The following is a 117,615-nucleotide window of genomic DNA, read 5'->3' as shown; positions in this document are numbered from 1 at the left end:
GTGCTGACAGCTCAGAGCTTGGAACCTGCTTTGGATTTGGTGTCTCCCTCTCTGCCCCTCCCCTGCTCACACTGTCTCAGTGTCTCAAAAATAAATAAACGTTAAAAAAAAAATTTTTTTTTTTAAAGAGTAGGGGAGATGCAAGGAGTTGAGTTTCAACCTCCACCAAAGATTTAAAAGCTAGAAGCAAACGAGAAGATACCAGCCTAAGAAAGGAAAATCAAATTGCCAAGATTTATTTAACTTTTTCTTTTACAGAAAACACACGTACGTGATATAAATAGTGACACGTGGAATAAAGTACAGGGATCAGGAAGACAAATGAACTGGACAAGACTCTTGCATCAACACTGTACTGCTTCCTGATTTCATGTGCAGCATGAATTACATGGTAATGTATGTGCTGGAAAAATTAAAGGCAACATTCATTTAGATTTACCAAAACACCAGAGGGCATCTGAAATCTCATCTTTCTGTTGCAAAACAATAAAGCTGAGCATACGTCCATCTATCCATTTACTCAAGGCATTTAATGTAGTAACATAAGAATGAATTGACACATGAGCTTTAATAGGCTGTGGAGGCAAAGTTTAAATTGTGTCTCTTTTCCCTCCTCGGAAAAAAATAACCAAATTAAAGCAGAGGTGCCTGACACTGGCTAGAAGACAGCATAATCACAGTGAATTCTTATTTCAAATCCCACGAAATGCAAAAACACAATAAAGGATTGCCACTAGTGTTTTGACCCAACAGTCACTCCAGATGTAATAATGCTACAAAACCACATGAGTTTTTAAGGTTCTTTCCCGGAACTCCAAACCAGCAAAAATGTCCCAAGTAAATGGTTGAGATCAAGAACCACCCTGATTTAAAACAATGTTTCTAAACTTGAATTCAATAATAAAGAGTATGGGCTCCCATTTTCTGTGATTATCCCAAGAGATTAAAATGACTAGTCTTCTGTTTTATCAGATGACAGCCCTCAGGTGCCAGGTACACTTTGATAATAGATGCCTACCACACTGTCTGGTTCAGTAATGGGACTCAGTGTTGTAAGATCTGGGGTTCAGATAAGGCTGCTTAAGATCAAGAGGTCGGGGGAGTGCCTGGCTGGCTCAGTGGGAAGACCATGTGACTCTTGGTGCTGGGGCTGGGAGTTCGAGACCCACATACAGATTACTAAAAAATAAATAAATAAAATTTAGAGATCAGAAAGCCCTGAAATGGTCAAGTACACCTACTCCCTCATTTAGCTCCATAATCAAAGTTTATTACGAATAATAAACAAAGTCCTCCATATTTCTCAATACACAACAATCTGTGAAAAGACAAGTACCTCAGATACTTTATCCTTAAAGTGAGCAGAGCAGTTAGCTCATGCTAAACACAGATCCTCTGGAGGAGAAATACTTGTCTGACCAGGTGTTTTGAAACTCTTTTTCCCAGGCAAAGCTGGCTTCCCTGTATTGCTGAGATGGAGACTTTTCAAAAATGTGTTTATATAACATCACATGAAAAATACTCATTTTCAAAATGAACAACATTCGTTTTTACGTCCCTTACCCACAGCATTTGGCACAGTGTTCCACAATGTATTGTGCTCTCACTAAAGATGCACCTAGAACAGAGGAAACCAAAACCAGGTTTTAAAAGGGATAGGAGCAGATATCCCCAAGGAATCCCTTGATCAATCATGACTTTTTGTGCTCTATTACAGTAAGTCCTCACTCAGAAGGATTTTTTTTTTTTTTTTAAACATGCAAGGTGAGAAAAGAGACCATCAATGTATCACTTTGATTAGGAAAAAAGCTACTCACCATGGACCTCCATTATGGGACTCTTATTTTCCTGCAAAAAGTAGAAGGCTTTAGCCAGTGTGAAAGACAGCACATGGTTACTGCAGGTGTGGCAAGACATTTCACTGCAAATTCTCTACCCTGTAGTCAGACCACATGTGCCAATATTCGCCTTGGAAAGCAGTAACCAAGTATGGAGAATTAAGTACCAGAAATCTTTAAAGCAGCAAGTGGAACCCCAATTTATCTTCACTCTGCAGTTACTGTTCTGTACTGTCTAGACCTATTTCCTCTCCAGCGCTTCAACCTCAGTCTGGAAATTCCATGAGAGGGATCCCGACAAGGAGGAGACTTTTTGTACGTTGACTAGCCATTTCTTTCCCTATGACTTCCTTTCTCTTCTCTTGGGATCAGTTCCTGTTGAAAAGCCCTTCTCTTTGAAGAATGAAAGATGAAAGCTCTGAAAAATCTCTTCATCCTCTCTGCAGATTACTAGATAATTACCTTTACAGAAATAAGGCACCTATAATATGACCCCAGATTGATTATGTAGAAACGAAACTGATAGGAGATTCTGTGTGGCTGCAAAAGAGCAGGACTTCCAAACATGAGCACAACTTTCCAGACACAGGCTGGGCCGTACCACGGGGCACTGCTGTGATGGTCTAACCCACAGGCAGAATGGAGGCTCTGAAGAACTCAAACAAACACAGAGAAAATTCTTCCTTAAAATAGAAAGTTACATTATCAGTCAGGTCTCTAGCCAACACCATCGCTCTGTCTTCCAATGTCTTCAGAGTCAAGAGAGGAAGTATGGAAGAGCTTTAGGTAAGAAGTTCAGGAACCCACGTTCTAGTCCCAGCTCTGTTACTTACTGTGGCCTTGGGCAAGCCACTTGCCCTTCCCCACCACCCCCCAAAGCCTGTTTCATCATCTATAAAATGGGGACCAAACCACTTGTCTTGTCTGCCTCACACTGTGACCGTGAGGACCAAACGAGATCATGTGAAAGTACTTTGTAAACAGTGAAATACTGTATGTAAAGTAACAGTATATACTCATTACACTTTAATTAAGTCCTTATCATTGCCTATTTGACTAGAAGTGCCCCATGCAGAATGTGCTTTGCAATAGATAAGACTCAAAAATACGTGCTGTAAATATACAGTGGCCTTTTCCACTAGGGTTCTTTAAAAAAGGGGGGGGGGTGGGAATTCATCAATAGCCTCAAAATACATTACTTAAAAATGTGAGGTCATCCAAACCTACCTACCAAGTGATCAAATTAATTTTCCCCAAATATGTCCTATACAGTTATGGTCTACTCTGCTGATGCTTTTATACAGAAAAGTCTGGAATTCAAGAAACAGCATGCGAAAACTTAACACAGTTTGTTGTATAGGAAATAAACTGAGAATAAGAGGCATCCTACATAATGAAATTAGGTTACAGTTCCTCAAATGGTTGCCTTTTTCCTGAGATATCTCCAGGACAGGGTCCTCGTCCTGTGAAGTGCTTTAGAGAAGCTTAGTCCTGCACGAGGTGAAAAGGACATGTAGGTTGGCAATTAGGCTGTGCTCATTTTTAGCACTAGGACTTGAGTAAGGTCTGCTAAGAGCTGCCAAACAGCTTTGGTGGAGAAGCCTGTGTGGCCCAAAAGAGGCTTGCTAGTTCTCAGATGCCAGGCCAAAGTATGGAGAGAGAGTTTAATGCAGCCATCCAGTTCAAGGATTTTCAATTCTTCCTGTAAGGTGGCTCTGCTCTTCTCCGGTCTAGTAAATATCGAACAAAAGAAAAACAGTAAGATGTAGAGCAACATACCTACCAGACGTTAAGGCCTTTTCCTGCCTAGCTGCAAAAAGTTCACATGCAGAACAGAGACACAGCAAGACGTGAATGGGAATTACTTTGACCAGCCCAAAGCACCCAGATTCTAGAATCCTGTGTCAGACAGCCTTTATTACAAACGTTACAAATGATGATGTGGAGGGCGTCCTGTCAGTGCAATCACTAGTTAACAGGATGGTCGTCCTTTGGGGTCACAGGCGTGTTGCTAACCTCCACTTTTCTTCCTGATTTGCTTTGCTTTCCGGGGTTTGAGGATGGTGTAGTTTGCATACGCTGTATACTGATCTGACAGGAAGGGGACATAGAATGCCCGCAGCAACTTTGAAGATCTGAAAAACAAGAAAGAAGAAAAAAGAATTCTATCGTTTGAGATAATTTACTAGCAGTGTTGAAAATGATGAACAGAAGTTAACTAAACAGGGTGGTGAGGATCATATCCTGTATATGTAGCAAAGAAAAACCTGTCCTTTAACTACTAGATCATGAAAACAGACTTAATCAAGACCAAGTACCTTGTTACCAACACTGAAAAGACAGTGCCCCTAATAAGCCACAGAATATCCTTCAGAACAGCCCGAGGCCTTCCCTTTGCAGAGAATACGCCATAGAAAAGCTCCAGGTCAATCAAAGGACTGCTATTACTGGAATAAATTCTTAACACCCAAATGGTTTCTGCCTTCCGCCAAATGCCCAAATGATTCTGATTCCAGTTCTAAGTTTCCCTAGAGAGAGAAAGAAAACTACGTGCTGGGCTTCCTGTGCACAGTGTGCCGGCAATGCCTGAGTCAGAGAGGGAGTGTCCCCACAAGCTCGTGTCCCCGGCAGGCTGGAATATGCCCACTTGTGACTAAAACATACAAATAGCTCCAAACCTGAATTTCTCACGAGCTTCTGAAGAATGTGAAAAATGCCTCACATCACTGAGCACTCACTATTGGACAAGCACTGGAAAAAGTGCTCACACTTCTTGAGATATTTAATCCACCCAATTACCCCAGGAAGAAAGTGATATTATCCCTACTTTATAGTGGGCAGCTGAGGCTCAGGCAGACGGATTTGCTCAGGGTCACACCGTAAGTGATGGAGCCCTCACTCAGACCCAGATCTGATTACGGATTATGCACTTTTAACCTGCACCAGGGCATATCCCACATCCCAGAAACGGGCTGACCAAATTCATCACTTCCTAGAAAATGTGGCAGTGATAGTTTCAAATTCTATATGAAGTCTTACTTCTTGACTATGCTTCTGGAGTCTGAAAATCAAAAGTTGGCCCAGTTACCGCCACCCTAAATGAGGCAGCTGAAGAGTGCTCCGCTGGCAGTCCTCTTCCAGACTTTAAACTTGTAAATGTCATGTCAACGTGGCATTTGTACTGGCAGCCTGCCCCTGGGTTTGGCAGACTCCCGCAGTGCCTGCACACAATGATATCGTGCTTGGCATACACACCTCGTAGATTCTCCCCAAATGGGACGCTGGCAGTGCTCGGTGCTCAACAGAGACGTGCTTGACTTCAACAGCTAACAGTTCGAGGGCTTTGATAGAAAAGAGGCTTAGAAGAGAGACACCCGAGATAAAGCGGGCCTGCTAACAGAACGAACAGGAGTGCGGGGGCACCCACCTCTGTCAGAAAGCAGCTAGTTTATTCTTTCTGCCCATGCTGCACAGATAGGGGGAAGGTCAGAACAGAAAGCCATAAGCCAAAGCAAACTCCTGTGAGCTTAAGTGTAGTAAAGACACGCTAAGACTAATTAAGTGTCATTTCCGTTCCAGTGGACTCTGCACTAAGAGCTCTGTGAGCACAGTCCACGTGTATTTCCGGCCAGCTCAGTCCTTCAGGCTCCAGGAGAACATTAGGGCTGCTGGGCCCACTTTGAGTTTTTCACTTTCTTTTCTGAACAATTCCTTACTACGTGGGAAGGCTGTTATTTCATGATTTTGTTTTAGAGTCTTCCTAAGAACAAAGAGAAATTATACTTATTTTTAAAAATAGAATAAAACTGGGGCGCCTGGGTGGCTCAGTTGGTTGGGCGGCCGACTTCGGCTCAGGTCATGATCTCGCGGTCCGTGAGTTCGAGCCCCGCATCGGGCTCTGTGCTGACAGCTCAGAGCCTGGAGCCTGTTTCAGATTCTGTGTCTCCCTCTCTCTGACCCTCCCCTGTTCATGCTCTGTCTCTCTCTGTCTCAAAAACAAATAAACGTTAAAAAAAATAAATAAAAAAAAAAAATAATAAAAAAAAAATAAAAATAGAATAAAACTAATTCTACCTTGTAATTACATACGGGTCCACTGCAACCTTTGATAAATTTAAGCTGTATTATAGGATCTTGGTAGGGGTTTTTTTTTTCCCCTCTATCTCATGTTATTTGCAACTTTTTTTTTTTTAAACGAGTAAGACAAAGGAAAATGATGAAATCACCAAAAAGGATGATACAAAAATAATCACTATTGCACCATCCTGCAATTTTCTCACTGCATTACCCAAATTATTGTATCATCTTTCAATGGGGTAGAAAGACCTGAGACGCCATCTTGGTAGTCTTCTTTTAGCTTTCATTGAACACAGATGAGAATTGAGAATCTTAAAATTTTCTGTCCATAAGGGCAATAAGAAGACAACAGACAGAGGGAGACATGTCACAATCATTAGACAAATCAGAAGATGGACACAAAGAGACAAAGGGCAGCAGCACCTGCAATGCTATCGTGGATGGGGACACTGACCCTAAGTAAAACTTGAGTCTCTTGAGTCTTCAGATGACAACATTCTATACAGTATCTAAGGAGGAATCTTCTCAAACTCAAGAACTGATGAGTGAGCAATAGATCTCTCAGAACAAAAAGAAAACAAGGGACTCTCATTCACTTAGTCATTCCACAGGAAGGACTTATTCAATATTTTGCAACGAAAACCTGCTGGACCATCCTGTTATGCTAAAAGGGTGCAGGATGAGATTCTTTCATCTTTTGTGCCGGGGTCCAAATTTTACTTGATACAGCTCATAAATGGACAAATGCCGAAGACAGGTTAGTATACAAAGGTGAATGGAAAGTATAGATGAGAAACAAACGTGCAAATTCAATGGATCATTTGACATTTAATAAATTCAAGAATGAAAATGTCTGAATTATGGAGCCAAGAACATAGCTATACTCTCTTTAACAAAATTATGACCCATTAAAGATTTAAAAAATTCTAGTGTTACGTTTTGATGATGCAAGAGTGAGAAGAACCAGGAGTACTAAGTTAGAACCTACTGGAGGTAGATTTAAAGTCGGGAACCAGTATTTACAAGATGGATATATTCCAGGTTCACGCATGACAAATGCTTTCAGAGACATCCATTTCAGGTGTGTATCTATCTAGGTCCATCTATTCCAAATGAGGAGAACCTGGAACCAAGTGTCAGGGTCGCTACATTTAAATTATTAAGATTTTAAATGAAGAATTTATCTATCCTCTTACTCTTATTTATATAAACTATTTATAAAATAAACTAAAAAATGTAAAAAATGAAAAGTGTCTATTGAGCCAAGACAGTACACGGTGATGGAGTATTTTTCTTGGTGTGCTGATAGGTCATGCCCAGAAATTCTAAAAGAGATCTTGGGCCATAAGTGGGACATCACCAAAAACACTGACTGCCCGAAATAGAAGAAGGGCCACTGTACATGACTGTTGAATGCAAAAGGCATTGAGAAAAGGTAAAAAGATAAAGGAGATTGGGACAAAATGTTTGTAATACATCTGAGAGGATTAGTAGCTAGAGTATGTAAAGCATTCCTGCAGTCAAGGATAAATGACTCCGTGAGGAAAAATGACCAAGAATATGAACAAAGAAAAGAAACATAAATGGCTAACTATATATAGAAAGTAATATTCAATTTTACCGGTAATGAGGGAAATGTAAATTTAGGCACAATTTTTCAATAATCAGGTTTGCATGAATCAAAAAGTCTAGTAGCATCAAATAATCAAATACCGGTGAGGATTTAGGAAATAGATACTGTCAAAGTGAAACCTGCAAAGCCACTTGGAAAGGCAATTTTAACCATATTAAAACAAAAAACTATGCAGTCCCTATGAAAAGGGTTTTATCTTATACTTTATGCCATACTGCTTTTTTAACAACCTACTTTGTTTTCCATTTGTTACAACAGAAACTTTACAACATATACAACAGTAGGCGAAACATACTACATATAATAGTTTTTAAAAACCAGTAGACGGATTTTTAAAATAAATATCAAATCCTTAACATACAAAAAAAATCCTATGTGCTTACTATGTCTAGGGCTTTGGGTACTGTCCCTGAGCACACCAAAGTTTCTGTTCTCAAAGAGCTAGTGATCTACATGGAAGAAACAATATAAATGATACGTAACCATGGCACAGCATTTCCTAAACAAAAAAAGGTGATACCAAAGTTCAAAGTGATAATAGACACAGTGAGAAGCGAGGACAAACACTGAGGATTGCATGGGTATGGATTGCATGGGTATGGATACACACTTACTGTATCTTAATTCATTTCACCCATCCAACATTTCCAAGATATACTAAACAGAAAGGCAACTTGCCCTTTCATAACCAAATCTACAGCTCTTTTAGGTTAAATGCTCTGTCCACTCAGCACCAGCCAGAAAATGGCTTGAATAAAATCCAAACTCTTTCTCATGGTCTACAAAGGCCCAGGAGATCTAGCCCTCACTTACTTGCCCCACCTCACCTTGCACATTTCCCTCCTCACCCACTACACTCCCACCATGCCAGCCGCCTCTCCGTCTCTCCCTACCCTATAGCCTTCACATGCGTTCCTTCCTCTCCCTCGAACACTCTTCCACCCTCTTCTTCTCATGATTAAGTCCAACTCAATATTCATTCCTCATCTTAGAGGCAACCTTTGAGAGGTCTCTTTTAAATATATATATATATATATTATATATATATAATATATATAATATATATATATATTTAATATATATATAATATATATATTATATATATATAATATATATATATATTTAATATATATATATAATATATATATTAAAATATATATTTTTTTTTTTTTTTAATTTACATCAAGTTAGTTAGCATACAGTGCAATAATAATTTCAGGAGAATCCAGTCTTTCACACCTTATGTATAACACTCAGTGCTCATCCCAACCAGTGTCCTCCTTAATGCTCCTTGCCCATTTAGCCCATCTCCCAAACCCACAATCCATCCAGCAATCCTCAGTTTGTTCTCTGTATTTAAGAGTCTCTTATGTTTTGTCACCTCCATGTTTTTATATTATTTTTGCCTCCCTTCCTTTCTGTTCATCTGTTTTCTATCTTAAATTCCACAGGAGTGAAATCATATTTGTCTAACTTCACTTAACACACTCTAGTTCCATCCACGTTGTTGCAAATGGGAAGATTTCATTCTATTTGATTGATGAGTAATACTTCATTGTATATTTATATACACAACATCTTCTTTATCCATTCAATCTGTTGATAGACTTTTGGGCTCTTTCCATACTTTGGTTATTGTCAGTAGCTCTACTATAAACACTGGGGTGCATGGCCCCTTTGAAACAGCACACCTGTACCCTTTGGATAAATACCTAGTAGTGCAATTGCTGGGTCACAGGGTAGTTCTATTTTTAATTTTTTGAGAAATCTCCATACTGCTTTTACAGAGTGGCCACACCAGTTTGCATTCCCACTGGCAAAGCAAAAGGGTGCCTCTTTCTCCGCATCCTCGCCAACATCTTCATTGCCTGAGTTGTTAATTTTAGCCATTATGACTGGTGTGAGGTGGTATCTCATTGTGGTTTTTGATCTGTATTTCTATGATGAGTGATGTTTACCCTTTTTTCATGTGTCTGTTAGCCATCTGGATGTCTTCTTTAGAAAAGTGTCTATTCATGTCTTTTGCCCATTTCTTCACTGGATTACTTGTTTTTTGGGTGTTGAGTTTGATAAGTTCTTTATGTCATTTTCAAATATCTTCTTCCATTCCATTGGTTGCCTTTTAGTTTTGCTGATTGGTTCCTTCACCGTGCAAAAGTTGATCATCTTGATGAGGTCCCAATAGTTCATTTTTGCTTTTGTTTCCCTTGCCTCTGGAGACATGTTGAGTAAGAAGTTGCTGCAGCCAAGGTCAAAGAGGTTTGTGCCTGCTTCCTCCTCTAGAATTTTGATGGCTTCCTGTCTTACATTTAGGTCTTTCATCCATTTTGAGTTTTTGTGTATGGTGTAAGAAAGTTGTCCAGGTTCATTCTTCTGAATGTCGCTGTCCAGTTTTCCCAACACCATTTGCTGAAGAGACTGTCTTCATTTCATTGCATATTATTTCCTTTGTCAAACATTACTTGGCCATACGTTTACATGTCCATTTAAGAGTTCTCTATTCTGGTCCATTGATGTAAGAGTCTGTTTTTATGCCAATACCATACTATCTTGATGACTACAGCTTTGTAGTACATCTTGAAGTCTGGAATTGTGATGCCTCCAACTTTGGTTTCCTTTTTCAGGATTGCTTTGGCTATCTGGGGTCTTTTCTGGTTCCACACAAATTTTAAGATTGTTTGTTCTAGCTCTCTGAAGAATGCTCATGTTATTTTCATAGGGATTGCATTGAATATGTAGAATGCTTTGTGTAGTATCAACATTTTAACAATATTTGTTCTTTCAATCCATGAGCATGGAATGTTTTTCCATTTTGTGTGTGTGTGTGTGTGTTCTTCAATTTCTTTCATAAGCTTTCTATAGTTTTCAGTGTATAGGTTTTTCACCTCTTTGGTTAGGGTTATTCGTAGGTATTTATGGTTTTTGTCACAAATGTAAATGGGATCAATTCCTTGATTTGTTTTTCTGCTGCTTCATTACCGGTGTGTAGACATATAACCGATTTCTGTGCATTGTTTTTATGTCCTGTGACTTTGCTGAATTCATGGATCAGTTCTAGAAGTTTTTTGATGGAATCTTTTGGGGTTTCCATATAGAATATCATGTCACCTGTGAAAAGTGAAAGTTTGACTTCCTCCTTGCCGATTTGGATACTTTTTATTTCTTTGTATTGTCTGATTGCTGAGGCTAGGACTTCCAATACTGTGCTGAGTAACGGTGTCAAGAGTGGACATCCCTGTCGTGTTCCTGACCTTAGGGGGAAAGCTCTCCATTTTTTCCCCATTGAGGATGTTATTAGTGGCAGGTCTTTTTTATCTGGCTTTTATAATCTTGAGGTATGATCCTTCTATCCCTCCTTTCTTGCGGATTTTTGTCAAGAAATGATGCTGTCAAATGCTTTCTCCACATCTATTGAGAGGATCATGTAGTTCTTGTCCTTTCTTTTATTAAAAATTTTTTTAACGTTTACTCATTTTGGAGACAGAGAGAGACAGAGCATGAATGGAGGAAGGTCAGAGAGAGAGGGAGACACACCATCTGAAAGAGGCTCCAGGCTCTGAGCTGTCAGCACAGAGCCTGACGCGGGGGTCGAACCCACGGACCGCGAGATCATGACCTGAGCCGAAGTCAGATGCCCAACCGACTGAGCCACCCAGGCGCCCCGTCCTTTCTTTTATTAATGTGATGTATCACATTGATTGATTTGCGGATATTGAACCAGCCCTGCATTCCAGGTATAAATCCCACTTGATCATGGTGAATAATTCTTTTAATGCATTGTTAAATCCAGTTGGTTAGTATCTCATTGAGAATTTTTACATCCATGTTCATCAGGAAAATTGGATCTATAGCTCTCCTTTTTAGTGGGGTCTTTGTCTGGTTTTGGAATCAAGGTAATGCAGGTCTCCTAGACAGAGTCTGAAAGTTTTCCTTCCATTTCTATTTTTTGGAACAGCTTCAAAAGAACAGGAGTTAACTCTTGTTTAAATGTTTGGTACAACTCCCCTGGAAAGCCATCTGGCCCTGGACTCTGGTTTTTTGGGGGAGATTTTTTATTACTAATTCAATTTCTTTATTGGTTATGGGTCTGTTCAAATTCTCAACTTCTTCCTGGTTCAGTTTTGGTAGTGTATATGTTTCTAGGCATTTGTCCATTTCTTCCAGATTTCCCAATTTATTGGCATATAATTGCTCATAATATCCTCTTATTATTGTATTTCTGCTGTGTTGGTTGTGCTCTCTCCTCTATTATTATTTATTTGGGTCCTTTTTCTTTCCAAACTGGCTAGGGGGTTATCAATTTTGTTAGTTCTTTCCAAGAACCGGCTCCTGGTTTCACTGATCTGTTCTTTTTTTCCCCCCCAAAGCATTGATTTTTGCCATAATCTTTATTATTGCCAGTCTTCTACTGGTTTAGGGATTTATTTGCTCTTCTTTCTCCAGCTCTTTAAGGTGTAGACCTTTCTTCCTTCTTAAAAAAGACCTGTACAGCTATATACTTCCCTCTTATGACCGCCTTTGCTGGATCCCAGAGGTTTTGGGCTGTTGTGTTACTTTCATTGCCTTCCATATACTTTTTAATTTCCTTTTTAATTTCTTGGTTAACTCATTTTCTTCAGTAGGATTTTTTAACCTCTAAGTATTTGTTGTCTTTCCAAATGTTTTCTTGTGGTTGATTTCGAGTTTCATGACACTGTGGTCTGAAAATATGCCCGGTATGATCCTGATCTTTTTGAATTTGTTGAGACCTGATTTGACCCAGTATGTGATCTATTCTGGAGGATGTTCCATGTGAACTTGAAAAGAATATGTATTCTGTTGCTTTAGGATAAAATATTCTCAATACAACTGTTAAGTCCATCTGGTCCAGTGTGTCATTGAAAGCCACTGTTTCCTTGATTTTCTGTTTAGATGATCTGTCCATTGCTCTAAGTGAGGTGTTAAAGTCCCGTACTATTATGGTATTATTATCATTGAGTTTATGTTTGTGATTGATTTTTATATTTGGGTCTTCCACGTTGGGAGCATAAGTGTTTACAACTGTTAGATCTTCTTGGTGGGTAGACCTCTTAATTATGATATAATGTCCTTCATCTCTTTTAACAGTCTTTATTTTAAAATCTAGTCTGATATCAGTATGGCTACTCTGGCTTTCTTTTGGTGACCATTAGCACGATAGATGGTTCTCCATTCCTTACTTTCAATCTGAACGTGACTCTAGGTCTAAAATGGGTCTCTTCTAAAGAGCAAATAGATCTTGTTTTCTTATCCATTCTGTTAACCTATGTCTTTTGATTGAAGCATTGAGACCATTGACATTTAGAGTGAGTACCAAAAGATCTGAATTTATTGCCATTGTGTTGCCTGTAAAGCTGGAATTTCTGGTGGTGTTCTCTGGTCCTTTCTAGTGTTTGTTGCTTTTAGTCTTTTTTTTTTGTTGTTTTGTCTCATCTTTTCTCCTCTCAGAGAATCCCCTTAAAATTTCTTGCAGGGCTGGTTTAGTCATCACAAATTCCTGTACTTTTTGTTTGTCTAGGAAACTATCTCTCCTTCTATTTTGAATGACGGCCTTGCTGGATAAAGAATAATGGCTGCATATTTTTCCAATTTAGCACATTGAATATATCCTACCACTCCTTTCAGGCCTGCCAAGTTTCTGTGGATAGGTCTCCTGTGAACCTGATCTGTCTTCCCATACAGGTTAAGGACTTTTTTTCCCTTGTTGTGTAATTCTTTGTGTATTTTGTGAATTTGACTAAGATATGCCTTGTTGATTATTGGTTTTTGTTGAATCTAATGGGAGCTCTCTGTGCTTCTTGGATTTTGATGTCTGTGTCTTTCCTCAGGTTAGGAAAGTTTTCTGCTATGATTTGCTCACATAAAAAACCTTCTACCACTTTTTCTCCCCATTTTCTGGGACTCAAATGATTCGGATGTTATTCCTTTTTAGTGAGTCACTGAGTTAATTCTTGTATCGTGCTCTTTTACCTTACTTCCCCTTTTTTTCAGCTTCATTATTCTCCATAACTTTGTCTTCTATTATCACTGACTCACTGCTCTGCTTCATCCATCATTGCTGCTGTGGCATTCCAAGTGCATCTCAGTGATAGCATTTAATTTCGTCCTGACTAGACTTCACCTCTTATCTCTGCAGAAAGGGATTCTATGCTTTTTTCAACCCCAGCTAGGATGCTTACCATCGTGGTTCTAAATTCTAATTCAGACATCTTGCTTCTACTCATGTTAAGTCCCTGGCTGTCATTTCTTTCTGTTCTTTCTTTTGGGGTGAATTCCTTCATTTTGTCATTTTGGAGGAAGAAAAAGCATAAAAATTAAAAAGATTAAAAACACCACCAAAAAATCAAATGAAAGAAACTAGCTCCTAGGTATAGTTTGGTCTGGGTATTGAAAGAAGCTTGATTGCATAGAGGAAAAAAGGAAAGAAAAGAAAAAAAAAGTAAAAATTGTTTAAAAATTAAGAATATGTATACAATAAAATAGAATTAAATGAATTGGAGAAGGTAAAATAGAATAAAAAATAAATCTGCAAAAAATAGTAAAATTTTTTTTAAATTTATATAAAAATGGAAAATAAAAATGTTTTCTCTTTCTGTATCCAAGAACACACACACACACACACACACACACACACACACACACACACAACATCTGGACCAGTGAAAAGAATGAAATCTGAATGAAATTACATCCAGATTCCCCTAGAAGTCAAACTATGAAGCACTTTATATTCCGTACCCTAAGCAGGCAGAGGGACTTGTGGTGGTCCTCTAGGGCTTGCTTGGTACAGTTGGGCAGGGCTTGGTGTAGTAGCTCCATTCTCCACTAGGTGGTGCTACTTAGCTTACTGGGATGGCTCAGTGTGGCACATGTGCCCATGTATGCACATGCGTGGGAGAGGTGAAAATGGCATCACCCAGCTTACCAGTCTCTAGCATCAGAACTCTGTGCTCTACCTGGCTAGCAATCAAGCACCCCTCATTTGTCTCCAGCTTCTGGCAACTCCCTGCTTCTATAGTGTCCATGTCCAAGCCATTAGCCTTCCAGGCAGCAGTGCCCTCATGAATTTTATCTCAGATGGGGCTGTTTCCAAACCCCTCACTTCTGAGGGCCCTGCGGCTTAGACCCTCTCCAACCCTCTAGGGGAGAGTCTCACCAAGAAATGGCCAGATGCCAGGTTGCCCCTGGGAACATTCCTACAATCACGCTGTTATAGACACTCAGAGGTTGTGGCTGGATGCTGGTTTGCCCCAGAATAAGTTTGTGCGTAGCAGCAGCATTTCAGGGATTCTGGTAAACACACAACCTGCATCAGGTTTCACCACACCCTTGTGTTTTTTGTTTCAATACCACAATTGTATTCTCTGAGGTCCACTGGGACCTTTGCCTGTGGTGAGACCGTGCCAAATGCCCTCCTTGCAGGGTAGCAGGGGAACCGCTTCCCTCCGTGTGGCTCACAGACCCCTCAGACCTCGCTGCCTGCTCCTGGGGATTCGCTCTTCCCACCAGGGGACAGCCAGGTATTGGGCTGTGGGATTCCCAATGCTGCTCTGTCCTGTATAGAGTCCTAATGATATTGAAACCCTCTCCTTCCTCCTTTCTCCCTTTCTTGTTCAGGCACTTATGGGTGCTTCGACTTTCTCTCCAGCTTTCAGGGGACTGTTTTTCCTGTACTCTCCCCCTTCCCCTTTCTCTGTCCTCTGTCCACAAATACCACTCCCTACCCTCCACGGCTTCTCTCTCACCCTCTCACCTCTCCACACTGCATACCTGCTGAGTTCTTTGGCTCAAGTTATGCAGATTGTTGTTAACCTTCAGATCTATTTTCTAGGTGTGCAAAATGGTTTGATGCTGATCTAGCTGCATTTCAGGGATAAGAAAAGCCAAGAACTTCCATGCTCTTCCGCCAACTTGACACCCTCCTCAACAGGTCTTGAAACCATCCTAGGAAACCCTAGGTTTCCATTTCTATCAGTTAATCTCTTTCAGCTCTTTCAGTTAATCTCAAAAATAATTTGTTTATTACACTCCTTACAATTTTTAATTATACATTTATTTGTTGGCTAACTTGTTTATTTTCTATCCTCCACACCCTCCACCAAAGATTTCTGGGACCAAGTCTGTTTTATTTACCAACAGTACAGTGTCTGGCATATAGTAAGTGCTGAAGAAAAAATGTTGAATGGATGGATGAATGGAAAGCAGGGAGGCAGCAAGATAGAAAGAAGAGAGTGACACAGGGATTTTATACAAATGAGACCTGATTTCAGTTCGGTTCAGCCACCAGTGACTGAGCACCATGTCAAACAATGGGTTAGAAAAACAATAGTGGACAAAAGATTGCTACTCTCAACAGGGAATTTAAACTCCAATCATCTGTGTGGTTTGCAATAACCATGTTGCCAAGGCCAAACATGGGTCTGACTTGGAAACATCAAGAGATCCACAAAGCATCTGATTGTGCCATGCTTCATCAGGGTACAATCCTAAGAAATTCAGCATCAAATTCTATCACGTGTTCAAGAAGTAAGAAGGCCTTTCTAGTTAAGCCTGAAACACAAAACTATATAAAAGATGGTGACTCTATATAAGTAGAAGCTAAGAAGAATCTATCATCAGAGATTGGTATTGGGGGAAAAAAAACCTTATTAGAAGATGAATCTTCTTTTCTCCTGCAGAATCTGCTTGTAGTCTTTAAGAGCACTGTCTACCTTTCATATCTACAGCCACTACTATCTTCTAGAAGATGAATAAACAGTCAATCTACACACCTCTGTATGTGTATAATGATTTTTTTTTTTTTTTTACACTCAAAGACAAGTTGGCTTGAATTCTTCACTTCTAACACTATAGCTGCTGTTCTAAATTTCTTACCATCAACAGTTTTAATATGTTAAGCACGACTGGGTCATTTTGAACTGTTTTAGTGTTGCTGGAAAAAGGGAAATCAAATTGGTTATTTGCCTTTGTGAAAGAAAAGAGCAGTTGAGCACTGGAATAATGTGTGCGTGTACACTCACAGACCTGGAAACAAAGATCAGACTGAAATACAAATGAGAACAAAACTAATGTCTATCAAAACTCCTACAACAATGTCTGTAATGATGTGAAACGCCAAAGTATTGCCCTAGGGAAGCACAGGAAGCATAATTTAGGGAGACACAAAATACGTGCCTCAGTCATGGAAGCCGACTTCCCCTCTCCCAGTGAGAAAGTCACTCAACCAATTCAAGGATGAAACAGACGTGGACAAAGCAATTGCCTGAATAGCATAATTAGCTGACAGCTCAGAATGTTTTCTAATTCAATTACCAGCCCTATTTATCAGGGCCAGGCCACGCTCTGCCATGGAGATTTCAATCTGCCCTTGCTGACGTCAATGGAAGACTGCCTGACAGTTCAAAAGGCATAAATGAAATGCTGGGTCAATTTTTCACGTTAAAAACAAAACGTCCTAGTCCTCAGATTTTCTCTTTTATTTTTATCTATCCATCCATCCATCCAAACATCAATATCCCCGTGAACCTATAGTCTAAATACATCACCAGTTCTTTTTTAAAGCTGGCTTCCTCTCTTGGTCTCCATCTCTTGCTCTCCTGCACTCAGTTCATATTTCAGTGACTGATTTTCTGCAGTAGAGTGGGCCGTTCACAGCTATCTCTAGTTCTGAAGAGATCTCAGAATCCCATCAAGGTTTAATTTTAGCCACCCTCAACCTACAGTCCCATATCAAGCAATTTAAGAGCTTATCAAAAAGCTGGTATGCATCAAAAATGTAACAGTTCTGGGGCACCTGGGTGGCTCAGTTGGTTAAGCGTCTGACTTTGGCTCAGGTCATGATCTCACAGTTTGTGAGGTCGAGCCCTGCGTCTGGCTCTGGGCTGACAGCACAGAGCCTGGAGCCTGCTTCAGACTGTCTCCCTGTCTCTCTGCCCGTACCCCACTCACACTCTGTCTGTCTCTCTCAAAAATAAATATTTTTTTTAAATGTGACAGTTCTTTGATACTCTTAAGTAGGAAATGGGTTGAGGGACACTAATGTTTAGTCAGTACTGCGGAGTAGACATGTATCTCTTTTCCCAATAAGAGAGATGGACACAGGAGTTATGTGCTGGGTGCCATACTCCACTAGAACACCAGTCTCTTGAAGACAGAACTTCATCTAAGTGCTCAGTCTCCAGTTTTTAGGATGGTACCACAGAAAGAACTCAGTAAATCCTCTTCTGTGGGTGAAAGAATGACTATGCCCTGCCTCTTAAATGTGAGCATCTACTCTCACTTCCCTCACTTCAGGCAATATTCATCTTCTAAAAGAAAAAGCAATTATCAAAAGTAATACAAAGCTTTTTTTTTCTCTTCTCTTCCCAAACAATTCAGTCCTAAAGACATCAGATTGGTCTCTACAAAGCAGGAGCCTATAGTAGGAGGGTGGGGGAGGGCAGAAGCTATGATGGCCCATGGGATGTTCCAGCACAACTGACATGTAGAGGGCATCCATATTAGCAAAGAAAACATTAATGCAAAAGGTCAAGTAACCTCTCCAGGTCTCTGTTAATGTAAGATTTACTGAATGAAACTTTATTTCCAGCAGGCATGTCCAACAGACCCTTGACACTCAATAAATAGATATATTCCCAGTTGCAACCTCCAAAGATCCCTATCATGATCTGCAAGTTCACTGAGACACAAAGTGTACTCACAGCACTTCAAGACTGGTGTACAACTGATTCATGGCCCTGGTCGGTCACTTGACATAATACCATAACCTCTTGATAGTCACCTTTAAACAAAAATTCAGAATGAGGGGACTGAGAAAGAACTAGTATTAGGCAACTGGCCATTTTCTGACCTTTAGTCCCACCAAGGTGCTGGGAAAATGCTCTACACTCATCTGTTTTCTGTTTGATGGCTACTTAGATATGAAGGCATTATATGCTACACGCACCATTCTTGTGCAGAAGACACTACACAGCGTTCAAAAATGTTTCTGTGTCTCCTCTTTGGACCTCCTTTGGGCTATTTCTACGTGAGAACTAGTAGGTAACATTGGAAGCCACTTTAGGTAGAGGATTATTCCAGGGATGCAAAGATGGTTCAATATTCACAAATCAATCAATGTGATATACCACATCACCAAAATGAAAAAAGCACATGATCATCTCTATAGTTGCTGAGAAAGCAACTGATAAAATTCGACATCCAATCATGATGAAAACTCCCAACAAAGTAGGTTTAGAGATAAAAATCCTTTGACACAATGAAGGCCATATATGAAGACCCCACTGCAAGGCGGAGGCCCACGTGGGGCTGTTGCTCAGCAGGCCCGACCTGGCTTTAGGCCCAGGGCCTCCCAGCCGGGGATTCGGCACCTGCACCCACGCAGCCGCTGCCAGCCCTCGAGGTGCACTGCGGCCCCCACTGCAGCATTCTACCTGGGTGGCTGGGCGGTCCGTGGGCAGCAGCGAGGCCACGCTGACCGACTATGGAGGAGCAGCAGAGCACAATGAGCTGGAGGCTCTCGAGTCCATCCACCCCGACTCCTTTCACAGGCAAGGGTCTCTCAGCTACCCCCTCAAGCCCCAGTTCTGTTCATGTTCTCTCTCACCAGCAGTACAGCTGTGCTGTGAGGACAGGAAGGGGATGAGTGAAGAGCAGCTTGAGAGTGTCATTAACCAGTAGTATCAGAAAATCCACCCAGTTTCACCATTACTCTGACATCTGAGGCCTGAGAAAATGAAGAAACTGTCCAGGCTACTCCTCAAGTTAACATACAGTTAAAAATACCTAGATGAAGCCCCTCTATGAAATAATCTCCCAAGAAAATCTACAAGACAATGATGGCTCAGACATTTTAACACAATTAGCATTACAGGCAGAAGGAAACTATGGTATGGTGATGATCTTTAGGGACAGCTATGTGAGAAAAACTAAATGAAACAGATCAAATAAAAACCAGAAGAGGGGCGCCAGTGGGGCTCATTTAGTTAAGCATCTGACTCTTGATTTTGGCTCCGGTCATGGTCTCATGGCTCATGGGCTCCAGCCCCGCATTGGGCTCAGTACTGACCATGCAGTGCCTGCTTGGGATATTCTCGCTCTCTCTCTCTCTCTCTCTCTCTGCCCCTGCCCAGTTCACATATGCTCCCTCTCTCAAAATAAATAAACATTTAAAAAGAAACTGGAAGAGAAGAAACAAATCAGAAAAAGAAGCAGACAAAGCTGAAAGGCAATTATTTCATGGCACTCCTGTTACAAATGAGAAGTTGGAAGGCCAAGTTTGATGCAGAACTCTTAGAAATTAAAAAGAAATGAATGCAAGAAGGAGAATGAGCAGGAAAGAATAAATTAAGTGGGAAACAGCTATGTGAAACACTGAAACAGATCATCATCTTGACACATCTGATACCCAGTTTTCAGAAGATGCTGCAAGCAGTAGACGCGGATGAACCTCGCAGGAAATGGAGGACTTGGAGCCAGAGGATGACAAGGATGACTCAGACTACAATCGTGCTGACCCATAAGACACTGATCTGACAGACGAGTGGACTATCCCTAACTGCAGAGAGCCCAGACTACCACAGCATCTGTGGCTGTGCTGAGGTGTTGATCTTTTACTCTGAGAAAAAATACTTTTCAAGAGAATATTCATCTGATAGCTCTCATCATTCAGCTTAATAAACTGACCTTAAAGTTCAACAAAAAAAAAAAAAAGAGAGAGAGAAAGAAGAAAAAAAAAAAAACCCACAGCTAATATCACTCTCAGTGGTGAAAAACAGAGCTTTTCCTCTAAGATCATGAACAAGACAAGAATGTCCACTCTCACCACTTTTATTCAACACAGTACTGGAAGTCCTAGCCACAGCAACCAGACAAGAAAAATAAAAGGCATCCAAATTGGTAAGGAAGAGGTAAAACTTTCACCATTTGCAGGTGACATGATACTGTACACAGAAAATCCTAACAACTCTGCCAAGAAACTACTAGAGTAATAAATAAGTTCAGTAAAGTGGCTGGATATAAAATTAATACCCATAAATCTATAGCATTGCTATACACTAATAACAAAGTAGCAGAAAGAGAAATTAAGAAAATAACAGCATTTACAACTGCATCAAAAATAATAAAATACCTAGGAATAAACTTAGTCAAGGAGAAAAAGACTTACATCCAAAAAACTATAAAACCGTGATCAAAGAAACTGAAGAGGATACAAACAAATGGAAATATCTACTAGGTTCATGTATTGGAAGAATTAACACTGTTAAAATGTCCATACTACCCAAAGCAATTTACAGATTCAATGCAATCCCTATCAAAATGCTAACAGCATTTTTCATAGAATTAGAACAAATAATCCTTAAATTTGTATGGAACCACAAATGACCCCAAATAGTCAAAGCAATCTTGATAAAGAAAAACAAAAGTGGAGTAATCAAAATTCCAGACTTCAAGTTACACTACAAAGTTCCAGTAATCAAAACAGTATGGTACTGGCACAAAAACAGACACACAGATCAATGGAACTGAATAGAAAACCCAGAAATAAACCCACGCTTATACAGTCAATCTTTGGCAAAGGAGTCAAGAAAATACAATGGGGAAAAGACAGTCTCTTCAACAAATGATGCTGAGAAAATTGGATACATATATGCAAAAAGAGGAAGCGGGACCACTCTCTCACGTCATACACAAAAATAAACTCACCATGGATTAAAGATCTAAATCTGAGACGTGAAACTATGAAAATCCTAGAAGAGAGCACAGGCAGTAATTTCTCTGATATCAGCTGTAGTAACATTTTTCTAGATAGGTCTCCTGAGGCAAGGGAAACAAAAACAAAAATAAACTATCAGGACTACAGTAAAATAAAAAGCTTTTGCACAGCAAAGGAAATCATCAACAAAACAAAAGGGCAACCTATGAAATGGGAGAAGGTGTTTGTTAATGATATATCTGATAAGGAGTTAATATCCCAAATATATAAAAAACTCATATAACTAAACATAAAAAAAAAAAAAAAATTTTTAAAAGGGGCAGAGGACCTGAATAAATATTTTCCAAAGATGACATCCAGATGGCTAAAAGACACAGGAAAATATGCTCAACATCACCCATCATCGGGGAAATGCCTTATCAAACCACAATGACATGTCACCTCACACCAGTCAGAATGGCTAAAATAAAAAACACTAAAAACAAGTGTTGGCAAGGATGTGGAGAAAAAGAGATCATTATGCACTGTTGGTGGGAAAGTAAAGTGATGCAACCACTGTGGAAAATAGTATGGAGGTTCCTCAAAAAATTAAAAATAGAAATACCATATGATCCAGTAATTCCACTACTGGGTATTTACCCAAAGAAAACAAAAACACTAATTCAAAAAGACAGATGCACCCCTAAGTTTACTATAGCATGGTTTACAATAGCCAGGATATGCAAGCAGCCCAGGTGTCCATTGACAAATGAATGGATGAAGAACATGTGTTGCATATATACACAAGGGAATATTATTCAGCCATAAAAATGAAATCTTGCCAGGGCACCTGGGTGGCTCAGTTGGTTGAGCATCTGACTCTTGATTTCAGCTCAGGTCATGATCCCAGGGTCATGGGATTGAGTCCCACATCAGGCTCTGAGCGGAGTATAGAGCCTGCTTAAGATTCATTCTCTCTCCTACTTCCCCTCTACCCCATTCACATGCTCTAATTAAAAAAAAAAAAAAAAAAAAGTAAACTTCAATGAAATCTTGCCATTTCTGATGACATGAATAGAGCCAGAGGGTATAATGCTAAACAAATAAGTCAGTCAGAGAAAGACAAATACCCCATGATTTCTCTTATGTGGAAGTTCAAAAACAAATGAACAAAGGAAAAGAGAGAGAGACACAACCCAAGAAATAAACTCTTAACACTATCCAGAACACACTGATGGTTACCAGAGGGGAGGTGGGGGATGGGTCAAATAGGTGCTGGGGACTAAGAGCATACTTACTGTGATGAGCAATGAGTCATATATAGAATTACTGAATCACAATCATATTGTGCATTTTTGAAAGTAATCTAACACCATGTGTTAACTATACTGGAATTAAAATTAATTTCATTTTTAAAAAGAGATGTGGATTTACACAATGGACTATGTTACACAGCCACAAAAAAAGGAGGAGACTGTTCCATTTGAGACAACATGGATGGACCCAGGGGGTACTATGCTAAGTGAAGTAAGTCAGAATGAGAAAGACAAATAACATATGATTTCACTTATATGAGCAATCTAAAAAATAAAACAAATGAATAAACAAAAAGCAGAATCTGACCTATAAATATGGAGAATAAACTGATGGATGCCAGAGGGAAGGTGGGTAAAGGGGATAGGCAAAACGAGTGAAGCTGAGTGGGAGATACAGGATTCCAGTTATGGAATAAACAAGTCACAGGAATAAAAGGCACAATATAAGGATACAGTCAATGACATTGTAATAGTGATGTATGGTGACAGATGGCAGTTTCACCCGTGGTCAAAGTAGAAATAACGTATGACCTTATCCAAGTGTGAACTTGTACACCTGAAAACTAATGTAACATTGTGTGCCAAATCAAACTAAAAAAAAAAGAAAAAGAAAATGAAATTCATCAAATAATGGATAAATATTTTTCTGAGACCTTACTATGTGCTAGGAGTTACAGAGATTCAGTAAGAGTTGTGGTTTCTAACTCTCAAGGAACTCAGAGTTAAGACCTCTGATGAGACCAGCTGCTTGGTCTAAGCCAGTTAAAAGCAGTGGCAGTCCTGAAAGACTGTATATACTTTTCAAATCTGAGAGTCTCTATAGTATGGACTTGGAGCACCGATGGTCTGTACACAGTCTCTTTCTAGAGAACGAATTTCACAACAACGGGAAGCACACTCTCCGACCTTCAGAAATACACACACACACACACACACACACACACACACACACACACACACACACACAGGTTTGTCCTTCTTAAAATGTCAGCAGATCTCAATGATAAACAGCTCAAGACTACAATGAGGAAAATGCTGCTGTGTTCTGAAACCAAAGCTAGCCTGGAGTAGCTCTGCCAGATCAAAGTCTCAGCTAAGTATCTGGGAGAAGATAACACAAAACCAAACAAAAAGGAAAGGCCAAGAACTGATAAAGAAACAAAAAGTATTGAGAACAATGAACTACCAAGAATCACACAAGTTCAGAAACTCTGATCTCTTCTTCCTTACGATTTCTCAGTATTCTTGACATAGATGAAGGAGCTGGAGGTACGACCATGATTGATGGGTGGGGAAAAGACCAGAGCACTTCAGTTACTGCCTGGGAGGAAGAACTAATTCTACCCCAAGGACTTGAACATCATCTGAAGCATGTCAAAGTGTTGGCCTGAAACCAAATTCTGCCATAGGGTGTAGTCTCCCTTTCCATCTGGGTAACACAAAGCTGCAGATGAACAGCCTGCTGGGCTATTTTGTGCACCACAGGTCTCTTCTACAAGACATCTCCTTTAAAAAGCAAAATTTCAAAAACTATTCAATTTGGATGAAGAATGGCATCAAAAGAGCTGTGATGGTTTTAAAACACGTCCATAAATCCTTTGATATTTCTCCCATCAATAGGGAAAGTCTAATTCCTCTCCCCTCAAACTTGGGTTATTGGAATGGCTTGCTGTCTATGAACAGAATGAGACAAGAGTGATACACTGTATGAATTCCAAGACTAGGTCATCAAAAACGTTATATCTCTTGAGATACTAGCTTTTGGAAGCCAGCCACCATGCTGTGAAGAAGCGTGGGCCACATGGTGAAGCCACATGTAGATGTCCTGGCCAACAGCCCAAGCTGAGATCTAGCCAGCATCAACTGCTAGACATGTGAGAAGGCCTTCCCAACGCCTCCATCCAGCCCGAACCACCGTCTGATGGCCAATGCATAAAGAACTCTGAGCAGCTGAAGAACTGTCTGGCTGAGCCCAGTCAACTCCAGAACATGAGAGAAAACAATAATCAGTAAGTGCTATTCTTTCATACTGCTAAGCTTAGGATGATTTGTTACACCACCACAACTAGAACAAGGGCTTCCAACTAATTTGCCCTTTGCAGTGATTCTCTATGATCTCCCAGAAATAAACAGTTCTGCTTATGCTGGGGTTAGGGACAGAGGACACCATGGCTGCCATCAACCAGACTACCACACAGGACCAAAATGGATACAGGTGTCATGGCCTCTTCAGGCCTCAGGGCTGCTGTATTCACTTCTACTTGGAGGCTAAAAGAAGACTCATAGTCTCAGTAAACAATCTCCACAACAGGTAAAGCTCAGTGGCCACTGAGAATCCTGTGCTGGGCATTGAAAGAACACACACAGCAGAGGCTATCAGGACTAGGGAAGGCCCCTCTCCTACCGGGCCCGAGGGGGTTAACTTTCAACTCCCGACTTGCATCTCTTCTTCTAGAACTATACATTCGCAGGGCTTTGAAATCCTGCCCTTTTTAAGTCTCCCCAAATTATCCCCAGCCCCTCATCAGGCAAACCTAAAATTCAGTTAGATGAGGCTAACACATCCAAAACAAGGAAGAAGGAAATCTCATAATCCAAAAACCAAAGGTTTCAAGCAAAGCAGCCAGACAAAAGGGACCTATAACAAAGGAGGAAAGTGTGGGTGGAAAGCAGCCGCGTGAAGCAGTGACAGGGCCTCCCAGCTTGTTTCTAAAGCCACACACAGGCAGGCCCTGGTGTGCAGGAGGCCAGCTCCAACATCCTGGAGAGGCACTTCCCACCAGACTCCTACACCACGCTTAGGAGGAACCCACCATTGAGCCGGTAGTTTACAACACTCTCCCTTCACTCCTCTCTGGGGAATCTCAGAGTAGGCATTACATCCACCCACTTGTCGAGCTATTTTATACAAGCAGCAATTATATCATGCTTCAAAGAAGGAAAAAAAATCCTCTCTTATTTTAGCAAGTATGTAATATGAGATGGCCATAGAGTAACAAATGTGTCTGGTTTAAAAAGTGATCTGGTTGACTAGTTTAGATTCCATATCCTAGGAGTCAGAGAAGCCTTATAAAACTAGCCAGACGCAGACATGGCCAACTCAGGGAGAGGAGAGGAAGGCACAGCTTGGTACCAGCTGTAAGCAAGGTGGGGGGACAATAGAAATGGTTAAGATCTTAGGCCTGGGTCCCATCTCAGACTAACAGGTTCTGGGATCTCTAGGCCTCTCATAAAGCAGAGAAGCAGCCTGTTGGTAAAGAATGGACATCTGGACTGGCATTCGCCCAAACGGGCTAAGCACATTTAGTCCTCTTTACGGAGTCATTCTTCACTAGCCCAACAGTAAAGGCCTTACTTATCTTCCAACAATTTCCACGGAAAACAAGCCCATGTAGTCACAGATACTCAGAATGTCTAAATGTATACCAGTCACCATATCGTTCTAATCATCTTTAAGCTACCTCCCCCTGGAGCTGAGTCTCCACCCAGGAGGGTATTCTGATGTGCCTGTACGGTCTTCAAACTACCCAGGCTGTTTCCCTTGCAGATGGCCGAGACCTAACCTAGGCTACAATACCAAGGAGGGTCAGCAGACTAAGTCAAATAACTTAACTACGGGAAAATCCACAGTAAACATGAATATGGGGCAAAGGAACCATACATGCTCCATTCCTCATCCTGCTTTTTGGGGCAAGCCCTGTATTCCGGTCACACTAAATCATATGTCTTGATTTGCCCAGGACAGGACACCTTTAATTTTCAAGAGCATTTGGATTTGGATGATCTATTAGAGATCACTTTACCTAAAAGCCAATTTAAGCCAGTGAAAGAGGTCAATTAAATTTTTCTTGACTAAACCCTCAGGCGCTTCATCCAAAAGGCTTCTTTTTTATCTTTCCACTTGCGCTCGTGATTTCTTCTCCGTGAATTATGGAAGTGGTGCTGCCCTCTTTACCACTGGTACAAATCCTCCTTTTCCTTTAAGCCTCAGCTCAGGAACCACGTCCTCCGGGAAGCTTCTCAGTATACTCCTACCTCCACAGACAGGCCTCTCCTTTCTTAGAAGGTCTAGCGTTACAACCTGGTACCTTTCTATGGTCTTAATACTATTTTCAAGTTGTTTTTGCGTGTATAACTACACAAGTTGTAAGTTATTTAAAGGGCAAAATCTGTGTCTAGTTACTTCTTTCACATCCCTTAAAAAATCTAGCTCTGTGACAGAGACATACTGTCTCCTGATTTCCAAACCTGCCTAACCAGCTGGCTCTGAGTCTCCAGGTGCCTCCTTCTGCTGACTCCTTCTCCCATAGTGCCCTGAACTCTCCTTTAAAGCAGCTAACACAGGTTGTAATTATATATTGATCTGGATGGTTTTTTGTTCAATGGTAGCCTCCCTGTTATATTGTAAGGTGTGTGTACTGTTGGTCACTATATACCTAAGATCCATGACAGTGTCTGGCAGTGTTTAAAAAATATCTGATTGGATGCACGTCAGATGACCAGACAGACAGATGGATAACGGAAGAAAGAAAAAATTGATCTCAAACTATAAATATAAAGGAAGCAGATTTCAGTTTTAGGGACTTAAACATCTAAGATAATCTTACATTTCTAAAAGATCACCTGGCAGTAGGTCACAGACTTATTAAAACCTCCCTTCCTCAGAAAGAGCTAGAGAACAGTTAGGCCTACAGCCCCATCCAGTCTAGGGTCTAAGACACGAGTGGCCATTTGGTGCAGATGGTACTGTACTTCTCCTTGCTACAGAAATTGCTCCCATACACAAACCACGGTCTCAAGCAGCAGAAGAGGAAATGTAACATCCCCAGTGAACAGGTGGGAAGGCATCCAGGATCAAGCTCCTACAAGCATTTCAGACACCACCTCAGCGCGTTATCTCTGGGGCCCACAGCCTCTGACAGTCCAACTTAATTGTCCCAAGTCAGCAACATGAGATGTCATGGTGTTGACAGTTATAAATTGCTGTGGCAAAACTAGGCTGTGGGATCCCACTGTTTTTGCGGTTAGATCAATGTATATTGGGAAGTGCTGTCTAAGAGAGAATAATCAGCATAATTTTGGAACACTATACTGCCTGCTAATTAATGGAAAGGCCTGACATTTACATAATGCTTTAGAATTTACAAATACTTTCATATCTGCGCTCTCAATTGATCCTTACTACACCCCCATAAAGTAGCGGGCAGCCAGGATTAAATGCACCTGTCCTCTGACCCCTTGCTCTTTTTACCACACTCTGCACACCTTCAAGTGAACTGTACCTTTTCAGTTCTTAAACCAACAGATTTTCTTCTTTTTCAGCATATCATCATGAAGAGAATGCCAATTTATGGGAAATGAGTACAATTTATGGGAAGTGAAAAACCCCAGAAGGCATTCCCCAGTCAGCTCCCTCCCTCCCCCTGCACTAGCGGTGTGATGGGTGAGCTGGGCAGGCTTGCGGAGGGGAAATGAAGCAGCAGCAGGGACCCACCCACCACCCACCACCCACCAACAGGAGAAACGAGATGCCCTAGCAGCTTAAGGTCTGTCTCTCCAGCAAGTTGTGCTCAAACTTGCAAAACCTTCTGCTCAGGGACCAGCCCAGCCAGAGCAAGCAATCCCCAACAATGACTAGGACTGCGCTTCTAATACAGCAAAGGAAAATGTTAAAAGCTTGATAGAGGCCACTGGGGAAAGCTGCGCGATACTGGGAAAAATTCTGACCTCATCTTCCAGACACTATATATCTCCTGAGTCTATCAGTCCTCGGCAGTCGAGTTCACACCCTCGCTGCCTCTCATCTAGCCAACCAGAATAGTCTCCTATCCTGTTTCTGTGCCTCCAACTTTCCCTCCTTCCAGTCCACCACCCACACTATCACCAATGCAATCCTCACGTCACCTCCTCTTGGGATCTTCCTCAGCCTCTCCCACCCGAGCCTTTTTGGAATTGCCTATCCCTTCTACGCCTCCATGGCACTTCTCTGGTGTAGTGTTTCTCCCCAGATGTACCAAAGTCCCCAAGGCAGCCGTCTTCTCTGCACACAGTCTCAAATCTAGGATGCACAAGGTGTGTGATAAATGTTTATCAAATTGAACCGATTATGCTTTATTTCTGCCCTTAACATTGAGCTTGTGAGGGAAGCAGAACGCTCAGCGGGGAACAGCAAGCAACGTCTCTGGGAAAGGATGAGGAGGGTGGTGAAGACAGGAGCCACAGCACTTGTGTGGCCGTGCAAGTATCTCCAGTCACTGCTCATCACAAGACAGGTGGGGAAGTGACCAACACCTTTTGCTCTTCCCTCAGAAGATTTCAAAGTCTCTAGTGAGAACTGTATGAGCATGGTTTCTTTGCCTTGTCCCGAAGGCTCTCAGTCTATGTGCACCAGCTGCAGGGTGCGTGTGCTATCGAAAGGGGAAATGGGAAAATGGGCACACCTTCTCATGTCAACCCTCAAAACCAAAAGGGAAAAAAAACTTACCTTAAAATACGCCCTTGTCCCATTTGCTACAAACAGAGTTCATTCTGTGGTCAGCGTACTGCTGTCACTATTTGTGAACCACTGAGTGTCCTCTGCTAATGGGAAGGCTGCTGGGAATGCGCTGTCCCCTCCACGCTGGAGATCTTCCCAGGGCCAGATCTCAGGCTGTCACAGTTTTCTCAACTCAAAATAGAAGGCACCACAGCAACCTACCCCAAGTACTGTATCGAATAACAATAACGAAGAACACGTGTGATGCAGAGCGTTCACACCATCACTGCTGCTTCTCCTGCCAGCTCTCTCCCATTACTACTCCAATTCTGACCACATGTGAGTATCAACCCAAGACCCCACCACCTCTCATGGCCCTCCACTCCCTCAGCACCCCCCACCCCTCCTTGCCTAACTTAAGGCCATGACCACTCCCCTACACAAACTCAACTCCCCTGCCCCTTCATGCTTTGCTGAACTTTCTTGGCTAAACTCCAACCCTGCACACAAAAATGTGTGCATAATCATTCACAACAGCATTATTCATGATAGCCAAAAAGTAGAAGCAACCCAAATATCCATCAACTGGGGAAGAGGTAAACAAAATAGTTATATCCATAAATGGAGTAGTATTCAGGCACAAAAAGGGACACCAACTGATACTTGCTATAACATGAATCAATCTCCAAAACATGCAAAGTCAAAGAAGGCAGATACAGAACCCCACATATTATATAATCCCATTCATATACCCACAACTTGCTAAATTTAGTAATTATTGAGTTGTACACTTAAAGTAGGTGGATTTGATGGTATGTAAATTATCACCAGAGCACCAAAAAGCAACCACAGTGCTTAACTCAGTGCTTAACTCAGTTTAAACTCAGGTGGGTTCTTTACCCCGTCTTCCAATCATACTGTATTTCTCAAGCTCCTTTTGTTTCCTACTCTCAATTATTTCCCTCTCCTCAAATCCTGAACACCTCATCCCCACAAACTCCCTTCTCATCTGATAATCCTACTTCCTACTGCACAGAGAAACCAGAGGCCATCAGAGGAAAGCTGCCAGATACCCATTATCACACCCACCTGCTGCCTATTACTATCCTCTATCTAGCAGCTATGTGTGGCTATTTAAATTAAGATTAAACAAAATTAACAATTCAGTTCCTCATCCACAGTAGTCCCATTTCAAATGCTTAATAGCTGCATATGGCTCGTGGCTCTCATGTTGGCCAGTGTGGATACAGAACATCTCCATCACTGACAGAGACAATCTACCTGCTGCCTGTCTGCTTGAAACATCTTCTCTCACCCGCATCAAGGGCACCTGCTCCACCAATTCCTTCCTTTCTCCTACATGACCAGTTTCCAGGTAAGAGATCATTTCCATCAGTATACAAACATAACTGTGATTTCCCTCATTTCAAAAAAATAAAAGATGAACAGTTTGGGGTGATGCAAAGGTTTCAAAATAGATAATGGCATTGTCAACAGAAAAGAGAAATAATGACCATGTGACACGATAACGGTGTTAGTTGATGCTACTGCTGTGATCACAGGCCAACACAGAAATGCATCGAACCACCCTTCAATTTACAAAATGTGTAGGTCAATTTTGCAAATATAATCAATACCACTGAATCGTACACTTAAAATGGCAAACTGTAGGGTTTTTGTGTATAATTATGTTACACATATGCCACAATATAAAAAAATCCAAAGGACACAATCCATCATCACTCCCCCTGCAGTGCCCACCACCATTCATAGCCCTATTTCTCTGCTTCCCGTTAGAGCAGAACTCTCCAGAAAACCTCTGTGTTCGCCACCTCCAGGTCTTGTCCTGCTGCTTTTGCTTTGACCCCTAACTTCCAAGTCACCATGCTCTGACCACTCCATCAAAACTGCTTTCATCAGCTGCCGAACCCAACCGACAGTTGTTATTATTCATCTTCATTCATCGGCAGGTTCTGATCACTCTGTCCTCCTAAAAACATCTTCTTCTCTGTTTGAGTCCCAGTCCTGCCTCTCAGGACCTGGTTCTCTACCTTTCACTTTCTGCCTGGGCTCTGCCCACCACCCCCCCCCCCCACCCACCCCAGGGCTCCCTGGACCTCAGCCCACAAACAACCTGACTCCTCCAGCTCAATGCCATGACTCCCTCACCTCAACATTCTGACTCCCCTCTTGTCATTAATTCTCAGGCCCTTCTGAAGAGCCAGACAGGCCCTGTTCTATTTGGTCTCTCTCTTTAAGATCAAGTAAGGCCTGTCCTTTCCTCGACTGAGCCTGGATTGCAAAAACAACAGATATGAACTTCTAGCTCCTTAAAGGACAGAGTCAATCTTCCTAGCAGTGTTATAATACTCAAAGACAGTTGAGGTTGATGGCCAAGAGTAATCCATTGCAAACACTTATTTGCATGGTCTTCAGTGGATGTGTTTTATTTAGATTCTTTTATTTGGATGACACCTGAATAAACTTTGCATGTGGTGCCTAGAAAAAGAGAGCACTGTTTTAGATTTCTCAGGAAACTGGACAAGAATAGATGTGTTTGGGCCCAAATAAAAATAAAATGAAATGATGCCTATTACAGTCAGCCCAAGACTGGAAGTTATTCAATCAAGATTCTAATTTGTACCCTTACTAGTCCTAGTACATCTCTTAGGATTAAAGCCACATACCTAGAAGCATCAAGGAATGGTCTGTAGGCCAAGCTGATCCATTCTTCTCTATTCGATGAGTATTTTGGCTCCCGGGGTGTTTCTCTCATCGTGTCCAAATCCACTAAATAATGGCATTTACTGATGTCAATCTGCAATGAAGAAAGGCCAAGTCTTCATCAGTAATTGCAAAGGTCCTTTCAGGGTAATGGACATCAATTATAATCCTAAAAATTCCCACAGGGTCTTAGAAGCACAAACATCCAAGTCCTAGGACAATGTTATCTGTGCTGTCTCCACTCAAGATAGGAGTGTTGGGTGCTGGGCTGTTACTGAGGCTTCTAGGGGCAGGAGAGAAATACGCACCCAGACAAATATGTACGTAAGCTTTGGGAGTTCTGACTCTACTTTGGGTGTTAAGTTCCTCTGGCCTCATAGACACTTCTGAAGGCTAGCTTGAGCCCACCACATACTCAAAAAACTCTATTCTTCTGCTATCATTCCCTTCCAATCTATCACCTCTTATCTCAGAGATGGAAAGGCCACCACCTAACCACATATGCTAATATGTGAAACCCTGTCACTGCTGACAGAGACCTGTGAAGTTACCCTACACCTTTTAAGTGGTACAGAAATATCCTATATCATCATCTCCAACATTTCAACACAACTGACAGACATAAGAACTGTCCAGGCAGCAAAAGATCAGTAAAACAATTATCAGAACTGCAAGAGTGGAGAAGATTATGAAAAATACATACTAGTATTAGCCAAACTGCAGTCATCCAGTTGATTACAACTGGATGGATGCTCATAAAAGAATATTAATATATTTCATTTAAAACCATATCAAGGGCAACACCTGGGAGGCTCAGTCAGTTAAGCATCCAACTTCAGAAACTCAGGTCATGATCTCATGGTTCACGAGTTCAAGCCCCACATTGGGCTCTGTGCTGACAGCTAGTAGCCTGGAGCCTGCTTCAGATTCTGTGTGTGTCTCTCTCGCAGCCCCTCCCCTGCTCATACACTGTCTCTCTCTCTCTCAAAAATTAACACTAAAAAATTTTAAATTTTAAAAAGATTTTAAAAAACTGTCTAATGAGTACCAGCTTTCAGCCTGAGATGAATGAAAAAGTCTAGAGAGAGAGTGGAGATGGTCATACAACAATGTGCATGTGCTTAATGCCACTGAATTATATCCTAAAAGTGGTTAAAGTGGTAAATTGTATCACAATAGAAATCTGTTGAAATGATTCATTTCAATCTCAAAAAAATTTTTGACAATACAGCATTAAGCCTTATTCCTAAACACTCACGGCTATAAAGATGTAAAGTCTAAATAAATAATTTATTAATTTGATTAAAATTACTGATATAGTAAATGTAATCTCAAAAATCCCAACAGACTTATTTTGTGAAACTTGACAAGTGGATTCCAAAATGTATAGGGAAATGTACAAGGCAGCCAAGACACAGTCAGGAAAGAAAAGCAAGGTGGCAGCTTAACTTGCTATACATTTAGAGTAATTAAGACAAGAGGTGTTTAGTGCAGGAATAGATCAACAGACTGATGCAGAAAATAGAGCCTCAAATGGATACAGGCAACATGGACCCTGATTTATGATAGAATGACACCTCAGACCAGTGGGGGAGAGGACAGACTTTTCATTGACTGGTGCTGACACAAATGGACAAACAATGGGGGGAAAAATGCAAATGAACCGTAACTTCACTCCACTCACAAAAATCAATCTCAGATGGATTACAGAACTAAGTAAGGCCAAACTCTAAAGCTCTTGAAAGACAGTATCACAGAATATCTTCAAGAACTTACGGTAAAAGTCTCTTTAGACAAAACCCAAAAAGCATTAATTACCCAAAAAATGGATAAATTTGACTACATTAGAATATCTATTCAAACACACCCTTATGAGAATGAAGAGATGAGCCAGAAAATGGCAGAAGAAATATGCAACATAAGAAGCCATCAAGGATTCATATCTAGAACATATAAAGAAGACCTGCTAATCAACAAGACAAAGATCACCCAACAGAAAAATGGGCAAATGACTTTAATAGGTACTTCACAGGAAGAAATCTAAATGGCCAAAAACCAATGAACAAGGGCTCAACTTCATACCAGGAACCAAGGAAATGCAAACCAAAACCACAATGAACAATTACAATACTAAGTGTTGGCCAGAATATGGAGAAATGCTTCATTCTTTGCTGGCAGGAGATCAAGTTGGCACAAGATTTTTAGGAAACTGTTTGGTATAATCTACAAAAATTGAACATATACATTTGCTATGATCCAACATTTGTACACCCAAGTAGTAGACTGAACCATATGAAATCATTAACATTTCACTATTTAATCCACAAAATTGGTAATTTCACCAGGGTTCAAGCTAACACATTTCCAACAAAAATGCATACATGAAAAGACAATTCAAGAATGCTCAACGTGGCTGTATTTGCAGTTGGCCCAAACTGCAAACAGGCAAACATCCATCAACAGCAAAGTGATAAACTGTAGTATAGTCCTACAATGAAGTACTACAAAGTAATAAAAGAGAACTACAGCTATATGCAACAGCAAGTGTGATTACTAGAAACAAAACATCGAGGGAAAAGATCAAGACACACAAAAAAGGCAGTAGGATTCCAGTATATGATATTGAACAGTCAAAACTTAATCATTTAGGAGTGCGCATACAAAAGTGGTAAATCTAAAGATAAAAACAAGGAAGTTATTACCTTAAAAGTCAGAGAGTCTCTCTGAAGGGGGGTGGGGGTGGGTAGTGATCCAAAGTAATTGCTGGGGGAGGGGAGTTGTGGGTAGGGGCAATGTTCTAGTATTTGACTCTGGTGGAGCTTACATGGGTACCTGGCTCTATTATTATATTACTGATTACTGTACACTTGTGTTTTGTGCACATTTAGGCTCACGGATCATACACAATTGAAGGTTTAAAAAAGTGCTTATAAGAACAACTTGTTCTTCTCTAGAGTCTGCAGTAAACTCTGTCCTTCCCCCACTTCTCACTCACAGTACTGTTCCCTCTCTCCTAGCATTATTTATACGTAAAAGAGACTGGAGTCTCACATCTGTCCCTACATATGCGCTATTCTTCCAGGGGAGAGAAAGCACACTGGGAATTGACGTCAGACCCAATTCCATTCCACACAACTCTAAAAATGATTCTTTGCATAAACACTTCAGGAAGCAGACTTTTTGGTCTCAACACCCACTCTGTAGCTCCCAAGGATTTTAAAAACATGAAACAAGTTTTTAAAAGCTTTGCAAGCGCCATGCCTCTGTAATCAAATAGGAGCAGCAAGGGGCAGAGCTCCTAGGGTCTCATGCCAAGACCTCTTTTCGTTAGGGGGTTCTCAGCAGGACATTTCAATACTTGACCTCAGCCTAGCCTTTTCTGGCCAGGCATACTACAGAGGTCTGATTATCTAGATTTGGTTCTGGGTACATGGTCTCGCAGACACCAGGGTAGTAATTAACACCCAACTACACCAGTTAGCTTTACACTCCACTCATCACACAGCCCACATGCAAATTACATCTAAAATAAAGTTTTGGGGAAGATACCACTGCAAAATTTTACCAATTGAGGTAACAGTCCATTAAAAAATATGTAGCCTCTTCATCCTTCATGAGAAGCAGCTGCTGAATTTTGTTGTTTTTTTTTCTTGGAAGAAGTTAATGAACAACTAATACATATAAGGACAAAGGCTCCCAGCAGAAAATAGATATGATCAAGGGCAAGTTATTAGAGAAGCAATAAGTAATTTAGAAAAGGAGCCCCAACAGACTTCAAACTGTATTACAAAGCTGTAATCATCAAGACAGTATGGTAGTGGCACCAAAACCGACACTCAGATCAACGGAACAGAATACAGAATCCAATAATGGACCCACAAACATATGGCCAACTAATCTTTGACAAAAGCTGGAAAGAATATCCAATGGAATAAAGACACTCTCTTCACTAAATGGTGCTGGGAAAAATGGACAGCAACATGTAGAAAAATGAACCTGGACCACTTTCTTACCCCATACACAAAAATAAACTCACAAAGGATGAAAGACCTAAAGGTAAGACAGGAAGCCATCAAAATTCTAGAGAAGAAAGCAGGCAAACACCTCTTTGACCTGGGCCACAGCAACTTCTTACTCAACATGTCTCCAGGGGCAAGGGAAAGAAACTAAAGCAAAAATGAACTATTGGGATCTCATCAAAATTAAAAGCTTCTGCACAGCAAAGGAAACGATCAGCAAAACTAAAAGGCAACCGACTGAATGGGAGAAGATATTTACCAATGACATATCAGATAAAGGGTTGGTATCCAAAATCTATAAAGAACTTATCAAATTCAACACCCAAAAGACAAAAAATAATAATAACCCAGTGAAGAAATGGGCAAAAGACATGAACAGACACTTCTCCAAAGAAGATATCTAGATGGCCTACACATGAAAAAATGCTCCACATCACTCATCATCAGAGTAATACAAATCAAAACCACAATGAGATACCACCTCACACCTGTCAGAATGGCTAACATTAACAATTCAGGCAACAACAGATGTTGGTGAGGATGTGGAGAAAGAGGATCTCTTTTGCACTGCTGGTGGGAATGCAAACTGGTGCAGCCACTCTGGAAAACAGTATGGAGGTTCCTCAAAAAACTAAAAATACAACTACCCTATGACCCAGCAATTGCACTACTAGGTATTTATCCAAGGGATACAGGTATGTGGTTTCGAAGGGGCACATGCGCCCCAATGTTTACAGCAGCACTATCGACAATAGCCAAAGTATGGAAAGAACCCAATGTCCATCGGGGGATGAACGGATAAAGAAGATGTGGTATATATATATATACATATATATATATATATATACACAATGGAGTATTACTTGGCAATCAAAAACAATGAAATCTTGCCATTTGCAACTACGTGGATGGAACTAGAGGGTATTATGCTAAGCGAAATTAGTCAGAGAAAGATAAATATCATATGACTTCACTCATATGAGGACTTTAAGAGACAAAACAGATGAATATAAGAGAAGGGAAGCAAATATAATAAGAAAACAGAGAGGGGGACAAAACCTAAGAGACTCTTAACTATGGAGAACAAACACAGGGTTACTGGAGGGGTTGTGAGATGGGGGATGGGCTAAGCGGGTAAGGGGTATTAAGGAATCTACTCCTGAAATCATTGTTGCACTGTATGCTAACTAACTTGGATATAAGTTTAAAAAATAAGTAAAAATAAAAATTTATTAATTAATAAGGAAGAAAGAAAGAAAGAAAGAAAAAGGAACCCTAACAATCAACAAAATAAAAAGGTAACTGATGGAATGGAAAAAAAATATTTGCAAAGCATGTATCTGATAAGGAATTAACACCCAAAACATGTAAAAACTCCTACAACAGCAAAATAACAAATAATTTGATTTTTAAATTAGCAAAAGACCTGAATGGACACTTTTCCAAAGAAGATGTATCAATGTCCAACAGGTATATGAAAAGGTGCTCAATGTTGCCAATCATTAGGAAAATGCAAATTATAACCATGATGAGATACCACCTCACCTCACATCTATTAGAATGGCTATTATCAAAATGATAAGAGATAAAAACTAGTGACCAGGATGTGGAGAAAAAAGAACTCTTGGGTACTGTTGGTGGGAATGTAAATTGGTACAGCCATTACGGAAAACAGTAAGGAGGTTCCTTAAAAACCTAAAAAAACAATCACAATATGATCCAGCAATCCCACTTTTGGGTATGTTCCTGAAGGAAGTGAAGTCACTCTTTGGAAGAGATACCTGCAACTCCCATGATCACTGCAGCATTCTTCATAACCTCTAAGACATGGAAACAATCTAAATGTTCGTCAATGGATGAAACGTGGTTTGTATGTAACACACACGTATAAAAAAAGAAGGAAAACCCTGTTATTTGTGACAACATGGATTAATCTTGAGGGCATCATACTAAATGAAGTATGCTTGATAGAGAAAGACAAATAGTGTATGATCTCACTTATATGTAGAATCTTAAAAAAATCGAACTCATAGAAACAGTATAATGGTGGTTCCCAGGGGCTGGGGTAATGGAGAGATGTTAGTCAAAGGGTACAAATTTCAGCTACAGGATGACTAAGTTCAAAGAACCTCAAGTACACCAGGAGGACTACAGTTAACAATACGGCATTGTACACTGGAACTCTAAGCAAGAAGATCTTAAATGTTCTCAACATAGGGGCGCCTGGGTGGCTCAGTCGGTTAAGCCTCCGACTTCAGCTTAGGTCACGATCTCACACTCCGTGAGTTCGAGCCCCGCGTTGGGCTCTGGGCCGATGGCTCAGAGCCTGGAGCCTGCTTCCGATTCTGTTTCCCTCTCTCTCTGCCCCTCCCCCATTCATGCTCTGTCTCTCTCTGTCTCAAAAATAAATAAACGTTAAAAAAAATTTTTTTTAAATGTTCTCAACATAAAGAACAACGGTTAACCATGTGAGGTGACGGGTGTGCTAACAAACCTTACTGTGGTAATCTGCACAATAGAAACATACATGAAATCGTCACATTGTATACTTTAAACTTACACAGTGTTATGTGTCAATTCTATCTCAGTAAAGCTGGGAAAAAAAGAACTCTCCGTTAGAGACCTAGATTCTGGTCGAGGCTCCACCACAAATTAGATGGGGGACTCATACTCATTCAAGTTTTTTATACCCTCAACTTCTTCTTCTGTAAAATAAGGAGATTAGCATTTACCTCAAAGAGTTATAATGAGGATTGAATGAGAGGGTCTATTTAAGTAAAACTTGTAAATTATAGGGGCACCTAGGTGGTTCAGTCAGTTAAGCGTCCAAATTCGGCTCAGGTCATGGTCTCACGGTTTGTGGGTTCAAGCCCCATGTTGGGCTCTGTGCTGACAGGTCAAAGCCTAGAGCCTGCTTTGGATTCTGTCTCCCTCTCTCTGTCTCTTCTCCACTAGCGTTCTGTCCCTCTCAAAACGCACTCTCCCTCTCAAAAATAAATAAAAGCATTAAAAAAAATTTTTTTTCATAAGTAAATACATAAAACTTGTAAACTATAAACAACTACACAAATTGCTGTAACGTTAGAAAGAATCCTTGACTAACTCTATGAAATGTGAGAACCTGACAGACAGAAAAGAACCCTGGTGCATTAGGGCCCATTAAAATCATTTTTTTTTTAATTTTTTAATATTTATTTTTGAGAGAGAGAGTGCAAGTAGGGGAGGAGCATGGACAGCGGGAGACACTGAATCTGAAGCAGGCTGCAGGCTCTGAGCTGTGAGCACAGAACCCAACAAGGGGCCCACACCCACAGACCACGAGATCATGATCTGAGCCGAAGTCAGACACTTACCCAATGGAGCCACCCAGGCACCCCCAGATTTGTTGTTTTCAATTGAGATTGGTATTTAGTGTCAATTCAAGTTATGCTCAACATATAGGACAGGAGGGTTACAATATTAACTATACAGAGTCCTCAATTAGCAATGAATTAGCAGCATCCACTAAATGATACAAAAATGAATCTTCTAGGCATCATCAAAGCCCTTATGAAGTACCTAGTCGGTGAATCCTCAACTTGGGTATACAAAATTCTTGCAGACATGTTTCTGTTACTAAACTTATAATTGAGGTCAGGAAATGACGTTAGCACATTAAAATACAGAAAGTGAGTATTCTAAGAACAATCAAAGTTCAGAGAGGAAGAAATCACTGGGGGCTGCAGTGGTTGAAAAAGTTTCCTGGAGATGGTGGTAAAAGTTAGAACAAAGGAAAAAAGGCAGAAGATCTCAGAAGATCATGGTTTACAGGGGAACTAGGAGAAATATCTCCCTTGTCCCTAGAGGTGTGTGTGGAGTAAGTGAAGACAGAGTCTGAGGGCTGATAATGGAGAACCCAAATTAAGAGCATCTGCATTTTGTTCATCAGGAATCTAGTCTTTTCAACCACCAAGTCAAAGGATTAAGAAGTGGGCCTCAGAGAGAGGGAGATCCACACTGGCTGTGCAGAGGTGGGGGCACACGGCAGGGCTGGGGGCACACGAAGGCTGGGAGTGGGCACTGCGATACGGAAGGCAGTGCCATCTGTGAGGAAGCAATGGCACCCAGAGCTGGTGTGGCAGGTGGGAAGGAAGAAAGGCAAGTCTCAGGCCTTTTTCAGAGGAAATCAGTGACACCAAGACTTCTAACACAGCCAACAGGAAAAAAGAGGGGGCTGCAGCGAAGAATCAGCCTGGGGGAGATGGACAGAAGTTGCCAACTTGCATTTGACACCTACATTTTACACCTTGGAATTCAAAGAAGGCCCAGTGACTGGAACACCAGGAGTTAACAGCTGTTTTCTGTTCCTACTGCCGGCAACACTCCCCACTCCCACCTCATAAATCCCTCCTAGCCCTTCAGATTCCAGCCCCTAGTTATTTCCTTAGGACAGGTCCTCTAATTCTGTGCTCTCATAAACCAGGACTTCCTCATCCCAACACTTCACAACTGTAACTTGTGAATTAACAGCCAATGCTATAGAAGATGCAGTTTTGTCTGCCTCATTCACTCATCATTCCCAAACCATGCCTCATACGACATGCATCGGAGGTGCCACAAGCGTGCACAGCGTGCGTGACAAAAGGTGAAAATAAAAGGAGGGAGAGGGAGGCAGCAGGGTAGGAGAAAGGAGAGAAGAACGAAGCCGAGAGGAGCGGAAGAGCACAGATGAGGTGCGGGAGGACATCTATGGTACTGAGCAGGGGGGGAAGGGGAAGGAAGGCCGGAAGGAGCCATTAGAGAGGTTGTACGAGAATCAAAGTACGGTTTTGAAACTCAGGGAGGGTGGATTTCAGAAGCCACAGAAAGACTGTGAGGCGGCCTTACAACGGAGAGAAGGTACAACAAGAGCAAAGTCAACAGTTGTACTGAAGAATACGTGTATCACGGCTTAAGGGGTCTGTATGGGGACAAGAAAAGAACTTCTAGTCCAGCCTCCTTTTCTCAGTGACCTTCCCCACTGTCCATCCAGCTGCCTGGGCCAAGCCCCACCAGTCCTAAGACAGGAAGGATGTGAACTTGCTTTCAGACATCTATCGGCTGGAAACAACAATGACGCACATAGCTGTAAAAACAGTGATCTCTGGCAAGGGCCAGGGTGAAGTTCAGGAACATCACAGAGAAACCATCTCCATGTTTAAGAGCTCTCATTTCTCGAATGTCACTGAAAATTCTCTGGTAAACAAATGCAGTCAAGAATCCTCTAAGACTTTAAGGAGATAATGGGAACAATCAATCAAAATCAATTATCCTGCAACCTCTAAGTCAACGTGGGAGGGGACTGAAGTTGAGACAACTGTTTGCTGTGCACATGGCTGAGTAAAATTTGTCATAAACTGAGTCTACGGAACAGCAACAATGGCTGACCCAGGTTATGAATTTAATACTTTTAAAGCAGCATGCAGAATGTCTTCTTTCTTTCCAAAACATGCAATAAATTTTGATTCATTCCATTTCCTCATATCCCCCTGTAAGTAACACCAGTGAGGCCCAGGATTTCTTACAGCTGAGCATTCTAAGCTCTGTGAACACAGAAGCAGAGTCAGTCTTGACCAGCACAGTACCCCTGGTGCCTGCACAGTGGCACACAGCAGGCAGGCCAGAAGTGGTCGCTGAAGACAATCATGGTCAACAGCTACACCCAGGATGCTGGACAAGGTCAAATGCCAAGTGTTAATAAAAACTAAGACTAGCTATCTTTAACTGCCAAGAATTTTTTCTCTTAGCTTCCAGCCCCAGGAAGACAATCTACTTCCTCCAAAATGTCCTACAATGAAGATCAAATAATACTGTAATAAATCTACTAAAAAATCTCTAACTAGCAAAATGAGTTCAAGCTCTAGCAAACTATTTTGAGCAAGGTAAGACCAGTCACCATAACAAAAATTTGACTTATTTGGATATTTTATAGAATGAAAGATTAGAGTATGGAAGTTGTCTAGAAAAATCAACTTAAACCATTATTCCTGGATCCCACTACCGTGATGAGAATGTACAACTCCCTTGAGGTCTGCGAGTGTATTCCTGCTACTGGGAACGGATTAGAGAACACACGGAGCACAGAGAATGACAAGAATCACATTTAAAAGCAAACCAAAACTCTACATGGATATTCCTTGCTTCTTCTCAATTCACAGACAAAATGTTCCAGACAATTAAGTTCAGTTCTGCAAGCCTGCATGTACAGAATTTCTCTGAGAATCTCTTTTAAATCCATTTTAGCCACAATTGTTATTATAAAAAATACAATTATAAACAGAAATACTATAGTATATACATACACACACATACAAATCTTCTACTATATTTGGATGTAGATTACAGCAGCAAGCAGCCATAAATCAAACAAGTGTTTAAAACAGCTAACTCCCCTAAAAGACCCCAGCAGCAAAGTGGAATAATACTCTGAACCTCCTGCCCCCAACCAAGCACTCTTGTGTAATATTACCTTTCCCATCAAAAAACGGGAGCCCCAATACTCTGCCTCCACCTCTGACTCTAGCTCTGTAACTAAGACAAGTCACGTAACTCTGTCTCAAAGGTTTTACGAGGTCTCCTTAGGGTTTTGACTGCAAACCACTAAAATCCCTCTCAACCCTAAAAAAAGTCATTGTAGAGAAAATAATTTCATCATGAGTGTAAACACACTGCACATTGCTAATTCTACTCTTCTCAAAACTACTGCTGCTCATTATTAGATACATTTTCATACTGAAAGACAACTCTGCACTGGAGGTAACAAATATGCCAGGATCTGCTTCTGTATTGCCATGGTTTGGGTAATTACAAAGTCTGTCTTCTCGGGGCACCTGGGTGGCTCAGTCGGTTAAGTGTCTGACTTCAGCTCAGGTCATGATCTCGTAGTTCCCGAGTTCAAGCCCCACATCAGGCTCTGCACTGACAGCTCAGAGCTTGGCGCCTGCTTCGGGTTCTTTGCCTCTCTCTCTCTCTCTCTCTCTTCGGGTTCTTTGCCTCTCTCTCTCTCTCTCTCTCTCTCTGCCCCCCTCTCTCTCTCAAAAGTAAATTAACATTAAAAAAAAAAAAAAAAGAAAAGCAAGCCGGTCTTCTCATACTGAGCATAGATGAAGGTACATATTGGTCAGAAATGCCAAAGGCAACATAACATCATTCAGTCCTCTGAATTTGCTGATGTGAAGGAGCTATTTAAAGCCAAAATATTAACATTGTTATTCTGACATTGTTAAATATGGAAAGGGTTAGGGAAATTTTGGGGGCCCACGTGCTTCAAAAATGTTAAATTTTTACAGGGTTTAATTCTAAGTACTTTATCAATATAAAACATAGGATTTGGGAATATGGCACATGTCTTACCTAAAGAGCCTAGAATCACCACAGAGACCCATCCTGAAGTTGAGTGATAGCACACACAGAAAACTCATTTATCTTCCTTCTTACTGCTCCTGTTAGACCTCAGTAATCACTTCTGGCACTTTCTCACAGAGCCTCGATACAATCTCCTCATGCTGTTCAACCTGGGGCTCCAGTAAGCCACTAGCAACTGACCAGAAGGGTCAAATGAACAGAAATTGTTTGCCTTCCTTGTTAAATCAATACATGGGGTGAATGCCCAGGATGGTGGTAATACCACCAGGGGAAGCCCAATCCACCTAACACTTAATTCTCAACAACATATCTCAATAACAACACCTGTTCCTTTATACAAAGCCCATCATTTAGAAAACTAAGAAATCATGGGAGACTGCTTATTACTTTTTACAACAATAAATTCAAGGTTTCTTTTATAAATTTGACTTTTAAAATATCACCTTATATAAAATATTTTAAGAACACATCTGTAATAAATAATGAAATCATGAGGCACCTTGGTAGCTCAGTCAGTTGAGCATCTGACTCTTGATTTTGGCTCAGGTCACAATTTCAAGGTCATGGGATTGAGCCCCATGTCAGGCTTGGCACTGAGCCTGGAGCCTGCTCAAGATACTCCCTCCCCCTCCCTCTCCCTCTGCACTGAGCCTGGAGCCTGCTTAAGATTCTCTCTCTCCCTCTCTCTCTCCTTCTGCCCCTCTTCCCCACTCATGCATGCTCTCTCTAAAATACAACATTTTAAAAAAGAATGCACTAGAAGAGAATAGCACGTATGAGAATGAATTACACTTAGTAAAAATAAGTATTATTTGTGTAATTTTAGCCCCCATTATGTGTGTGTGTGCACACACAGGTATGTCCATTCTGAGTTGTGTTGTAGAAGGTTTTGTTTTTTTTTTTTTAATATTTTTTATTTTTGAGAGAGAGCTCAGGGGAGGGGCAGAGAGAGAGAGGGAGACATGGAATCTGAGGCAGGCTCTAGGGCTCCAAGCCATCAGCAGAGAGCCCGATGCAGGGCTCGAACCCACAAGCCCTGGTATCATGACCCGGACCGAAGTAAGATGCTTAACCACCCAGGCTTCCCTAGGAGGTATTTCTCATCCTGCGTTGGAGATTAAGAAATAAATTTGGAAGCCACTCTTTTTAAAAAATCCTATTAAACAGCAAATCAGGAAATAAAAGAAAAATAAATCCCACAACTCTCAGAGAATTTCTACTTTAGAGTTAAGTTGAGCCATGCACACAAAAAGCCATATACCATTTCTGTATATTTCCTTTTCTCTTTAAAGGTTTCATATTGTCATTATAATTTTAAAGGACCAGGGGTCCCTGGGTGGTTCAGTCAGTTGAGTGTCTGACTTCAGCTCGGGTCACGATCTCCCGGTTTGTGGGTCTGAGCCCCTCATCGGGCTCTGTCCTGCCGCTCGGAGCCTGGAGCCTGCTTCGATTTTGTGTCTCCATCTCTCTGCCCCTCCCCCACTTGCGCTCTCTTGCTCTCAATAATAAACATTAAAAACACTTTTAAATAAAAAAATAAAATAAAGAGGACAAGATGACATATAGACAGATACCTACCTTTTAGGAGCTTACTACTTAAGATGGACAATACCAAACAAACTTTAAATGGCATTCAGCCAATAGAATAAGGCAATTATGCCAAAATACAAATAAAAACTAACAGGAAATTAATTTTAATCATCCAGAGTTGGCAAAACATGCTCACAAAATCTGCTATTATAATTCTCCCTGTTTAATCAGCCAATTGGCATTATTATTGGTTCCTGGAGTATATTTTGTGATCCAAGAAGAGGGAATGACTTTATAAACTCACACCTTTCAAAGTTATTTTCATCACCCTTCAAAAGGGTGTTAATTCAATAGATGAAGCTCTACCCAGGCTAAGATTTGCATCAACCTATGAAATTATAGGGCTAGTTCCCTACGTGGAATATTGGGAAAAGCTAGGTAGGGGAAACAGACTGGTACTGGTGACCATTTTTCTAGTGATTCCTATATTGAGTTTCAATGGGTAACTTTGCTAGTGTATTTGAAATTCTGTGAATTTCCAAAATATTTTTATATTGAAGTGTTAATAGCAAAATATTCAGGAGAGGTTACGTACGTACTATTTCTTCTACTAACATATGTAATTGGGGTATTTGTTGTATGTGTTAAGAGTAAATGGATTTTTTTAAAAGACCAAATCAACATTGAAAGGTAAATAACGCATAATTTCTGGACAATCGGGCAGACTGAATGGCCATGCAAAAACTGTCACAATGATAGAAAGAAGTATCGGTAGCTCTCCTTTGCTTGATCTGCAAAGGAACTTCCATTAAAAAAAAAAAACAAAAAACAAAAAAAACCCACAAGATGTATAGCCTGAAAAGTGGCTTGGTAGACTAGTCAGAAGGAAAGTAGTAGAAAAGAGTAGCATTACAAGAACACCAAACTGCCTCTGTGAAGACACACGGGTGTAAGCAAGCCAGGCACACAGACTAGGTGCAAGAGAGTACATGACACGTGGCAGGCTGTGGCTCCCAGGTTTTGAACTCGAGTTGTTCTGTAAATGACCCTGACTGGGGAGTTCAGAAGCATCCACGTGAAAACAGACCTAATACAGGTTTAAAAAAAAAAAAAAAAAAAAAAAAAAGGATTTCATCTTCCTGCAAGGTATCAAACAGCTAAGACACGAGTCTGCCAAGCAGTGAGTCCTGACAATTCACATCAGAAACCAAGTACAGAAGAAAGCAAGGCTTTATGTCAAGTGACACTGAGATCACAGGTGCGATACTCAAAGTCTTTGAAGTAAAGAGAGATTTTTCCATTTCTTGTCAAGTTGGCACTTCAGAAGCAAAAGATAAAGGGAAGCACAGGGCAGAATGTAAGTAATGGAGTCAAATCCTAAGACTGTTTTTTAATTGTAGAACTGTTTTTTCTGGATTATAGCCTATAGATTAAGGAGTTCCCAACAAGGGTCAGAATGCAGCTCACCAAGACCAGAGTGAATGTGCTTAGACAAATTTGCAACTGGACACATGGGTGCCTCAGTCAGGTGAACGTCCAACTTCAGTTCAGGTCATGATATCGTGGTTTTTGAGTCTGAGCCCCACATCAGGCTCGCTGCTGTCAGCGCAGAGCCTGCACAGAGCCTGTTCCCCTCTCTCTCTCTGTCCCTCCTCCACTCACACACACACACTCTAACATAAATAAAACCTTACTTAAAAAAAAAAAAAACTTCCAACTAAATCAAGATTTTGAACTAAAACCGCAAAGAGAGGAAAAAAAAAAACCAACCAAATAAAAATCATGAAATCAGAAACTCTAGTACAAAAGATGTAATATTTTAAACCATACACAAGCATTACATAATCCTTAATATCAGGAGAAATATTATCAGGAGAATATCAGAAGCATTTAATCTGCTATGCTAAAAGAAGGTGGCAAATAAAAAGCAAGAGCACATACTTTTCCAGACGTACTCCTTCTGCTCAGTCAGTTAAAAACCCTGGATGTGATGAAGCAAACATAAGACAACTCCAAAGGGCAGAGAGAAGGTAGCAGGCCAGCTACCAACCTCAGGACCCCAGGAACAACACTTTCAGACAATAACCACTCTACTTTAACAGTGATGTTTGTTGTTGTTGTTGTTTTTTAATGTTTGTTTACTTTTGAGAGACAGAGACAAAGCCCAAGTGAGGGAGGGGCAGAGAGAGAGAGACAGAGACATGGAATCCGAAGCAGGCTCTAGGTTCCAAGCTGTCAGCAGAGAGCCCAACGTGGGGCTCAAACTCATGAGCTGTGAGATCATGACCTGAGCCAAAGTCGGATGCTCAACCAACTGAGCCACCCAGGCATACTGATGTTTCCACTGAGCTAGGCCACAGTACCCAGATATTTGGTGTAACAGCAGCCCAATTGTTGCTGGGAAGGTAATCTTTTAGCTTAGGTTAACATTACGTCAGTAGACTTTGAGTAAAGCAATTACCCTTCACAATGTGGGGGGGAGCCTTGTCCAATCAGCTGAAGACCATAGGAGAAGAAGAATGAGGATCCCTCAAAGAAGAGAGAATTCTGCCTCCACGCTGCCTCTGGACTCAAGCTACAACATTAATTCTTCCCCAGGTCTTCAGCCTGCCAACCTACCTTGCCGATTTCATACTTACTGCTCCCCACAATTGTGAGTCAATTTCTTAAATTAAGTCACTCTAATACACCCATACTCCCCCGCACACCCACTCTCTATCAGTCTATTCTCTGGAGAACCCTAAAACACTAGCCAAACACCCCCCAAAAGAGTCTCATCCATGTATACCTCTGACGACAAATGTCCAGTGAAAATCCAGACTTCCACCTTCACTAGACTGAAATCAAGGGCCTCTCCTCCTGGCCTGGATGGTATTGAAGAATGAAGAATAGTCAAGACTTACAGACCTACTGGGCAGTAACAAGTCTCCTTTCTCTGCTATCCACCCTGTGGCATCCAGTGGCAACCACACAGGGAGCTTGGACTTCCCTTCTACCTATCAGTAATGAGGCACCTCTCCTCCCACATGCTGAGGTAGTATCAGAGAAGGCCTCGTGGAGTCAGAACTTTCACTACTGTCCCATGGTAACACCACCCATGGTGTCAATGGAGGCCACATGTAGGCAGTAACAAGGTACCCCTGGGCTCAGTCAAGGTGCTGTCAGTAGAGGCCTAGTAGTGACCCTGAACTGCTGCCACACAGCAGTAACATCTACCCTTGCCCACCCCCAATTATCAATGGAGACCAAGAAGGGAACCTGGATTTCCAACTCCATCTGGCAGTAACAAGGCAACCCCCCTTTCTTCCATTAGTGTTGGGTCAGAGGTCAGCTAAAATGGAAGACTTCAAGAAGAGCCAGAATTTCATAATACCCAAAATGTCCCGGTATCAATGAAAACTCATTCATCACAGTAACAACCAGGATGATCTCAACTCGCATGACAAATGACACCAGATGCTGACACACAGAGAATAAAGATATTAGCATTATCTAACAAAGATTTTGAAGCATCCATGTTAAAAATGCTTCCATGAGCAATTACAAACATGTTTGAAACAAAACAGAAAGTCCCAGAAAAGAAATAGAAATAAAGAACCAAATAGAAATTTTAGAAATGAAAAGGACAAGAGCTGAAAAAAAAAAGTTCAGAAGATGTGCTCAAAAGCAGAATGGAGAAATCAGAGCAAGGAACCAATGAACTGGAAAAGAGAATAAGGAAATTATACAATCTGAGTAACAGAAAGAAAAAAGGGCAGAAAAATAGAGTTCCAGGGACCTGTGGAGCTATGACAAAAGCTGGAACCTTCATGTCACCGAGTTCCAGAAGGAGAGGATAAAGAGGACAGGGCTGAGAGAACACTAGAAACAATAATGGCTGAAAGCTCCCCAAATCTGGAAAGATGCTCACACTCATGGAATCAAGAAGGTGAATGAATCCCAAACACGATAAACTCAAAGAACCAGAGAAAAGTGACACCTTGAGTCTAGGGGAAAAATAAGTAGGATGACAGCAGATTTCTCATCAGAAACCATGGAGGCCAGAAAAAGGGGTACCAGATTGTTCGAGTAGTTAAAGAACAAAACTGTCAACCCACAATGCTATATCCGGAGGAAAAACATACCAAAAAATGGCACAAATTCTTAAAATAGAAATTATAAAAGAAGGAACTGTGGAAAATTAGGAAGGAAAAAAGAACAAAAGAATAAGGATATGGAATAAAACAACTGATTTTTCTTCTCAAGTTTTCTAAATTATTGTTTAAAGGTTGAAGCAAAAATTTTAACATGTTTTGATGCGGTTCTCAACATACACAGAAGAAATATTTACGACAGTTATAAACAGAGGTGGCTAAAGGGACGTAAAGAGACGTAAGATTTCTAACACTTCACCTAAACAGGTACAGCCAGTCAAGAAAATCGTTTGGCGGTTTCTTAACAACTGAAACCTCTATCTACCATATGATCCCAGCAATCACATTACTGGGCATTTATCCCAGAGAAATGAAAACGTATATCCACACAAAAACCTGTGCACAAAGATTCACAAAAGCTTTATTTGAGCCAAACAACCGAAATGACTTATACCAGGTGAGTGGATAAACCAATTGCACTACGTCTATATCATGAAACACAACTCAGAAATGAGGAATGGATACACACAACTTGGATGGATCTCAAGGGCATCACACGCAAAGAAAAAAAAAAGGCAGTCTCAAAGGTTACACGCTACAGAATTGCATTCACGTAAAATTCTCAAAATAGCAAAATCATAGAGATGGAAGACAAAGTAACCGTTGCCAGGGGTCAGGGATAGAGAAGGTAGCATGCAACTCTTATGGAATGGTACAAGAAGACTTTTGCGCCAGTAGAATAGTTCTGCCCCTTGATCCCAGTGGTGGAACATGAATCTATATACAGGTGATAAAGTGGCACAGAATCATACTAATTCCATGGTCTGTGAGTATACTCCACTTACGACGGGAGAAACTCGATAAGGGGCATATGTACCCTTCTCTGTAGGTTCTTTGTAACTTCCTGGGAATCTAAGTATTTCACAATAAGAAGTTTTTTAAATGAAAACAAAAAAAAGCAGTAAGGAGCCTCAATATTTGGCAGGACGGTACAGGTGACTGGAACTGGTTAACTTGTGTCGCTAACAGAAGGGCCTTTCTCCAAACAAACTCAGACAATATGAACTAAAAAGCAAAAACATATAAAATCTTCGTGAAAACCCTTCACCATGAGAGGAGAAATGGAAAGGATGGAAAGCAGTGAGGAGACCTGAAGGAGAACAGAGACAACAGTAACCAGAAGAAGGTATTAATCTTGTTAATCTTGTTTTGTACACAACAAACTGCCAATCAGCCTTAACAGCAAAGGCTATAATATTACGGCAATCAACACGAACCTTTATTGTGGGCTGGCACCTTGGTAGGTAAACCTATTAGTTCTGTTCCTTACTAAGGGCAGGCAGAGAGAGCTATAGACATCCGGGTTTGGGGGCTTTAAGGATCTCATTAAAACAAGCAGCAGCAGAAGAGTTAAGTATTTCTTTCAGTCTGGGATCAGTTAATGAAGACTGACAAGGTTCATCAGGTAACATCTGTGCAGCGTTGGGCCCTGAGGGTGATCTGATAGAAAGGACACGATCCCTGTCCTTCCAGAGCTGGTAACCAAGTATCTTAAGAGGAAGATGCCTACATCTTGAAGAATGATAGTGCCTGAGTCCCAATTAGCCTAAAAGTTTAAATTATTATCAAGGTTTGGGGAGGCCTCCCTTGAAGACAATTCAATGAAGGGTTAAGTACTTTAAAGTTTTTTAAACCATCTGTTGTGTACACACCCTGTGTTCCATACAGTGGAGGTTTCCAACAGTAAAGACAAAGATGCAAACCCTTATCCTTAAATCAATATAGAATTTAACAGAAAACACAGTCATGTAAACATAGGAGAACAAGTGAAACAGGGAAATAAATGAAAAATGCTGTGCCCAATTAACTAAAATCTAGAAACCCCAAACCTCTTATCTTCCCCTAAACAGCCCATGTTCTTTTGTACTTCGACCCTCGCAGATGCTATTCCCCGTGGCTAGAACATTTCCCCTTCCTCTGGCAGCGAGTTCCCAATCGCCTTCTGAGACCCAGCTCTCATAATGCCGCTGATCTGAAGCTGTCCCCAGACAGAGAGGCAGGAAGCCCTTCCTACTTTCTCTGTGTCCCTACTGCATATTATGGCACTCACAACACTGTTGAAAAACGTCTGAGAACAGTCTCTCCTGCTGGACTCTAAATTCACTTGTAGGTTTATCAAAATAATACATGTGCACAGTTCAACACTTACAGAGCACCAGCAGGTCATGAAAAACATCAGAACCCTCCCTGCTCCCTGGTCCCACTTCCCAGAGGCAGCTATGCCCAAGGCCTCCAGTTTTTTCTCCTGGTAGCTTCCCACCCCCCCCCCCCCCCCCCCCCCCCCGTTATCAAGTAATAATACACAAGAACTTCTTTCCATACTTGAATACATTTTGGTAAGGGCCATTTCTCATCCATCCTGTCAGGTATACTTCCCCATGTCAGGTATTCTTCACCATGAAGCCAGATGTATCCTTCAGTTCTGGGGAATTTGCTCACCTTCCTTGACAATTTCCTCCATTTCATTTGTTCTCTCTGGACCTCCTATTAGCTAGATGCTGGCTCATCTTTCTCCCCTTTCCTATCATCTCTTTGGGTTTTGTTTTCTCCTATTAGGGTATGGACGACTCCTCCAACTAAATCTCCATTATTGTATTCTCAGCTTCTAGGAGCTCCTATTTATTTTCTGATGGTTCTTCTTTCAAAGAAAATGGTCCCCAAACTTTTCTTTTTACCTATCAGGGAACACTGATTATAGAAGTTTAACATTTTTGTTGTTGTTGTTTCCTACACTGTTTTTCCCAATTCCTCCCTGTCCACCACCACCACAATTTTTTTCTTTTTCCTTGGTGGGGACTTCTCTTAAATGACAGGAGACCATGCTTCTTGTCACCTTTGTATTTTCAACACACAGTCAGGGACAATAAAACATTAAGTGGGCAGATGAACGAACCAATGGAGGAACAGAAGAAGCATCTAAAAATGACTATGAAAAAGATACCAGAAGATTAGAGACTAATATTCTTGCGCTGGTAAGACTAACAGATCGTCGTCGTCTTAGGCCAGGGAGCCCAGGCCTGTGGGGAAGGCCCCCACCAACAGGCGGTATCTGGCACATTTACTGGATGGACAGGGCCTTCTGCACGAGCCTCAACAACAGGCAAACTTTTTAATTTTATTTGAAATTTCATTTAACTCCACACTGAGAGACCACCTCAGACTTGTCAAAGTGGCTAACATTAACAACAGATGTTGAGGATGCAGAGAGAGAGGATCTCTTCTGCACTGCTGGTGGAAATGCAAAATGGTGCAGCCACTCTGGAAAACAGCATGGAGGTTCCCCAAAAAACTAAAAATAGAACTGCCCTATGACTCAGCAATTGCACTACTAGGCATTTATCCAAACAGGTGTGCTGTTTCAAAGGGACACGTGCACCCCCACATTTATAGCAGCACTATCGACAAGAGCCAAAGTATGGAAAGAGCCCAAATGTGCATCAATGGATGAATGGTTAAAGATGTAGTATGTATATATACACGATGGAAGACTACTCGGCAATCAAAAAGAATGAAATCTTGCCATTTGCAACTACGTGGATGGAACTAGAGGGTATTATGCTAAGCAAAATTATTCAGAGAAAGACAAACATCATATGACCTCACTCACATGAGGACTTTGAGACAAAACAGATGAACATAAGGGAAGGGAAGCAAAAACAATATGAAAACAGGGAGGGGGATAGAACATAAGAGACTCTTAAATACAGAGAACAGAGGGTTGCTAGAGAGGTTTGTGGAAGGGGGGATGTGTAAATGGGTAAGGGGTTTAAGGAATCTACTCCCGAAATCGTTGTACCATGTGCTAACTAACTTGGATGTAAATTATAAATTATACAAAGGAAAAAAAAAAAAGAATAAAAAGCATAACCACGAACTGCTCAAAAAAAAAAAAAAAGAAAACGAAAAAGAAAAAGAATTATTTAACTCTTTAACTCCCTTTCTGCCTGGAAGAATTTAACGTATTACTTCACAGTCTATTTGCCACAGCAGCATGCTGTCCTAATTCAAGGTTTAAAAAAACTTTTTCCTCACAGCTGATAGGTAAACTGCTTTTATTTATTTTTAAAAAAATGCTTTAATGTTTATTTTTGAGAGACAGAGTGAGGAACAGAGCACAAGTGGATGAAGGACAGAGAGAGAGGGAGACACAGAATCCGAAACAGGCTCCAGGCTCTGAGCTGTCAGCACAGAGCCTGACGTAGGGCTTGAACCCACGGATGGTGAGACCATGACCTGAGGCGAAGTCAGACGCCCAACCGACTGAGCCACCCAGGCGCCCCCACCTTTATTTCTTAAAAGCAATCTAGAACCAATTAGCAGCAGGAAAAGTAAAAGTGGTCTTAGATGTAACGATTGAAATAACTAAGAAGTCAGAAGGCTAAGAGGCAAAAATTACTGAATAGCAAATCTGTTTCCCAATTGACTTGAAGGTTATTCTTGTGCTCAGTTGGGAAACCCGAGGTCAACGGGACAGCATGCAGAGTGTTATCTGGAAAGCACACCAGAGATCTTGGTAGTTCCAAAGATTTGGTATTTATAGCCCCTATTAGGGCCTTTAAAAAAAAAATGAAAGTAAACTATGACTCACTATAATATTTTTAAATGCATTTTTTAGAAGAATTCCCCTATAATCCAACCACAAAAAAAAAAAAGAAAAAAAAAAAAAAAACCCATCAACCTGTTTATGTCCCAGACCTTCTTTTCTACAGATAAGATTTTTCCTTATAAAATCTGGATCATACTGTATACAGACTGTTTCACTGTGATTATTTTTAGTTTGAGTTTTCTTGGTTGAAATCCCTGGTGACACTGAGTGGCTACTGCCCCTTAGGTCTAAGAGCCAGAATCAGACAGGATGGTTTCTTCTCTCAGTTTTGTCAATATCTCAAACTGCAAAATCTGAGCCCATGCTCCCTAACATCGTCTACAATTCAAAAACCAAGAGACTGGATTTAAATCTGCCTTCAAGTATAACCAAAAAGCTCATTTTTTTTTTGTTTCCTCAGATTTAATCATTCTTTCTTGCATCAAAAATAACAAAATTGTAGGGTGACATTAACACATGATCGTGAAACAAAAATGTGTTTCATTTCATTAGTCACAGGCTACATATCAACCAGCTGTTGAAGCTAAAAATATGCCTTAGTTTAAAATTTTGTAAAATACAGCATTTAAGACTCATTTTGAAAGAAATCTGACTTCTTTCAGTTTCTAAGAACCCACTAGAAGCTTTGGAGAAGAACAAATCAGCACCTCCAAAGCACAAGAAAAAAAAAGGTGTATCGGGAAGGAATCCAAACTGATTTATTGACAATCATTAGCACATAGTTTACATCTTATTAATAAATCTATGTTAAGGATGACAATCCACCTCAGACATAAAAAATATATGTATTCTCAAAGAAAGAAACCGACACAGACGTCACACCGGTAATAAAAGGTGTGCATTTTGCTGGGGTAGGAATGAGCTAAGGGGCACTGGGCACTAATACTCGCAGCTCTTCCTCATTAGTTGTAACAGAGACTCAGCCCAGGATGGGGCTGTGGAGGGATCTTTCCAACTCTCCAAACTCAGCAGCACACTCAGGTGGCATCACACGGCACAGTGTGCCCGTGACACACAGTCCTCCCCTTGGAAGCATTTGCAGACTTCCAGCTCTGCTCATCATCAGGTCCCATGGCCCAGGGATCATGCGTCAAGATTAAGATCTGCCACCATTAAATATTAGATTATCAAACAGGCAATGGCATACTCTGAGGTAGCCACTGGATTTCAGGTGTAGTTACAGCAAATTGGAAACACATGTTCAACTATCCCGGGGGCCTTGGAAAGTTACCAAGTCACTTAAGAAATAAATATATACTTCACTCACTTCCTGAGAAGAACTACAAGCTCTTCTGACTCCCACCCAGGGCTCTTGCCATTAAATCATCTGGCCAGCCATCAATATTCTCCCAGGGTATTTTCTTTTTAATAGGAGCATGGAGGCCTAGGAGGATAGATTTGATAGGAAAAGATGACAGGTATCCTTCTGGCTTTCCATTTCTTCTTTTATAGTAACTCCCCTTCGGTTAAGTAGTTGTCACCTAAAGGCAGAGGCTGTTTTACAGTTTTGTCACCTCCCATCCTTGCTGAATGCATGTTTGACACCTGAAACTTTACGATGAAGAGTGAAAATGTACCGCACTGTAAAAAATGTCAACTTCCAGGTCAAAGTTTTTGGTCATTTAGTCATGAAAGATAGTGTCAAGTTTACTTTTCTAAATGTCAACATAATAGACTAGGGAATTAATTTTCAAGAAGCATTTTGAACAGCTTTCACTTAAATTATTAGTCATACCAACCTCACTCTGCTGCACCTATTAGAGCAATCTGAATTTGCTCTTTCGACACTCAGGCGGGTAACAGTTCACAAGGATATCTATAAGAATTTATTTTCTCCTGCAGTTAAGGACTTCCCATTCTTAGAGCAGGAGGTGGGGACAGGGGCACCTGGGTGGCTCAGTCGGTTAAGCATCTGACTCTTGGTTTCAGCTCAGGCCATGATTTCATGGTGGTTTGTGAGTTTGAGCACAGAGCCTGCTTCAGATTCTCTTTGTCCCTCTCTCTCTCTGCCCCTCCCCCACTTATACACTTCTCGTTCTCAAAATAAATAAACTTTAAGGAAAAAAAAAGGAGGAGGAAGGATGAGAAAAAGATGACAGAGAAAAGAAAAGGGAGTGGGGACCCGGATGATATCTATAGATAAATAGAGTAACTGCTACTTAAAACACCCGCTCCAGAAGCTTAAAGTAATTTCTTAAAAAATTCCTGCTCTGCTATTTACAGTCTATTCAATCCTGTTACATGGAAGAATGATCAGCTATTACGTGCAAACATATACTCAAATGATATACCATATGACATAAACCACAAGCGGCTTTGGAAGTAAGAGGACGGGTTCAGAGCATACTGGGGAGTCTTAAGTGTAGCTAGCCTCTTACACTCGGACCAACCTTTGTCAGGTGACAACCCCTCTGAGCACATCACGGACTCTATGGTACATCGAGTTCCCTTCCAAATTCGTAATTCTTTCTACTGGTTAAAGGGAAAAGCAGGGAGTAACAAAATAAGGGAAGCTTTGACTGAATATACAGTCAATTCTGTCGTAACACTTGTTTTGAAAATGCAAATCTGTTCCAACACAACAGATATATTAGGAAACAGTTGGACCATAATTCATTCTTTGCTTTTGCTCATGTGGCATTTCATCTATGAGAAACACGAGGTGAATCCAGAAAACCACAGTCGGCTGAACTAAGGGTAGCAGGAGGATGCCAAGTGCACGCGAGCACACCCCACTGTCCCCCAGCTTCTGGGGTGCACCATACGCTCCAAGCCACATGCACCTGTATCTGGGGTTAGGACTTTCTGTCCTATTGCAGAGCACCCTTTCCCTGCTGCACAAGCAGCAACCCTTCCAGCACCACAGCCACAAGCAAACTTCAGGTCTTTTTCAGGGTCAACTCCCAAATGCCTGTAGTACTTAGGGACTTGTAGCTGCTTAACATATGTGAAACTGTGCTACCATTTTTATACGCTCCGTTCTCTTTTTTTTATGTGTCACAAAGTTTTTGAGTACTGTGTCTCTCTAATCCCAGTTTTCTCATAAGCCTTGTGGGTTTGTTTGTGGTTTTTTTTTTTCCTCTTTTTAGCACACAATGATTTTTAGCAACTCTGTGTCATGTTAGAGTCAAACTGACTGTATCACTGTCTGGGGAAAAGTCATCAATGAACACTTGCATTTTTTTTTTTTTTTTTTAAGATAACAGATGGAGAAGCTTCCTACAAGGCTGCTTATGCATTAAGTTAAAAATCAGCAAAGTCTCAGTTCTCTGCTGTACAGGTGTTGGTTACTCCTGTAGCTCCCACATTAGGTATCAGATTTGTAGTCAGAAGGAAAGCATTCTCCTTGAAATAGCCAACAAAAAACTGGATTTGTAAAGTAATAAAGAGAAGACACTAAAAGAATCTTTTTTTAATATGAAATTTATTGTCAAATTGGTTTCTATACAACACCCAGTGCTCATCCCAACAGCTGCCCTCCTCAATGCCCATCACCCACTTTCCCCTCCCTCCTACCGCCCATCAACCCTCAGTTTATTCTCAGTTTTTAAGAGTCTCTTATGGTTTGCCTCCCTCCCTTTTTTTTTCCCCTTCCCCTCCCCCATGGTCTTCTGTTAAGTTTCTCAGGATCCACATAAGAATGAAAACATATGGTATCTTTCTCTGTATGACTTATTTCACTTAGCATAACACTCTCCAGTTCCATCCACATTGCTACAAAGGGCCATATTTCATTCTTTCTCATTGCCATGTAGTACTCCATTGTGTATATAAACCACAATGTCTTTATCCATTCATCAGTTGATGGACATTTAGGCTCTTTCCATAATTTGGCTACTGGTGAAAGTGCTGCTATAAACATTGGGGTACAAGTGCCTCTATGCATCAGCACTCATGTATCCCTTGGGTAAATACCTAAGAGTGCTATTACTGGGTCATAGGGTAGATCTATTTTTTAATTTTTTGAGCAACCTCCACACTGTTTCCAGAGTGGCTGCACCAGTTTGCATTCCTACTAACAGTGCAAGAAGGTTCTCGTTTCTCCACATCCTCTCCAGCATCTATAGTCTCCTGATTTGTTCATTTTAGCCACTCTGACCGGCATGAGGTGGTATCTGAGTGTGGTTTTGATTTGTATTTCCCTGATGAGGAGCGATGTTGAGCATCTTTTCATGTGCCTGTTGGCCATCTGGATGTCTTCTTTAGAGAACTGTCTATTCATGTCTTCTGCCCATTTCTTTACTGGATTATTCGTTTTTTGGGTGTGCAGTTTGGTGAGCTCTTTATAGATTTTGGATACTAGCCCTTTGTCCAATATGTCATTTGCAAATATCTTTTCCCATTCCATTGGTTGCCTTTTAGTTTTGTTGATTGTTTCCTTTACAGTGCAGAAGCTTTTTATCTTCATGAGGTCCCAATAGTTCATTTTGGCTTTTAATTCCCTTGCCTTTGGAGATATGTCAAGTAACAATTTGCTGTGGCTGAGGTCAGAGAGGTCTTTTCCTGCTTTCTCCTCTAGAGTTTGGATGGTTTCCTGTCTCACATCCAGGTCCTTTATCCATTTTCAGTTTATTTTTGTGAATGGCTTAAGAAAGTGGTCTAGTTTCATTCTTCTGCATGTTGCTGTCCAGTTCTCCCAGCACCATTTGTTAAATAGACTGTCTTTTTCCCATTGGATATTCTTTCCTGCTTTGTCAAAGACTAGTTGGCCATACTTCTGTGGGTCAATTCTAGAGTCTCTATTCTATTCCATTGGTCTATGTGTTCTGTTGTGCCATAAATGTATCTTCTCAATTCAGAGCTTGATTCTGGAAGAAGATGTGGCATGTACCAGTCTAAGAATGCCACCTATTTGATAATGAGATATTCAAAAGCTATTTGATACCTATTATGAAAGAATATGGAGCAAAAAATATTTCTGCAATATAGTTCTAACAGTGTGTTACAAACCACAGAGCCTTGACACTCTTATTCTTGATAAACTCAGAGGTAAAGGAGAATAGCAAACTAAAGGAAGTCATGCATGTTTCCTAGTTTCCATGCAGACTAGAAACAGGAGACAGACCCAATCACTTAGCACTGACGGGGAAGGCTGGATAAAATCTGTCACTCAGAGCCAACAGGCATGCTATTTACCATGCTCAGGAAAGACAGGGACCATAATTATTTTGCCTTCTTCAAAGAACCTTAACTTAAAGCCAGGATTGATAACAGAAGTCACAAAAGTTAACATAGTACAGCACGTGCTTCTTTACACTGGGCCAAGTTATTTGGCCATTGTAGACATGATCCTGGTACCTTTTTTTTTTTTTTTTTATTAATGTGTATTTATTTTTAAGAAAGAGAAAGCATGTGTGCATGCATCTGAGAAGGGGACGGGCAGATGAAGAGACACAGAATCCCAAGCAGGCTCTACACCGTCAGCACAAAGCCCGAGGTGGGGCTCAATCCCACAATAGAACTGTGAGATCATGACCTGGGCCAAATTCAAGAGTCAGACGGTTAACTGACTGAACCAGCCAGGCACTCTCCCTGGCACCATTCTTAAACTACAACATTAACACTTAAAAAAATAATTGACCTTTTATACACACACACATACACACACCCATATACGCAAGGGAAAAAAGTGAAAGGGAAAAAAAAACACCAAAGTGCTAACACTGGTTTAATATTTGGGTAATAAGATTATATAGGACTTTTTTATTCATAGCTTTCATTATTTTATACAACGAACATATTTTACTTTTATCACCAGAGGAAAACCACTACCTTTTTAAATAGCTGACTGGAAGACACAAATCCCTGACCATTGCTGACAAAGATTTCACAGTAGGCCATCCAATGTCTCTTCTACTTTCTACAGGGTGAAAGGTGAGCAGCCCTGGATTTGGAGGCCCCTTGCCCTACCATGTAAGAAATGTCAGAAAGAACTTTGCAGAAAACTCTCCAACACAGGAAGGCAGGTGAGCACAATGGAAGACATTACACACTCGTAGATCTGACTTGTTCGTCCCTGTTTTTATCAGACAGTATTTTGGTGACTCCCAAAGGTATTCTGAAAAATCTTTGCTTTTTAGATAAAGCTAACACAGAGCCACTCAACTGAATTTAACAGCGTCTGGTAGCACAGAACACGGAAGTATGACCTAACCAAAGAAACTCAGGGACCAGGGGCGCCTGGGTGGCTCAGTCGGTTAAGCGTCCGACTTCAGCTCAGGTCACGATCTCGCGGTCCGCGAGTTCGAGCCCCGCGTCGGGCTCTGGGCTGATGGCTCAGAGCCTAGAGCCTGCTTCCGATTCTGTGCCTCCCTCTCTCTCTGCCCCTGCCCCGTTCATGCTCTGTCTCTCTCTGTCTCAAAAATAAATAAACGTTAAAAAAAATTTTTTTTTTAAATTAAAAAAAAAAAGAAACTCAGGGACCAAAGCCCAAGAAGTGTGCAAAAGGCCCCTGCAGATTTTCTAGCCAGCTCTCTCTCCACATCACTGTCACAGTGATGAGGAATGTTCATTTCTCCACTCGGAAAGCAGGCACAGCACTACCCCAGAGGCTGTGGTGAACACAGAAAAAAACCAGGGCTCTCCTCACAGCATGCACAGGCTGATGGGGAGAGACAGGACACAGATATCAGAAATACGTAAGTAACATAAGACAAAATTAAATGGCTAAATGAATGGTACAGATAAGTATTTAAGGCATTTAAAGGAGCACAGCTCAGCTTCAACAGCTGGGAAAGGCTACCTCCTAAGGCAGAAGGAGGGAGACGAAGGAGGGAGACAAAGGAGGGAGACAAAGGTGGTCCAGGCGTGGTCACCAAAAGAAGCAAAGTCATTGGGATGGAAAAGGTAATGTGAGTGTGAGTGGACAAAAATCAGGTTGGAGAACAAGAGAAGTAAGGATGGACGGAGAGACTGAGGCTGATTATAAAACCTCTTTAGGGCTCCCTTACCTCTAATCCATGTGATATATACCATTATTAGATAAAGAACATTTGTGGGAAATCCCATGTACCAGATACTACGCTAAATATGACAGATATAGTATCTCATTATAATCATCCAAAGTGAGCGTCATTATTCTCATTTTACAGATAAAAACTGATATTAGTTGAACAGAGAAGTTAACCAATTTGCCCAAGGTCACCAAGGTAAACAGACCTGGGATTTCAACTCAGGCCTACCTGACTCCAAAGTCCATGCTCCTTTTTACTACTAGCTCTGTGTTACTTCTTCCTAAAACATAGCTACGACAACCTCACGCTCAATCTGTATCTTTCTCCCATCATGCTGTACATGCCTAGCCTTCTGACTACCCAGTTTCCTCATGGGGAGTCCCTACGCATCAAAGCCTGCTGTCGGGACAGTATGCGCAGCTAAAACAAAAGTGACCAACAACAGTTTACCCCATCCCGGGCTATCTTCAATGCTACAGAAATCAGAGACTCAAGTTATAAAGAAAGCTCTAAAATCAACCACTCAGTGGAATAAAGATCTCACCTTCTGAGAGGGCCAGGCCATTGTATTGTACAACGGCAGCCTCCACAGCTTATGGCTACAAAGCCCGCGGTAAGAATCTCATTGCTCGGCCCTGAAGGTCTCTGTCTGGGAGTTGAAAGGCCACAGGAGCACTTCACAATACCACAAGCCCCCATCATTTCACATAATAAGTACATGGGAAAACCTAAACAAAACGTATTTGTCATCTACCATTCAATGTTTCTTTAAAAGACAGATTGCTAAAAAAAAAAAAAAAAAAAAAAAAAAGTGTTTTCTAGTAATTCTATAAAATATTCTTCTACTGTCTCTGGGAACCAGGAGCATTACTGCTCTTACCTTTTCTACCATGAACGATTTTACAAGTATCAATGACGCAAGTGTCCTCTTTCAAAGGAGCTGAAATAAAACCACATGGGATATTGGAGTTTGTGACGTTGAGTGGGGAAAAGGGCACAATCCTGACAGGGAGCGCTCCACATGCTCACCATGAACACAGCCTGCACTCACGACTACCCATTTGCTAAAACCAGAATGCACTAGCAGTTAGGTCAAAGGTCTACTGAGAATTTGAAAGCTCCCCACCGAATATTTTAATAGGCCAGGGAATGATGAGAGTTTCAGAACGCGTTTCAACATGATGATTCGAATTCAACACAAGAAACTTTCTAGACTGGCTTAGAAAATACACTGCACTACATGTTTCACATAGAAAGCAAAAGTAAATTTTAAAATAAAAGTGCTATTATTCTTTCTCTACGAACCCGTTACATCTCTTACCCTGAAGGAATCACTTTCTAAGACATTCCCATTTCATCAATGCTCTAACATGTATGCCAACAGATTTTAGGGGTAGAACTTTGTTCAAAGTAGTAACGGGAGAATGTTGCCCTTACATATCTGGATGGCTCCTCCAGGTTCTGGTCATTCATGTCAGTAGGAACAATCCGGGTGGCCAGTGGTCCCTCCGCAAAAGGTTTTGGTAACTGGCCCCTGAACTCTGATGGAATGAACTGAAGCTGCCAACTGTCAGAAACACAAATAAGAGAGAGTAAGGAAAACACAGGGGGCCCATATTGCCAAATGTACTTGAAATAAACAAGCCCCCCCCAAAATTCATGTGAAAAACATTTCACTTGGAAAAAATATATTTCTGCTAAAACCTCGATCCACCAGGGAGCAGAGAGGCAGAGGTCGTAACTCAGTCCAACATCGTTGAGAAACTTTCATCGAGAAGTCTCTCGATCAATGTCACCAACTCTTGGCAGTAAAATTTGCAACCAAACGGTCATACCACCAAACATCGGAGAACCATGCCAGTCTGTCGCCAATTACCACATGATCAGAGGCATTTACCAAAATTAAAGCAAATTCATCAAATAGGAAAAGAGTAAGATGTAAGAACACACCATGGGAGACGTACTTTGTTCCTGAGCAACTGTCAAAAATATCTTTAGTTAGGAAACTATTTCAAATATAAAAGGCAAAGGCTAAAGTTAATACTTAAAACCATTTTCCTTGAATCATTAGTGATGGATACTAGATCTGCACTACACACAAAATACCTCCACCGGCTAAGCCGCATCACGACTCATCTTAACCTGACTTCCCTTTTCCGTAAATAGAACTTTCTCTGTCCACATGAAGCCAACACAAGAAACTCCACAGTCTATGCTATCATCCAACAACAGCATAAAGGTACAGATATCTTAACCACAGCTTTCCCCACTGTCCATATTTTGGTAAAGAACTTACACCGTTATTGGATGACCAACATTTCTTCTTCAAAAATATTCTTTTAGCCTGAGTTTCTGGACCACTTTTGGAAATCGATTAATATCAGATGATAGAAATTTAAATATGAATCCTGAGAAAGAGCCACTAGCAGGAGTCTAGGTCCCAGAGTGTTTTTAGAAGTTCCCAGATGTCTATAGTCACAGGTAGTGCAGGGTGCATAGCCGGACACAGTGCTCACTCTATTGGACACAGGAAATGGTCGCACAGTGCAGACCTCACAGCTCGGAAGTGGCCCGTTGTTCAAAAACTTTTTGTGAAAACCCCAAAATGAAAGTAAACTTAGGGAGACTTTGCCACAGAATTGCTATTTTTACTCCTGGATTTAAAACCTTGGGGATTTAGAAACAACTTACTTATCAGGCAGAAGGAAGCTACTGGGAAATCGATACCACTCCTTCCCTACACAGACATTCACAGGCCTGCCTTCTGGGACAGTGTGGATGGTTGGGTCCGTGGCAATTCGGTAAAATTCTGGATACAAATCAAGGGGCCCGTGATACCCTGGAAGGGAGAAAGGTTTGTGAAAGCTGAAGACATGTAAGATGAGAGTCTAACATTTAATCATGATGCATGTTAATGTCCCACTGTAATCCATGTGTAATTTAAGAGTGTGAAGGCCCCCAGCAATGGCAGCAAGAAGCCGGCTCCCTTGACACACAGCGTCTCTACAGTTAGGAAGATGATCACAGCAGAGACCCTGTTTTACCAAATATAATTTGCTTTCTTGCCCTTCTGTACACCCTTCCGCCTTTTTCACTTCTGTTCTTTGAGCACATTTTAATCTTGTGGACCCAAATAATGACTATAGGAAGAGTATTATCATGGGAATTGAGCCCCAAATTTGCTTCCTATGTTGAAGGCTTCTTTAATTCATTCCTCAAAATGAAAAAGCATCCTCTAAAAAATAAAATTAAAAAACACAATAGAAAAAAAGCTTTTATAGTTAATCACTGCAAAAGGAATTGTCAATCTTCTCTTTCATCTTAGATAAGTCACAGCCCAATCACAAATGAAGCCCATAGGCTCTCTTTATAGGAAAGTCCTCCTCCCAGCTAACGCTGAAGTGTAATAATCATACACAGAGCAAAACCCAAGGTGAAGTGCCTTGCGAGCATGGGCACTGTGTGCCTCTACCTTTGAACAGTGCCACAGAGCGGGAAAAGGACAGGAGCCCGAACAGGAAGAGCGTTCCTGACGCCAGCCAGTTCGACGTCACAGTGTAATGCTCCAGACGGTATCGCTGAAACACGAAGTGGTAACATTTCTAGAAGGAAAGAAAACTGTATTGAAAAAAAAAAAAAAGAACTTGCATAATATACAGAACACTATCATAAAACATCCTAACACCAAGAAGAGAAGAAGCAGCCAAAGAGGTTCCATCAAGGGTCTGAGCATTTGCCAACAGTGAGTGCCCACTCCAAATTCGAAGATGAAAGCAACCTCTGTTTAAATTATCTATGGGTCAGCCCAACCAGAGGAATTCTCACCAGCTTCACAGGAAAAGTATATAGACATCTCTCTAGTGCTTAGAAAGTCCTAATAATTTGTTTTTTTAATACTTAAATGAAAGTGCTGTTGTGCCTGGCTGGCTCAGTTGGTACAGCATGAAACTTTTGATCCCAGAGTCATGAGGGCAGGTCCACACTGGGTGTGGAGCCAGCTTAAAAAACATTTTTTTTTTAAGGTTGATTTATTTTTGAGACAGAGACAAAGAGAGAGAGAGAGAGCGCGTGAGCAGGGAGAAGCAAAGAGAGAGGGAGACACAGAATACGAAGCAGGCTCCAGGCTCCGAGCTGTCAGCACAGAGCCCAACACGGGGCTCAAACTCACAAACTGTGAGATCATGACCTGAGCTGAAGTCGGACACTCAACCGACGGAGCCACCCAGGCACCCCAAAAGACATTTTTTTTAATAAATAAAAACAAAAGTGCTTTTTAGCAGTTTGCTTTGATATATGCAGTATCTCTATTTTGATGTAACAAGTATTAATCTTTACTCTCCTCCACTGACAAGCTTTCATCAAAGTTTTTGGTATCAAGAAAATGTCTCATGACCAAACAAAAGAATTCCTCTCATAGAACATCAGGAAAATGCTGTTAATTATCTGAACTATTTTACAAACTAGATGAATATTATTACAATATATACATGTATGCATGAGTTCTACAGTCTGTGAGTACCTCCCCATTAGATTTATTGCTTTCTTTCCCTCCTAGACTACAACTACTTTTGGGAAGCAATTTTATAATCTATTACAAATATTGCCATCTATAGCTATTGCCATCAATAAATATATTGCCAATAAATCTATTGCCATCAGTGGGTTTGAACTCCTTTCATATTTTAAAGAATCTGTCCTAAGGAAACAATCCATATACCTCAAGAAAGATATTCATCCTAACATTATTTATAATCCTGAAATAAATAAGCAACTTAAACCTACCATAAATTATATATCTAATCATAGATATAAGTTCAGTAGTTTACATATACAATAATGTTATGTATTATGCCAAATTGAGAACATACTCCTATTCAAATAATGAGTATAGATTTGGCAACACTGAAAATGATATGTAGTTGTATTAAAAGACATATTAAGTTAGAGGTCAGATTATAACCATCATCAAGTCTGGTACATGATAGGCAAATATGCTGGAAGGTGGTTTTGTTATGATAGTAGGGCTAACTTAGACAGTGATTTTAAACAATTAAAACTTTATTATCTGCAATAAAGTGCAATTACATTTATAATTAAAATTCTTTCTTAAAACTATAAACCTAACATGGATGAGCCTTAAAAACATGATGCCGATGGGACGCCCAGGTAGCTCAGTTGGTTAAGTGTCCGACTTCGGCCCAAGGCACGATCTTGCCATTCCCAAGTTGGAGACCCGAATTGGGCTCTATGCTGGCAGCTCAGAGTTTGAAGCCTGCTTCAGATTCTGTGTCTTCCTCTCTCCCTATGCCCCTCCCCCACTTGTGCTCTGTCTACATCTCTCAAAAAATAAACATTTTTTTAAAAATTAAAAAAAAAAAAAAAACATGAGGCTAACTGAAAGCAGCCAGACACGAGGACCATGTATTTTAGGACTCCACGGGCAAATCTTCAGAGACAGAAAGTAGACTAGCGGTTGCTTATAGCTGGGGAGATAGGACAGCTAAGGGGTACAGAGCTTCTGAGATGATAAAAATGCTCTAAAATTGACTGTGGTGATGGTTACACAGACCTGTGACTGTACTAAAAACCATTTAATTCTACGCTTTTTAAATGGGTAAATCATATGGTTTGTGAATTATAGCGCTATTGAAGTGTTAAGGAAAAAAATGCTTCCCTAATTACTCTTTTCTGCCAATTGCAAATGGTAGCAGAGGTCAAAAAGAAGCCTGGAGGGGCGCCTGGGAGGCTCAGTCAGTTAAGCATCTGACTCTGGATTTCGGTTCAGGTCATGATCTCACGGTTCAGTTCCTGGGCTCAAGCCCCGCATCAGGCTCCGCACTAACAGTGGGATCCTCTGTCTCCCTCTCTCTCTGCCCCTCCCTCAGTCATGAAATGAATACACTTAAAAAAATAAAGAGAGAGAGAGACAGCCTGGAGGCTTCTGAGACCACAAATACAGATACATCCAAGATAAATTCTGAAAAGGAATGGACCTGGACAGGTTTTAAGCCAGGATTACAAAGTGTCCCATATTGCTAACTGCCTGATGTTATCCCAACACTTGAGCAAGTTTTAATCTGATCTCATAGCTAAGGAGCAGACGTTCCATTATTTCTGCCATGGCGCCACCATCTTGTGGTAGGCCTATACAACGATCTAACCAAATTCCTTTAATAGCAAGTGGATTCTGGTTGGCAGTAGAAAGAAATTAACACACCAGTCAACAGTGCAAATATGTAATCAGCGTAAGAGTATGATCAACAGCCAAGCAAGCAATACATAAACAATGGTAGTTACTTTAATATGTGTATCAGGTTTATTGTATGGATAAAGTATCTTGGGGGAAGCATACTGTAATTTGCCTTTAAGCTTTATGACCAATTTAACAAGTGAAACAGAACGAAGCAAAAGTACATTTCCCTGAAACTCACCTGAAGTGCAGAAAGGGCCACAGCACCACAGAGACATATAAGTGGATACACAGGGAAAAGAAATCTCTCCTCTTTGTGAGGCTGGATGAAGAAAATTATAAACCAAATATACATTGGAGCCAAGGTAAGCCAATACGGGTGGCCTAAATTCTGAACTGTAAGACACAGAAAAATATCCACCTTTCACCATGTTAGAATAAAACAACATATTTAGTTTCAGTGTTCTCTCGATCTCAGATGGGAATACACCCTATGTGTATGGCACCCCATAAAATGTTTCAGCTTTTATATTCATACTTTCTCTGATGCAATAAACGGGTCCAGTAGAAAAAGGTATATACTCCTGAGCTCCCCCAAGAAAGCCAGCCTCTAATGTGAGTCACAATACTGGACTTGGCTGGAACACAAATCAAAGTCAAGGGACTGGGTAATAAATCTTAATATATTGGATAAAGAAGAAAAGCCTTCTCTCCTCAGTGAGTCCTGCCACTAAGGTAAAGGTTCCTGAGATTAACCAAAAGCATAACATAAACTCATTGCTTGGGTTTTAATTCCTATGCTCTATTTAATAGATTAATCTCCTTTCTTATATACCAGTCTGTTTTAATAGATTTAGACCAAAGGAAAGAAAAAGTTGGATTCTCAAACCCATCGTTTTTTGTCAAGCTACAAATGGCAAAAGAGTCTGTCTCAAAGCAAATATAAAAGCAACTCTTAAAGGAAGTTTACTGATATTTGTTCTCCTCTCTCACAATACCCATCCACTCTGAATCTTAAAACTGAAACTAACATATACTCAAGGCATGTGAAAGAATTAAAGCCATTTAATGAGCTCTAAGACTCAAGCACCTGCTGGAAAGTTCCTGTGGTTAGGCACATGAACACTGACCGATAAACCTGCAAACCCACGGTGAAGGCATCCCCTACTGTGCTTCTATGAGTGATGATCAGCAGTGCTAGAGATCACTGGCAAAGGGTAGATCGACAGCGCCCCCTGGTGTTATGTCTACAAGGAGCAAGTTTAGAGGAAAAGCTCAGGATTGTCATCGCGATCCACTTTGGTGTTTCTAACTTATCAGTATCTTTGTAGAAACTCTTTAGGGATGAAAATTCTTCAAATGCAATACCAGGCTTATCCTTTAAACTTTCTACTCTAAGATCTTACCTTAAGATTTTAGGTGATAATCTATGATTTACATCTTTCCAAGAAGTATTTTAGGTTGGAATTTTCTTGATTACAAAAAAATGAAATCCTTTTCTGTATCTTCAAGACTAGCAAATATATTTGTAAAATATGGCCTACTGGGGCACCTGGGTGGCTCTGTCAGTTAAGCATCCGACTTCGGCCCAGGTCATGATCTCACAGGTCCTGAATTCGAGCCCCACAATGGGCTCTGTGCCGACAGCTCAGAGGCTGGAACTTGCTTTGGATTCTGTCTCCCTCTCTCTCTGCCCCTCCTCCACTCATGCTCCATCTCACTCACTCTCAAAATTACACAAACATTTAAAAAACTTAAAATATGGCGTAACCTGTTTGAATGTACTCTGTAAAATTACAAAATCATAACCACAGTTGTATCACATGATGAGAAAATAGGTAACTTTCCTGCTTCTTTGTTTTTCTGGGTTTTTTCTCTTTAAAAGAAGATTTTTCTATTATAAAATACACAGAAAGTATAGAGAAAAAACAGCACTCATTTTTTTTTACTAGGTGGACATGTGTGCAAATTACACATTTTTAAAACAAAATTGGATTCGTACTGTAGAGAACAGCTTAATATGCTGTTTTTATACTTACATCACAAGCATGTCCAAATTCTCTACAAGCATAAATTATCTTTACAGTAAAGAAAAAAAAGTTACTTTTCAAAAAAAAAAAAAAAAAAAAAGAGAGATAAAGTGATCCTTAGGACATGCAAGGAATGCAGGACTAAGTTAACACCCCAGGTGACAGACAGCTGGATCCAAATGTGGGACATTATGCAAGATGGGTGACCTGATTTCTTTAGAAATCTTCAGGAGGAAAAACAAGGGGGGGGAACCTCGTAAAAAGCTGAAGAAACTTCAAAGTCAGTATATGACCCTTTTTTAGAACCTCTTTTAAACAACTATAAAAAGCTGTTTTTCAGACAGTGTAGGAAACCTGAGTATCAACTGGGTATTAGATATTAAGGAATTGCTGATTTTATTAGGATAATGGCATTATGGTTATGCTAAAACAAAACAAGTGACTGGAGACTGCTTTCGTATTCAAATAGGGTAACACAGTGAACTCTACAAACCATTAATAGCAGAAAAGCAGAATGGGGGGCGGGATGGAGAGATCATATGGCATCCAAATCAGACTGAAATGTCTGAAATTAAATCTCTTTCCAAAGCTCATATGAATTTCTGCTCAAATCTGTCTTCCATAAACGAAACATGGGCACCAGATATCCAAATCTGTGACAACTTGAGAAAACACTGGCTGTGCACTACGGAATCAGAGCAAGCAAAATAAATGACAAACCAAACCTTCCACAATAAGGCAAACACAGAAGCAAAACGGAACAAAGAGAAGCATAATGTTTCTCAGGAAGTCCAAAGCTTCTCTCACTTCAGTATCAAATTTGAGGGAAATCCCTGTATGGTTTAGTTTTCAAATTTTTGGTTAAAGTAATTTCCCAAGGAGTATTTACCTCTATGACTTATTATCTTAAACAATTATCCATATTACTACACATTTCTTTAAAAAACCCAAGACTCAAATACTTTCATCTCCTGAGATTTTATGACTGTTTTTGCCTCCCCATGCGGTTCTGTATGCTATCCTGACTTCCTCACTCGAAGGGATGTAAAATTCCTCCCTTTGTCAGCCTAACTTGCAATTATTAACTGAACCTTCACATAAATTTAAATAATCTACAAACACAGAATGATAATTTGATAAGCCAACCATTGCCATGGGAAGAAAATGGAGAAGAGAATAAGGAGATTCATTTTCACTTCTTGGTATACATTGTTACTTGCTCTTTCCTCCCCAAAAACCTTTCATCCCTTACTCCACTCACCATGAAACCTCTGCAGTAGGTACTCCATCAAAGAAGTCAGTGGTAGGACCAGAAGAGCCAAAGCAAAGGCTACGTTAAAATTAAGAAATCCATTAATTAAATAGAAATACCAGGGTTCTGTACCTGGGGGAAACAAATAAAAGATAATTAGTGGATGCCTTCCATATCTTTTACAATGCTGGATTCAGAATGTTCTTTGTTCAAGCAATGTTGATGGTCTGATGCCTCAAGTGAATGAGTCCACAATGGGAACTCAGTTACTAGGGCTCAGTCACACAGGGGAAGCACAAGAGCAGATGAGGGGAAGAGAATGGGATTTGTTACTTTTCCAGAACAAGCAAATAATTTAAATAGCTTAGTGGTGATAATGTGATTTATAATAAGTAATTTATATTTGGTCTTCATCTCTGTCCCTAGCACAGAGCTCCTAAAACCTTTGGAATTTCCTAAGTGGTGAGAGAGATAGGGTGTCTTCTGGGTCTTCTGTTAATTAGGAGATTTGGGGAAAGCCCTCAGGTGGGGTTGAAGGATGGGGATGGATGGCCTGAACCAATTGTGTGACCTAACTGCCCTGATGGGGCGGTTAGAATTTTCAGTCCCACCCTGCTGACCTCCAGGGAAGGAAGAGGGGCTGGCAAGAGTTCAGTCACACCCACGGCCAATGATTTCAGCAATCATGCCTGTGTAACGAAGCCTCCATAAAAACCCAGAAGGACAGGGTCCAGAGAACTTCAGGTTGATGAACACATAGAAGCGCCAGGAGTGTGTACACCTGGGAAGGATGGGAGTTCTGAGCTCCATCCCACACTCCCTGCCCTATGCATCTCTTCCACCTGGCTATTCATCTGTATCCTTTATAATATCCTGCCCACTAAGCTGGTAAACTTAAGTAAATGTTTCTTTAAGCTCTGTGAGCCACTCCAGCAAATTAAGCGAACCCAAAGAGGGGGTTGCTGGAACTTCCCATCTACAGCTGGTCGGAAGTGACAATCTGGACCGGTTACTGACGTCTCAAGTGTGGATGTGGCAGGGCCAAGTGGGAGCCGTCTTGTAGGACCGAGCTACTCAGGCCTTTCCCCTTTTATTCTCACCCGTTCATTCCATTTACATCCCAGTATCTTGGCCCTTGATATGTTTAACCACAATTCTACTGTCATGGGACCCTGTGTTTGGTAAAAAGCAACAATTTGCTTTCCTTAGGAAAATAATGTTCAGAGCCCCAGATCCTGTTTAGAAGTTTTGAGGACTCAGAACGAAACAAAATGAAAACACAAGGCTTACCCACACCAGTTTCGATTCTTTAACTCAAAATCCTTGAACCCAAATGCAGGACCAGCCCCCCATGCACATTTAGCAGGCTCTTTATCTGCTCTTCCCCTCTGTGTGATTACTTCCATCAGGCAGTGAATGACACATGCGGGTTTTAATCACTGCATGTTGTGACACCCGCCTTGCACCACAGCAATTTCCTGCAATCAGCACTGCTTAAAAGGGTAATCAGAAGGCAGAGGAACAGTCAGAAAAACCTGACATTTTTGCAGCTTGCACAGCAAAATAAGATTAGAAACCAAACCCATAACGCTAGAAACATTTAGGGGAAGGGAGGGTGGGGTACCCTAAGTAAAACTCCACTTCAACTGTTGTCACCTTTTGCAAAAGCTCACTCCTTCCTGTCTAAATACATTGATTGCGATGTTCATGAACAGAGCTCCTGTCCCAGGCCAAGTTCAATAGACATTCATAGCCTGTATTCTTTACCAATACCTGTTTGGGTTATAGAAAAGTGATGATTTTCGGGGTGCCTGGGTGGCTCAGTCGGTTGGGCGTCTGACTTCGGCTCAGGTCATGATCTCGCGGTCTGAGTTCGAGCCCCATGTCATGCTCTGTGCTGACAGCTCAGAGCCTGGAGCCTGCTTCTGATTCTGTGTCTCCCTCTCTCTCTGACCTTCCCCCATTCATGCTCTCTCTCTGTCTCAAAAAATGAACATTTAAAAAAAAGAAAAAAAAAAAAGAAAAGTGATGATTTTCAAAAAGAAATATCCATCTTCTCTGGATTTTAATATGTAATAACACATTTCTGAAACTGAGTCTCTTAGGAGTCCAGTTCCCAGAAAGGTAGTTTTTTGCATAATCTTCTCCTGACCACCACTGTGGAAGCAGGGCTGTCAACCTTGGCCCTACTTTTTTCCAACCAAATTCTGGAAATCTGAGCCTGAGAAGAAAAATCACAGTGACTAGGGAGAAAGGAGATCATCTTTTATATCATCTTTAATAGATCTTAAGAAGCATCTATAGAAAAAAAAAAAAAAAAAAAAAAAAAAAAAAAAAAAAAAAGCCTTTCATTGCTCCTTACAAATACTTATTGTTTTTTTCAGGAAAGCACTTTATTGCCAGCAAATATTGGTCTCTACCACAACTGACTATACCCTCCTGCTAGGGCTGACTACCTTTTTACCTAGGTGTACTATACTCTGAAATTCTGAACCCAAAGCATCAATTTGGTAAACTCAACTATGTTTATGTGTTAGGAACTCATAGATCAAGTTCAGAGCTAGGCTGTGAACATTTCATAATAGACTATTGCTTCCTGGAAGAACAAGGCAAAAATTGGAGGATAAGCCAAAGGCAGGGAAGGTTCAAGTCACAACAGTCTTAAAAACAAGGGCAGAAAGAGACAAAAACAGGGAATTCTCTTACCCAGTGTCCTCCCCTACATGATCAGACACCTGCCTTGAAAAAAAGAGTAAAAACTTTCCTCTCTTTCCAGGGAGGTAATTTGATGCCACTTCTCAGAAACTATCAAAGCTCAACTATGCAGAAAAAAAAAATGTGTCAGAATGACAAGCTATGCGTTTAACTGGTGCAAAGTGTGCAGTGAAAGCTGGAAGCAGGGTCTCTGTAGGGAATGATGCACCAATTCCTTTCATTTAAATGAGCTAAAGGGAACCTTCAAAGAGGCCAGAAGAAGAAGGGATAATGTTTACTGTTCCACCGATTGAATGAAAGGAAGCTATTTTATAGGCCTATAATTTTATAAAACCTTAAGAACTAAATTGTAGTAAATCATCCTTATAAATGTCAAATTTACAACACCCAGAGCAAAGAGACACCAAGGTCCAACAAAAATGATCAGCAAAACAATGAAAGCCCTAGAACAGATCTTGACACCAGTCAGCTCTTGAGTGACTCCACTGGGGCCTCATCCTCTGCTCCTGCACAAATGGAAAATTTGGGCCTTTAATAAAGGCCATTCGCCTTTGCCTTCTGAAATTTCCTGTCCAGTGATGTGACAGATGTTGATAGAACACATCAACAGGCAGGGATCACGTCCTAAATTGCAAAGTGGCATCGTTGAGCCGACCCACTGTTGTTTTTGAAGGAAGAGCATTTCTCATACCCGCCCTCCCACGCCTTCTCCAGGCCTCAACTCCTCAGAGAGCACCAGTCTTCACTCTCCACATAAAAATACTTATCAACCCCGACATCTGCCAACGCCAAATGTTACAAGGGTAAGAAGCAAAATCAGTGCCATGACCAGTCACTTTGTTTTTTGCAACACTAAATTTCACCTCTTGATCTTTGACACCAAAGAGATGCTTTGCCTATGACTTTGCAATTTTATGTCTACACTAAATTTCCTAAATGCCAAGTACTTTTTTCCTTGTCCAAATATTCTTTTTCTTGAACAAGCATGGAGCAACGCTCCCCTGTGAAAGAGAGCCTGCCAGTGTGCATACCACTGTGCCATCGAAGCTCTCTAAGGCTTCCTGATCACCCTCCAAGCCCAGTGTGTGGGCCTTCAGAGGCACAACTTCCTGCCCCTTCTTTAGATCAAATCTTATCTTCCTCTATCTCCAACTCACAATCTGTTTTTGCTTATTCTCTTGTAGAGTCTCAAACGCCAAACTCCAGAGTTTTGCTAAGGCTGTTTTCAGTGGAAAAAACACAGGCTTGGGAGTCAGACAGCCCTGGGCTCTTATCCCATTTCTGCCACCTATTAATTATGTGCAAGCCCCTTGGTTTTATGTGCATTTCCACCTTGGTTTCCATAGCTGGGAATAAGCATAAATAATGCCTCTCTCACAAAGTTTTTGTGAGGAGAAGACGATGTTACATAAAATCTCTTGTATACAACAGGCATTTGATAAACAGAAGCAATTATAATTTATAGTTGTGAAAAAGTACTTTTTCTTTCTCCTGGCTTCAAAAGAGCCAGCTCAGGTCTGGAATATGTCATTCATAGATGCTCTCTGGCCAAGCAAGTATAGAAAGGTCCCTGTGAAAACCAGGAATAATGGAGTAAATATTTATATTATAATCACAACAGAGAAACTGAATTTATCTTGCTCATGTTTGTAGTTTCTATCTAAAATTAGCTAATGTTGTAAAAAAAAAAAAAAATTCACAATATTCAATTTTTTAATTTTTTTTTTCCTTTTTTTTTTTTTTTTGTCTCTGCAGTCCCTACCCTGAACATTGTGTTTGTCTGAAATATGCCCCCTCTAGCATCTACTCACCAAACATCTACTCCCCTTCCAGGCTTGACTCAAGAAGTCCTTCTGCTACCACCAGATGGACTTCTCCTGTGATTCCCCATCTTTCCACTGTAGTATGTAACACAATTGACTATAATTATCTACTCGTGTGACTGCAGCCGTATGGGACAGCAAGTTATGAGGACACAAATGCTCAAAGGCAGCTGAGTCCATGTTTCTTTAACTCAAGTCCATTTAACTAATTGTTTAAGTATTATAGGCTTATTTGCTCTTACATCCAAAAAAAACAGCACTAAGACATGAATGTAGAAACTATCAGCATGATGCATTTGTAACTTTCAGAGAAGAAACCTATGCCTACAATAGGTAATGAAGCACTTGGAGCAGTCAAGTCTTACAAAATGGTCAAAATGATGCCCAATAGGGCCCGACGTGTATGTAGAGTGAAACAGCTGAAGCTTCCATGACAAAACATATGCTATCTTACTCTCTGATAACTGTACAGCATCTATCAAAAAGTCAATCTTTGACGGGGCGCCTGGGTGGCTCAGTCAGTTAAGCATCCGACTTCTGCTAGGGTCACTATCTCACGGTTCGTGGGTTCAGGCCCCACATTGGGCTCTGTGCTAACAGCTCAGAGCTTGAAGCCTGCTCGGATACTGTGTCTCCCTTGCTCTCTGCCCCTCCCCTGCTTGCTTGCATGTGCGCTCTCTAAAATAACCATTAAAAAAATTATTTTAATACCACTATGTAATAACCTGTTTAGAAAATGAAGCCAAGGGCACCTGGGTGGCTCAGTTGATGGAGTGTCTGACTCTTGATTTTGGCTCAGGTTATGATCCCAGGTTTCTGGGACTGAACCCTGAGATGGGCTCCATGCTGAGCACGGAGTCTGCTTAAGACTCTCTCTCTTTTTCCCCCTCTGCCCTCTCCCCCACTCATGTAGGTGCTCTCTAAAAATAAAAAATAATTAATTTTTAAAAAGTGGAGACAGTCTCCCAAAATTAAACTCAAATTAACATAATTTATTCACCTATACATAATGGGTATTTTGCTTCCATAGATTCCATGTAAATCAGTTTCTAACATGCAATCTGGGTCTAAAAGGAGAGTCTTCCTTCTATGGTCTTACACAATCAAATAAAATGTTACAAGTAACCTAAAACAAGGGGGAATTAAAAACATACAAACTCTCTCCAGCTAAAGGGAGACATCTAGAGGCGAAAGCTTAAAATTGGGGCTTTTCTCACATTTTGGGGATCTTGAAGTCTTAAAGGAGCCTTTTTAAATTCCTTCACTTAGGGAACGCCTGGCTGGCTCAGAGGAGTGTGTGACTCTTGATACCGAGGTTGTGCATTCTGCACCCCACGTTGGGTGCAGAGATTACCTAAATAAACTTTTAAAAACATTAAAATTCCTTCACTTAACAATTATTCTCTAACAAGGCAGTGTGGAAATTCAAGTCACTAGACAAAACACGGTTTATTATGACCTATTACCTACTGCCATCTAAATGACAATATTCCACAAATCCTGCAGGCCCAATTAAATCTTATTTGTATGCTTACTTCAAATCATCAAATCTGTTGGTCCTGTGGACAAAGTGGCACAGGAAAGTGATGGGCATGGCTTAAACTGGTAAGACACAGAGGTAGTATTAACTTGTTTCACAGCAGAGCCCCAGGACAATCACATATTAAAAAATGCTTCAAGACCTTCAGAAAATTAAGGCAGAAGAAACTACACTTATTTTAATGAAAAATGGTCTCAAAAGATGTTTACTGATTTGGCTGATCTGACCAGGAAGATCTCTAGGACAATCCTCCATAGCTGTCACCAACACAAATGCCCTCGGGGGCCAAATAAAACCGGCTCAGTGCTGGCTGAAAGAAGGCATTGGGGTGGGGGTGGGGGGGGGGGAGGGAGATGGAGGTAAAATGCAGAATATATTCCCCAGATTAAAGGCATCAGCCCTTTAAAGCTGGCCAAACTACTCACCTTTTTCTCATGCTGACTCCACCATTTGCTCTGCTATTTCTATACATTTTCCAAACTTTCTCTCCTAATCCCTGATACTTAATGCAAATTTTAAAAAGAAAAATTAATACCAAATGTGTGTATGTCCACAAGACATCTGGAGGAATAGACTCCAAAGTATTAACAACAGCTATCTGGAGATGACAGGATTATGAATGTTTTTATTTTCCTATTTTTGTTACCATACTGATTTTCTAATGGAAAGAGTAAAAAGTAGCTTTTCATTTTAAAAAGTAGCATCAAGAACCACGACACACAACACACCGAGAACAACAGACAGGACTAACAGAAATCACATCAATCAAGCAGAAACATTTACTGGTTACTTAATCATCGCTGTGCCATAGCCGAATGTCATTTCTTTTTTAAAAAGAATACCAGCAAAGAAATGCTGTATTTGCCAAAGAATATCTGATGAAATAAAGAAACCACGTTGAAATGTCAAAGTTCAGGCAAATGAAGCCATCTCCTGCCCTTCCCCAGAGTCCCTAAGGCCTTACCATAAAGATCAGGTCCATGAGGAGTAAAGACATTGTACAAAACAATGTTCAGTGGTGCCACCACCAGCTTCCCGTAGTAGTAGCTGTCAATGACCACCACAGGCACCTGAAACAGAGCAGGAAATAAACAGCAATTGCAGGGGTTTGTTCTGCAAACATTCTCCCAGGGGGAACAGGATAAACTTCAGAACAAATAACAGAATGAACTTCTAATGTTATCTTTCCTACATCAGAACATGCTTTCATTACAATGTTCAAACAAAACAGGGAAAAAAATAAAACTCACCAGAAAGAGTATTAGGGCCACCAGAGACCAATGAAAGAAACTCTTCCACCTGTGTTTCATGACCAGCAAATCAAAGGCAATGGGTAAACTATTTAACAGAGAAACAAAGTCGGAAATTACTTACAACATAGACTCAAACAAGTCTGATTCACACATACTTCATGCTGAACACAGGGGGAAAAAAATGTCTCTAGCAGTTATAGTGAGGAAAGAACGCTGGTATATAAGAGGATGTCTTCTCAAAAATACAGTGTTCTGTTCAGAGAGCCCATGATAGTACTTCACACCCCACGATGCACAAGGAACATTAATGCTGAGCTTCTGCAAGGAGCTCCTTATTATACCTATTCATGTGTGACAGACATTTAAAATACATTAACTCTAAGCAACTGTGCCCTGTGGTCCTACACCGATCCTGCCAAATGAATAAATACAAATCTCTTCCATGATTTATAAAAATTTTGCTAACACTACAAACTTTAGTAAGTCAGTTCTGATACACCCCCTTCCAATACCGTTTGCTCTTCTCCCTTTCACTTCAATTCCACAAGCAAGTCGCATATGTACACTGCCTTCCCCACTTCTTCCTGAAGGCCTGGCTTTAACGCAGGGAGAATGACATAAGGTCGACAGGCACCTCCCCTCAGCCAGACCCCGAATCTCTTCACTACCTCCATCTACCTTGGTCTTCCTGTGGCACTTGACACAAAGCATCTGTTCGTCCTCTTTAGGCTTCCTGGCTCCTGCTCTTTTCTGGCCTCTTCCCAAGTGCACCTTTTCCTTTTTGTGCCCTACCATGGTCTATTTCCCAAAAGCAAACTTCTGCTCTTCTTTCTCTACATCATTTTCTCAGGGGGTACCTCCACTCTTACATCATCAACAATCACCTTCATGCCCAGGACTTCCAGATCTGGTACACTAGCCAGAATCTTCACCCATGCTCCCGCCACAAGAAATTCCCTCCCCACACCAATCTGATACGACACAATTTACCCAAAATTCACCCCAGGCTCTGCTCTCGACTCCTCTGCAGAACCTATTTCTCCTGTCTCTGAATTGACATAGCATTATCATGTCTATCATTTACTTAGCAATGTCATGTGCTACCACAAGGCATCTCTTCTGTGATAGGAACTTCCATATTCTATCATCTAAGTTTTGCGTTAACTTTTTGTGTTTTCATTTTTTTCTGCCCAACCAGTGACATTCCCATGGCATCTGTACTTCTCCTTTGGTAAGTCATCATACTTCTATTCACTTGTTCAAGGTCGGTCTTTCCTACTAAAATGTAAGCTCCCAAAGAGCAGGAACCGTAAGTGTCTTCTTTATCACAGTATCAGCAGCATGTAGCACAAAGTACTCAATAAATGATGGTAGACTGCTGATTGTGATCCTGAAATCACTGATCTCCCCTAAAGGCAGACCAATCAATATGTGCCACCTAAAGGTATTTGAGGAACTCATAAAGTTCAATGTTGATGGGGCAGAGTAAAAGGAATGGAGGAAGTGAAAAAAAAAAATACTTTTACTTTCTGGAGAATTAAAAAGGAGGCAGAATTGGGGTTTTTTGAGTCATGTTAGAATCTGGACACCATAGAACAGAGGTTGGCAAGCTTTTTATTGAAAGGACTGACAGTATGTATTTTAGGCTCTGCAGGCCACATATGGTCTCTGTTTCATGTTCTGTGTCTGTACTGTGTGTGTGGGGGGGGGGGGGTGGGTGTGTTGTTAACAACCCTTTATAATACAACAACTTCCTAGTTCTTGGGCTGCACAAAACAAGACCAGCTGCACTGGGCCCACAGGCCACAGGCTGCCAACTTCTGTGACACAGACCAATGGGGAAGCTATTACAGAGTTTAAAACAAAACAGGCAGTGATAAAACTCTATTTGCATTTTAGGAAGATAAGTCTAGTTTGATTATAGAAAGCAGATATACAGAGATCAAGCCTAGAGATGGGAAGATCATTTAGGAGTCTGCATAGTAACTCAGGAGCAGAGGTGAAGAAAAGTAGATTCAAGATATTCAGGAGATATAACAAACAGGACATGGGAAAAAGAAAAGAGTCACAGATAATTTTCAGGTTCCTGACTGAGCACTGAGCAGATGATGGTATCATTTACTGGGATAGAAACATAGATAAAAGAACAGATATGGAGGGAAGATAGGGAGCTCAGTTTTGAATTATCAAGATGGTTGAGATAAAAGAAGGCCTCACACAAAATCCTGAGTACAGTATTTTGAGGATAAACAGAATCAAAGATTGGAGGTGGGGAAACCAGCCTTTAAAAGACAAATTAAGGGGATGCCTGGGTGGCTCAGTCGGGTGGGCAACCAACTTCAGCTCTTGTCATGATCTCAAGGTTTAGGAGTTTGAGCCCCTCAATGGGCTCTGTACTGCCAGCTCAGAGCCTGGATCCTGCTTCAAATTCCATGCCTCCCTCTCTCTCTGCCCCTCAGCCGCTCACACTCTGTCTCTCTCAAAAATAAAAGTTAAAAAATAATAAAAATAGAACACAATTAAGAAAACGTAGAATATTGATCCTCTTAGTAACCCCCATTCCAGAAATTTACCGTATCAATAAATTTCCATAAATGTATAGACATGTGGACAGAAACATTCACTGAAGCATTGTACATCATAGGAGAATACTGAAAACTAAATCTCTCCCGATAAGGCAACAGCCACATCAGGGTCAGAAAGTGGAATGCTGTGCGATCTGTACAAAGACCAATGTAGATACAACAAAAAGTATGTACAGGTACAAGGTAATCCTATTTAATTTCCAGGATGTCCATGTGTGTGCCTTTACACATGAGGACAGTTTCTAGAAAGATATATACGAAAGTATATAAAAGTACCTTTGAAGATGAGGCTACAGGCAAAGTAAATTAGGAATTCTTTCTACCTAAAACAAACTGGCATTTTTTTTTTACAATAGAAATAGACTGGTACAGTTGACTTTTGAACATCATGGGTTTAAACTGCGTGGGTCTGCATGTATGCCAATTGTTTCTTATAAATACAGTACAGTACTGTGAATAAATCTTCTGTTCTTAGTAACACTTTCTTCTCTGTAGCTTAACTTTATTGTAAGAATACGGTATAGGATACATATAACACACCAAGTACGTGTTAATTAAGTTATCAGTAAGGCTTCTGGTCAACAATAAGCTATTGTAAAGTTTCTGGGGAGTCAAAAGTTACATGCAGATTTTGGGCTGTGCAGGGGGTCAGTGCCCCCACACCCAGGCTGTTCAAGGGTCAGCTGTACTACAATAACCTTAACATCAAACTACAGTATTTTTCCAAATTACCTGCAGTGCAGGTGAGAAGCAAATGCAGCACAGACTAGAGCCAAAGCGGCAAAAACAAGGAACATGAGCAACAAAGCTGCTTGGGGAAAAGTTGCTGAGCTAACACCACGAGCCTGCAGGTAAAGTCCAACTTCAGGCCTGGGAGTGGGGAACGCACGTCACCGAGTGGTGTAGCGTAGAAGAAACATCAGTGATGGGGTCAGGGAGGCCTGGATCCAAAAGCAGTCATCACCTTCAAGGCAAATTTCTCTCCCTCCTGGAGTCTACTTTCTCCCTTCTGAAGCACTACTACTTGGATTTCTCCTGCAAAGCTGTTTTAAGGTTTAGGAATAAAGTTTCTAAGGGGATTCGTGGCACCTAACACACAACAGATGCCTAAGAGTCACTACTGGTATTAGATTTAATCCTAACAATAAACACCAAGAGACAGATTCTTCCAACTCCCAGAATTTTGGTAGGTCTGATTCGTTCCTTTGACTTCAGGTCATAACCAAGGAACACGGAGATAAGCCAACGCTCAGGTTGACTGTGTGTCCAATGATACCAGAAGATGAATCGTGTTGGTTTCTTACCCAAGGGCAGCACTGAATGGCCAGCCCAAGATAGCCCCAGCTGCCACTCCAAGCACAGCAATGGAAGTCTTGTCCAAATACCAGCCAGTCATGGCTACCAGCGTGGTGTACATACAGAAGCTGCTAGGAAGGAGCGCTGCAAGGGTAAAGAAAAGGGGAATAGAAGGGGGGTGGGGAGGACAAAAGTAGGAGACTGATTAGGTATTATCAAAAATCTACCCACATTGCAGGAGGTCAATCACCAGGAACAGGTTTTGAGGAACACTGTAGGAGAAATGTGTAGTAAAGTGATACTCCTTAAATAACAATGAAGTTCAAGGGTATTCTTATTTTCTCACTCCTGTTTTTTAGGTACCAACAACGCTGCCTACTTATACAATATAAACCATGCCATTCTTCTCCTGGCCTGTACTCCAAATCCAGAACTTACAGATTTCCAGTTATATTTCCAGGCAGAGAATATGCTTCAAGAAACTCAGACCCATTGCTGACTATTTCTGAAGAATTTTATCTTCTGGTAGTCTTCTGAGACTGTCCTGGCACTAACTTTACCCCATAGGAATTCTAAGAAGCCTTCTCAAGGGCCAAATATCACATCCTGCATCCACTGACATGGATAATTTGGCCTTTAGATGTCCCCTAATTACTTTTGTCTAGCATTACTTTGTTACAACAAAGTAACTGTTTACTACAGTAAACAGCAGAGGACGGAGTACTTTCAGGGTCTCTGTTGCAGTAACATTTGATCAGTGTTTCTAACAAGGTGACACAAAAATGCAGATCTGCCTCTCCAGGCTGTACAAGGCCTGCTTCATGTAACACTAGTGAAGAAAAATCAGCATGAGGCAAGGACCACAACGAAGGGCAGTATGATCTCACAAAGTCAGTCAAAGGTTTAGAAGCTGTATGTAAAAGGATGCCTTGAATTTCTCTGTGCCTCAATATCCTCAACTGAGATGACAAAGCTAAAGCCACTCCTCAACACCTCCCACACTTAATCAGTTTTAGGAATTGCAAAATAACTAAAAAAACCTAAGGTACAACTTCACTGATCAATGCTAAGTAATACTGATGCCATCCAAAGCTATCAATTACAGCTGCCAATGTAGAGAACAAAGGGAGCAGAGGAATGAGAGGCCTCTGCCAGCTCAGAGGGAACAGCACAGTCTCGTTTAGAACAGTAACACTCAAAATTATTCACTGTTCGTGGGTTTGAGCCCCACATCATGCTCTGTGCTCACAGTTCAGAGCCTAGAGCCTGCTTCCGATTCTGGGTCTCCCTCTCTCTCTGCCCCTACCCTGGCTTGTGCTCTGTTTCTGTCTCTCAAAAGTAATAAAAAAAAATTTTTTTTTTAAATTTTTTTTTAAATTATTCAGGTGTGGAATCCTGAGGTCCCTGCAGAACACAGATTTTGATACAGTCGACAAAGTTAAGTACAGACTTTTGTGCTGGATGCTATTTTTGTGTGTATATTTAGTGTATATACTAGATTCTGGTATACACAAGCAGACATTAAAACTGGCATAATTATAACTAGTAGCTTCATTTTTTTTCAGAGCATCAGAAACAGGCTACCTTTTGGCAATAGGCCACTGTGACTCAGCTCAGACAACACAAGTGTTCAATGGAGCACAGTTTGTAAGCCACCAGTCTAATATTGTAATTTCTCTTTAAGTTTACTTAAAAAAAAAAAAAAAGCCCAACAGGGAGGACTATGCCTTTACAGAATACATTGCAAATAAGAAACCGAAAGCAGAACCATAAAGAACAGGGTTTTTACACACAAACAAGAAAAACAAAATTATTTTTCTCCCCCTAACAGCAGGGAAAGGCAACAGGTGTTGGTGTTTTTCAGCCTTGTGAGGAAGTGATAAAAAAAACAAAAACAAAAACAAAAAATCTACAACCATGTAATAGAAAGCAGTATGGTGAAAATAACTTTTCACCTTTTTAAGTTTCCAAGTCCTCATCTGCACAATGGGAAAATATTTATCATACTAACACAGGACTGCCGTAAAGGATGACGAAGATCATGCAGATAACGGTGCTCTGCAAACTACTGATATGCTGTACAACGTAACCTACACCTACACAAAGTCTTCCTTTCAGCTCAGCTGTGAAAGATCAGTGCACGTGTTACACCTTCCCCTGCCCGTTTACTTACCTGATGATGAGCAAAACATGCCAGTGCTAAGAACCAAGAAGGCTAGCATCATCCGACTCACATGCAGCCCAAACTTCTTGCACACAGCCCTAGGAGAAAGGCAAAGATTATCAGCATGGCAAATCTTAGGGACAGACATTTCAAATCAAAGGACAAAAACATGCCTGCTTCACAGAGAACACTGAAGATTTAAAGTCAAACATAGAACTGCCTGGACAGGTTTGTCAGCAATTGTGTGTGCCTAACAAACCCAAACACTCTTATTCTGTAAGTAGAAGAGAAGCGCTCTACCTAAAAAGAAAAGCATGCTTTCTGGACTCAGAGTAGGGAGACGATCAATAGGAAAACAGCATCAAAGTGGAAAAACAATAGGCCTCCCATTCAGAGGGGCACAGGTTCAAATTTGGGCTCCGCCACTTACTAACAGTGGTACCCTGGTCTAGCGACAACACTGTCAGATTCCTTATCTGTAAAGTGAGGGTAATGCTAAGGTCTACTTTGTAAGATTTGTGTGAGGACAATACATGGGAAAGTGCTGGGAGCGCATGGAACAGAGGTACTCAATACAGGGTAGTTCTCACAAGAGAAGAGTAGGAGATACACCACGGGGCAGTAAGTCCACATTCCTCAAAATGAAGCAATTACACACTTCCTGTACCTCTTTCGTGGAGGTCTTTAACCCTGTGAACACTATGAGCAATCACTGCTGCTTCATTTGGTCAACATTTGTTCCAACATATGCCTGTGTAAACCATTCTCTTGCTCAGGTCCCTTAGAGAAGCTCAGAGCTTCTTTCTGGATTACCTTGGCTTCCAGCTCAGGCTATCTTTTATAAGTGTCTTTACTGAGGATCTGCTAATGGCAAATTCCCTCTCTTTTGTTTTTTTGGGGGTTTTTTTGGTCCAAAAAAAAAGTCTTATTTAGTGCTTCGTCTTAAAAGAGGATTTAGCTGAGTACACAATTTTAGGATGAAGCCATTTTCTCCAAGCACTTTGAATATATATATTTTTTTTTAATGTTCTGGATTTTAAGAAGGCTTCTGTCAGTGTAATATTCCTTTGTAGATATATTCTATTAGTTCTCTGTCAACCTTTAAGATCTTCTTTACCCTTAGTGTTCTATGTAGTTTCACTAATTCCTTTTTATTTACCCAGCTCAGGATACGTTAGGCTCCCTGAATCCATGAATTAGGATCTTGGGTTTCATGGATTCTGGAAAATTCTTAACCATTATTTCCCCAAATACGGCCTTCTCCCCATTCTATCATCTCCTAGAATCTGATTAGACAAACACTGGATCGGTCAAATCTACCACAGAGGTAGGTGTCTTAATCTCTTCCTATTTTCCTTTTATTTCCTTTTTGTCGTGCTGTACTTCATTCTTACTCATTTCTTCCAATCAATCTAACTTACTCATTAACACGTCTAATTGGTGGTTTCAACTAGCCACTGAACTTTAAATATCAATTGTTCGCTTTCACTTCTACAAGTTGTGTTTGGTTCTTTTTTCAAATCTGCTGGGCCATTTTTATAGTCTCACTCCTTTTTCCTTTTAGCTTTTCTATTTTATCGTGGTAATAACACATGGGAGACGTACCCTCTTAACAGACTCCTAAGTGTAAACTACAGCATCGTTAATAGGCACAATGTTGTACAGTAGCACTCTAGCACTTACCCATCTTGCACAACTGAAATTTTATATGCATTTATCAGCAACTCCTCATTTCCCCCTCTCCCTAACCCCTGGCAACCACAATTCTATTCTTGGATTCCATGAGTTTGATTACTTTAGAATCCTCACACAAGTCAAATTAGCCAGTGTTTGTCCATCTTTAATTGGTTAGCTCATTTGGCCTATCCTCAAGGCTCATGCATGTTGTCACATTATTACAGGATTTCCTTCTAATACTGAGTATTCCATTCTACGTATATACCACATTTCCCCCCCACCATCTATCAGTCAATGGACACTTAACTTGTTTCCCATCTTGGCTACTGTGAATAGTGCTACAATAAACATGGAAGTACAGATACCTCTTCAAGATCCTGTTTCGGTTCTTTTAGATGAATACCCAGAAGTTGGATTGCTGGATCACATGGTACTTCTACTTTTAGTTTTTTGAGGATCCTCCATACTGTTTTTGCACAGTGGCCGTATCATTTTGCTTTCCCACCTACAGGATCCAAAAGTTCCAAACCTATATTCTTGCCAACACCAGCTGTTTTTTCGTTGGTAATAGCCATTCTAACAAGAATGAGGTCATATGGCTCATTGTGGTTTTGATTTTCATTTACCAGATGATTAGTGACACTGTATCTTTTCATATACCTGTTCGCTAAGCATGCATCTTCTTTAGAAAAAGGTCTGTTCAAGTTCTTGGTCCTTTTTTAATCAGTTTGTTATTGAGTTGGACGAGTTTCTTATATATTGTAGAACTGAACCTCTTTTCAGATCATGGTTTTCAAATATTTCCTCCCATTCTCCAAGTTACTTTTCACTCAATGGATTATTTAGGCTCTTGTTTCTTATTCATGTTTTCAATTCTTTATTTCTTTAAAATTATCATTTATTTTATATTCTTATTTTAATAATTCCTAATAAATAAAGTTTTGCAGGTCAGCTTTCTGTTGTTATTTCTGCTGGTTCTCACTTAAGTCTGCTTCTCTTCTGTGCTTTGTGATTTGTTTTTATTATAACTTCTTGTTCAGTAGAACTTTATTTGTCATAGTTCTTTGACACCTGGATTAAAAATTGATTTCTCTGGAGAAATTTTCCATTTGTTTTTGCAAGATGCCTACGAGTACTACCAACCCGTAACAGTTTTAACATAAATTCTCAACTTGGGGTGGAGGGAGGGTTTGAGGGACCACAAAGGTGGTTTGAACTCAATCCTAAACCCATAAGTAGACCACTGTATGGTTACAATCCTCAAAGACAGCACTGGCTTTCTTTCTTCTTCCCTGTGCCACCCCGACTCAACACCAAAGAATTTTATCTGACATTTTTATCTGTTTTGCAGTGGGAAGATTTTTTTTTTTTTTTTTTTGTCTTGCAGGCAATAGCCTCCCAGCTGCCTGCATTTATTGGAATATTGCTCTCTGAACACGCATGCATTCAGATTTGTTAAATATATCCTCTTCTGCTTGCAGTGGGAAGATTTTTTAAATAATGATTATTAAGTTTAAATACCCCTTCAAGCATTAAGATGTATTAGGTTTCAAGTAAAAAAAAAAAAAAAAAAGTGGCTATTTTTATTACTGCGACACTTAAACGTTAAAAAAAATTTAAAAAAACATTTATTTATTTTTGAGACAGAAAGAGACAGAGGGCGAGTGGCAGAGGGGCAGAAAGAGAGTGAGACACAGAATCTGAAACAAGCTCCAGGCTCTGAGCTGTCAGCACAGAGCCCAATGCGGGGCTCGAACCCACGAACCGTAAGATCATGACCTGAGCTGAAGTCGGACGCTTAACCGACTGAGCCACCCAGGCGCCCCGACACTTAAATGCTTAATACTTCCACTAACATTCAACCAACCAACAGGTACTTGGGCAAAGACCACGTCCTGAGTGCAAATAAGAGCAGTGAGTCCCTGGGGCACCTGGGTAGCTCGGGTGGTTAAGCATCCAACTTCGGCTCAGGTCATGATCCCGCCATTTGTGGGTTTAAGCCCTGAGTCAGGCTCAGGATTAACAGCTCAGAGCCTGAAGCCTGCTTCAGATTCTGTGTCTCCCTGTCCCTCCCCCGCTTGCATTCTCTCTCAAAAATAAACATTAAAAAAAAATTTAAGAGCAGCAAGTCCCACAACAGGAATAATTTCCCATCATCTAAGCTCAAGGCGAAGAGGTAAATCATATTTATCTTGAGACCAAAAATAAGGCTCTACTAAATTCTACCAAATAAAACACCAGTTAGAGGTGTTTAAACATAATTTCACTTTATATGAAGATATGGAGGGATATCTGTACTCCCACGTTTACTGCAGTACTATTCACAACAGCCAAGACATGGAATCAACCTCAATGTCCATCTATGAATGAATAAAGAAAATGTGGCATATATAACAATGGAATAGGGCACCTGGGTGGCTCAGCTGAGTGCCTGACTTCAGCTCAGGTCACGATCTAACAGTTCGAGTTCGAGCCCCACATGGGCTTTGTGATGACAGTGCAGAGCCTGCTTCAGATTCCCTCTCTCTCCCTCCCTCCCTCCTTCCTTCCTTCTCTCTCTCCCCCCCCCTTTCTTCCCCCCCCCCCCCCCCCCGCCCCTCCCCAGTCCCCACTCTGGCTCTCTCAAGGAAATATTTTTTTTTTTTTAATTTTTTTTTCAACGTTTTTTATTTATTTTTGGGACAGAGAGAGACAGAGCATGAATGGGGGAGGGGCAGAGAGAGAGGGAGACACAGAATCGGAAACAGGCTCCAGGCTCTGAGCCATCAGCCCAGAGCCTGACGCGGGGCTCGAACTCACAGACCGGGAGATCGTGACCTGGCTGAAGTCCGACGCTTAACCGACTGCGCCACCCAGGCGCCCCTCTCAAGGAAATATTTTTAAAAAATAAAACCCTTGGGGCGCCTGGGTGGCTCAGTCGGTTAAGCGTCCGACTTCAACTCAGGTCACGATCTCGCGGTCCGTGAGTTTGAGCCCTGCGTCAGGCTCTGGGCTGATGGCTCAGAGCCTGGAGCCTGCTTCCGATTCTGTGTCTCCCTCTCTCTCTGCCCCTCCCCCGTTCATGCTCTGTCTCAAAAATAAATAAACGTTAAAATAAATAAATAAATAAATAAAACTCTTAAAAAAGATATACAATGGAATATTATCATTTAAAAAGGAAATCCTGCCATTTGCAACAGGTGGATGGACCTTCAGGGCATTACTCTAAGTGAAAAGTCAGATACTAAAAGACATATAGTGTAATAACTCACACGTGGAATCTAAAAAAGCCAAACTTGCAGAAACAAAGTAAAATGGTGGCTGCCAGGGGCTGGGGAAGCAGGGAGTCGGGGACAGGGAGGATTAGGAGATATTTGTCAAAAGGTATAAACTTCCAACTATAAGTTCTGGAAGATCTAATATACAGCATGGTGACTATAGCTAACAATACATTATTATATACTTGAAAGGTGCTAGAAGAGCAAGTCTTAAATGTTCTCACCACACATAAAGTTGTATTCATGTCAAGTAAGGTATGTGTTAACCTTACTGTCATATTTCATTACAGATATGTTTATCAATTATCTGTACACCTTGAATTTACACAATGTGCTATTTCAGTTGTAGGTCAATAAAGTGAGAAAAAAATTTTAAGTCCTACTTCAAATACATTATTAGGAGCCAGGAGAAAAGCATTTTCTATTATCAATACTGCTTATGCTATCAGAAATGGTCTTATGCTGTACTGACCTTTCTCATAGCACTTTCAGAAGCAAAGCTTTTATACTCACTTGTAAAAGTAAAGTTCACAGATACAGCTCACAAAAGCCAGGAGACATCGTAAAAAGTAAAAGACAAGAATCTGAAAGAAACCAAGAAGAAAACAGAAGTCATACAAACAAGAAAACTCAAGATAAAACCACTTTCATTTGTTATTAGTAACACTATGAACTGTATAATCTTCCTGAAAGGCAGTATTATCAAAAATCATAAACAATTTCATACCCCTAGATCCACTGTACCTATTTCTAGGAGTCCAGCCCACAAAAGTAACTGAAAATATGGAGGGGGGTGGTTAGTTCTACTCATGCAAATGGTCACTGCAGCACTATTAATTTAAGGGGGGAAAAAGAACATTAAAAAAAAAAAACTACACCATATCCGATTACAGGGAAATCAGTCAATTCTGCTACATACATTTCATGTACTATTACACAGATAAAATTTATGGTTACAGAAACAGTCAAAGAATTCACAGGATATAAAACTCCTACATTCAACAAACATTTCCTAAATCGTTATATATTGATAATTACCGATAATTACAAAATACCAGGTAAAAATGTACATTATTATTTACACATCACAATCACAGCTTTGGAAATCAGAAGCATATGAAAAGGCTGAAAAGAAATGTGATAAAATGGTAAAGGTGGCATCAAGGATGGACTCTGGATGACAATGATGTGTTAATACAGGTTCATGGATTGTAACAAGTGTATTACTCTAATAGGGGATGTGGATACGGGGAAAGCTATACATGTGTGGGGGCAGGGTGTATGTGGGAAATCTCTGGACCTTCCACTCAATTGTGCGGTGTCCTAAATTGAACTAAAAATAAAGCATATTAGAAAATAAATAAATAATAAATAAATAAATAAATAAATAAATAAATAAAATGGTAAAGGTGGCTAAATCAAGCTGGTAGGAGTTAGGTGCACATTTTCCCTCTTACCTTCCAAATACCTGTCATGTGATTTCATTAATTTTATAATTAAAAACATCGATTTAAAAAATAAACATAATAGGGTTGTATTGAATAGCTTTCATATTATAGCACACTGGTATGTTGTTTTAAGTTTTTTTTAACGTTTATTTATTTTTGAGAGAGAGAGAGAGAGAGAGAGAGAGAGAGAGAGAGAGAACGAACATGAGCAGGGGAGGGGCAGAGAGGAGGGGAGACACAGACTCTGAAGCAGGCTCCGGGCTCTCAGCTGTCAGCACAGAGCCCTATGCAGGGCTCAAACCCACCAACCACAAGATCATGACCTGAGATGACGTCAGATGCTTAACCGAGTGAGCCACCGAGGCGCCCCACACTGGTATGTTTAAAAGCCTTGAATACCTCAGAATTTAAGTACTACTGAAATAGAGGTTATAATTAATATAACTGTATTATATAACTTAAAAATACTTGCCGTTTTCATCACTGTAACCAAAAAATTCCAGAGTTCAATAAAGTGATCCAATAAATACCAGTTTCATCAACTCAATAAAAACACTCTGAAAACCTAGTAAACACTGACCACTATTTTAGATGCTCCTAGGAATTCAGATAATTTTAGTACCAAGTGTCCACACGCCTAAGGACCCCTCGTCTAATTAGGGAGAGTACAAAACACATTTACAAAGTTAAAAATTAGCCTGAGTTAATATAAGAGTTTTATTTACAAGTGTGATAACAATGCCCCCACAACAACATCCAACATATAACTAGAAGTCCTGGTTGCTGCAAAATGACAAGAAATGAGGTATTAGATACAGAATAAAAGCAACTAAACTCTCCACACACAGATGAAAGAGAATCCAAGAGATTCACCTGATACATGAGTGACACTAATAAGGAAATTCAGCAAGATTTAGATTAAGATCAAAAAACAAAAATCAATTGTATTCCTCTGTATCAACAATGACCAACTAAAAAAAAATAAGATTCCTTTCACAACAGCAAGATAAAGTATTAAGAATGTAAGCCTTAACCTACCCAAGACTGGCTAAGACTGAAATGGGGACATTTAAAATTTTACTACAAGACCTAGAAAACCTAACCAAATGGGTAAATATATCATCTTAAGAATGAAATGACAAACCTATACACATTGATTTTCCTATTAATATATAATTCAGTGCAACTCTAATCAAAATGCAGAATTTGGGGGAGGGGCAAACAAATACTGAAATGATTTTTAAAATACAAATTTTCAAACGGACAAAGTGAGAAATTTAGCAACCAGATATTTAACACACACAACAAAACCGTAATAATAAAAATCTGGCACTGACAATTTGACCAATGACCTAAAATAAGGAAGCCAAAGCAAAGACCCATACATGTGGGAATAAAGTGTATGATAGATATGCTATCACAAATCAGAGAAAGGATGGATTACTTGACAGATGGTACGGAAAAATCCAGTTCACTCTATCACAAATAATAAAGCTGGATCTTTCTACCATTTATAAAAACTAATGTTCAAATTGAGGTGCCTGCCTGGCTCAGTATGGTGGAGCATGTTACTCTTGATCTTGGGGTTGCAAATTCAAGCCCCACATTGGGTGTAGAGATTATTTTTTTAAGTATCTTTAAAAAAATATCCAAATGGATTAAAGCCTTATGTGTGACAGGCAAAACTATAAAGCTAAGCAAATATGTAAGAATATCTTTGTGAACTGTGGTGAAGAGCGATTTCTTTTGCAAAGACCCAAAACCCACCAACCGTAAGTGAATAACTAACTGGGTTGACTGTATCAATTAAAGATTTCTGTTCAACAAAGTTCCACAGCACAGTTAACACAGAGGGGACAGCCAAAAAGATTTCCATTATCTAAAACCTGTACTTGGTTACTATTGAAAACTTCTACAAATCAGACAAGAAAACCAGAAAACCCAATTGAAAAACAGGCAAAGGATATGAATAGGTAATTCACAGAAAAGGAAAACCAAATGACTATTAAATATTGCATTTCACATCTAATCGGAGAAATGCAATTAAAATGAGAAACAGCTCACATCCATGAGAAGGGCAAAAATTATCAAGTCGGAAATATCAAGTGCTCAGGAGGTGTGAGGTGGCTGAAAGGTGGAACAGAGTTGTGCAAGTGTGAAGTTGAATAGCCATTCTGGGGGGCAATCTGGCAGTATCCCATGAAATTAATTAGCCTATGGATGTACGTATGGGATCCCACTCCTGAGCAGAGTTCGACAAGACAAAACAAAGGTATTCTTGTTTAGAGTGGCAAGAAGTTGGAAAGGTAACCAACACTAAGGGGTGCCAATTATTACCAGATGGTCCTTCAGCAACAATCTACCCTCTCTACTGTGCATCAGGATGCTGGAGCTGGAACTCTATAAACTAATTCCCCGTTGTCAAGTGGCTTCCATTGGCAAAACCTAACAGGGAGGAGATTAGAAGAAAGAACAAGAAGGGAAATCTTCATTCCTGTTCTGCTTCCTGCTCGTGTCATTGACCTAAAAGAAAGTGATGGATTTGGTTGAACATGTCAAATTGCAAGGGACAGTGGATATACAAGTGGAAATAAAAGCCTTAAGCACTGCTTATTGTTATTTCTCTACGAAGACCTCATCCTGTATACGTCTGTTCTAAGTTAAAAAAAAAAAAAAAAAAAAAAATGAATTAATAGATAGGGAAGCAAAGGACAGTTTTATCCCTTTCTATAGGTGCTATCTTTCTGATGAGTCTAAAACACAAATGCCATCTTGTCTCTCCTATAAAGCCTCTGGATGGGTTCAGAATGCCCTGGGGAGCCAGTGGGCATGGGGAGAAATTCCTAATTCCTTATTAGAGCCTACCAGGTGTTGTATAAATCTGGCCTCCTCCTACCTTTCAGTATCATGCAACTCACTCCACCACTCACTCTCTTCCAAGCATCAAGCCTATTTATATAAGGCCATGCTGGCCCTCTTCCCCGCCTCATGGCTTTCCTCCCTCATCCCCATTTTCCCTTTACCTACCTGATTCCTACTGAACGTCTAGTTCTCTAATCAGGGACTTCTGCTTCATACAAGGTGGATTAGTTGTACTTTTCCCTATTCCTCCTACTATGTAAAACCAAAAACTCTGCACATGACAGGTAAAGTACACCTAGGAAGACTCAAGGTAGAGAGAAGATGGCAGACTGCCTAGGGACTTTAGGACCAGAGGAAAAACACAGTGGTAAGTTCCCTAAGTTTTCTTTTTGCCTTACACATTCCAGACTTAGAGCTAAAGAAGGTGGCAGCTAGAAATGCCAATGAGCACAAACTAACACCAACCAAAGCCTGGCTGATCTAGCCAAGACGCCAAGAAAGGGGTAGCCCAACAAGACAGAAAGCCTTTAGACAATAACCACTCTACTCCAGCAAAACACCCCCGGGGGGAGGGGGGGGGAATGTAGCCCAACTCCCACCCATGCCATCAAATATCCAGTAGGAAGCCAGGACTTTGATTCTCGCTGGTGGTAATGAGCTCCCTCTCTGGACACAGTGTCAGTGGTGACCACTTGGGTAAGCCTGGACTTCCACCTCCTCACCCCACCTAGCAGCAGTCAAGTATCCCTTTCCTGGCCACTTGAGCGAAGGTCTAGTGGGGAACCTCAACTTCTACCCCCATCTGGCAATAACAAAGGTGAAGAACGCTCTCCCTTCTCCTGCTAGAGGGTAACAAAAGCAGCCAGACCAAAAAGAAGGCTTAAATAAAACCCAAAAAGGCAGAGGAAGCACTTCAGGCCCAGGAAGAAGATTCAGTCTCAGAATGTAATACCCCAAATGGCCAAGGCTTCAACTGAAAATTAGTTGGAAGATGGCAAACTGAAAATTGTCTATCAATAGATACCAATTAGATAAAGGTCAGAATTACCTGACAAACTCTTAAAGGACCCAAAGTAAAAATGCTTCAGTGAGCCATTAAGAACACACTGGAAACAAACGACAAAAATAGAAATTCTCAGTAAAGCAACAGAACATATAAAGAAAAACCAAATGTAAATTTTAGAACTGAAAAAATACAATAACCAAAATAAAATCTCAAAAGATAGGCTCAACAGCAGAATGGAGAGCAGAGAGGAAAGAATTGATGAACTGGATGATTAGAAATTGCTCAATCAACACAGAAAACGGACTAGAAAAAAATTAATAAGGCCTCAGAGACCTAGGGTACTATAATTAAACATCTAACATTGACATCACTGGAATCTTAAGAGAGAACAGAGCAGGGCTGAAGTACTCTGTAAAATAATAGCCAAAATCTTCCCAAATTTAGCAAAAAGATGTAAGCCTAAATATTTAAGAAGGTTAGTAATTCCCAAATAGGACAAACCCAAAGAAATCCATGCCAAGACACATCATAGCAAATTCGTAAAAAGTCATCAGGTTAGGTCTCTATTAACTCCTACTTATTACCCTTCAGCACTCTGTTTAGTCTCCCCTAAGATGCTGTCCCATGGTACTTTGTACTTCTCCGCCGTAAGACCCACTGCATTTCTTTTTTTCTTTTCCCTCTTCCCTCCCCCCTCTCCCCATCCTCCATCCCCTCCCCCCATCCTCCCTTCCCCCTCTCCTCCCTCCTTCCTTCCTTTCTTTTCAAGGGAGAATGCAAGCCGGTAAGGGTTAGAGGGAGAGGGATAGAGGGCATCTTAAGCAGGCTCCACACCCAGCACAGAGCCCAACTCCAGGCTCAACCCCACAACTAGAAGATCGTGACCTGAACCAAAATCAAGAGTCAGACACTTAACCAACTGAGCCACCCACATACCTCAACCCACTGCATTTAAAATCCCTTGTTCAATTTCATCTTCCCCCACTAAACTATAAATTCCATGGGGGCAAGGATTTGGTCACTGTTAAACCCACAGCTCTTAACAAAGTACCTACCGGATAAAAAGTTGGTCCACTAGTTAATATCTAAAACATGAGAAAAGCTTATATAACCCAACACACACAAAAACAACACACAAATAATCCAATTTAAAAAGTGGGCAAAGGGGTGCCTGGGTGGCTCAGTCAGTTAAGCATCCAACTTCGGCTCAGGTCATGATCTCACAGCTCATGGGTTTGAGCCCCACATCGGGCTCTGTGCTGACAGCTCAGAGCCTGGAACCTGCTTCAGATTCTGTGTCTTCCTCTCTCTCTCTCTCTCTCTCTTACCCTCCCTCATCCCCATTTTCCCCAGCTTGCACGCTGGCCCCTCTCTCTCAAAAATATTTTTAAAAATTTAAAAACAAACAAACAACATCAAAAAAAAAAAAAAAAAAAAAACACAAGAAGATCTCAACTCACACCTGTCGAAATGGCCAAAATCACAAACACAAGAAACAACAAGTGTTGTTGAGGATGTCAAGTAAAAAGAACTCATGCATTGTTGGTGGAAATGTAAACTGGTACAACCACTGTGGAAAATAGTATCGAGGTTCCTCAAAAAATTAAAAATAGAATTACTGAATGATCCAGTAATTGTACTGCTGTCTATTTACCCAAAGAAAATGAAACACTAATTCAAAAGTATATATGCAACCCTGTATTTATTGCAGCATTATTTACAATATCCAAATTATGGAAGCAGCCCAAGTGTTCCACTGACAGATGAACAGATAAAGCAGATGTGGTATATATACATACAATGGAAGAGTATTCAGCCATAAAAAAGAATGAAATCTTGCCATTTGCAACAACTTGCCAATACCGTATGATTTCACGCATATGTGGAATTTAAGAAACAAAACAAAAGAGACAAACCAAAAGAAAAAAAAAACCCTCTTAAATACAGAAAACAAACTGATGGTTACCAGAGGGGAAGGGGGAGAGGAATGGGTCAAATAGGTAATAGGGAATAAGAAAACACTTATCTTGAGGAGCACATAGTATTATAAAACATTGTTGAATCACTGTATTGTACACCTGAAACTAATGTAAAGCTGCAGGTCAACTACTGCAGAATAAAAAAATTTTTAAAGTTGCTCCATTAATACTTAACAATGAATAAATGATTCTTAAAAAAAAAAAAAAAAAAGTCCTTTCCTACCTACCAATCTATTTCTCCCTTTTCTGAAACCTGTTCCAGAGACTCGCCTCTTGTTCAGCTGTAACTGCTTCCAAGTTGGCCTGCCCTTACCTTATTAGTTTGTAGGATTCTTGCATGAAATGCAGCTGGCCAGGCATGAAGCAACAGGTAGGCATAGGAGCGAATTGCATAAACAGGGGAATACTCCCAAGTCTGAAACCCCTTCCCATAGATGAGGTAGTGTGTCTGAAAGTACAAAACAGATAGGTTCGGGGTTAAATTGGCCAGAGATCCTTGCTAGCAGGTTGCAAGTGAAGTTTCTAAGCAAAAACATTAAAGAGACAAAGATACACAAAAAATGCTGACATTCTCAACAAGATTTCCAATAGATAATAAAAATGATCCTATAGTGAACAATCTTAGGACATTTTAAATTCCACAAGACTGTTTGGTCAACGTTAAAAGCTTGAATTTTACCCTCCACTTTTTTTTTTTTTTTTTAGTATTCATTAGCCAAAACAAACTCTAAATCTTACCTTGTCCTTAAGCTACCTACTCTAAACATCCTTTTTCTAAATGTAAAATAGGATTAGAAAATTTCACCTCTAAATTTTCCGTAATAGGAAGTCAGCAGACTTACAAATGTGTAAATTAAGAAATAGCAGAATAAGCATACTACTTAGTAGCTTTTTTATTTTGGCAAACATCAGAGTAACTTCAAAAGCTCAAAGCAAGTAGTTCCTTCTAGGGACTGGGATTTGGCTATACGAGCAATGGAACAGAGAGCTACTTTTTTCCCTTTAAGTTTCACAGTTGTTGGTTTTTTAAAAAGTATCTCGAAGTATTATTTTGATTTAAAATAATTTTTAAGAAAATTACAAATTACGTCTTTTTTGCAAGAAGCCCAATTTCCTATGGCCTTCAACAACTGATCAGCTTAGAATACAAAATCATCAGGGGTGCCTGGGTGGCTCAGTCGGTTAAGCAGCTGACTTCGGCTCAGGTCATGATTTCGCGGTCTGTGAGTTCGAGCCCCGTGTCAGGCTCTGTGCTGACAGCTCAGAGCCTGGAGCCTGTTTCAGATTCTGTGTCTCCCTCTCTCTGACCCTCCCCTGTTCATGCTCTGTCTCTCCCTCTCTCAAAAATAAATAAAACGTTAAAAAAAAAAATTAAAAAAAAAAAAAAGAATACAAAATCATCAGCTTAGAATACAAAAGTGAAAATAAAGTTTACTACCAGTCACACGTGTGTATTACTTGTATCTTGATTGGCAACAAGGCCCCAAGCAGTGAAACCGAGAACAAGAAAACTAAAGAAATCACCTACTGGTTCCCAGTAGTTGAAGGTTTCATCACAGTCAGAGATGTTGCTTAAGAGAGCAGCACATAACCTTGCTGAGAGCAGACACTTGAAAGCAGTAGATCCCTCAGGTGCCCAGACTTGTCCTGCTTTGTTCCCAGACAACCTGCTCAGAAGAAAAGATGCCTCAGCAAGACCCAACAACTAGAAGGCCTAAAACTGGACAGAAACGACAGGAATGGCAATGGTATCAAAGCACACTTAAGTAATTCACCTAACAAGTTAGTTGTTCTGAGTAGAAATAAACAAGGGATGAAGAACTTTATTAATCTTAATTACTCCTTCCAGTTCCTACTTTTAAGGGGTAAGCTCACTCATACGCTTTAATTCATTGTATCCATGACACTCCTTGAAGGCCAGAAAGCCCTCATTTTCCTTTTCTTTCTTAACAAGGTCCTTACTTTCCACGGCTTTACTCATCTCCCCCTTGTTCAAATGCACAGAGGCCTAATTTGTGCGAAGCACATAACCTCCTCCGATTCCGTATGTTGGCGGCTCCGTTAATGCAGTCCTAACCCGCAGTGCCCCGGGAGAGACGGCTGCAGGTCCTGGAGGTTGCGGGGCCCACACTTTTAGAGCAAGGGGTTAGGGCTTTGGGGGCAATGAAGGAGACTGTGAGACACAGCCAACAAAGGTATGCTCTTCGCTCTTGCCAACGTCTCCCACAGAGGCTCTGCCAACTCAAACACCACGACGCCAGCCCACTGTGGGCCTGGGCCAGCAAACAGCCTTGAAGCGGCACTCCAGGCTTTCTTCCCGAGCAAAATGGGACCCATAGTGGGGGACCCGAGGCGGCGCGAACACCAGACGTGACCCGTCCAGGAAGAGCAGAAGGACCTGGGGGAAAAAGCAGCCTGGCCGCACCCGCGCCGCGGGGGGAGACCCTCCCGAGGACAGCCCCGCGCCGCCCTGCCGCCACGCCCCCGCCGCTCCCGCACACCTACTCGGTCCGTGGCTCCGCGCCGCTCGCCTCCCGGCTGCACAGCAGCTCCCGCAGCTTGTCGGAGGCCGAAACCGTGTCCCCGCCGCTGCCCCCGCTCCCCTTCAGGCGCTGACGAGCCCCTCGGCTCGCCATGGCACTGGTGGAAAAGGTAGAATTCGGCTCCCTACCAAAGTGGCGAGCGCGCAGACATAGCTTTGGCTGGCAACGGTGTCCGCCGAGGAACAAAAGTCCTTGACATGCGCAGAAAAGACGGAATTGTAGCGTTACTGGGCCAATTGGGGCAAATCCTAAGTAGAAAAGAAACGAGAACTGCGACTTGACTTTCACAACCGTAGCTATCCCTTCAATATGTTTCTAACTCTGGCTATTCCTCCCCACTCCCCGCCTTCCTTCACTTTTCAGCACAAGTGGAAAGTAACCAAACAACTCTACAGAGCACGCAGAGCTATTTATTCAGTTAAAGATAACAGGGCAGCTGCAGATGAAAGGGGAGGTCCTTAAAAGGTCGCAGACACCTTGCCCTTCTTCTATTATGGTGACATCGATAGAGACAACCTGTAGCTAATTATCTGCTCCATAGAGACGAAGCCGTAATGGCAGAATGTAAAGAAAAATGAAAGCCCAAAGAAATTCTGTGCCACAAATGCAACGAGACAGGCACTGCCATTGCTACCACAGCAATTCGGTAAGCATTTTACACAATTCATCCATTTCCAATATAATAAAACAATCTTGCTCTTATCAATAAGTAAATTATAGTAAGTAAATTGACGCCCAAGGTTGCATAGTTAGGAAATGGTGGAACCATATTCCAGCCCACGTCTGCCGTATTACAAAGCCCATACTATTCCCACCAGGATGAAGTGAAAGCTCCTGATGTCAACAGATGATAGCACACCTGTGACTCCCAGGGGTTATTCATCTGTTCCTGATACCCTGCCCACAGAGTTCTATCCCATCCTGTGGACCTCTGTACCAGTAGCAGAAATGAGCCTTACAAGAAATGTTAAAGGGACTTCTGTAAGTGGAGGGTAAAAGCCACTTTTGAAGTACGACAATTATGAAAGGAAAAAATTTCATGAGTAAATGCAAATACAGCAAAGGTAGTAATCACTTATAAAGCTAGTATGAAGGCTGAAAGACTAAAGTAGTAAAGTGAATTATATCTAAAAAAATTAGTTAGGGAGACTCAAGATAAAAGGCTGTAAAATATGCCAGTGTATACATAAAACGTGCAAGGAGAGTAAAAATTAAGCTCTTTTAGGTCTTTAAACTTAAATGACCATCAAGTTAATATACATTGCTGTATACTAAGGATGTTAGATAGAGGGAGTGCTGAACTTGACAGGGTCCCAGGTTATTATTTAATACTAAAATTATTGACAATGGCGATTGATCATAGTGCTCAATTCCCACAGGCAAGTATTAGGTACCAAGTTCTGTCACCGCAGCCTAGTTGTATCTCCTACAGAGACCTCTTCTCATTTCACTCCAGTGTAGGTCCCTCCCTGCCCCTACCTAGGAGTGCTATGATAGCATCCTAACAGGGGTCTCCCATTTCAAATTCATCCTATACAACACTGTCCGGTTAACTTTTTTCAAAGATTTTAATGTTTATTTTTGAGACATAGAGGCAGAGCACAAGCTGGGTAGGGGAAGACAAAGAGGGAGACACAGAATCTGAAGCAGGCTCCTGGCTCTGAGCCATGTGCACAGAACCCGAGATGGGGCTTGAACTCAAGAACCGTGAGATCATGACCTGAGCTCAAGTCAGACGCTTAACCAAATGAGCCACCCAGGCGCCCCTATCCAATCAATTTTCAAATGCACTATTCTGTATTGCCTCCTTAATCAAAAATTACCAGTTTTCCTATTGCCTGCCAAATGAAGTACACTTTATTCTAGCATTCATTTCTTACATCAACTAAATCTGGCCCTAACCTACTTTCCTGATCTAATCTCCCACTACTTCCCTATACACATTTACATTCCAACTAACTAGCCTGAAAAGTGCCCCAGATGCTTCCTTATCTGTACCTCTGCCTGGAATGCAAGTCCTCTGTGGGGAAATAGGATCTACTTACATAAATAGGTTAGAAAAACGCTTAGGGCATGAAAGCCACCACCACGGAGTGAAAACGCCCGAAGATAGCTAGTAAGATATTGTAATGGGATCACGAGTAACTTGTTATATACTTGCAGGAAATTACATTCCATCTGACATCAATATACTATTATACTTTGATGACAAACTCCACTTGCCCCCCCAGACCCTTTGCTTCTTACACACACAAGTTAATCATTACTATCTGATTGTTTTCTTCACGTCTACCACATGTGTAAGATCTTGAGCGCTCAATAAATACGGAGATGAAAGGCCTGTTTGGGGATCTTGTCTCCTCCTGGATGTTAGCCTCTCTTGTGTTCAATTCTGCATCCACTCTCTTGCTGGACAAGAGAGAACTCCAAACTCATAGTCTGTGACAGTCCTCCTTGCCTAACAGTCCTCCTGTCACATCGCTACTCTTGTTTTAAGATCCAGCTCAAATGCTACCTTGTCCATGTACTAGGCACCACTGGGGATAGAAGCAAGCTATAAATCACATTACCTGCCCTCTATTCATTTATAGTGTATGTAGAAAGCTAAGCAATAAATGTATCCATAAGAGATCTTTGTTCTTTACCCCACTCCCCAAACTGTTATGCCAGTTTTCCCATCCCCGTTAATGATACTTCTGTTCTTCCAGATCAAAAACCATAGTCAGTCCTGCTTGATTCCTGTTTCTTCAGCCCCACACCCTTCACCCATGCACATGTAGTTCATCAGCAAATACTTTTAAATATTACTCAACCCAACAACGTCTTACCATCCTGGTCCAGGTCACCATTATCTCTGGTTGTGTTACTGTAATAACCTCCTAATATGTTTCTTGGCTTCCATTCTTGCCTTCCCACATGTTTTTCTCCAAATACAAGAATAAGACAGTTATTTCCTACTGAGTTTACAATATAAGTCCAATCTGTGGCGACTAACTATTCATTAACAGGAACATCCATTAATTAATATTAGAGTACTCCATCATTCTGTAGAGTCCTGGGCTGAGCCAATGGGCTGAGCCGATCTCCCAGTGTCTCTTAGAGATGCTTGTAACAGAAGCCTCCAAAATATAGGAGGACTAAGTTTACAGTTGAGAGGCTACTAATGAAGAAGACTAGTTTGGAAGAAAGAACAATGGCAGAAGGAAAATGGGCTTTAGAGTCAGACCCAAGTGTGAACTCTAGTTAATCTGACATTAACTAGTTCCATGACTTCAACAGTAGTCAACCATGGAATAAATATTATAATACCAATACTAATTATGGAGCCTTTCAACTTACCCAAGCTAATAAATGTTGGTCTGACTCCAAAAACCACTCTAGTAAGTTGATGTAATGATGTAATACAATAGGGTTAAAGGAAGAGGAATTAGCAGTGTGGAAAATATAAGACACTCAAATTCTACTGCATCTTCAGCAACAGAGCATCTAAAGTACAAGACAGTTTTTTTGTATTTGTTTTCCTAGTCATTTTTCAACATCAAAATACTGTAAACTCCAAAGGTCACCAGTCACATTATAGTCTGTTAAGTTTAAGTGACAGAGCCACAAGTTTCTTTTTTACTTTTTAATATTTTTAATTTCTTTTTATTTTAGCGAGACAGAGTGCATGAGCAAGGGAGAGGGGCAGAAGGAGAGAGAGACTCTTAAGCAGGCTCCATGCTCCACGTACAGCCTGACACAGGGCTCGATCCCATGACCCTGGGATCATGACCTGAGCCAAAATCAAGAGATGGATACTCAACACTCAACCCACTGAGCCACCCAGGTGCCCTGAGCCACAAGTGTCTCTAGAATCAACCAACACTGGCCAAAGTCACAAGGTTAAAGATTTTACAAAAAACACAGTTCAGAAAAGACTACTAGTTATAACTTGGTCTTTTTCATTGGCATCTGCACCCATACCCACAGCCACGGGGATCACTCTGGAAAAATGAATTTACTAAACTACCGAGGTATTACATGTAGTCTTTGCTGAATCTCTTTCCTAAGCTGCGACTGCATTGATGACACCTGTTGCTGGGAGAGGGCTTTGTCACACGTCTGGTAAGTCAATCTATAGCAGAGACTGACCTGTTGAGTCTTTGGATGCTGAAAACGACTGAGGAACTGTATGGATATGACAGTGTCCCGGGATACTGCTCGGGCCACCGTGTGAAATTCTAGTTCATCAAATCCTTTCCTCTCATCTAACCAAAAACTAATATCATGAACATAGCATGGAGGATACAGGGAGTAGCTTTTAAAGGGTTCTATACTCCCAGAGACAAAATTTTTCAGGAAACGGTGATCAAAGGTCCACAGCATCCTCCAGTCAGAGATGCCCCAGACAAGCATGGCTAGTAGGTCCAAGTTCATAGACACAAACATAAAACACTGGTCTTTGTGCTTAATGCCTGTAGCAGATGTGACGACAGACCCAATAATCAGAGCCTTGGCACAATCTGGGCCAAAATTAGGACGCTTCACATTAATAATATACTCTTTGCCATTTGGTTGAAAGACAAATTCCACTGAACTGCTCGGCTGAGAGCCCTCCAGCAATGTGTGGGTGAGAAGGCTATCAAGAAAACCCTTCAGGTGCTCCAGCAGTGACTGAAGACAACCATCCTTCAGATTTTTATTAAACCCGATGACAAATAAAGTCTCATGAAATGCTGGCATTGTGAAAGGCAAGATGCGGCACTTCCGAAAGACAGGTCCGCTGAGGATGTGCAGGGAACCTGGGACAAAGTCTGGTGCTTGGATGACAGCCTGAACATGAACTAGGAGAGAAGGCCTAAGGCAGACCGTGGTTCGGCCATAGCTTTCTTCATGAGCTTCTTCCTTACTGTCGCTTCCTGGATCCTTGAGAAGGCTAAGTTCTGAAAACAGCGCCAGAAAGTCCTCCATGTCTTGTGTTGTCCCATCAGTCAGGGACTCAGAATTTGAGTCATCTTCACGGAGACTAATCCAAAAGGCAGCTGACAGAATGTCACAGTTCCAGGAAGTGAGAGCACTAGTGCTTCCCTGTGGCAGCAAAGGGAAGGGACACTTCAGCCTTTTTAGAGGGAAAACTTTGCCCAATTCCGCAATGAGTTTCTCATTAATGGTTCTGACAGGATGACATGAAGGTGCTTCTAGGAAACCTCTGTTTAAGCACACATAAAAATAACTTTTTAAACTTGAAACAATCAAGAGTTTAGAATGGATCTAAAATTAAAAGCACAAATAGCACAGAAAAGAATTATCTTTAAGGTGATCCTGAAAGCAAATAAAAAAAACCATCTACCACAATAAATAGAGATATCACGTGCTTCAGACCTCTGACAGCCACGATCCCGATGATATACCACAAAATGTGACAAATTTTCATTCTAAAAAGGTTTGTGTAGGGCCAGACTGACAGGAATTCATAGCACCAACATCATTAACAATTTATATTGCATCCATTCAATATACGGTTGCCATCAAAGCAACGGAGATACAACTAGAGACAGAAGTAACTTCTGGTAAAACAGCAGGTTACCTGTTCAGCTTTCCTACAAGTGCTTCTGGTTCTGGAAAGGAAAACCACCGGCCACCCACTTTGGTCCTGAAGATTCTGGGCTGTGAATCTTCAAAGGGTAAGCTCCGGGTGAAGATATGGTTCAAAGCACCTTCTACATGAAAGGACTTATCTTGACTCCTGGCAAAAACAGTCACCAAGTATGGAGTCAGTGAGTCTTTTCTCTTTCTTTCTCTTCTTTCTTTCTTATTTATTTATTGCCATTTTTTAAAAAGCAAGTATCTCTAGGGACCAAAGCAGGAAATTGGTAGGGGAAAGTCTGCCTATGAGATTTTTTTCATTATTAGTGAAAGAAATGAAAAAGGCTCAGACCTCTGTTATTACTTACCTATATCCAGTGCACTTGTACCCTGGCACAGCCTCACAGCTGAAGGGATGCACGTCACTTAAAATGAATCCCCCCAGAGCTGCCATGGCAACTACTTGCCAACTGTTATGCCATTCTCTTGTGGGCTTATCAGCAGGCGTCCCACCTTGTCCTCTACACAATGCCACATAGACTTCTCCTTCCGGGGCGAGAACATCTTTACAGCTAACGGGGAGGAGGACACCAGCATTTTATCAAAACCAGTTTAAATTACCATAGGAAATAAGCTGTATACACATGGTTTGGCTGTGAAATAATTAAAATCCTATCATATCTATTTACAAAGGTCCACAGACTTCAAACCTGCAAAGGAAGCAGCTGGAAGTAAGAATGTAAAATCAATGTTCAACTCATAACTGATACTCGTGGCTGACCAGGGTATTATCTGGCTTTGTATCTGCAGTGTTCATCATAAACAGGTCATAGAAAGGTCAATATCTGCAAAGTTCCTATACACGATTCATTTCCCAGTTTAGAAAGTTGTTCTTGTAAATTCACTTCCCTTCCTGACTATTAAAATTCTATACTTCAAATACTAACTTAAAATCTTGGCTCTGTGAAAAGTTTCTTGACAACTGTGACCTCCCCCCCACCCCCAGAGACCTCCAATAGTATCACATGTTTTGGTAGAATAGTGTAAAGCACAGTTTTTAGTTCACGATAATTTGAGGTAGTTACCATTAATATCCTATCCTGTTGATGGATGAAGAAGCACAAGTATGTAAGGATCAAGTAAGCTTACCCCAAATCACACAATTACTAAGAGGTGGGTGGGGACCTGAATCCAGGCAGTTTGGCTCCTAAACCCATGCTTTTAGCCATTACATTATACTGGCTACCGTTATTTTGCATTATCCAAAATAGGTGATCCTCCCCTTACAGGCCCAACTACTATTTGTACTTTTATGTAACTTTCAGGGTTATATGCCTGCCCTTCCAACTAGATTGTGGATTCCTTTGGAGCTTTATTTTCTCTCTAAACCCATCATAGTAACTTACACACGTATGCCTTATTTCCCAAACTAAAATGTTTCCAGTGCAGTAACTATGTAATGTACATCTTCAACATGTTACTTGTGAGTGCTCTCATTTCCTCACCTCTGGAAAAACTTGGCAAGCAGTTCCCTGTTCTTAGCAACTCCAGCTTTGCGTCCACAGTGAGGAAAATTAAAATAAATCCGATCAAACTCCCTGTGGTGCAGTTCAAAGGCATCTGCCAGCTGGGTGCAGTCCACACCAAAACGCACCTCAGTACCTGGCACGAAATACAGACAGTTAGATGCCTCAAGGCCTGAATCCCTCCCTAACGTGAACCGTACAAAACAACCCAGGTGGAAACCCACAGGCTGCTTTTAGGTAACCGGACGCTCAAATGCAATTAAACGCCCCGCCCATTCCACTTCCGGCCCGGCCGGCAGCGGGGCGGGGCTTCGCGGAGGCGTTTGCTTCGCTACCTCGCTCGCGCAGGCGCTGCAGATTCTCCTGGGCCACCGGATCTCCGGCCAAGTCCGCCGGGCGCTGGAGGCAGGTGGCGGTTACACTGGTGCTGTCTTCCAGGGTCTCGCTCAGTGCCGCGGCGAAGGAGAAATTCCCCTCCCCAACCAACAGGAGGCGCCGAGGGGCCATGGCCTCAACGTGCTCCCCTCTCGCGTCCTCCGAGGCGCCAGTTTCTTACGTCACTTCCTGTGGGGGGGGGGGTTGGTCTCCGTCGGGCCACCTCTTTTTGCGTCGCTGATTGATGATGCGCCGGCAGCGTCTAGTGGTTTTGACAAACTGGTACAGCGACTGGGAGGGAGGGGGATGAAATAGCTTTGAGCGCAAAAGTTAGACACGGACCACCCTGTCTCCTCATTCCGCACACCCTTAGGAGTGTCGCAATAAATGCCTTTTAGCCCGAGGCTGCCCTGAGCGACTTCGTCACATCTGCATGAGGTCACAAGCAATCACTAGCGCAGAGGGGCAGGCCCGGGGCGAGGCGAGTTCGGAGTGAAAGAAGCGCGGCGGGGCTGAGGTCGAGAGGTTGGGCTGTGTCCTGCAGGTTACTGTCAACAGAGGGTTTTATAACAGCCTTCCACTCGTCCGAAATGGCTGCTGCTCACTCTCTCTGCTGCTCGGGATTTCTCCAGGTGCTTCTATCTCCTACCTTTTTTTCATTCAAGAAATACTGAGTGGCTGTTACGTGCCAGACCTTGATGGAGGCTAAACACATGGGTGAATAAGGTGTGGCCTATGATTTCACGGAGCTTGTAGTCTGGCGGAGACTGCACGGCAAAAGAGGCAATTCTGCTATAGCGGGAAGCGATGCTATGAGTGGAGTCACCGAAGGTTTTAGAACCTTACCGAGTTCTGGGATGAAGTGGAAAGATACCCTAAAGGAAGTGAATTTGAGTTGAAAGCTAAGGGGGAAGTGCACCTGACCTGGATAAAGAGAAGTGAAGAGACAGAAGGAACAATATATGCAAAAGATAGAGATGTGATAGAGAAACACATTAGTTGAGTTTGGCTGAAATGTAGTTGGAGAGAGAGTGAGTAGCAGGTGAGACTGAAGCGTTAAGCAGGGGCCAGGTCATATAGAACATCGTAAGCCATTTTAACAGCCTGAATCTTATTCCGAAAACAGTGGCCAGCCACTGAAAGATTTTAAATAGGAAGAGGACACAATAAGACTTTCATTTTCACACATTCTTCGTTCCTGTGGAGAAAGGATTGGAGAAGACCAAGGCTGACAGCAAGGACATCAAATAGGCAACTATAGCAATAATGGTGACAAGAACTGGTAGTGATCTAAACTGGAACTTGGCAGTGGGGATGGAAGTGAACTGATTAAAAAGTCAGTTAAGACTTAGGTACTGAGTGGATGTAAGGGCTTGAAAGAGGAATCAGTCAAAGATAAGCCTCAGGTTTGGGGCCTAGACAACTGAGTGGATGGTGATGTCTGTCCTTATGGCCCCAAGGACAGTGTCACCTTGGTCTACAGTCTGAATACTAGACTTGTCAGACTTTGTGGGACCAACTACTCTTTAGTCACCATGCTGTTTGTTGACATCAGTGCATGCATCTATCTTCACAAAGGCACGTAGTGTGAGGGCAACTACCTTCAAAGTTGCAGTATTGGCTTTGCCCCTACTTGTGGAAAAGTGGCTCGGTGGATTGTAACTCCAAAATCATGGCTTCCTGGCCATGGTGATCTGGATGACCTACATTCTTTCGTTGCTTGGAGAATGGGAAGTGCCGGGTTTGGTGATATCTCTTCCTTCAAAAAAATGGAAGAGCTGAATAAGATTTTCTATCACTGTCCTATGAAATCTTCACACAACACAAGCCACTCAACATCAAAATGGTCTTCAGCAAAGGTACTGTCTTGCCCCCAAGTCAAGGGACCACAGTCACCTTTTGGCCCAAAATAAAAATGGCTAGGCTTTTGCTTCCTCACAAAAAAAATTGAAATTCAGACATTAGTCATCTGATATGTGCAAAGCACTGTTGACTGGGAGGGCAGGTGAAGGGAGAGGGTGTGATAATAAGATACAGGTCTTGTCCTCAAGGGATGTACACAGTTCAGCATAGGATATTCAACACAAGCTTCAACACACATTTGAAGAACTCTAAAATACGGTAGAAAGTTAAAGATATGAGGATATCATTGTGTGTGAAACAAAGGAGAGAGAAGTTAACTTGAGGAAAGACATCATGGAAGAAGTGGCATTTGGCCTGAGTCCAGAAAGAAGGAAGCTATCACTTATTGAACATTTGTTGTGTTACCTAGTTTTCTAACTCTCACTTCTGCCTGTTCTCTTTGACTATAGCACTATTCTCTGTCCTTAAACTCTTACATCTCAAAATCTCCTGAACATTTACCTAGTTTTCCATATATATTGGGATACTGAAGGTTTTCCTCTTTTGAGGGTGCCATTCAATATACATAGCCCTCTGTTACTTTTGATTGAAAAGGTAGGTCAAAGGATTCATGGACCAGGAAGGAAAGAAACAGAACCACAACTAAATTGGGAGAAGAGCACAGATCCTTAGTAAGGTGTGCTTATGTTATGCTTGGCTGTAGGTGAGAAAGGGATGAATGCCTTTTCTGTGCCCTAGTTTATGCAACTATCTTTTCTGTTTTTGCCTTTTCCCAGAGACAAGCCCTTGCCTATTTCTTTGCAAACCCACACTATGGCAGCATCATTAATGCAGACGGCCATGCTGAAGTGTGGACAGATTGGAATAGTATGTCCAAGTTTTTCCAGTATGGATGGAGATGTACCACTAATGAGAATACCTATTCAAACCGTACCCTGATGGGCAACTGGAACCAGGAAAGATATGACCTAAGGAATATCGTGCAACCCAAACCTTTGCCTTCCCAGGTAATCTAAGCTTCCCCTGTTTCCTTCCGTTAACAAAAGAAATACCAGTGGCCGTTTTAGAGGTAGGAATCTGATAACTTCCTTGCTGAGATCTCTGAGGCTTCTCTGTTCATTGAGGTGGTTGGGAGTGGATAGCAGTCTTCAGCTGGAACTCCTATCATATTTTACTATGAAGTAGAATATTAAAGTAATAAAAGAAGGGGTACTCTTTTTCTCTTGATTCTCTTTGACTTTATTCATCAACATAAATATGTGTCTTCTGACTCAGGCTGTCTACCTGCATTTCATTTATCTGCATCTTGCCCTGGAATCTTTCCTAAACACACAAACACATAAAGGACATGAAAGTTAGTAGAATGTAGACTGACAACGTATAGACCTCTAGTCAATCCAAAATATAACAGACCCCATTAGGATTCATGTCATTGTGTCCTTTATTTCCCAGTATTAGGTGTAGACTCCTGTATTTTTAATTGATTACCTTTTCTTTCCAGTTTGGACACTACTTTGAAACAACATATGATACAAGCTGTAACAACAAAATGCCACTTTCAACACATAGTAGGTGGACTATTCTTTACAATCCTTATATTCTCAGGACCTAACTCAGTGCTTGGAACGTAGAAGAAACTCTGATGAAAGTAAACTGAGTGAGTGAAGAAGTGAATGACTGAGTGAATGATTTCTTTCTTTTGTCAGTTCTGACAGGACTCCCTAGACTTCCTTCTCTCAGAAATAAGAGTGAAGCCAATTACTAAGGCTCCTCGTTGTTGACTGATTCCACTTGACCTTCCTTCTCTTTTCTCTTCCCTCAGGATTTAAGCGAGAGCCTCACTCGTTCCCAGGACATCAACCTGAGCTGGATCCTCCTGGATACAAATGCACAGAAAAGTCAACTTATATGACTAGCTACTCAGACCCTCAAATTGGGCATGACTCTGCATGTGTGTGGAATCCTAATAACTGCCGACTTAAGGAGCCAGGATTCTAAGAAGGAATAAGAGGCTTCATTTTTCCAGAATAGATTGTAGGAGGGAGCATATTCTAAGCACAACTAAGAATCTAGCTGATGAGAGCACAATTTCACAATGTGAATAAAGAAAGCACGGAGAATATTCCCTACCCCCTTTTTTGTTTGTCCTAATCAAGATTTAAATGTCAAATTTAAGTTCGTTGCATCTGCTCTTAGGTCTACATTACGAGGTAGTAGGAGAAGATTCAAAATAAGTATTTCAAATCTGCAACTACTTTGCTCTTCCCTGCCTTCCATTCATGGCAGACCTGCAAAATCCAGCATAAGGTTATGTCTGGCTAGATGCTTCCTGAATGTGAGCCTGGCATTCATAGTCAGTGTAACTTCTTTGTGACCTTAGTGAACATCTCCTCTTAAGAACTAGAAAAGGAAAAACAACTTTTTAAAAATATTATAGTGAATTTAAAACGTGCAAAATTAGAATAGTCTAGTGAACTCCCATCACCCAGTGTGCACAATTTGACCAGTCTTAACTATTCCTATCTACTTTCTCTATTTTTTTAAATTAATTTTGGAGCAGATCTCACAAATTATATCATGTTGTCTGTCAAGATTTCAGTATGTATCTCAAAAAGATAAGGACTGTAGGTTTTTTATTCCTTCACAGAGACCATCACAGAAACCTCCTCATCAAACAAAGCTGAGTTTCTAAGCCTGCAGCAAACAAGAGCAAGTTGACAAAATCTTGGAGAGAATTCAAAAGGGGAATGTTGTGAGGGGTAGGGGGTATCTTTAGAGACTTGGGGTTACTTTAAGATGGGTCTTGCAAAGCGGGAACTGGTAGGGATTGAGACAAGATTTGGGACTAGTCCAGGGTTAGTGTGCACAGGGAGGAAAAAGTCTACATTTTAATACAGTTAAACTTACCAATATTTTACTTTTTTATTTTGTTTCCTGTTTATTATGACAATATAACATATGGGAGAGGTCTCCCATATATTTCCTCCCAAACCTTAATTATTTTATGTTACAGACACAGATATGGAATTTACATCATATGTGTATATGTATATAGTTAGGTCGTAACTAAGTTTCATTTTTTTCTATGTGACTGTCCAGTTTTCCCAGCATTAATTATTGAAAAGACCATACTTTCTCCACTGCTCTCCTGTGCCATTTTTATTGTAAATCAACTGTGTATACTTAGACCTCTTGCTGGCTATTACATTCCATTGGCCTGTCATTGCATATGCTAGCTTAGCCACAATGCCTCTCTATCATAATTATGATAATTTTGTAAATCTTAATATCTAATAAATCAGATAATTTCACCTTGTTTTTCTTCAAAAGTGTGTTAGTTATTTTTAACCCTTTGCAGTTCTATACAAATCTTAGGATCAGCTTGTCAAGTTTCACAAAAAGATACTGGTAAGGTATTGGTGGAAACTGCATTGCATTGTTGAATTTGAGTTATTCTGTCTTATTAATTCTAATAATTCATTGGTATGTGTTCTTGCAATATTAATAATATTTGGCACGTGTTTTTGCACATATATGTGTTATATATTCTATTCTGTTTCCTGTGTATCCAGTATGTTTTTTAATTTGTGGTAAATATATATATAACATAAACTTACCATTTTAACTATTTTTAAGTGTACAATTCAGTGCCATTATGTATATTCACAGTGTTGTACAATTATCACCACTGTCTATTTCCAGAACTTTGTCATTATCCCAAACTGAAGCTCTGGACCAATTGAACATTGACTTCTCATTTCTCCCTTCTCCTAGCCCCTGGTAACTATTGTTGTACTTTCTGTCCCTGAATTTCCACTTATACGTGGAGTTATGTCACATTTGTTCCTTTGTGTCTGGTTTATTTTGTTTAGTATGTTTTCAGGGTTCATCCATATGATAGCATACCTTCCTTTTAAGACTGAATAATATTCCATTATGTATTTACTACATTTTGCTTCTCCATTCATCCGGTAGGGATACTTGGGCTGTTTTCACCTTTTGCCTATTGTGTGTAATACTGTTATGAACATGGGCGTACAAGTATCTGTTTGAGTCCCCACTTTGAATTCTTTTGGGGATACACCCAGAAGTGGAATTGCTAGCTCATATGGTCATTCCATGTTTAACGATTTGGAAATGCCCAACTGTTTTCCACAGTGCCCGCGTTTTTTTTTTCCAGTCCTACTAGCAATGCACAATTCTAAGTTTGCCACATCCTTAACAACATGTAGTTTGTTCTTTTGGTTTTTGTTTTTATAATAACCATCCTAGTGGGTGTAGAATGGTCTCTGTTGTGGTTTAGATTTACACTTCCCTAATGGCTAGTGATCTTGAGCATCTTTTCATGTGCATTTAGCTATTTCTTTGGAGAAATGTTTATTCAAGTCCTGTGCCGTGCCCATTTTTGAATTGAGTTGTTGGCCTTTTTGTTGTAGGAGTTCTTTATATACTCTGGATATTAATTCCTAATCAGATATAGGATTTGCAAAAATTTTCTCTACCATTCTGTGGATTGACCTTTCACTCTCTTGATGGTGTCCTTTGATACACGAAAGTTTTCAATTTTGATGAAGTCCAATTTATCTTTTTTTCTTTTGTTGCCTAAACTTTTTGTCATATCCAGAAAATCATCACCAAAGTCAATGTTATGAAGTTTTTTCCATGTTTTCTTCTAAGGTTCTACAGTTTTCACTCTTATAATTAGATCTTTGATCCTCTTGGAGTTAACTTTTTTTTTTGAAAGAGAGAGAGAGAGGAAAGGAGGGGTAGAGCTAGAGAGGGAGAGAGAATTCCAAGCAGGCTCCACAGTGTCAGCTAGGAGTCAAATGCCAGGCTGGAACCCATGAACTGTGAGATCATAACATGAGCTGAATCCAAGAGTCAGACACTTAACCAACTGAGCCACCTAGGTACCCTGAGTTAACATTTTTTTTTCTTGAGAGAAAAAGAGGTGGGGGGGGGGGGCGGGTGGTCAGAGAGAGAGGGAGAGAGAATCCCAAACCGGCTCTGCACTATCAGTGCACAGCCCAATATGGTGTTCGATCTCACAAACCATGAGATCATGACCTGAGCCCAAATCAAGAGTCAGATGTTTAATCAACTAGGCCACCCAGGCGCCCGCTGAGTTAACTTTTTCTATGGTAGTAAAAGTCCAACTTCATTCTTTTGCAGGTGGATGTCTAGTTATCTTAGCATCATTTGTTGAAAAGACCGTCTTCTCCTTCCCCTTTGAATGGACGTGGTATCTTTGTCAAAAACCATTTAACCATATACATGACAATTTATGTCTGGCCTCTGTATTCTATTCCATTGGTCTATATATCTATTTTTGTGGTGATACCACAGTGTTTTTGATTACTGTAGTTTGTAATAAATTTTAAAATTGGGAAGTGTGAGTCTTCCAACTTTGTTCTTTTTATTTATTTTTTAATTTTGAAATTTTATTTAAATTTTAAAGAGAGAGCGTGAGCGGGGGAGAGAGGCAGAGGGGGAGAGAGAGAATCCCACCGAGCAGGCTTCACACTTAGCACGGAGCCCGACACAGGGCCTGATCCCATGACCCTGGGATCATGACCTGAGCCAAAGTCAAGAATCTGATGGTCAACCAACTAAGCCATCCAGATGCCTTTGTTCTTTTTAAAGATTATTTTGGCTATCCAGGGTCCCTTGATATTCCATATGAATTTTAGGGTAAATTTATCCACTTCTAAAAAATTATTGAAATTTCTGTAGGGATTGAGGTGAATCTGTAGATCAGTTTATCTAGTATTGATATATTAACAATATTAAGTCTTCTAATCCATGAACATGTGATGTCTTTCCATTTATCTGTGTCTTTAATTTCATTCAGCAATGTTTTATTGTTTTCAGTGTGCAAGTCTTTTGCCTTTTTTGTTAAGTTTATTCCACAATATTTATTTTATCCTTTTTTGATGCTATTGTGAATAGAATTGTTTTCTTAATTTCCTTTTTGGATTATTCTTTGCTAGCATAGAGTAATGTAGCTGATTTTTGTGTGTCGGTTTTATATCCTGCAACTTTGCTGTATTTGTTTATTAGTTCTAGAGGCTCTGTGTGTGTGTGTGTGTGTGTGTGTGTGTGTGTGTGAAATCTTTAGGGTTCTTTACATGTAAGATCATGTCATCTGTAAACAGAGATAATTTTATTTCTTCTTGTCCACTTGCAATGCTTTTCTTTTTCTTGCCTGATTGCTCTGGATAGAACTGCCAATAATATATTGAAAGAAGTGGTGAGAGTGGACCTTCGTGTCTTGATCCTGATGTTAAAGGAGAGACTTTCAGACTTCACCACTGAGTATGATGTTAGCTATGGGTTTTTTGTATATGGTCTTTATTTTGTTAATGTAATTTCCTGTTATTCCTAGTTGAGTGGGGTTTTTTTAAGTTTATTTATTTATTTTGAGAGAGACAGAAAGAGTGCGAGCAGGGGAGGGGCAGAGAGAGAGAAACAGAGAGAGAGAGACAGAGAGAGAGAGAGTGTGTCAAGCAGGCTCCACACTGCCAACACAGAGCCCTATGCAGGGCTCAGTGTCACGAACTGTGAGATCATGACCTGTGCCAAAATCAAAAGTCAGATGCTCAACCGACTGACCACCCAGGTGCCCCCCTAGGTGAATGTTTTTATTATGAAAATATATTTAATTCTGTCCAATGTTTTTCTGCATCATTTGAGATTATCATGGGTTCCCCACCCATTCTGTTCATGCGGTATATTACATTTATTTTTATATGTTGAATCAACTTTGCATTCCAGGAATAAATCTCACTTGGTTGTGGTATACAATCCTCTTAATATGTTGTTGAATTCAGTTTGTTAGTATTTTGTTGATTTTTGTATCAATATTCACAAGAGATATTAGTCTGTAATTTTCTTTTCTTTTAAAGTCTTTTCTGGCTTTGATATCAGGGTAATACTGGACTCACGGGATGAGTTAAGAAATGTTCCTTCCTCTTCAATTTTTTTGAAAAAGTTTGACAAGGATTGGTTTTAATTATTTGTTTGGTAGTGAACCCATACCATCGGTGAAGCCATCTGGTTCAGGGATTTTCTTTGCTGGGATGTTGTTGTTATTGATTCCATCTCCTCATTAGTTATAGAAATATTCATATTTTCTATTTCCTCATGATTCAATTTTGGTAGATTGCTTCTAACAAATGTATTAATTCTACCTAGATTTTTTCTAGGAATTTATCCATTTAATCTATGTTTTCCAATTTGCTGGCATACTATTGTTCATAGTATTCTTATAATCCTTTTTATTTCTGTAAAATCTGTAATAACGTATGTACTTTTTTTCTGATGTTAGTAATTTGATTTTTCTCTATTTTCTCAGCCAGTCTAGCTAAAGGTTTGTCAATTTTGTTGATCTTTTCACCAGAACCAACTTTGGGTTTCATTGATTTTCTCTATTGTTTTCTATTCATTTTATCTCTGCTCTAATCTTATTTCTGTCCGTCTGCTAGCTTTGGGACAAGTTGGCTAGTTTTTCCTGGTCCTTTGCAAAGTAAAGTTAGGCTATTGATTTGAGATCATTTTTCTTTTTTAATATATGTGTTTACAGCTGTAAATGTCCCTCTTAGCACTACTTTCATTGCATCCCATGAGTTTTAATATAAAATGTGTTTTCTTTCCCATTTATCTCAAGGTACTTTTAGATTTCTTTTATGATTTATTGCTTAATCCAATGGTTGCTTAAGAATGCATTGTTCAGGGGGCGCCTGGGTGGCTCAGTCGGTTAAGCGTCCGACTTTGGCTCAGGTCACGATCTCACGGTCCGTGGGTTCGAGCCCCGTGTCGGGCTCTGGGCTGATGGCTCAGAGCCTGGAGCCTGCTTCCGATTCTGTGTCTCCCTCTCTCCCTGCCCCTCCCCCGTTCATGCTCTGTCTCTGTCTCAAAAAAAAAAAAAAAAAAAAAAAAAGTTAAAAAAAATTAAAAAAAAAAAAAAAGAATGCATTGTTCAGGGGTGCTTGGGTGGCTCAGTTGGTTGAACATCTGATTCTGGTTTCAGCCCAGGTCATGATCTCACCATTGGTGAGTTTGAGCTCCGCGTTAGCTAGGACCTGTCAGTGCAAAACCTGCTTGGGATTCTCTCTCTCTCCCTCTCTCTCTGCCCCTCCCTCTCTCCCTGTCTCTCAAAATAAATAAATAAACTTTAAAAAAAGAATGTGTTGTTCAATTTGTGAATTTTCCATTTTTCCTTCTGTTATTGATTTCTAGTTTCATTTCATTGTGATTAGAAAAGATATTTTGTATGCTTACAATCTTTTAAAATTTATCAAGACTTAGGGAGCCTGAGTGGCTCAGTCAGTTAAGCATCTGACTCTTGATTTCGGCTCAGGTCATGATCTCACCGTTCATGAGATCAAGCCCCACATCAGGCTCCACACTGACAGCAAAGAGCCTGCTTGGGATTCTCTCTCTCCCTCTCTCTATCCATCCCTCCTCTGCTCATGTTCTCTCTCTCTCTCTCTCCCAAAAATAAATAAATAAGAAAATTCTTAAGGCTTGCTTGCAGCCTAATGTATGGTTTTTCTTGCAGAATGTTCCATGTACTGAGAAAAATTGTATAATTCCTTTGTTGTTAGGTGGAGGGTTCTGCCACCCCTTTGTAATTGCCTCTAACTCCCCACTGTCCAGCCAAGCTGCAGAGAACATCCTCATATGGCCCTTTATAGATGTGTGCAAATTACCCACATGCTGAATTTCTGGCTAATGAAGTAATGGTATATCTAAATTGACTGTTGTCCTCAAGAGTGACTGTGCTGCCCACCCATCCACAAGCAGTGCCCAAGGTTCTATGTTGCCTTATCTCTGCCAATACTTAGCATTAACCAACTTTCTATTTTTTGCGAAGCTGACAGGTGTGTAAAGTAGTGGTTCTCAACCGGGAACAATTTTACCCTTCAGGAGACAGTTGGCAATGTCTAGAGACATTTTTGATTGTGACAAAGCTGATATGTCTACTATATCCCCTGAGCAAATGCCAGGGGTGCTACTAAACACCCTACAAGGCACAGAGGAGCTCCCATGACAAAGGATTATCTGGCCCCAAATATCACCGATGCAATATTGAGAAAGCCCATTGTAAAATGATAGCTTATTGTTGCTTTGACTGGCATTGCACTGACTGCCAATGATTTTCAGCATTTCTTTGTATTGCTTATTAGTTCCCACTTCTGTACATTTCCTTTGTACAGTCTTTGTCCACTTTTTTTTTTTTTATTGGAGCAGCTGTCCTTTTCTTGGTTTGCAGAGGTCCTTTGTATATTCCTGCTACCAATGTCACTAATCTCTTATGAATTTTAGAGATTAAATACATTTCCCTTTCTGTCAGCTTCCGTGGAGGATTAAAGATGGCCACAAATTCTTTGACACTCCTCTCATTAAAAGGTGGAAGTCTATGCCCCTTCTTTTTAAATGTAGACAGACTCTGCAACTGCTTTGACCCCCAAAAATATGGCAAAAGTAATACCATGCAGGTTTCTAGGCCCAGGCCTTAAGAAGCTTGCACTTCCTGTCTTGTGGAATACTCCTTCCTGGAGCCCTGAAGTCCAGTCACCTGATGGAAACACCCTATAGAGAGGCCTTCAGACTACAAAGACAGAGAGAGGGGCTCAGCTGAGTCCAGCCTTCTAACCATCTTTACCAAAGCATCAGGAAAGAGGGTTAAGCCATCTTAAAGCCTAAATACCACCAACTGACCCCAGTCAAGGTCATGAGGAGCTCAAGAATTGCCTAGCTGAGCCCTGTGCTATAAATAGTAAGGTCTAATAAAATGATTGTTAAGCTACTAAGTTTTGGGATAGTTTGATATGCATGAATAGATCACCAGAACAATATTCTATAAATTAAGATTGTAATCTATAAACTTGTGGAACTTTCTTATTGGTTCTAATAGTTTGTCTATTGATTCTGTCGGGGTTGTTTTAGCAGATGATTATATCATTTGCAAATATCTGCCAATATGCCCATTCTCCTGAGTTTTATTTTTTTTATTTAAATAATTTCATATTTATTTTGTCCATATTGTTATTTACTTTTTCTGCTTAAAAAAAAAGAAACAAACAAACAACTACCATCACTATGTAACAAAGAGATTGCACTCTTAGTAACAAAGAGATTGCATCACTATGAACTTACTGTTCTATCTTGTCAGGAAGTATGTCTCTCGTTTACTCTTTGACCTA

At 40.8% G+C, this 117,615-nt stretch overlaps 3 protein-coding genes across 12 annotated transcripts; 1 reads left to right on the top strand and 2 right to left on the bottom strand.

Annotated features, from left to right (window-relative positions):
* Positions 1-220: 220 nt before the first annotated feature.
* On the bottom strand, positions 221-98,281 carry ALG9 (ALG9 alpha-1,2-mannosyltransferase). 7 transcript variants are annotated; one of them, XM_060604672.3, is made up of 16 exons: positions 98,041-98,281; positions 97,064-97,202; positions 95,849-95,983; positions 88,754-88,824; positions 83,316-83,404; positions 81,151-81,286; positions 77,259-77,346; positions 76,973-77,078; positions 69,940-70,062; positions 66,890-67,044; positions 63,931-64,060; positions 63,150-63,297; positions 61,896-62,025; positions 31,738-31,868; positions 3,855-3,973; positions 221-3,568 (listed from the first exon to the last, which is right to left on the bottom strand). In XM_060604672.3, exons 1-16 carry the CDS (start codon positions 98,169-98,171, stop codon positions 3,531-3,533), a joined length of 1,869 nt encoding a protein of 622 aa, XP_060460655.1. In that variant the 5' UTR covers positions 98,172-98,281; the 3' UTR covers positions 221-3,530. The 7 variants fall into 7 exon arrangements, with proteins under 7 accessions (XP_060460655.1, XP_060460654.1, XP_078288855.1 ...); XM_060604671.3 differs by having other exon boundaries at positions 221-1,618; XM_078432729.2 differs by having other exon boundaries at positions 221-1,618; positions 69,940-70,008.
* Positions 98,282-98,522: 241 nt separating this feature from the next.
* Positions 98,523-105,800, bottom strand: FDXACB1 (ferredoxin-fold anticodon binding domain containing 1). Its single transcript, XM_060604678.3, has 5 exons — positions 105,505-105,800; positions 105,149-105,305; positions 104,012-104,215; positions 103,645-103,803; positions 98,523-103,266 (listed from the first exon to the last, which is right to left on the bottom strand). The coding sequence occupies exons 1-5, from the start codon at positions 105,674-105,676 to the stop codon at positions 102,084-102,086; spliced, it is 1,875 nt and encodes a 624-aa protein (XP_060460661.3). The 5' UTR covers positions 105,677-105,800; the 3' UTR covers positions 98,523-102,083.
* Positions 105,801-105,825: 25 nt separating this feature from the next.
* Positions 105,826-110,716, top strand: CFAP68 (cilia and flagella associated protein 68). 4 transcript variants are annotated; one of them, XM_060604680.3, is made up of 4 exons: positions 105,835-106,176; positions 108,184-108,414; positions 108,909-108,975; positions 109,230-110,716. In XM_060604680.3, the coding sequence occupies exons 1-4, from the start codon at positions 106,135-106,137 to the stop codon at positions 109,403-109,405; spliced, it is 516 nt and encodes a 171-aa protein (XP_060460663.1). In that variant the 5' UTR covers positions 105,835-106,134; the 3' UTR covers positions 109,406-110,716. The 4 variants fall into 4 exon arrangements, with proteins under 4 accessions (XP_060460665.1, XP_060460664.1, XP_060460663.1 ...); XM_060604679.3 differs by having other exon boundaries at positions 105,836-107,403; XM_060604682.3 differs by lacking the exon at positions 108,909-108,975 and having other exon boundaries at positions 105,826-106,176.
* Positions 110,717-117,615: the final 6,899 nt, after the last annotated feature.

This window comes from Panthera onca, chromosome D1, assembly GCF_046562875.1.
Source record: "Panthera onca isolate mPanOnc1 chromosome D1, mPanOnc1 haplotype 2, whole genome shotgun sequence".
Taxonomy (NCBI): Eukaryota; Metazoa; Chordata; class Mammalia; order Carnivora; family Felidae; genus Panthera; species Panthera onca.
Note: the sequence above shows the minus strand (reverse complement) of the source record. Positions and strands in the feature narration are given on the sequence as shown.

Bases quoted from the DNA above. Each gene is read 5' to 3' on its own strand.
- FDXACB1 (XM_060604678.3), bottom strand. From the start codon at position 105,676: ATGGCCCCTCGGCGCCTCCTGTTGGTTGGGGAGGGGAATTTCTCCTTC. The intron at 104,216-105,148 runs GTGAGGAAATGA...CCTCCCCGTTAG, and splicing joins CTTGCCAAGTTTTTCCAGAG to CTGTAAAGATGTTCTCGCCC. The intron at 103,267-103,644 runs GTAACCTGCTGT...GTGCTTAAACAG, and splicing joins CTTGTAGGAAAGCTGAACAG to AGGTTTCCTAGAAGCACCTT.
- ALG9 (XM_060604671.3), bottom strand. From the start codon at position 98,171: ATGGCGAGCCGAGGGGCTCGTCAGCGCCTGAAGGGGAGCGGGGGCAGC. The intron at 97,203-98,040 runs GTAGGTGTGCGG...TCTTCTGAGCAG, and splicing joins GGCGCGGAGCCACGGACCGA to GTTGTCTGGGAACAAAGCAG. The intron at 1,619-3,854 runs GTTAGCAACACG...CCTCTGTTCTAG, and splicing joins AATCAGGAAGAAAAGTGGAG to GTGCATCTTTAGTGAGAGCA.
- CFAP68 (XM_060604679.3), top strand. From the start codon at position 107,272: ATGGGAAGTGCCGGGTTTGGTGATATCTCTTCCTTCAAAAAAATGGAA. The intron at 107,404-108,183 runs GTACTGTCTTGC...GCCTTTTCCCAG, and splicing joins CAAAATGGTCTTCAGCAAAG to AGACAAGCCCTTGCCTATTT. The intron at 108,415-108,908 runs GTAATCTAAGCT...TTTTCTTTCCAG, and splicing joins CCAAACCTTTGCCTTCCCAG to TTTGGACACTACTTTGAAAC.